Source organism: Centroberyx affinis, unplaced genomic scaffold, assembly GCF_046629955.1.
Source record: "Centroberyx affinis isolate AG114_WGS23_722 - 3 ecotype Tasmania unplaced genomic scaffold, CSIRO-AGI_Caff_v1 ptg000284l_1, whole genome shotgun sequence".
NCBI lineage: Eukaryota > Metazoa > Chordata > Actinopteri > Beryciformes > Berycidae > Centroberyx > Centroberyx affinis.
Window position 1 is genome coordinate 1 of NW_027278963.1, and position 115,000 is coordinate 115,000.

General features: G+C 41.0%; 8 protein-coding genes across 13 annotated transcripts; 5 read left to right on the forward strand and 3 right to left on the reverse strand.

The window, feature by feature from the left end:
• Positions 1-682: 682 nt before the first annotated feature.
• LOC139640061 (calcium-independent phospholipase A2-gamma-like) lies at positions 683-3,273 on the reverse strand (the record flags this gene model as incomplete). The annotated part of the gene is made up of 2 exons (XM_071514225.1): positions 3,222-3,273; positions 683-1,856 (listed from the first exon to the last, which is right to left on the reverse strand). A coding segment is annotated over exon 2 (990 nt), but the record flags the coding sequence as incomplete, so codon positions are not given.
• Positions 2,237-2,755, forward strand: akap14 (A-kinase anchoring protein 14). The gene has a single exon (XM_071514287.1). It carries the CDS (start codon positions 2,237-2,239, stop codon positions 2,753-2,755), a length of 519 nt encoding a protein of 172 aa, XP_071370388.1.
• A 5,442-nt stretch (positions 3,274-8,715) lies between the features above and the next one.
• Positions 8,716-10,526, forward strand: avpr2l (arginine vasopressin receptor 2, like). Its single transcript, XM_071514255.1, has 2 exons — positions 8,716-9,538; positions 10,400-10,526. Exons 1-2 carry the CDS (start codon positions 8,716-8,718, stop codon positions 10,477-10,479), a joined length of 903 nt encoding a protein of 300 aa, XP_071370356.1. The 3' UTR covers positions 10,480-10,526.
• Positions 10,527-13,484: 2,958 nt separating this feature from the next.
• LOC139640070 (THAP domain-containing protein 5-like) lies at positions 13,485-16,384 on the reverse strand. Of its 2 annotated transcripts, none has more exons than XM_071514244.1 (3): positions 16,218-16,384; positions 15,660-15,846; positions 13,485-15,193 (listed from the first exon to the last, which is right to left on the reverse strand). In XM_071514244.1, exons 1-3 carry the CDS (start codon positions 16,301-16,303, stop codon positions 14,390-14,392), a joined length of 1,077 nt encoding a protein of 358 aa, XP_071370345.1. In that variant the 5' UTR covers positions 16,304-16,384; the 3' UTR covers positions 13,485-14,389. The 2 variants fall into 2 exon arrangements, with proteins under 2 accessions (XP_071370345.1, XP_071370338.1); XM_071514237.1 differs by having other exon boundaries at positions 15,654-15,846.
• Positions 16,385-17,079: 695 nt separating this feature from the next.
• On the forward strand, positions 17,080-19,491 carry LOC139640096 (dnaJ homolog subfamily B member 9-like). Its single transcript, XM_071514265.1, has 3 exons — positions 17,080-17,148; positions 17,539-17,785; positions 17,959-19,491. Exons 2-3 carry the CDS (start codon positions 17,569-17,571, stop codon positions 18,465-18,467), a joined length of 726 nt encoding a protein of 241 aa, XP_071370366.1. The 5' UTR covers positions 17,080-17,148; positions 17,539-17,568; the 3' UTR covers positions 18,468-19,491.
• A 4,174-nt stretch (positions 19,492-23,665) lies between these two features.
• Positions 23,666-31,954, forward strand: LOC139640012 (aldo-keto reductase family 1 member B1-like). Of its 3 annotated transcripts, XM_071514190.1 has the most exons (11): positions 23,666-23,686; positions 25,231-25,272; positions 25,725-25,892; positions 26,708-26,824; positions 27,124-27,201; positions 27,467-27,589; positions 27,709-27,815; positions 27,934-28,015; positions 28,817-28,900; positions 30,896-30,978; positions 31,150-31,954. In XM_071514190.1, the coding sequence occupies exons 2-11, from the start codon at positions 25,243-25,245 to the stop codon at positions 31,190-31,192; spliced, it is 915 nt and encodes a 304-aa protein (XP_071370291.1). In that variant the 5' UTR covers positions 23,666-23,686; positions 25,231-25,242; the 3' UTR covers positions 31,193-31,954. The 3 variants fall into 3 exon arrangements, with proteins under 3 accessions (XP_071370291.1, XP_071370283.1, XP_071370276.1); XM_071514182.1 differs by lacking the exon at positions 23,666-23,686 and having other exon boundaries at positions 25,112-25,284; positions 25,749-25,892; XM_071514175.1 differs by lacking the exon at positions 23,666-23,686 and having other exon boundaries at positions 25,112-25,272.
• A 1,235-nt stretch (positions 31,955-33,189) lies between these two features.
• Positions 33,190-45,358, reverse strand: akr1b1.2 (aldo-keto reductase family 1, member B1 (aldose reductase), tandem duplicate 2). 3 transcript variants are annotated; one of them, XM_071514214.1, is made up of 10 exons: positions 45,248-45,358; positions 39,981-40,148; positions 39,440-39,556; positions 38,247-38,324; positions 37,836-37,958; positions 36,609-36,715; positions 35,897-35,978; positions 35,470-35,553; positions 35,275-35,357; positions 33,190-34,990 (listed from the first exon to the last, which is right to left on the reverse strand). In XM_071514214.1, exons 2-10 carry the CDS (start codon positions 40,029-40,031, stop codon positions 34,948-34,950), a joined length of 768 nt encoding a protein of 255 aa, XP_071370315.1. In that variant the 5' UTR covers positions 40,032-40,148; positions 45,248-45,358; the 3' UTR covers positions 33,190-34,947. The 3 variants fall into 3 exon arrangements, with proteins under 3 accessions (XP_071370315.1, XP_071370307.1, XP_071370299.1); XM_071514206.1 differs by lacking the exon at positions 45,248-45,358 and adding an exon at positions 41,217-41,344 and having other exon boundaries at positions 33,190-34,987; XM_071514198.1 differs by lacking the exon at positions 45,248-45,358 and adding an exon at positions 41,217-41,344.
• A 42,677-nt stretch (positions 45,359-88,035) lies between these two features.
• tfec (transcription factor EC) lies at positions 88,036-102,162 on the forward strand. The gene is made up of 8 exons (XM_071514276.1): positions 88,036-88,174; positions 92,503-92,757; positions 93,590-93,691; positions 96,061-96,106; positions 97,341-97,397; positions 97,524-97,599; positions 98,585-98,732; positions 100,945-102,162. Exons 1-8 carry the CDS (start codon positions 88,118-88,120, stop codon positions 101,413-101,415), a joined length of 1,212 nt encoding a protein of 403 aa, XP_071370377.1. The 5' UTR covers positions 88,036-88,117; the 3' UTR covers positions 101,416-102,162.
• The last annotated feature ends 12,838 nt before the right edge of the window (positions 102,163-115,000 follow it).

Consider the following 115,000-nt stretch of genomic DNA (forward strand, 5'->3'; position numbering starts at 1 on the left):
AATTCTATTCCAATCACAAAGGAGGAGATGCAGATAAAGAGAAGCAGACGAGTTAGAGAAGGATTTTTAAGCTTTGAGACAACTGAGATGTGGATTGTGCAAAAGGGACTGCAACTCAATGTCAGGAAGATGACTAATATTTGGTACATTCATTAGGCTATATATTGGAACTGAACAGTAATATTTTTCCATCCATTTCCAAACTCTTTGTGGAATTCCCAAACTTTTGAAAACCTGTAAATTGGAATTATCAAATAGATTTTCCATGTTTCCAGATTTGCAAGGAACACTGTTACATTGAATTGCATGCCCTTTTGCACAATCACTTCCTCCATTTTCTCACGGCTTAAAAATCCTTTAGACTGTCTCCTCCCCTTCACCTACATCTCTCCTGAATGACTGAAATGGATGTAATAGGTGAAATCATAGTAAACAATAGGCTAATCTCTATAAATTCAGAAACCACCAACAGTCCAAAACCCAAACAGTTCAGTGGAAATAGACAGAAGCATAGATGTTCTTATCATCTTGTTTTTGAGTTGTTGTTTTTTTTGTCTCACTTGCACTTATTGTATTTTCCCCTTTTCTTTCTGTGTTTTGCCGCCACTTCACTTCTGTGTTTTATCACACTTAACTAATGATTGCTGCCAGCACTGGATTAGAACCTACATGAGTATCCTACCTTCTCTCTTTGAGTCAGCCGCAGTTGCTTGGCCTTCTCTGTTTTCTCCTCCTCACTCTCTGTCTTCTCCTCTGGCTTCTCACCGGCCTCTTCCACAGCGGACGACGGAGACTTATCTTTCTCGGCTGTTATGCTTTTGGAATCGCTTCTGAACTTGGGGACCAGTGGTGCGATGTAGCTGCCGACGAACGCCTGGACGCTGGGCCGAGGGTAGGACAGATAATGGGTGAAGCCTTTCTTAGGGGAGGTAGAAGGCACAGGGGCGGACTGAGCCGCACTTTCTGTTGCAGAGGTATCTGAAGAGGGGATCTCTGTCGGAGGGGTGACATTCTCGGGGGCAGGGGGAGGGGGAGGAGAGGTAGTAGCTGTTTCAATAGACTTAGCCTCTGCCACTGGAGACAAAATAGGAATGTGGTCTTCGGTGCTCTGAGGTGCAGGGTCGAGGACAGGCTCAGAAACAGGAGCTTCCCCTTCACTGTGCTGCTGCTGCTGCTGCAGCCTGTCGTAGTCGTCGTCCCACTGTGTGTGTGTGCTGGTGCCAAAGTAACTGTTGACGTGCTGAGCCAGAGTGTTGTAGGTCTCGTCCATGTTGGCTGAGAGAGCTGCCGGGTGAAACAGCTGCAAAGTCTGTTTGGCCACGGTCGAGGAAGAGCTCGCTGCAGACGCACTAGCCGCTGCCGCTAAACTGGGTTTGGACGTCTTGGTGGCAACAAAAGGCTTTTCTGTAACTCGCTGCTGTTGCTTGTCCGACTCTTCCTCTAGTACTTTCTTCTGGTCTTCTTCTGGTTTCATGGTGGTTTCGCTGGCTTCAACTGGCGTGGCAGTATCTGTGTTGTTGGAGGCTACAGGCTCTGCTTTGACCACAGCCTTGTCCGCATGGGCACCTCCAACCATAGCACTACTAGGCTTGAAGCGGGAGATCTTGGAGATGAGGTCAGTGCTGCCAACCGCCTTGGTGACGCTGTCCAGCGTGGTCCTGATCCGCGACATGCGTCTGCTGGCTCACAGGGAACATCAATGGTGGGTTGAAAGCTGTATAACAGTAGTCAGGCCTACGGACTATGCTTGCGGTGACCATGTGAAATAATGTACCATCCTGGTAGGCAACATCCCACAGGCTACAGTGGGTTTCGTAGGATTTTCATTTGGGTGGAAAATTCTGGTCCACTGTTATCTGAAAAAAAAATGGAATATAAATAATTTCAAGAGATAGTCAGCACAGATAATATAAAAAGAAAGAAACCCCCTTTTATTTTATTGGAAATCAATGTGATACACTGTAAGTGAAAAGAGGGCCAACAGAGGGCTCCATCAGCCCTTCTACCCATACTCCCCTTCCATAGTAGCCATAGCAACCTCCCAAAACAACAACACTGGATATTTAATGCTTACTTCCACAAAATAACAACTTAAACCCTTCAGTCTTTAAAAGTACTGTACACTGATATTTTCATCACCTTTGCAAGTTATTGCTGAACAGTTGTGAAAGGAGGGCATTCGACTAGATCTCAGATAACAGTATCTCATGCAGCAGAGAGATAGAGAAAGGGCAAAATGGAAGAAGATCGACCGCCATCCAGTCTGAGTGCCACAGTGGATGAACTTGTAAACAACGCGCTGGAAAGAGCACGCCTTGCGGTCATTAAGACGTTAGAGGATAACCTTCCCGACTATGAGACAAGAAATGTCAACTGGGTCACTTGCAAGGACTTCACCGTAGACGTGGGAAAGCAGCAGATCGAGGAGTATATGCGCACCTGGGAAGTGCATCCCGGCTGGCTTTTCAGTCTGGACTTCCTCCGGACAGACGAAGAGGAGCACCACACCTTCCACCACTATCGGGCCTGCTGGAGCATCCCGACCCCGCGGAGGCCTATTCCCAAGGGGACAGTTTGTGTCTACTTCGTCATCGACATATCCAAGGCGAAACCCGAGACTTCACCGGTGGAGGTGTCCTTCGTGGTGGAGTCCAACAAGCTGGTGCACACGCCAGGGAAAACCAGGTTCAGAGAGAAGTGGTTGACGGACGTCGTTGAGAGCAAGTCTTTGCTCTATAGCATACTGGACTTCTAAACAAACTTAAAGCTATGTAACAGGATGTCTGCAAGTTTCATCAAACATGTTAGCTAAGACATTTCAGTTTCAGTTCAAATGAATTATAAAACCAATTTCGCTACTGAAATAAGAACTGCACAAACTGCATATACTTATCAGAGCAGGTCCCATTTGTCACTGGAAATGCTATAGAACATCAAGGAAACCGCAACATTTTCAAGACCTCGGAATTAATTTAGGATTTAAAATGCTTTATTTAAACATATTCAAGACATGAAAGCCCCTTCGTTTCGATGCGTTTTAGGACCTACACACACCCCTGTATTACAGAATACACCGGGCAGGTGAAGCTAGCTAGCTAGCCAGGCATTTGCCAATGTGCCCACTGAGCAACAAACTCATATTAACCACCAGTCTAGCTAACAGCTGGATATCACGTTGTCAGTTCATGTGATGCCAAATAAAACAATTGTCATCATCTTACCTTACGAAACACGGGCCCCTTTTATCTTATTGAAACGTTTCATTTAGTGTGGTGCCGCCTAGAAAAAAATAAACAGGAAGAAGAGAGGAAGTGACGTAACGTGCACCGTAAGATTTATTTTTGACACTAGATGTCGGCAAAAATATCTTTGGGATAAGATGTACATATATTTTTATTGCAGAGTGAGAAATAACGATTAAAATATTGACATCCAATATCAATAGCATGTACAATATTACAAATACCATTTTATAGCCCTTTACACTGAGGTCAGTCTGAATACTGTTACTTAAAAGTCACCAGGTAAGTTGACTATTTCAGCACCATGGAGAGCAGCACTTGCATACCATTGTCACACTGGAATTTGAGTTTTGTGTAAAAGTCACTGAATTCCATGTAAAATATGCTATTGTTAATTTATTCCTATGACCATTTGTTTGTAGAACAGATTACTATAGCTAGAAAACAGCAGAATGTGTCTGCATGAGGCGTTTAGGTTTGCAAGATCTCAGGCAGGGCTGTTCTTGGCTTGAAGTAATCAGTGATTTCACACAGACTTCATGAAGGCAATGGCCTGTTTACTTGGGTAATATGATGAAAAACGATTTTAACTTCCCATGGTCTCAGTCTGTGTCGATTTCAGTTAGCACCTATAAAACAATGACTCTGACTCACATTATATGAGAAAGAGTAACATCTGCATGATCTTGAAAATGTGTCTCTGAGCAGCAGGATGCCTGAATGCCAGAATTCATATCCATGGAGGTTGTATGATGCCATGCAATTCCTATTACAATGCACTATGAACTACATACTCATTAATTTGATTCTGTCTCCCTCCCTCTCTCTCTCTTTCTGAACACACACACACACTTGTTGTCAATCATCCCCAGTTGTGCAAGGCATTTGTTCATAAATTGCTGGGCGTGGGGCGGCACAGCAGTGTTACAATGAGCACAGGGCACAAATACATGAACATAATCAGCAGTGGGAATGCAGGCACAGCAGTTCACATGCCTATCATCTAGCAGGCAAGAAGAAACAGACTGAATCATAGCCTGCAAAAGTTGTGTTATATAAGATCACCTATTATTCTCACGTGGGCTTGATTTTCGTGGCACTCCAGTGCACTCCAGTGCTGTGTGAACATACCGGTGGGTCAGGTGGTAATGATAATCATACGTCTATCATTCCTCAGATCCAGGTAGGTGGCTTCCCTGCTAAAGGTTAATAGGTGTGGGAGTGCCTGTGTGGCTTTTCAAAAGGGCCTCATTCATGTGGTTTCTTAGAAGTGAAACACCTACCCGTGCAAAGTGGTCCACTTAAAAAATCACCTCTTTTGATAGAGCCATAAAACACCTCCATGCAGCTCCACAGACTCCTCAAATCTCTGGAAATATTCCACAGTCTAAGTCAGGTTTGAAAAATTGTATAGTGAGTGTAGTGTGATTATATGTTTTATGTGCAATATTGTGTGATTACCCAGTGTATTATGTGTATTTCCTTTTTAAAACTGAGTTGCTTTGATGCATAACAAATCCGTATCGTATCGTATGGTAATTGCAATATGGTAGTAATCATGGTCTATGCATAGAAAATAGAATAGTCATAATCAGGTCATAGTAAAGCTCTAAGAAAAGAAAGAAAATAAAAATATAAGAAATATAAGAATATGGATCCTCTGTAAAAGAAAAAAAATAGTGCAACAAATTAGTTTTAGTATTTACTACACTATGTTATTTATAATATAATAATAAAGAGTAGGAATAGCACTCTCTCAAGCTACTGAAGGTGCCAGTGTGTTTCGTAAGCCCCAAAACAGACACAGCAGCCTGCAACTCTCTCAGGTAAAATATGAACTGCCCTGCTGCTGAGCACAAACAGCTTCTTTCCACTTTACCCCAGGCAAGAGAAACCTGTCACACAATGTTCGGAGTGGGGTTACCGGTGGCTGTGATGGACATAACAGCATGCTGCAGGAGTGACAACAAAAGCACACACTGTAACACCATCACCTCTCAATGTGAACACCCTACCATCACCTAGAAATGTAACATGTTTCATTTGTTTTGTCAGGGGTGAAGCGTGATAATGTTATAATCTCTCCTTTTGTATGTCTCACCTCCATCATGGTGATTATGTCCCTTGTATCCATTGGTAACCGCTCTCCACACGTTCCGTGACAGGCCTCGATTGGTTGAATTGCTCACGCTAAGATACGCTGTTCTACACGCTTCAAAAATGATTCGGCAGGAAAACTCGAGACCCAAGACAATCTATCCATATTAAACCCAACTCATACCCATCTCATAGGTGCATTATGCAGCTCAGTGAGCAGAATGTGCAATAATCTTGGATTTTGTACTGATAAACGACTTTTTATTGTGCTGCATGAACTATTGACTCCTTGTCTGGTCTTTTTTTCTGTATGCTATATGTAGTTTCTTATGTGCTTTTAATGGGGTTTCATGCAGTGAACACAGCCAGAAATATAAACAACCTAATTTATTTTCCTTGACAGCCTTCAATCCACCTCTGTTTCAGCTGTCAGGTTTGGTTGACTGAATGTAATGAATCTCATTAACAAGTCTTTTAGCTATCTTGATTTTATTATTTTATATAATTGTGTTTTAGAAAACGTGGTTGAGTCTGGGTGATTCTGCCCCATTGATTGAATTTACCAGGCTATAATGGTGGCACTGTGGCAGAGTAGCTGTTGCTCAATAAAGTTACATCAAATGCTGTCCTATTTACTTCGGTACTATTTCTTCTTTTGAATTACCCACTTTCCTTATAAATGCTTGGCCTCCCTTACTACATGTTTTAGTTTACTGACCCCCCCAAGATTAACTATGATATCATTCTGCCTCCGGTCTCACATAATGACATACTAGAAAATATAATTACAGTATTTTGTAATTTCAGTATAAATGTCAGTTGACCATCACAATTGCTTGAACCATACTGAGTCTAAAAAACCCTTGCTAAATTAGCAAAGTGGCCTTTACATTTAAAGGGACATACTCTTCATCAAGTGTTGTCTTCTGGTCCAATCCTAAGTAATGTTGAGACAAAAGATATGTTTGTGTCAGACTGTGAGGCAATTGTATTCAATGCACTATTACATCACTCTACCTCCAACTCTTGTTCACCTCTCCGCTCTAACATTTTTACCTCCACCTCTGCAATCAAATTCTCAGAGGCGTTTATTGTGCCATTACTATCAAGGCCTCCCCTGAAAACACTGGTGAGGTAATCACACATGTTCAACCATTCTTGACTTGGAAAAGCTTAGACCCCTTACTCAAAACACAATATATCTTATGGAACCACTACATTATTGTCTATTGAGGCTACTGTTGGTGGAGAAATTGGTTTCTCTATCTCTGCTTCTACGATGCATTTCTCCCTGTATGAGTGTTGAACGTCGGTGCAAAATGGCGGCTCTAGAAAGAAGCCCTTGCTCTTTGATTCTGAGGGACTGACAACCAAAACCTGACATTTACCGTCAATGTTTTAGATAGCGGACACATTTTCTGCTATCAAATTCCATTGTGGCTGCATCAGATCATCTACGTTTGGCCAGTTATCGGTGGGAATAAGAAAAATACCCCACCAAACAGCAAAATGGGCCCAGAACTGCAGGGTGTTGAAATGTTTTGGGGTGGATTTTTTCCTTTACGGTAACTAATGACCTCCTTTTAACAGTGGATACTAGAGAATGTTTGATACTAATGCTTTTAAATCTTAATGCAACATTTGACACAGTAGATCATGTTATTTTAATTGACTGCATTCGGCACTGGGTGCCATGTCAGGCTCAGCACTGAGCTGGCTCAGATCCAATCTTTCCCATAGCGCCTTCTCTGTCCTGAAAGAAAATTCATCATCTTCTCAGTAATCATCACCTGTAGAGATCCACAACGCTCAATTCTGAGCCTCGTCCTCTTCTCTCTCCACATGCTCTCCATCAGCAACATCACTCAGTAAACATAATGTCTCTTTCCGTTGCTAGGCAGGCAATATTATTAAGGATTGTCGCATAGATATTAAGTGCTTGACGTCTCAAATTTTTTACATCTCAATCTAAATGAGTCCAGTCTATCAGACTCCAACACAGTGGACAGAAACTCAGAAGTGATTTTTGACAGTGCCTTGACTTTTGAAGAGCAGAGAGGACGGAAACTGGAAACTGAGAGAAATATAAAAAAAAAAAAACAATCAATTTTTATCCTCTATAGATTCAGAGGAGGTCATCCATGCATTTATATGTTCTTGTTTAGACTACTACAACCCTGTCTGCTCCTCCCTCAGTTAAAAGTCCCTCTCTAGTCTCCAACACATCAAGAATGCAGCAGCTAAGATTTGAACTGGTGCCCAACGAAGAGACCATATCCCCAATTTTAGTATCGCTGGTTATGATGTAGATTCTGATTTTAAGATTATATTGATAAAGTTAAGGCTGAGTCTGGCCCCTAGCTACAAAGCAGCTTGTTTAATCCCCTAGTGAGCCACAACACAGTCTGATACTCTTGGTCAGAGCTCTTCTGTCCTGCAGTCTCTGCTCAAGACTACAGGTGACTAAAGGTGCACTTTTGCCATGCATGTACTGCTGCATATGTTTTATGTTTTATCATGCTTTTATTTTATTTCTCACGTGTCTTTGTCCTTTTTCTACCATGTTTCTCACATGTTCTTATGTGTTCTTTTTGCTGAATGACGCGAGACTCGTTATCAATAATTCCAATGCATTTTTATGTAAATGGCCAGAGGAGCTTAGGCTAGCTAATTAATCTTTTAAATCACTTTTTAAAATGCACTTTATACCTTTATATTTTGTAATGTTTTATTTATTTGCCTTTTTATCCTTTTAGATGTCTCTCTGTAAAGCACTTTTTAAACTCTGCTTTTAGATACTACAGTATGTGCTGTATAAATGTAGTTCCATTATTGTTTTGTTGTGACATCATGGTATTTGTATCAGTTGTGTGTTTTCATTGTGAATCCTGTCTGCACACCAAATTTCCAATAAAGTTTGAATCGAATCAAATGATGATTTGAGATGCTTGTTCCTAGTCAGGTGGACTTGACACTGCGTTTTAAACATAATGTCACATAGGATCAATATGTGTTATTCAAATGGGGAAATTTCGTGTTTTGGAAGAATGGATGGTTGTTGTGAATGTTATTTTGAGCAACACTTTGTGACAAAAGTGTGTCTCAATTGATACACTAAAGTACAGGCCAGACACTGTCATTCAGAACAGAGTGGATGGTCCTGCCTCTCCTACAAATTGATGGCCCCCACTTATCAAAGCAGCTCGTTCGGCCAGAGTGAAACACTTGTTGCTGTGGAGGAGGAGGATTTGTAGGACTGTCTCTGGGCCAGCATGGCGTTAATCAAACATCTCCAAAAATGTACCGGAAAATAACGTTAATTGAACCCAGAAGTTACAGCAAAATCGAAGGAAAGGAGGGAAAAATTAGCGCTCAAATGAATCACAGCGGCAACAACACCGAAAAGCCAACAAAGGTGGATGGAGAAGTGCATGGGCGTTTTGCGCTCATCAGAGCTGCAGTTCTGGGATTGATTTTCGTGCTTGCCACGTGTGGGAATCTGTTCTTTTTAGGCACACTTTGGAAGAAGCGAAAGAGAAACACGAGGACCCAGCTGTTCCTGCTGCACATGTGCTTGGCGGATCTGGTGGTCGCTTTCTTCCAAGTCTTACCGCAGCTCTCCATTGAAATTACGCACAGGTTCAGAGGCACCGACTTTCTGTGCCGGTCCGTGAAATACCTGCAGGTGGTCGGCATGTTTGCCTCTACATACATGATAGTGGCTATGACCATAGACCGCTACCATGCGGTCTGCAAGCCGATGGTTTCCTTCTTCAAGGGCTCATTTCGGAGGTACCTCTCCATCGGCGCGGCGTGGCTGGTCTCCCTCGCCTTCAGCACACCGCAGCTGTTCATCTTCTCTCTCCAAGAGGTGGAGGAGAACCAGTACGACTGCTGGGCAACATTTATTGAACCGTGGGGGAGCAGGATATACATCAGCTGGATCACTCTGTCGGTGTTTGCCCTCCCCGCCGCCATTCTACTATATTGCCAAATAAGAATATGCACAAGCATCTACTTCAATATGAAGAGGAAGGCGCTGCAGGCGGGACGCACGGGCACCAAGGGGGTGTCCAGCGCGATGCTGAAGACGGTGAAAATGACATTTGTTATAATAATGGTATACACAGTTTGCTGGAGCCCGTTCTTTGTTGTCCAGCTGTGGTCTGCCTGGAGCCCAAGCAGCGCGCCTACAAAAGGTTAGTGTGGACATAGGCTATTTGAATTGAAAGCATGGCATCATTGTACTGTTTAAAGCAGACATTCCAAACTTCTTCCAGTATCCAAACTCCAGTATCCAAACTCACTCAGAATTGCATAACTGTCTGTATGGAGAGTGAAACCTAAAAACAAAAGTCATCCTTATCCATTCTCTCATTGTGCTGACCTCTAGTGAATTAAATAATAGTGAAATATAACTGTTCCTCATGTTACTGGAGGACTTGGGGATGCCAAGATCACCTCTAAAATGAGTGTAGCCTACTGAGCCTGTGTGTGGGGAAATACCACTCAGAATTTAAGGTCTGATCAGTATTTATGAAAACGGACAGCATTCTTAATGAGCCAGAGGAAAAATATCCTAAAATGTGATGTGATTTTGGAGTATAGTCTGGAATAGTCTGCTGATTTATTATCATTGAACAAGACAGTTTGTTTATTCTTTTATGTCCAACCTAGCTTTTTATTCAAATAAGGTATCAGTTCTGCACCTTATGCCCAGAAAATCTGAAGAATGTCTCAGCCACCTTTCCAATTCTTTCTTTATAGCGCTGCACATCAGACAGTAGTTTACAGACCAAACTGCCTCAGTGCAATCACTTATTGTAAAGCTTAAATGTCTCCTTGATGATCTACATTGGTGTCATTGTGTATATGAATGAATGAATGAATGAATGAATGAATGACATTTTATCATGCCAAATTAATGGCCCATCTCAGAGATTAAATGACACAGTGTTTTGCAAGCCCTGGATGACCCAGTGTATATTTGTGTTTGTTCACATATTTCTCTCTCTCTCTCTCTCTCTCTCTCTCTCTCTCTCTCTCTCTCTCTCTCTTAGGTCCAGTGTTTGTCATCATCATGTTGCTTGCCAGTCTCAACAGCTGCACCAACCCTTGGATATACCTCTACTACAGCTAAAATAAATAAATAAATAAATAAAGCCAGAGCTGCAAGATGTAACAGAGTGAAACACAGATGTTTCATGAACATGTCTGTGGATGAAGATGTTTGATGGTGACAAACCCAAAGCACAGAGAACCAAAGTTCCATCACTGATGTTGTGTTTAAATCTATATCAGCATAAGCGTCGTAATATAAAACTACCACAACTTGTCAAACAAAGAGATCACACTCTTAGAGGGTTAGAATATGGTTAAACATTAGTAGACAGTTGACAGATGAGTCATATATGATTTGGAGCTCAGAATATACAGTATGTGTAAAATAACAAAACATTGGCAATGGAAACCACAAGGAAAGAAACAGACAATCTGCAGACAATACAAATGACACAGCGCCTTCATCTTGGATCCCTGCATGACCACCCTGCACCATATTCAGCTCTAGTTTCAGCTTTCTTTATCAAATTAACAGAGAGCAGAGAAAGATAAGTTTCATTGAGAAGAAACAGAACATCTGATGTCAGGAGGACTGACGTTACAGGATGATTTGTAAAAAAAATACTTCAAGAGGACTGAAATTTTATGATAAAAAATAGAAGTTTACCTGATGAGTGTCATGCCAGTTCGTCTACACATGTGGGTTCCTATTACTGAAGAGGTTGTTTTGTGGGTTGTGAATTCCTGTTGGCCTCATGCAGTATTTGTGAAGTACAGTTTTGCCAGTTAAGTGTAGCTTAAGTGTCAGTGTTCTGAATAATTGTGTATTAATTCAGCAACCTCAAAACATATTTTCATATCTTGTTTTCAACCTCCATTGGCATCTCAAATTGAAACATTTACCAGAATAAACTAATCGGCACAGTGACTTAAAGTGTGCATATTATAATTAACTAACTAAGGCTTTTGTGATTGGCTTTTGTTTTACTACTACTTTGTTTTTACTTTACAATGTGCAATACTGTCATTAATACAGCACCTAAGGATTATAAGATAATAATAAACCATAAAAAAAAAAAAAAACAACAAACATGAATACATTTGAAAGATATAAGCCTGATTTTTTTTATACTATACACAATCTACAGAGACAAATATTGTTGGCTACAAATCATCTACAAATCCACGCACCCATTTGATTTGTTTTTGTTCTGTTTGTTTGTTGGTAGGTTTCTTTCTTTTGTTTGTTTTGAGGTGAGATGTTTTTGTGTTTTTTTCTCTCCTGCACAAACTATTTATTTAAATCTTTAATTTCTGGTTGTATTACTTTGCTTCTATGTATTATCACTGTGCAAATAAGCAAACTAACTAAACGCAACACCGAAAAAAAAAAAGATACTGTACCTGATCTTCATTATAATAAATCAGTAATGACCCTCCATTAGTTACAGTATCATCAAGCTCCTTTCCAACATACCTGCAACAGCAAGGGAAACCTGTTACTACAAAATACATCTAATTTGTTTCTACTGCACAGATAAAAAAAACAAAAAAAAAACTTTTCTTCATTGCACCACCTGAGTAGAATTGAAGGCAGCTGAGCTTTAGTAGATTTTCATCTTTTAAATCACTTCTCAAAACTTACTTTTATCATAAGGCCTTTCTGTAATCTTTGGCTTTATTCATTTTTTCCAGTTATTCATCTTTCCCTGCGGCGGGGAATATTGCTCTGTTTTATTGATCAATATCAATTTTTAATTTTGTTTCTGCTTGGTTGCAAAGCACTTTGTAAGTTTGGCGAGTGTTATTACTACAGTACACTGTACTTTGAGATCAGGATCTGGTCCCCAGAGCCTCCATTAGTCCCCTAATGCACTGAGATGGCACTTTGCTGTCACTCAGAGATGCAGAGCTACACGACTACAACAAAGTTGTTTCATTAATAATTTTGGGAATCCGTTCTCTTAATCGTTGATAGTGCAGCAGAACCCAGTGTCATTCATCACCAGGGAAATAAAGTCGCAAACATAACGTGTCATCCTGCAACCTTTGCAAGTGATGAAACACCCTGGAGTCATTTGAAACCATATTTTATGTACAAATCCTTTCCTGAGTGCAATCCATCATTTTGTGATTTAGTCTAGATTTATTCTAAACCAATTTATTCTGCCTGCAGTCCACACATTTTCCTATTAGCAAAGACTCTCTAAAGTTTTTGTTCAAAGATGAGCCCACAGGTGCACACACACACACACACACAGTTTGGAAGACAATGAAAAAAGGGTAGCAAATTAGAAATCATTGCATTTGCACATACAAACACACAGAAACGCCATTAAAACAATGTAATTAATGGGCATTCCCTTTTCCAGACAAGAGAAATTGTGTGTGTGATAAAGCCTTTCAGAGGTAATACACTGACACCAGGCTTGTTTTTCTCATGTGTCATGAATGATTTTGAATGGGAAAATAGATACGGTGCATCTTATTGGCTGCAGATTTGCACTGCTCAAGAGGCAATCTCAATCTCAATCTCAAATTTCCATCAATGTTCATCCATCAGATATGGTTTACTAGCAGACGATGATGACACAGTGACAATGATGACAGACAATGGATTCCTACTTTCCTCCGAAGTGTGGGTGGGAATAGATGTTTAACATTGTTTCACCAATCCACTCCACATTGTACCACAAATTCTTTGCCCAGGCTTGCGAAGGTGCAGACAGCCTGTGGCGATTTCCTTTCTAGACAGCCATTTCAAACAGGATTAGGCATCACAGTTGGACAACACACTTGTGACTAAATCAGAGCCTAAGGGTTGAAAAGGGGAGACAAATCATAGGCCTACGGCTGGTCCCATTTCATGTCTTCATGGGAGATATACAGTACATACTGTATATACAGTATATATACAAAATCACCATGAATGTGGTGAACGCAGACATATTACCCTGAGAAGCGATTATAGAAATACATAAAGGATTTATAGTATATTTTATAAGTGTGTTCTACATTAAAATATCCACATTGGTGTAATGTTTTATGTTTTTAATTTATAGCAGCATATTTTAGACTTGCCTAGGATTGCAGAATAACAGGTTGGCACTGGAAATCAAGTGCAACATAGAAATACATGAGCTTGCAAGGACATGATTGTTAGTGATTCAAGGACACTGTAGTCTGCATCATTACAACTGTGATGGCTGCTGTTGTGGCTCTCAGAAACATTGACGATGTGTGCTAACATAGTATGAAATACTGCTCCAGTCAAGTGAATACCTCAGTTTTAGACGTAGTGATTTTGTCAACTGTGTATCACATCAAAATTAAAACTTGATGTTTCAGACTTGAGGCAGTATATTTACTGTTCAAATAATGAATGTCATTGACACTGATAAAGTCCACTGACTGATGAAATAACACATAATGCAAATACAGTACTAGCTAACTGTAACAAAAACAATTTTCATGCACAGGTTTTCATACACAAGTTCAGAAAATGATGATAAAATACAATACAATAGGCTGTCTATTTGGCTGCATTACTTTAATAAAAGCACAACAGCAGAAGACCAATAAATAAGTTAGGAAATGTATTAGTGACATCTGATTTCCATTCATGAAGAAACCGTAAGGACACAAAACGGCAAGACATGGATACAGAAGAGCTGTAACAGCAACAAGCCACTGAGAATCAATGCTTCCATTAAGATTTGAAATGCTTTCTATGAAGATGGTCACACAGTGCCACCATGTGGAGACATCCAGAAGATGAGAGTTATAATTGAAAGATGGAAATATGTTGTTTTTTTCAATTGTCAGTAAGAATAATTCTGTGAGGAATAGAGTAAAATACGTTCAGAAGATGGTAGCATTAGTGCAACATGTCTGTGAATGTGGCTCACTGTGAATCAATAGCAACAACTAAAATACAAGCACATCCCCAGTCTCATTCAGGAGTCCATAACTGTCAATCACTTGCAACATCAGAGCAATATGGATGATATATAATCTTCTAGCACCTTCTGCTTCTCTTTAAAAACAGCACTGTCCCTCTTCAGGTGTATTATCTCGCTCTCCAGAGTGCGGATTTTGGCCACAGTGCTCTCCTCCCTGCGGTCCAGTTCTAAGATCTTAGCATGCAAACTCAAGATCTTACTCCAGAGCTGCTCTTTGTCCGTGTCCGGTCTGCAGTACGAGTGCTCGTAAACACAAACGTGCTCTCCCTCGGCGGGTCCTCTGTCCTCCAGGACGCAGTCTGCAGATTCCCCCTTGATTATTTCCACAGGAACAAAGCTAAAAGCCTGGCCCAATGCTGCTTGGAGGGCAGCCGTGTCCACTGTGGCCTCACCGTCGGAGAAGGGGCCCAGCGATTCGCAGCACAACACGGTCACAGTTGGGTCCGTCTCCCCTTGGGATTGGAGGTCGTCACCGTGGGACAGCGTAAGGCAGGACGCCGTTAGCATACCGCTGTCACCTGGCAGCTCACAAGCAGCTGTCTGAATCTCTGAGAGCAACGCCTCGCTGAGTGACACGTTAGAGGAGGCGCCGGTGTCCGAGACCAGCGGCAGTCCAAACAGACCTACTTGAATGGGATCTGTCATGTCTCCGTCTTCAGAAAGGAGGTTGTTTGTTGTCGTGGTTGGCTGCGCCGCTTTGGACGTCCTGGTCAAAATGAGCGGCCTCTTATTAGGAGGGGAGTCGGACCTGGTGGGCTCAGTGTCAATGTCACATGTCCTGCTTTTGGTTCTGGGGTTCTTTTTACTGGTGGGGACTTTTTTCTCACCCTCCTGAGACAAAAGAAAAGGAGCAATCATTGGAATGGGATCATCATCTGTTCATGCAAAATCAGGTATCCACATAAAAAAACAGTGGGGAAAGGTGTTCTAAGGTAGCACAAAGATTAATCAAAAAAATAAACAGATAGGAAGTAGATTGAATGCAAAAAATAAGTTCATTAATGCTCTATATAAGCGCACAAATGAACAAAAGCAAGCTTTGAGTTTGAATAGCGTTGCATATAGCTGCATGTATATAAGTGTTTTGTGTTCATCACTTGCTCACTTATGTGCTTTTGTTCATTTGTGCGCTTACATGGAGCATTAATGAACTTACTTTTTGCATTCAAGGTACTTCCTGTTTATTTTTTGATTCATGCAAAATCAGCAAGCACTAGCACAGCGCTCAAACAGATTACATGTCTATAATGGAGCTTTGATGGATGTTTGAAGAGGGAAACAGAAGACAGACCCATACATCTTGCAGGGAAGGGAAAATGGTGGGGATGGCGGTGTTCTTCAGGTAGCGAATACCCCATCGGATATCGAAGCTGTCCTCTGTGAAGTGCTCGCTGCACAAGTACTGATGGCGACTTGGGGTCCACTCCTCTCGCTTCATGTTGTCCACCCATCTCTGTAGCCTGGGCTTGTCTTGCAAGGGGAAGCTTTGAGGGACAAATAGGGGAAAATTAAAGCAAGACATTGGTTTGAAACTCAAACTGTTGAAGAGTCTCAATACAATTTCAGTGCTGCGTTGTTATTATTTTTTACTCCACATTCCCTCTAGTCACTAACTGCCCCACCCCCTTGTCCCGCAAACAAAACAATATTTAACACCTCATCATAGTTGCATTGCGTTTACTAGCGAGCTATTTCTGACAAAATGCTATCCTCCTACTACTATTCCTTTAATACTGCTTTGACTAACGTTGGATAGCTAGCAGTGATGATAGCCAGTGCGGCAAAATTGGCGCTACTAGCTAAACTAAACAAACATTTCAGCTCAGAGACACAGCAGAGGAAAAAGAAAACATACGGATAAAAGCTAATTCTCTTGTTCTCTTGTTTAGATGCCGTTCCCCCGCGGTTTCTGCAAACTTTAACCGCGCAGTACCGAGGCATATCTAGCGAGAAACGACATGAAAATGCATTAGACAGGCAAGTTTGTGGCTAAAATTTTGAAAATGCACAGCATACACACAAACTGTTACTTCCGGGTTGTGGTGGTCAATGCAGCGGACGTACCGTCACGGCACACTCGGCAACAGTGTCCAAAGAGCTTACATTTACATATCAAGATAGTTCACATCCTATTGCAGCCTATGGAAAGCCCCCGGACCGACGTGAGGGCGGGAAATTATCTTGCGCTTGCGTACAACCGTCTAAATTTATAATGGTCAGATTAGTTAGCAGGAGGATAAACAAATATGGATCAGGATAGCTACTGCTACTGCATTAAGCAGCTATTTTATGCAAACACAACATGAATATTCATTACAATTATCATACATTACCATTACCATACTACACACATGCTAAAGAATATTTTTGACTAATTCGAAGACATGCCTCATAGCCTAAGACCTAAGATCTTAAACATTATGCTGTTTGGTTAAATGAAATAATCCCTCGCAGTAAACGCTCGCCTCTCAGCAAAAAAAGAATAGGTCTAGTTTGTGTAATATAGTTTGAGCGAAGGCGGAAGTAAGCAAAGGATATAGCTCTCGCTCTAGAACCTCCTTGCTCTCGCTTCGTCTGTATACGCGAGAGCTCCCCGTGCTCGTTGTATCCACCAATCACATTGATCTGAGTCACTGGGTGAAGAAACGGACCAATGGCGTTGCGAGTCGTGGTGTTACAGCTCAGGAATGCGACTCGTCAACATTTGCTAGCTTTCGTTTCCAATCAGCTGGAGCAGTCGGTGGCTGATAGAAGTATCCCCGGGGTGTTTGTCACTGCGACTCCAGGTAAGCACACCGTTTTTATTTGTTCGGAGACGCATTACTTGTTAAGAGTGTTTCATTTGCCTTTAGAGCAACACCGCAGAGTGTAAATAACAATGTTTTGACTGGGCTTCCCCAAGTCGTTGCCCTGTTGTTCTATCAAAACAGTGAGTTGGCATTGTCAGAGTCTGACGTCCCTCTGTTAAGCTAGCTAGCAACGTAACGTTAGCTGTAGTAAAACGTCATGTAACCTTTATTCTGGCTGTTCACAGGTAATTTTGGAAGTTTTTGTCCAAGCATTGACTTTGAAAATCAGCTTTGAGTGTCTTTATAGTGCGTAATGTTCGTTTTTCACATTCAGAGCCGTGTGAAAGTCTGTTAGTTGAGCTGTCAAACTGCTCTCTCTCTCCACAGCGCAAGGGGTGAGGTGAAGAAACCACCAGTATGGCCACAGCCCAGTCCGTGCTTCTGCTTGCGGTGTATATTCTGCTGATCACAGAGTTCATCCTGGCTAAGAGAGACTACTACGACATACTGGGGGTGCCTAAAGATGCCTCTGAGCGCCAGATCAAGAAGGCTTTCCATAAGCTGGCCTTGAAGTATCACCCTGACAGAAACAAGAGCCCGGACGCCGAGTCCACGTTCAGAGAAATAGCAGAGGGTGAGTGGATAGTGTTGTCACCATTTGATGGAGGCAGATTCTTCCTTATTGTCAAGCTTGTTACATCAGGCTTATGTGTATGTTGTAGCAAGTTGAATGATCATTTCTTACTTATCAGCCTGTCTACGCACCAGAAACAATGAGTGATACCTGTTTTTTTTTGTCTTTGCCAGCCTATGAGACGCTGTCGGATGATAAGAGGAGGCGACAGTATGACCAGTTTGGTCACGGTCCCTCACCTGGGGAGGGCCATGGAGGAGGAGGAAGAGGCAGTGACAGCTACGACTTCCATCAGCACTTCCAGTCCTTCAACTTCAACTTCGATGACATGTTCAAAGACTTTGAACCGTTTAGTCACCAGCAACGACACCAGCAACAACACCACTTCCACTCCCACTCCCATTCCCACGCCCACGCCCACGCCCACGCCCACCAAAAGAGACAGTTTGACAGCCACCAGGAGGCCATGAACAGGCACAAGAGACAGTTCCAGCAGGGGGGCTTCGGCGGAGGAGGAGGAGGACTCTTTGATGATGTGTTCGAGGACTTGGAGAAGATGTTCTCCTTCGACGCGCACAGCTCCAGGACTGGGAGCAGGTTCCAGGGCTCGGGGAAACAGCACTGCAGGACAGTGACCCAGCGCAGGGGGAACATGGTGACCACCTTCACCGACTGCTCCTGAGACTCGTGAAACATCAAACTAAGCTCTCTTGGGGACACTGCTGGGTTTAAGCTTTTAGTTGTGGTTTTGGAATTGAATGCTAATTTATCACTTGGTGGAAAAGAACATGATTTTGTGTGGTTTTTGTAATTTGCTGTACGTAATTGCCTCTAAGAACAAATATCTCAGTCGGGCTGATACAATAGCTGCTTCCAAGCAATAACTCGCTCATAACACAGGAGTAGGTCTGTGGTTATTTTGGATACCTTTCCATTATTTAGATTTCCAGTTTAATTTTGTTTACTTTTTATCAGTGAAATGTTCATCATTTTCTGATGTGATAATCCACCATTCTCAGGTATGGCCTAATGTTAAACAGTCATTTAAAGTAAAAGATGGATTTTGGTTTTCTTTTGAGAGCAGGGAAGCAATAACATTTGACCTGAGATCTGAGGTGACATTGTGAAACACTCATTCTGCAGCTATTTAGGCCATGCTCTTGTTTTTGTTCTCTCCACAACATGCATAAGAACGTGTTGCTGAATGATAATGTCAAACCAAAACAGACTACCGAGAAATCTACTTGGTAAAAGTTTTGTAATTTTTTACCTGAGGATTTTATACCCCTTGGCATTCATTCATTAACATAAACGTAGGTGAAAATTTCACAGTATTCAATAACCGTAACTTTTATCCATTCAGATTAAGAGCACTTGTTGGATTCAGATCAAGAGTTGGATTTTGCTGTAAAAGTGGAAGTTCATATCCCCAGAAACGTGTGTAAGTTCTCCATTATCAACTGTTACCTCGTTTTAGTTTCTTCCTGCGGAGTTGCATCTACCTTTTATAACGTGCAATATTTGGCACTTTTGCTCTTCATGTTGCCTATCTTTCATAGACAGTGCTGTATAAATGTCATTGTCTAATGTCTGCACTTTTTGTGTGTGTGTGTGTGTGTGTGTGTGTGTGTGTGTGTGTTGAGAGAGAGAGAATGCCCTGAATGTTGATTGGTTGCTAAATGTTTGGAGAATGAATAAATACTGTCTAGAGCAAATGCTGATTTTTTTTTTGTGTCTTTATTGGGGGGAAGGGGAATGCAAGAAACACATTCAAATACTTAATCTCAATCACATTAACTATTGTTGCAGTTAATATGTTAATCATAACTAAAATAATTTTCACCTGCACATTAGAATATTGCCTGTGGGATGAATACAGGATAAAACCTACATTTCCCTCAGACCAAACGCTCCCTAATGCAAATGTAGTTTGAACCTGAATATTCAAACCTCATGTCTTTTCATGTTTTCATGTTCAGAAATGTTAACAATTATAAGCTGATGAAAGTAAGGTACAAGCAGTGTGGTTGTTGCCCAAAAATGCAGTGATACACTCGATCATCAGTAGTTTGAACACATATAAATAAGCTGATGAGGGAAATGTATAGTCTTTGGCTTTAGCTCTCACTTTTATATTGTGTGAACACTTGTAGAAATAAGATGATGAAACAGCCAAAACTCAGAAATAGCTCAATAGGATAAGCAGCTGGTTTATCTATCACTAACTAGATCTGTTATTGCTAAAAAAAAAACAGTCTGCAGTGTCTTGAACATGACTGGTAAAGACACTGGCTGACAAAGCACATATACTGGCTCCTATAGGTCGTGCCAAACAAATACAGATATGTACATACTGGCTCCTACAGGCAGTTGCTAAGAAATACATGACAACAGACTACTGTCCTGGCTACTGTCAGGGGCATAATACATACTGACTTCTGCAGGCAGTTACATAGACGTGTGCAATATGCAGACACAGATACTGCTTGTAATTGACACAATATGTGGAGAGACACGTAGTAATACGTAGACATGGCATACATACTATATAAAATGCAGATAGAATACACTTTGAGAAGATACAAACAGGAGTAAAATTTTTTCACCGATAGGTAGGCGGTGGCTACTTGTGTTTCTAATGCACTCATCATGAAATGGCAAAATATTTCCAACATTTTTAAACCTTGACATGTTAGTAAAGCTTCAGCTGGGCGTGGCTTTCTCTTTCATAACCTCCTCCTGTTGGATCTGTGGAAGGTCGGGAGCGGGGCAAGAGCTTTTTATTCTTTACTTGGAATGTTGGCTTTCAAAAGTTGTTGGTTCAAGTAAAGGCTTGAACCAACAATTCTGAAAACCTTCATGTAACTGTCCAGGGCTTTGAGCCACTTTTCTGTTTTCTGAGAGATTTTCAACCTTACCTCTAGATGCTGGCTGGTATCAAAGGCAGGACCTCAGCAATGTTGTGTGTCTATTTATCTCAGAGGGCTCAGTTTCTGAACTTGTTCTCTCAAAGTCTCTGGATAGTGGCTCTCAAAAAAAGAAAATAACTTAACCCTCCTGTTGTGTTCCGGTCGAATTGGACCGATTTACAAGTTTTCTCTCTGAAAAATGTAGTTCATTTAATATGATTGTCATAAGGTTCCATGACTTTGTCCACACAGGGCATCTGAACACTCAAAATAAATTTTGATATTTTTCATTAAATTTTGGGTGTTTTATTTAACTTTTGTACACCTGTTGTGTTTCCGGTCAAAAATGACCGGTCATTAGAAATGAATGGGTGAGACTACAATTAGTGTATAAAATTGAGTTCAGGCACATGACCATTCATCAGATGGGCACACTTCCTCTCCCAGACTCCCACATGTATGTGTGTTTGAGCACACACACACACACACACACACACACACACACACACACACACACACACACACACACACACACACTCCTTACTCCCCTTCTTGGCTTCCATGGCAACCCCCACGGGAACCTTTCCCCAGTAGAATCTTTCCCCAACGGGAACCACACCTGTTGGCATTCTCACAATCGCAACATTGTTTCAATAATATATTAAACTTTTCTCACAGCTCTGGTATATAAACCTTTTTTACGCCTTGCTCACAATTCATTCTGTGGCAACACAATGACCAAACAATACACTGTATGTGAGGCTCTTGATCTTATCTTTGATCATGACACTGGTGAGGAGGAGAGAGGCCAAGAAACTGACAGTGAAGATGCAGTAAAGTTTTCATGTGTAGTTTTGGGCATATGTCCTTTCTTTACTAATAAAATCATACCGGTCAGTTTTGACCAGGAACACAACAGATGTTATTTTGTGCCACTATTTAAAAATTCAAAACAAATGTCCTTGTTAAACTTTGACACAAAGTAGTCTGTCATAAATAGCACAATATGTTTCATCTGAGTATTTGTTATAGTCAAAATAATCCATACATTATGTTTTTTTACTCAAAAACGAGTTGAATGAGCTCAGGTCAGTGAGGCCTACAGGCCATAAATAGCAAATAGAAGTTCAAAACTTGTAATGTTCACAAGAACTTAAGTTGATAAAAAGATCTAACACAACATTAGGTTATAATATATGTATTATTATGGATTTATAATCAGCTATAATGGGGCGGTCATTTTGGACCGGGAACACAGAATTAATTAACATGAAACGAACACAAAGAACTGCGGTTGTGAACCACAATCTCAAAGGGCTCTTGAAACAGTTTATTCCTCTGAGCTACTGATTCAAACTCCAGCTTAGCTTGTCTGAAATCATTCCAGTTTCCTCTTAGTGCTGGATCTGTAACTAAACATACAATCTGCTGACTTCTGACTAGTTGCGGATCTTGTTAAATCAGTCACCCAGAGATTAAGGCAACATAGTGTGTATTAACCCTATAACGCCAAGTGAATCATATTTGATACATGAGTTTTTGAGACCTCTACATCATCAGTGTGATAGGTTTTTCCTGAAAAACCTGATGTATACAATCAGATACATGCAGTGCACAGATAATCTACCAGGGGGCAGAAGGCATGCCCCAGAGGGCCTTCAATTGAGACATCCAAAATGGACGCCGTCAGTCAGTGACCCAAATGTGATTTTGCAGGGATATTTTTGCCAATTTTGAAAATGTTAAGGTAAGAAAAATATTCAAATTGTTACTGATACTTCAATATGAATATCTACTGTATTGATGCAACGTATAATTACTTAATATTTTGTAACTTATTTTATAGTAAAATCGTGTTGGAAATGTGTGTATCAAATTAGATACAGCAGGTATATAAGGTAATTTATCTGTAAATCCGTCAATCGTTTTTTTATTGCATTTCATGCATTATGCATTCCATAAAGCAACATACACTCTTTTGGTTATTTAAGTAAACTAATTAAAGGTTTAAATGACATAATTAGATATATTTAGAGTATAAATTGAGATATTTATAGCCTATGTTGTATTTTTTATATATGCAACCTGCTGTATCAGATGATCGATGACTAGTTGGATGTTGCCATGGCTCACTTGCTAATAATTGTCTTTTGCTCATTGATTTTCACTAAAAACTGACCAATTCAGAATAGAAATACACAATAATTTGTTTTTGGTGTGTATTTTTTAGATGGCAAAAAAGTTCAGTGTTGAAGATGCCCTGAAGATGATTATGGATGGCGATGCAAGTGACATGGAGCAGTTAGGGGAAGATGATGATGATGATGATGAGGAATGGACACCTACTGCAATGTGTACTGAGGGAAGCTCAGATAGTAGTGATGAGGAAGACTTGCAAGATGAAAGTGTCGACCAGACAAGCTCAGAAGTCGAGGGCCCAACAACAATACAGGACAACAACAAAGCAGTCAGCAAGGGGCAAAGTGAAAAGGAAAGAGTATCAGTGGAAAAAAACCCAATTTGAACCTCCAGCTGTTGAATTTGATGAATGTGTTGAGGAAGACTCAGAAGACAGGCTTGACCAGACACCATACATGTATTTCAGAAGTTTTGTGACTGACGAAATAGTACAGGAAATTGCAGAACAAACAAACTTGTACAGTGTGCAGAAAGAAGGAAAGTCAGTGAACACAAATACCAAAGAAATTGAGCAAATTCTGGGTATGTACATGCACATGGGGTTAGTACAGCCCAATGTACAAGCTTATTGGGAGATGGAAACAAAGCACTCGGCGGTTTGTGATGTGATATCTCGAGATCGATTTCTGAAATTGCTGACACTGATTCACTTTCAGGACAACCTCAATGTGTAAAACTCAGGCCATGGTTACAAAAACTACGCAACCAATGTCTTTGCATACCTCCTGAAGAGTGTCACGCTGTTGACGAAATCATGGTGCCTTTCAAGGGCAAATCGCATCTACGTGTCTACATGCCAGCAAAACCTCACAAGTGGGGGTTCAAGCTGTGGGGACGTGCTGGAGAAAGTGGCTTTCTTTATGACTTTGATGTTTGCCAAGGGGCAGAAAATCCAGACCAAGCAAAATCTGATGTTGGTGCCACTGGAGACGTCGTCCTGAAAATGACCTCAACCCTTCCAGCGGGAAAAAATCACAAGGTTTTTGCAGACAACTACTTTACATCAGTTCCACTGGTGCAACACTTGAAAGAAAGAGGAATCTACTACATAGGCACAGTCAGAATGAACAGGGTAAAAGACTGCAACATGATGGATGACAAAGATCTGAAGACAAAGGGAAGAGGGTCTCTGGATTTCAGAGTAAACCAGGACAACACCATCATTGTAAGATGGTATGACAACAAAGCTGTGAACCTACTTTCTTCTTTTGTCAGCATCGAACCACTGGGCAGTGTGAAACGTTGGGATCGAAAATCCAAAACCCACATAATGGTTCCCAGACAGAAACCCATGGCCCTGCGAAGGTTTCAGGCTGCTGTTGGCACTTTTCTCACAAGTACAGGAAAGGGCAAAATCAAGAGTGGCAGACCACTATCCTCTCCAGAATCCCAGAATAATAGTTGGCTATGTTAGACATCAACAACAACAGAGGTCACATCAATTGCTATCTATCTATCTATCTATCTATCTATCTATCTATATGAGGCGTTATTGCAAGCTCATAATACTGTACCCATCTATTACTTTTTGCAGTGTCACACTGACGTCAGCAATTACCAAGAACAACTATTGCCACTTTGCTTTGTCATGCGACAGAAGGCGGGGACCTCACTGCTGTAGTGGTTGTAAGCTCCAAAGAGAGACAACTTATTGACCAAGCAAAATCTAATTATTTATTCAAATTACAAGTGATGTGAGGGATCAAATATCTCCTACATATTTAATCTTGAATTGCACCAAGCTCATGGCCATGAGCTGTATGCAGTGAGGCCTGTCCTTTAACAAGAATGCTGTCATATAATTTGTCAAAAGCAGAACAAAAAACACCACCAGACAAAAAACAGAACATTGTTGTAATGTAATAATATATTTTGCCCGCATCAACACCATAACCCACAACAAATCAAGAAATGAATTTCCTCATACATACAAGAAAGCAGGCTCCTGCAACCTAATATCTTTGCTTTTTTAAACCTTGAGTGAGTTCTTCAAAATATCAAAAGGATTTGTTTACTTATGTCAAAAACAACACCCTTTACAGTACAGTACAATTCCACAGACTATGCTGATTCATTCCTCTATAGCCCCTCCCCTCTCTCTGACCCCTCTCACTGCTGCTGCTCTGGAGCCTGGGGTGGGAGAGGCAGACATGACTAATCAAACACAGATGCTCTTCCCGCCCCGTGTTACAACCTCCGCCTCTTTCCCTCTGCTCGGTCTCCTTTAAAGCCATGAGCTTATGAGAGCCTTCCTCTCTGAATGCATACAGAGGCTTCTTGAACAGAACATTAACACACTGACAGATCAGCATCATGACACCCACAATTACACTCAACACTGGAGCAAAGATGCCCGCTGTGGGTCTAGGAACATGGAGGGTAAGGTTAGATGTTTTATTGTTAACCTCTATTCATCTTCTTTCAACAAGTCTTACATTTCTGTGGTTCTGTGTTGTATTATCTGTATTGTTTGTCATGCATAACATGTTATTAAGTCATCACCAATAGGCTGAATGTATGAACTAGGTTCAGAGGTAACAGCTATGCTCTTAACAGCGAGGCTTTTAAAGTGATTGCACAACAAACCGGTTTATTTAACTGTTTGACCCCAACATGGCCTGAAGCTCTTTAAGGGAATAGTAAAAACTGTGACAGAGATTATTGTACAGCAACCTCTGCTTGAACATATTTGTTTTACTTAAAGTTACTGAAAGTGGTCATTCACTTATACAAAGCCAGAACAGACATTAATCACAGCCACTGTTTACATGTGATTGCGGTGATACTTATCTGTGTAACTTCCTTGCTTTGAATCCCCTCCCTCCTCCTAGGCAGATCCAGGACAGGTTGCAGAGGCCGTTAAGGTGGCTATTGCCGCCGGCTACAGGCACATTGATGGTGCCTATGTGTACGAGAATGAGGAGGAAGTCGGGGCTGGGATTCATGCCATGATTGACCAAGGGGTGGTGAAGAGGGAGGAACTCTTCATCGTCAGTAAGGTATGTGGCCAAAGTGAGTGGAGGTTGCCATGGGTTTCACCACAGGGGAAAAGACTGACTTAACAATCACAAGAACTGTCAGATGATCTGGAAGCTTAGCTAATTAGCAAGCGTGATAAGAGCATGTCATTTTCTTCCTGCATATGATGATATGCCAATACTATTCTGTGCTTTCCAGAAGATTCCCTAACACTCTCACATTATGCTGTGTGTGTGTGTGTGTGTTCTCCTAAAGCCTCAGACATGCAGCAGCAGCCCAACGACAGAATTCTTCGAATCAGTACTTTCTCCATTTGTTCTTGTTCCTGGCCTGCTGCTCTCTCAGTGAGAAGGGGGGGTCACATGGTTATATAACACAATTTCTGGAAGCACACAATGTAACCTGTGAGAGGAAATGTTGTGGGCCAAGACTGCAAAGTAAACCATTGTTAGTCAGGTTCTTTTCTCATTTCACATTCACATTTTGCTCCCTCAATATGTTTCTAGATAAAAATTAATCAGCACACACAAGCTGATATAAGCATCCTTTGTACTATTTTGGGCGAGCACCTATGTACAGAACTGGCTTGGTTATGATAGGAGATGTCATATCATTATATCATATTTATCATTATATAATATAGTATGTCATTGTGGTTATACCATAGCACAATAATGTTTCACTGAATAAGGCCAATGACACCTCTGGAAGAATCAATAGTAAATTAATCCGTCCAGAACTATACTCCACTCTACAATACTGATTAGATCTATACTCACCTAGATTACGCCTACATTATCCTGACATTGTTAAAATCCCTGTTTGTTCTTCATAGTTGTGGTGCACCTTCCACCTTCGGTCTCTGGTGAGGGGAGCCTGTGAGAAGACTCTCAGTGATCTGAAGCTGGACTACCTGGACCTCTACCTGGTCCACTTCCCTATGGGATTCCAGGTTGGCATACCCTTATATACTGTCCTGGCCAGAGAAAAGTGTCTATTCAATCTGTTGGAGAAAACTATATAGTATTGTGAGTATTGAGTATTGTGCAACAGTGACATCTTGTGGCCCTTCTGGCTCACTTCTATACTGAACATTTCCTCTATGATCTCCATCTCTACTGGGACAGTCAAGCAAAAATGTTTACATTGCAAACATACAGGGTTTCCTAAAGTCTTGTTATCAGAAACAACAATATACCATTCTATCTAACTTCATGCTCTGACATTTGTGTTTTTTCTCCCCCGCTGCAGCCTGGAGACAACCTTTTTCCTCAAGATGAGGATAATCAGGTCATTTCTGATGGCAGCAACTTCTTGGACACTTGGGAGGTAATTAAAGCGACTGAGTGCAAAATAGCAGTACAAACCTAAAACCGATAAAGATGAAACAACCTACCATTAACATAATGTTTGATTACAAGTTAATAACCGAGTGATGAGTGACTTGCTGGCCGTCTGAATGCAAGTATAGATGGATAGATTAATTGGTTGCAGAACTAGTGCAGTTGTAATAACATATAATGTAATATCAAGGAACCAATACATTTTTATAGCAACATATACCACTAATGCCAGTGTTGCAATGTGTGTCAAGGCTATGGAAGAGCTTGTAGACGCTGGGTTGGTCAAGGCCATCGGTGTCTCCAACTTCAACAAGGAGCAGATTGAAGCCATCCTCAACAAGCCAGGCCTCAAATACAAGCCTGCCACCAACCAGGTACACAAGAAGACTGCCCTCACACAGCGTTGACATTACTGTGAAACAGGGCAAGAAGCAACTTAATCATGTGTGGATCAGGATATGTAACAACAATGCATTGATTAAACCCTATCCAGATTGAGTGCCACCCATATCTGACCCAGGAGAAGATGATCAGCTACTGCCACTCTCAGGACATCTCAGTGACGGCCTACAGCCCCCTGGGCTCGCCCAACAGACCCTGGTGAGAGACAGCGTCACACATCAAAGAGATACACAACTAGTAGCAATAGGGAATAAACAGGGGCTGTGTTTTGGGGTATCTATTCTATTCGATTCCTGACTTATCTTATTTCCAAAAGGGCTAAACCTGACGAACCAACTCTGCTTGAGGACCCCAAGATCAAGGCCATCGCCAATAAGCACAAGAAGACTCCAGCACAGGTAGGGAAATAAAATGTCCACGCACCACCCATCTGAGAACATAACAATTACCATTCTTCATCTTGGAGAGATGGTGTTAAACATTATTCTGGATGATGTTAATGTTCACTATATGGGTGACACAGTATGGCTAAATGAGTCAGGAAACACTCTCATAATGAACTTTACCATTGATCTCATTCTTGTAATTAACAGGGAGCACAATATATAACATGAGCACATATGCCATTTGATGCTTTCTTCCAAAATGCCTTTCAATGCATACATTTTCAGTGAGAATTAAAGCCGCAATCCCAGCAGATTAGGGGTTTTTAATTAATTCTACACATCGAGCTAAGAAAAGTATACACCAGGTATATACAGACCAGAAATGAAGCATTACAAACACCAGACAGCAGTTCATGAGTGTGCGTTGGGATCAGCTGGTATCACTTGATGTCACAGTAAACCTAAAGTTTACAAAAGTGCTCTGTCTGAAATAGTTTAGTGCTCCAATTCAAAAGCTGAAAAGCAGAACCCACCACGGAGAAGGTTGCATTTAATGCTTTGTTTGACAAAAACACAGTACAGCATTGTATGGCAACCATCACAAAGTGTACACATGCAGATAATTCAAGAAAGACGCTTTGAATGATGGTTTCACGAGACAAGTCCAAGCTTATTTATGAAACCGTCACATGGATGAAGTTTTGTGAGGGCCGAGCTTTGTCCTGTGGAATGTGTCCCTCCTCTGTGGATTAGCAGTGCATAAACAATTCACCAGAAGGGTCAGACACTTACGAAATGATGTTTTCCCTCCAGGTTCTTATCCGGTTCCATGTCCAGAGGAATGTGATTGTCATTCCCAAGTCTGCAACGCCCCATCGGATCAAGGAGAATTTCCAGGTAATGCAATCTTTAGTCAAATGGGGAAGCTGACCATTTTTGTCCAAAATATTCTATGCAATATTCTGGAAAAGTAATCAAGCAACAAACTAGAAAGATGGTACCCAGCAATTATAGCGATATAGGATAGTTGACCAAATTAAACTTTTGTTAATTCTTTCTAAACTGTATATTTGGCAAAGAAAGTGCATGAAACTTCAACTTTTAAATGTGCCACATTTTCAAATGAGTACCAGTTCTAGTGTAAAATTCTATATTTTTTGGGCAAAGAAAGTACATTAAACTTACACTAACTTATATATAAATGTGCCACATTTTCAAACGAGCAGCACTTCTAGACCAGCAGTTTCAGATGGTGCATGCATAAGGACTTAGGCTGGGGATACTTTTAAAATCCTAACAGATTATGAAAAGATTGGGCGTATACACTGACGGACTGGTTTCTGCAGATTTTTTTATGACGACTGAAAAACTGGGGATCACACACTTAACGACTATGCCAGATGAGGGATTAATTTACTAAGGTCTCGGAATCTTTGACTGCTAACCATTCTTTACCCAGAGCCAGGCAAACATGCCTACTTTGTAAAGTATTGGGCTACTTACAGTCAAAATAGTTTTGTCTATTTTTTTTTTGTCAAGTACTATTTTTATATAAACAAGTTAAATGCTATTTCTTCTCGGCTTCATTTTGATATGCATGCAGGCTAAGCTTGCTTCTTGTTTTCTTGCATTTTCTCTCCTTGCCTCTCACACGCAATACATTGAAAACAATTTTCAACAACATTCATCATGATCATTGTGGTAACTCTCAAAAGGTTATAGGCCATTTCAAATAGGCCGACCCAATGTAGTGTGTTGTTGGTGAGGGTGTGCTGTATGTGAGCTAAAATTTCAAACAACAGTCAGTCGGGTGTTCCAACACCCCTGGACCCAAACAAGCATATTTATGAGCAAATGCTCATTAATATGCTTGATTGGGTTCTTGCTGTGTTAGATCTGGTTAGATTTGTATAATGTATTCTAAGTGGAAAGAACAATCTGTTTTAGAAATGGGTTAAAGGGGTAAACAGAAAGAATCTGGTTTGAGTTAATGTTTGGTTCATTTGTTGATGGCATTTCTCCAGTTCTTTGGGTACAAAAAGTCTACATGTTTTGATAGACTTAAATGTGGCTAAAAGTATGCATTTTGCAGTAAAAGCAACCTTTTTAGCCTAGCTTTTACATCTTAATCAGAACATTTTTCGGTTTTTATTTATATTTATCTTTTATTTATTTATTTAGATATGTTTTATTGTTTTTACCCGTATCTTGTTATTATCTTGTTTTATTTGTTTTAATCTTGTCTCTGGTGTTTCCTTAGTTTTACTGTGTCCTACCAAGTTCTCATCTGTGAAGTCTCCTTAGTTTTATTGTGTCTTATCAAAATTTTCTGTGCCAACTGGCCACGCCGACTGCCCCAAAATCTGCAGACTAGTGCAGACCAGGACAGACTCTGTGTAAATCCTGAAACACTGTGAATCCTGGCTAAAATCGGGGCAATAGTTGTCTAGTGTATCCCCAGCTTTAGGCAGCAGTTCACCACCTTTCCACTAAGTTTCATGGTTCATCGCATCTGTTTGGAAGTTACATGCCTTTATCCTGCTAACAATCAAACAGACAAACAGATGGAATGGGGCGAAAACATAACCCCCGTCCAACTCTGTTAGCGGAGGTAATAAAATAGGTAATAATTTATAAAAGTCTCGTCATATGTTACTAAATTTCAGATCTTGGTATTGTTGTGTAGGGCAAAAACAGGGTCTCTTAAGTTGACTCAGCAGGGGATTTAACACTTGGAGAAATAAATCAATTTCAACCAAAGGCTATTGGGTTTAATTTGTTTAATTTTGTCATTGTCACCTCACCTCAGGTTCTTGACTGCCTCAGCCCTTCTGTCTCTCTCTCTCTCTCTCTCTCTCTCTCTCTCTCTCTCTCTCTCTCTCTCTCTCTCAGGTGTTTGACTTTGAGTTGAGTGAAGAAGACATGAAGACCATCCTGAGCTTCAACAGGAACTGGAGAGGTTTCCCCATGGACTGGTGAGTAGACTGGAAGAGGAAGAAGTTAGCGGTGAAAAAAGGAAGATAGAGACATAAAGGGATAATAGGCGGGAGCAGATCACACTCATTTCCCGTTCCATTTTGTAGCTTATGGACCCAGTTACTAGACATTATCCTCACCTCAAGTATATTCTCTTCTGTTCACTACAGGGGCACAAAGCACAAAGATTTCCCACTGAATGCAGAATACTGATTCATCAGACAGTTTGATGCTCTGAGGGTCTGGAAGTGAAGAAATCCTGGATCTATGGATTCATGTTACTGCCTCATATGGTACAAACATTCCAACATATTGTGTCTGCAATGGGTGAAAAGCCTTCTTGTTCCAAAACCACTAACTTTCTTATCAAACTAGTGCCTGACTAATTTTCTTACATTGCTGTTCGTTATGTACTGATAATAAATGTAATGAATATTAAAAATGGTGTAAAAATATATGTTATATATTGACACATCCTGTTTTATATCTAATTTCTACAGTGGTTGTATGTAAGTTTATAGAGAATAAATGCACAATGACAATGTGTACAATTTAAATGGGTCACAAAGAGGTTAAAGGTGATTTTATGGTTTATTGGAAATATGCACAGAGCAACACAGATTGCAAATAGGGTTCACAGATGTGCTGCACACCCCATGCAAATGTAATTATGAGGAGTGAAGCAGTGGTTCGTTGTCTTATTCGCTGATGAAATGTTTTCATTGCAAAAATGTCACAGAAAGCCAGCAAAAATCACATAAAATTAACATTTGGTTTAGTTCATGATAACTTGAGAAATGCATAATAATAATAAATGCATGAGAAAGACATGTACTGTAGCAAAACACAATGCATCTGCAAAATTATGCAACACATTTGAGGCATTGGTGGCATTAGGTGGCACAAAGATGGCATACACAGCAGTCCACTGAAATCATTTGATATGCACCTCCTACTACAGCAACTGTGTTTACTCAGTGTTCACTCATTGTGAGTTAAATATTATTCACAGTCAACTTTAAGAAAAATAATAATAAATAATAATAATAATAACCTTATTTGTATATCACTTTTCAACAAACAATGTTTACAAAGTGCTTTACATAAAACCCAAAAGCAGTGATGTGAAACTACCACAATGAATGATAGAAAAAAAAAAAATATATATATATATTATAGAAAATAGGAATAAAAGGTAATATATGAGGTAAACAGGTACAACTAAAAACACACAGAGATACAATTAAAAACAGATGGAACTTTAAATAAAAGTGTGTGCCAAAACACAAGAAAGCAATTAACAGCTTGTGCATCACAATTTGTTATCTCATTTGACTGCCTGCAATGTGTTAGCGTCTGTTGCTTTTTCCTGGTGCAAATATAAAACAGATCTCCAAAGGTTTGCTTTTGTGAGGAAACACATATCCATCTCACCAATGAAGAAGATGTTGCATTAGTTTGGTTTTTCATTATTATTGCAAAAGTGGTATAACACCAACCTAAAAAAAATATTTGACTAGTATCAGAAATGAGGTTTAATTTGAACTCTGACATTTGATTGTATAAGAAGTTGGGTGTAATTTTAGTGATGAGGCAACCATGATCTTGTGACAAATAGCATGACTATTGGAAAGGCTCTTGCCCAATCACAGTTTGGTGAGAACAAACTGTTGTATAACACATGTAGAAAGTCATAATGACATTTAGAATTTAGAATCAGACTATTGGCTAGGCAGCTACATGAAAACACTTAAGTTATGGGATTAGTGTAGTATTGTCATATTGTATATGTGTCAAATCAAAATCTCAGACACTTAATTGCTTCATTCTACCATTACCATGTGATCACTGCAAAGGAATCTTTGTTACATCACACAAACATCTGTCAAATTCAAAGACTAAAGCACTTCAGTCCTTCATTTGATAGTTATAGGTCTAAAGCCAATTCATTTTCAATATATCATACAAGTAATTTATTATAATGCCCACAGTGTTGATCAATAAATATATCAACAAATCATTTAATAATGCAACCATAGCATTCGTAGCCAAGGCCAATGATGAAAATAATCAAGTCTTACATTAGGATGTATCTTTGCTTATATTTGTCATTTAATCTACACAGCTTTTAATGAATGTAAGAGTAGGCCTACATATTTCAAGGGTCAGATGAAGTCAATTAAATAAACACACAATACATTACACACGTTTATTATTAGTTTAATGATATAAACACATAATAAATGTTGTTAGGAGGTACAGAGAAGTGTTATACTGAGACACTGCTCTCAGGTGGGTAACAGATGTCATCACAGCAATTAACCACCAGATGGCGCTAAAGAGACAGGTGTTATGTTTCAAGTCCACTACTGTCATTGCTGTTGACACAATGTCAAACTTCCTTTTGTATATTGTAACTATGATAAACTGCAGCATGTTGGTATAGACAGCTGATTAAACAAAGGGCTAGCTGTATAGGTAAACTTTACAGATCATTTTTTGAAATTTTGATTTCATGTGTCCAAAGACAAGACAATGTCACTCAATATCACATGTTTTGTTGAAATTACAAATACTTTATTTATTTCTTTTTAAGGCATTTAACTACGATCTCAATACCCCAACACCAGTTGATCTTGTATCAGATCTGAGCCATTTTCAAATATATTTGGGCATGTCTAAATCCAGCATATACAGTATATTGTCACTATGCTTCTTCTGCACATCACTATATATTTTTCCAAATGCTCACTCTTCTCAAAACTGTTGACAATAACACTGGTTAGTCAGATAAGCAGATGATGGTGTTTTTACATAGACTTGCACCAAATTGTTTGCACCAAAAAAAAGCCTTTATTCTCGGCTAAAACAGAAAAAAACCCAACAAAGCTCACACAGGAACTGAAAGCAGCAATTTCACAACAGGGTTAACACACATGACAGTGGGCCACATATGAATCAGAACCAATAGAGAGAAGTGCTTTGTCATCCTGAGGCAAGTTTGGAGTGAAGATGCTCCATCTTCAAAGAAATAATAGTGCTTGGATTTGTTTTAAATTGTCCTTTATAACCACCCAAAGCAAAAAAAGGCCAATACCTCCACCCAAGCGGTAAAAACAAACCTGGTTACAAACTATAGAGAGTTACTATAGACTATTACAGAGTTTGAAAATCAAACAGAGATGAAATAAGTTTAGCCTAATCTGAGGAGTGTTTTATGTATATGAGTAATACATCACTTGATGTATGCATTTGTGCTACATAAAAAAAATATTTCTGACCTCCTGAAATACCATTTAGGTAGTTTTTCCTTTCCTCTAACATGGTGATACTACAAATACAACAAAATACATAATTTTGTTGCTTGTTTCATTCTCAGTACTAACTGACAAACACCCTTGGAAAATATTTAATCTGTAACAATGTACTGTACATGGCACACATTTTGGTGCCTCAGTAACTTCAAAGGCCAGCTGACAGCAAACTCAAACAGCAGAATTTACTTCACACCAAGATTCAATGGGAAAGCATTTCAATTCTTCAGTGCTGAAGCAATAGCTTACTTATGCAGAAGCAAGCTGATAGACCATTCGAGACTCAAGTCTGCAGGCCGACAGAACAGGAAATGATCATGTGAGGAAAAACACACAAACACTCCTTTGTGCGGGTGCAAAACCCAGACACTAAATGACACTATAGCATTATGTTGTACCAACTGACCCCGAGCATCTCAAATTGGGCATCTCATATTGTTCTAAGCAGTAACTCTGGTAGGAGTGTGTGTAAAAATGTATGGAGGCAATACAAGAAACAAAAGATACAAGGCCAATACTTTGGAATCACTAGACTATCTCTGTAAACTGCTCTAAAGAGCGGGAAGGGGAGCGATCTAGAAGATAAGAGAGTAGACATTTCAAGCTCACTCCAGCACCTGCTGTAATCCTATGGATGAACTGTATTCCTCCATTTCAGAATTCAGCGTTGAAAGGATAGTCCTTGTGCTTCAAGCTCCTATACAGATAAAAAAAGCAGAAAAAATAATGGAAACATGTCACAAAATGTTGCCCATACATATGAACTGAAATTACATTTGCCAAACTGTGATTCAACATTTTTTTATATCAAAGTTAACATTTTACTGATATTTATTTTCTACAATATTCTACAAATATTTCTACAAATTTTTCTTATAATAATAGTGCCGCATCCTCTTAACAGTGTTACAAAGTGCTTCAAAATAAAAAAGGAGCACAACAAACATATCAATCCACTCAAATGGCATTAAATAATCTCACCATTGCATGGGACAGACTCTCCAGCTCCTGTTGAACCCCAATATGGTCTTCATTTCCTCCTCAGTTAGCTCAAAGTCAAACACCTGCAAGGATGCAAACAACAGTTCCAGCACACGAGCCAAAAGCGATGCGTGTAAAGCAGACCGAGGGCTAAACCCTGAAAGTATTTGAACAATTTCTCACGCGGCCGATTACCTGGAAATTCTCCTGAATGCGCTGAGGTGTGACAGACTTGGGAATCACGATCACGTTCCTCTGGATCTGGAAGCGGATCAGGATCTGACAGGGAGGGAGGGAGGGAGGCAGGGTGGTAACATGTGAAAATGATCAGAGGTCCTGACCCTTGGTGCAAAAACAAAAACAAATCCTATTCTCATGTTACTACAGTTATCTCACTTTCCTCTCTTACATCTCTGAGGAAATGGCTGGTCTAACTACTGTGTATGGGAGATTAAACTCTCATATCATGCAATCATGCCAGATCGACGACAAGTCACCCTAACCACCTAAAAGATTCAGCCAACTAGTATGGATATAAATCAGGCCAGACTAATAGAGGACAATTCAGCTAAGCTTTCTTCAGTTTCATTTCATTGTGGTCGAGCATGTGGGAGTGCTGTACCTGGGCGGATGTCTTCTTGTGCTTCTCTGCAATGGCCTTAATGTTGGGATCCTCCAGGAGTGAGGGGTCTTCAGGTTTAGCCCTGTAATTCAAACACATCGTCCACCACCGTTTACAGGACTCCCATATATGGCGTACATAAGAATGGCGATGACGTGGCAAAAAGGCCACGCCTACAAAATGCGGTACAAGTGCGAAACCCTATTCAATGTCTATGAGCAACACAATAAATTGACATTTTCTGTGGTTGCTTTGTCTGTGTTCTAATAATTTATGTGAAATCTATATGGTGTAAATTATTTGCTGTTACCTTTTCACAGTTGTCAAACAACAGCATGATCATTAAAATGTTTTTTTTCTTGAAGTGTCAAAATGCTAACATGACTCCTCTATTGAAAGGAAGATTGCATGGAAGTTTGCTAGCTTGTTAGCATTTTGTGACTTCCAGATATTTCAATTATTATGACCATGCAGTTGTTTAACAGACATGAAAAAGTTATGGGAAATTAACAACACCTTATACATTTCACAAAAATTATTAGAACGCAATGACAGAAAATGTAGATTTTTTGTTTTGCCCATAGAAATTGAATAGGGTTTCGCACTTGTACCGCACTTTGTAGGCGTGGCCCATTTGAAACGTCACACCGTTCTTTCCTATTCCCTTGTTGCACTATGTACTTTGCTGTAACTGTGATTGGTGCAAACTGACCAGGGTCTGTCGGGGGAGCCCAGTGGGCTGTAGGCCGTCATTGAGATGCCCTGAGACTGGCAGTAGCTGATCAGCTTCTCCTGGGTCATATACGGGTGGCACTCCACCTAGTGGGACAAACGCACAACTCACTGCACTGCACAGCACCTAACATCCCAACAGTGGGTGGCAGCGTGGCCCAGTGGCTTGAGAGACCGTCCCATCATTGTAAGGCCACATGTTCAAATCCCTGCTACAGCAAATGTGTCCATCAACAGCCATGTATCCTTTCAAAATGCCCTGGAGCAAGACACTGAACCTCTGCCTGCTCACAGAGTGTCAGCTCAATGCCTAAAACGTATTGTGTTTTGGTACATTGATCAAGTCGGCCCATTGTGTATTATGTTTTGGGGAGTTGACCTCCATTTTTTTTTTATTTAAAAATGCATTCCACCAGAAAGCACTGCAGTTGAGAATTTAGTGCCTTGTTCAAGGACACTTCAGCTGTATTTATGTAGGGAAAGTGTCTTAAACAAGAACTTTCAATTTTCCAAACTGTGCTCCAACCTCAAATCTATCGCTGCCTGGAAGAATAAATATGGGTTACAGAAAATTCAGTAAAAAAAATGGTTCTATTAGTTAAGTGTTGATAACAAAGGCAAAAGAGCACATTTTCTATTTTGTAGTGTATTAGGCATCAACCTGTGGTGCTTACTTGTTCGGCCTTATTGTAAAACATTATTGTAAAAGGTTAACTGAATTCATTCTACAGTATTTTCAGTTATTTAAAACAACTTTGTTGTGTGTTCAGTGTGGTGACAGAGGGAAGAAGCACTAGCATCTACTATGAGGAGAATGATGTAATCATTTAATACAAAACAGTACCAGACAGAAGACATTTCTGGTGAAAGATGGTTCTGGAAAACGCCAAGAATAAAAGGTCACCACAGCTAATTGGCCTGGCCTAAGGGCTGCTGTGACCCATTAAGAACAAACATGCATTTATCTTTCAGGCCTGTCACTTTCAATGAAACCAGGACAGGATAGATAATGGCATTATGGCCTCTTGCCCTTTAAGAGCAATTCTAGAAAGCTTTAAATGGAGGACTGTGGCTGTTTTCTTGTTTCCCGGTGCTCTGAATGGTAAACAGCCTTGATTAGACCACATTGTACCTAAAAATGGCTACATCTTGGCTGACCACAATAACTAAGGGGGTATTACTTGGGTAAACAAGACCCTTAGTGTACCTGGTTGTTGGCAGGCTTGTATTTGAGGCCTGGCTTGTTGAGGATGGCTTCAATCTGTTCCTTGTTGAAGTTGGAGACACCAATAGCTTTGACCAAACCAGCATCCACCAGTTCTTCCATCCCCTAGGAAAATTAGCCATGGAAATCCATTTATTTACCATACCCTTGGTTGAATTTAAGTTCATGTTTGACTAGCAAACTACAACAAACACTTCAAGTAGTTACGGAAAGTATTTCAACTAATCGCTGACCGAGATTTCTGTCATACAAACAGCGAACTAGATAAAGTATAGGTCTGTACATGAAGTGATTCCATTTACACTTCTTATCTATCTTTTGGCTCTTGAGCTCTATAAATTTGCCTCACAATGAGTTTCACCTGTCTGAATCACAGGTTCCTGTTTCACTCACCTCCCATGTCTCCACAAAGTGAGTATTGTCAGTGATCGTTTCTCCTGTGCTGTCCACAGGAAAGAGCTCACTGCCAGCCTGTACCACAACACAGGGATAATAGTGCTTAAAGTCGAGATGAAATGAAAAATGCATTTTTAACCCTTTTAGATCACATCCCCGACCATATTGTGCACCTATTTAACAATATATGCCAAAAAAAATACAAAAAATCAATTTCTTTGTATTTTTATATCAAAATCCAATCATGTTTTCTTCCTGTAAAACAAAATATGCCGTGTGCTTACGTAAGCATGAACCAACCAAATTCAACCAATAATATCATGACATCCACCCATCAATCATTCTTCAACCGGGTGTGTGTGGCGCCAACAGTTCTCTGTAGCTCCGTTTCTCTCTGTAGCTCCGTATTGAGCTAAACTCTAAGCCCCGCCCACTGTTTAGCGGTCCAATCAAATGCGAAGGATTTGATTTAAATCCCTCTTATAACTGTACACCGCTCAAATATTCCATTTCACTGGGAAATACGTCACAGTACAGAAGCTAAAGACGCTCTAACTTCCGTTTCAGTGGGACTTTAAGTTTACACTGCATTACAGTGACACTGGCACTATGAAGGCTTAGGGCTGGCCGAAACTGGAAACTACATACACAAATAACATGAGAGCAGATAGCATGTGAAAAAGAAATTTCACACAGATAACATAACAAAGGTGAGGAAAACAACATACAAAGAACATATGACACACAAATACCTGAGAGAATTTAACTATACCAGCTTTGTGTAACGTGAAACAGTCCTCTTTAGGTGCTTGGGGATTATGCATTTTTGGAGTGGCATAGAGCAACAGTAAATATACACATTTTTGCATGTCCAATCTCAACGGCATCTGGCATCTCATTGGGGCTAATCCTGTGCATACATTCTCGCAGACACATCGACAGACTCTACCAGCAATGATAAACACACAGAACCCAGCTCTTACAGAGGTGCTCCACCCCAAGCACCTAAAAAAACAAAAGTAAACAATATATAAAACCATTACAAAACAAAATCAGTGTACACAAGGTACACTGATTGATCCAATATGTCACTGGCCCAGCTGCACCAGAATCCCTGATCTTGCTATGTTTTCAGACATACAGATAAGCCTTTTTTTTCTGGCCAATACAGGACACAAGTGTGTGCCTACCTGGAAACCCATGGGCCAGTGCACAAGGTAGAGGTCCAGGTAGTCCAGTTTCAGATCACTGAGAGTCTTCTCACAGGCTCCCCTCACCAGGGACTTCGCATGGAAAGTGCACCACAGCTACGGAAAAGACAAGGAAATCATCAATGTAGCAGGCAGCTGCATGTGGGCGGCAGTAGACCAAAGGTTACAGCAGGGGACTTGTCATCAGGAAGTTGCTGGTTCGATTCCACAAGACTGTCTGTGAAAATAAGACAGGTAATGTGAATGAGTGACATTGTGCCCTCTCTCTACAACTACTGCTGAGGTGCCCACGAGCCTGGCATGTAAGTCCTAGGTAAACTGTGATGTCAAGCAGGGTGTTATTTGTGGTAGTAATGTTAATGAGGGCATGTGTGCTTAGCCCAATAGCTAAGGTGACATTACTTCGGTAAACAAGTCCCTTCCTGTACCTGGTTGTTGGGCAGGCTTGTATTTGAGGCCTGGCGTGTTGAGGATAGCTTCAATCAGTTCCTTGAAGTTGGAGATACTGACAGCAACTCACCTTGCTGACCACGAAAAGATCCTCCCTCTTGACCACTCCGTCCTTGATCATGGCCTGGATGCCCTCGCCCACTTCTGTCTCGTTCTGGTAGACAAACGCCCCATCGATGTGCCTGTACCCTGCGGAGATGGCTGCTTTCACCGCCTCTGTCACCTTACCAGGGGGAGACTGACAGACAGGAATGGTGGATTAATGTAGACTTCCTGTGTTCATTTACAGAGTGTCATAACCACTGGTTACAGTGCTCTACTCAACAAACTACCCCTACCCCCTACATCAGGGTTTCCCAAACCTCTCCTCGAGTACCCCTTGTCCTGCATGTTTTAGATCTCTCCCTGCTCCAACACAGCTGATTTAAATGATCAGCTTGTTAACAAGCAGCTTCAGGGGTTGATAAAGAGTTCATCATTTGAATCAGCTGTGTTGGAGCAGGGAGAGATCTAAAACATGCAGGACAAGGGGTACTCGAGGAGAGGTTTGGGAAACCCTGCCCTACATCATGGACTACTTTTGAAAATAAATTCTCTGTATAGCCGTCTACATGTCTGTGTGCTGTGAACTCTCAATGTTTTGTATTAATGTTCTTCAGTGTGTTTTCTCCACATTCAGGTTGTTAAACAAATGTTAATGTCCTGTATTACTGCTCTGAAATGTTTTCCATACAAGCTGTGAAACAAATGCCAATATCCTGCATGACTGTTAATGTTTCCAGGTAAATTTCCTCTTGGAGTACATCTATCTATCTATCTATGGATGCCCCTGCTGTCTACAAATAAAGAAAAATCGCCTGTAATTTGGATTATGAACATACAACATGCTCCTGGGCTGCAACAAGGGCGGTATTAGAGTTAGGTTACACAATGATGACTTGACTGCGGGGAGTGTGACTTTTGAGGATAGTATAGGCCTACTATAGGAGCAAGCCTGACTGCATTGAAAAGTACAGTACAGTTTAACGTTATTCATACGGCAGTCTTCTTTCTGGAAACTTTTTGTGCGCATTAGCCATGGTGCTAATGTTGGTGCTTGTTGTGGCCCAAGGTGACATAAATCTCCATTTATAGTTAGATTTAAGATAACATGCAAATTTACGTTGCTATATAACCTATCAATTTGCTAGTTCAAATGTAGTTTGCAACTCATCTGTCTGGCAATCTCCAGCCATGCTCGTCACGCCAGCAAGCTTACTTAGCTTCTCCAAGAGATTAGTTGACAGTTTGAAGAAAATTGACGCACCTTCCATGTCCCCAGCCCCACAATGGGCATTTGTGCACCGGTGTTCAATTTCACTGATGTTGCCATTGCTCTGAAGGACGAGTGGACCCTCAAACGTGTTGTAACAGTCGCAGAGAGAGAGAAGGAGCGAGAGAGACAGCCTCTAAATGCAGAGCACAGCGCAAACTGTGTATGCATCGTCGATCGATTGTTGATGCCTTCCTATTCTATTTAGGCGAGCTGAAGCCACAACTTGGACAAGAGCGACACACTTCTGTCACACTGTTTTAGGCGTCGTCTCTTCTTTCCATCTAATGTCACTTTAATTGCTTCACAGACCTTTCCTTCTAATCACAAACTCCATAATGCATTTTACAATTTATAATTACGACATAGGCATTTAGCAGACGCTCCTGTCCAGAGCGACTTACAAGAGCCATTTGCGGGGAAAAAAAAAGGAAAAAAAAGTGTAAAATAAATAAAATATGTGAACATTTTTCAAGCATAAACAGGGTAAGAAGCCAGATAATTCAGCGGGGCCGTAATTATGTATTCAACATTCACTTCCTGAAAAAACAAATAACAATGAAATACATTTTTAGAAGTATTGGGTGAGTCAGAAAACACATGTCCACAGTAATATTATAAGAATAATAATTTCAACAAAAAAAAAGTATCTTTCCTTTTCTATTGGCTACCATTGAATAACAAAAAATAAATACAATAAATAAATACAATACAATAAATACAAATGAATTCAAATTATTGCTTTTGTGTGTCTTGTACTTTTCCTGATGTTTGTCTTATATCATTCTGTTCTATGGTTGATTGTCGATCAGTTAGATTTAGTTAGGCTCATTCTCTGCAAAGTCATTTGAGACATGCATGTGATGGACTATAACACACACACACACACACACACACACACACACACGCACACACACGCACACTGAAGAAACAGGTTTTCAGTCTGCAATGGAAAAAAGGTGGGAAGATCATTCCACTACTGGGGAGAAGAGTCAGGAATGGGCAGATGGGCATGATGAAATGCAGGCCCAGACATGACTGTGGATAGACTATCTAGATATACCTGCACTAAAGTGCTGAGGTGAAGCATTGACAGACTGCTGGGGACCCCTAAAACCCCCTCAAGGACCCCTGAGGGCTCCCGGACCTGACGTTGGGAACCATTGGACCAAAGTGCACTCACCCTTTGCAATTTCTGCCCTTTCCAATTTCCTAATTGCTCATCCTATCACTGCACCACTAGAGGGAACTATTACCACATTGACCAAATAGGCGAGCGTGTCTTCAAACCACCCGGCTGAAGCACAAACATAAAATCTTCCACATTTATTTTCATTCAAATAAATGTGTTCCTGTATTAGCTAATCAGTGCAGGTAATTACAATGATTACCATAATCATATCTAGTAATCAGTAGTGTTCTGCTCACCAGATAATATTCTCAAATAACCCCATAATGTACACATCCAGTCTTGGATTTAACATTATCAATAGATACTTTAATCTTATTGAAACAAGCCAATACTGTTTTCCCTGTCCTGCATAGCCTGTAATGGCATTAAATCAATTATAGAAGGCTATGTTGTCAAGAGAGCCAAATTTGTGTTGGAAAGGGCTGTCTTTAGTAAAAATCTGACGTCATGATAGCATTATGCTGGGTATACACTGTAAAGGTGATATATTTTCATTATGATGAGCACCAGTTTGAATGTGCACACACAGACCAGCCTATTCAGAAATGGCAAACCTCAAGAGACAGCCGGAAGAGGGAAAAAACAAGGTGTCTTTTGTCAAAATCAGATAAAACCTCACAGACCTTTAACTGAGCCATTCAACATTCTGAGCGAAAGATAAGAGAGGGAAAAAAAGAGCGATATAAAAAACACACAAAGGGAAAAGTTATGGGAGCCAGCCGCCACTGTGTACCTCACAATGGCTCTCGCGAAAGTTTGTGTCTCTTCTGATCTTCTCCCAGCTGGACGTCTGCTTTTCAGGCCCCATCTCCTCTGATCTAACTTCAGACATCGGAGGGCCTTTTGCCAGCCTGCCAACTGTCAAAGTACCCCAGGAATCAAACACCATCGCATGCTCTGTCATGATCAAAGGCCCACAGGTAAACCAGACGAGGAGACGGCCACATACAATTGCCATCTAAAAGAGGGGGGAACGTTTTCATTTCCTACGCTGTTATTTTGCGACTGCAGGCTGACACCGTTCCACTGAACCGAGTGCATCGATTAGAATAAAGGGAAAGAGAGACGACCAGGCATTTCAAGGTACAACAGAGGCCCCGAGTAAAACCAAATGCCTCTCAAGGAAACTTTTGGACAAAGAGTGTACAGTTAAGCCACAGATGAGCTTCCAGAGTGTGTTGCTCAAAGATTTGAAGAGAGGGAGATAAGGTTCATAAATGTATACATAGGCTATGTTCACACTACAGGGGGAAGTGGTCCAAATCAGATTTTTTTTGCCTACATGTGACACAGATCAGATTGTTTCAGAGCAGTGTGAACACCATTAAACACATGGAATCTGATCTTTTTAATTCTGATTTGGATTTTGGGCAATATGACCTGTGTCTGACCGGTCAGATCAGAATTCATGTGGTTTTTACATCACACTCCACACACTTCAGAAAAATACAGAGGACAGCAACTACAATGGAAGTCAATGGAGAGACTGCGAGGTGTAATTTTAAAATCAATGCTTTGACCGCAATTTCACGAGCTTCCATGATGTAGGCTACTGTCTCACAAATATGGTATCATTTGTTGTTGTTCATTTGCACATGCGGGTCGTTTCAAGGTAGAAGTGTATTCATACTGATGTTGGACATGGGTCATATTTTTCAAACATGAATGAGAACAGTTAAGACCCAAAAAAATCAGAAAGACAGAATGGCAGCAGGACAAATAAATAGATCACAATGACATCCACACAGACAGATGGACTAATAGGCCGAGCCTTTCATGGCATACATGCATAACCTCACACACTCTTGTGCACATGTACACACATACACACACACACACACACACAGCAGCTACCCCCCCTTCCTCTCCTTGATGTGTGGCCATAATGAATGCTCAGTGCGGCTGGTGGTGTCCATGCGTTCGTAGGCCCTGCATCAGATCAGACACTCCGCCAGGGAGACCTGACCTGTCCTGGGGAGATCAAACACCATTCTTCACCATGGCCTTTGCTCCTTTTTCTCTCTGTCTTTCTCTCCACCTCTTGTCTATCCATTGGCCTTGGCTCTGCTCCCTTTTTCTCTGTTTCTGCCAGAGTGCCCAGGGTCATAATCTCCATCCATAAAAGTAATGTTGAGTGTCAGCTCCTGCTGAGTTCACTCACACACTTGCATTCCGCACATTCTGTCTATAGAACAATAACAAGATCAGTGAGAGAAGCCTCTACGTCATGAGTGGACTTCTCACAATCATCTTCATTTGGCAAGTACATTACATGGATTGAATACATGTGAATTTATTTAGGTGGATTTTACTCTTGCATAAATCATGGTAAAGAATACCGTAAAGCTTCCAGTAAAAGCTGGGTCTCAAATAATGGCCAGATCTCTATAGCTGGGGAGTGTTGTGTGTATGCTTAAAAAAGGGCTGGTCCCTAGTTAAAGCCAGGTAAATAAATATGGCATAATTACCAGAAAAGACTTTAAATTCACATGAAGTACATACAGGTGCTGGTGCATGTGTTCAAAAAATACAAAACAATATCAAACAATATCTGACATTAGCTACAGCAGCATCAGTATCGTTGTGAGAAAACCCACAGTAGTGAAGCATAGCACTTGAGAGAAATGTTAACTTGAAATTCAAGTTTCATGTTCTACAAAATGCAGAACAAAACAGAGGCAGCTTTAAGACATGTCACTACAAGTGCTAGAAGAGTAAAGTATTATTATCATCTGACATCAGCTGCCTATACCAGTAGTATTTTAGGCTATCAATAGGTGATTGTAAAAAATTTGAACTTACACTGAATGTAAAAACTATTAGGGACACTTACTCTTTTCACAAAGTAGGTGAATCCAGGTAAAAGCCATTATCCCTTATTGATTTCCCTTATTAATTCTATACCAATCACAAAGGAGGAGATGCAGATAAAGAGAAGCAGACGAGTTAGAGAAGGATTTTTAAGCTCTGAGGCAATTGAGATGTGGATTGTGCAAACGGGGCTGCAACTCGATATCAGGAAGATGTGACTAATATTTCCTACATTCAGTGCCATTCTTTACAAAATACTGGTAAATTCACTCACTTTTAGCCATACTACTGAGTACTGTGGACCATCCAAAAATATAATTGCCTCTCTCTAATAAAGGCCTGGCGCTCTCAAAATAACTCAAGACACTCAGAAAGAAAAAACTCATCTAAAAGTCTTCTATCCAGAGTTGTATGAGAGATGTGAAAGAGAGAGAGAGAGAGAGAGAGGCAGACAGACAGATAAACACTCACACACAAGTGATTTTTCTCCGTCACTAGAGGTATCTGACGTCAAGGCTGGTCCACCTTTCACCTGTAACAAAGCCATGAGCCTTTTTGTCTGGAGCTTCCGGACTTGGTTTGGGTCTAGAACACTCACACACACATGCATGCATATGGACATGCGCCCACATATACACAATGGACACACACATACAGCCTTGGCCTTGTCCGCAAGCAGAGGTCTCTCCTCTGGCCCCTCAGACAGAGTTTGGTTTTGGGCTTGATTAACCACTTAGTTCAGTCTCTCAGACACAAGATTGCAGGGAGAAAGCAAGTAATGAAGTGCTTTTGAATTTGCATTCCTGAGAGCTTTTGCAGACGCCTTGATTTCAGTCTGGCTTTGCTGTTTGTTCTTTGTGGAGAGATGTCTGCTATTTTAGCTGTAACACGTAACAAGTGTCCATCCAACCTCCTCCATATTGCTCCCTCATCAACCTAACTGCCATGAATAAACACAATCAACATGCATCTGAAGGGGAATTGGAGGCTTTTTCTCTCAAATCATCCCTGATGGGTTGTTCATCATTGTCATTATGCAGATTACAGTGTGACCGTGAATGCAATATTGGAGCCCTTTCCTTTCGAATGGAATGTCACAGTTCCATAAAGGTGACCAAAAACACTTGTGTGTTTTGTTCTCACAAGTCGAGCAGCACTCATCAGTTATGGACAAACTGTCTCAAGAATATGAAATTAACAGAATTCAGTCTAGACTTGAAAGTCAAGCCTCTGTTGTTAGTATTGACCTTGACAACAATATCAAAGTGTGCATGCTTTTGGGAATGAATGCATATATGCATTAAGCAGCCTGACAAAGCATGACAAATGTCCATCATGTGTCATTTAGCAGGTAAGTACCAATATAACTGTGGTTTTGTTGAGAATTCCCACAAAAACTTGACAGGGAAGTAACATCGACCCCACAGCATTTCAGAAGTAGAATTTGGATCACCCACTGATTTTAGCGCTATTTGATCCATTTACAGAAATTGGTGATTATGCAACAGGATGACTTGTCAGAATGTGTGATTATTTTGGTCTGAGATGTAGAAGCAGTTGACGTAAAAGCTTCCCTTTGCACCCTGCTCCAGGGTGCCAGAAAAGAGGAAACAGACTTTGGTTTAAATCTAGGGCCCTTTCACTGTCCCATGCTTCTATCCAGGACTGATTGACAACAATAGGAGGTAGCTCAGTGAGTAAATTAGTGTGAATAATTTGGAGTTTAGGTTGGACGTCAAAGTAGTCAAGCAGACATAAACCAAGAGGACCTGTCCTCCATAGCCTCCAAACTACAGGTAAATGAAAATCTGAGTTGCCTTTCTTTGTCAAATATGCAGAAATGCTCCAGAAAATGTATCCTGGAAAATGAAGTGTACTGTAATGTGACTTAATGTGTACTGTAATGTTTTGACACATGAAGAAGAAAGTACAGTCGATTGCAGGCCCAGTCAAAACTCTCTTAGCCTCATAGTATGATAATTATTTAAGACTATGTCTTGCAAATGGTTTGGCTGTTTTTATTAATTTGGCCTATGTCAATTGGAAAGGATATTTAGGATTCTTAAACACCACTAGATGCTTGACAAAGTCTATCTTTGAAAAATGTTCTGGCCCTGACTATGGTCTTCTGCAAGATGATTGTAAATCTTGCCCCTGCTTTATTACTGGTAAGGGGGAAAGCAGCCTGTCCAGTCTGATACCTCACTTCTCTACAAGCCACATCCTGTCTAACAGGATGTGACTTTCAGGCTGGAATGTTATTGCATATAGAACTAAGGTTTTATTCTGAAATAGATATACCACTTATTCTTAGACATACCACTCAATTTAAGAATTTACTTTTTATTCCCATAGCTAAGGACCGGCAAACCTATTTGAAAACATTTACATTAATCCTCTTCCAGAGGTAGAAACCAGAGAATCAAGACTCTAATCAGTGACAATACTAGAGTCCCTTCATTGACAGTGAATGGTAGACTGAGATAAGCGGTTCATAGACTGTTTATTTGAGCAATGATACCCATTCAGAGTAATGTCATGCTCTTCTTTCCAACTTTGCAACTTTCTATGGAGCAGTACATTGGTCAATGTCAGATATTAGAAGGAAACATTTTAAGACAAACTCTTCTATCTAATTTCTGGCTATAGGAGATGACAGTGAATGTTTGTTATCATAAACTGTCCTTGGGTATAGGCATGAAATGAAGTAATACTTCTATGATAAGAGGTGGATATTTTAATACCAATTAGCTATTCCATAGTAACTGAGGCATTTGCATAACTCTATCATTGATCTGTCAATAAGGCAGAGATAGCAGAGTGTGTGTGGTTCATTTTGAAATCTTCCTAACAGACTACAGACTTTGTGTTAGGACCTTAATTTTCTTCACCATCAATATGATCCTGCTGTGTTGCTGTAAAATATATAGGCTTATACCTTGTGAATCAATGTTTTCCTGTCTTTGTTGCTGTAACTGTGATTCTAATCTTTTCCAACATTACTTTTCTTTGAACTAGTAACTTCACTGAATTAGTGGAGGTCAATAGGTTCTTGTTGCTTTCTATATCCATAATATTTGTTTTATAAAATTGCAATTGTAACGCATTATCATGCAGCATTAAATCTTGTAGCATCCTTCACTTCTTGGAATCATATTTACAACATCAGGATTTATCTTGGTGTGTGGACATGTTTTTGTTTCGGTCCGAGTTAAAGTGACCAGAATGACACAGCAGGGAAATCTTTAAAGCTCTTCTCATGGGCTACTTCCTCATTTTTAGTCACCTGATATTATTTACAATATATTAAGAAAAACACAGTGAACTTCTCTAATCTTGCACGCCTGTCACAGGAGTGTTGATTGCGTGTGTGTGCATATGGGAAGAGAGGAATCTGTGTGGCCAGAGTGTGGTATTTGCACCCAGCTCTTGGGTGGGTGGCAGAAAGACGGGGTGGGGGTGTGTAAAGGCCTCATGGGACGATGTGTCACACTCATGATGACTAAGTATTTTTGCTCACAGCGTTTTGAACAAAATGTCTGTCAAAATAATCCTAGAAAGCAAAAATGTTGGATCAAACATTACATCTGATTCATTTTGGGATAAAGGACTTCAAGTACAGAAATCAATGCTTTGTATATCTTTTCATCAAAGACAGTTGTAGGTTTCAAGGTTTGTATGTATGCAGTCACACAGGCAGGCAAAAAGAAAGGGGTGCAAACTTGGAGTAGTGTGCAGCATGGTGGAAGTGTGTAGTGTGAATTTGGCATTATGTATTGTGAACAGGGAACTGCAGGAGTGTTGCAAGAGAGCATTCTTGTCTGAGTCATGGCTCATTCATGACTCATATTCAGGCTTATCCTTCATATCATTTGGGAACAGAAAAGCTGTTTATGACACACACACACCCCAGCTCAAATATTTGAAGCCATGTTGTATCAGAGTTTGCGGGGGCATACGCTGCAGTTTTAACAAAGACATGCAAGTATTAACAATGGGAAAAGGGCGACAGCATCTGTGTCTTTGTAAAATGTTGAATGGTTGCATATATTGCCATCTTGTGGCTAATATGGAAATTACAATTTGAATATAAACATTACATGCCTCCACTAAGACACACCAAGAGGTGTTCAGATCCATTAAAATCAATGTTTATCTTCTCTAAAAAAAAAAAAAAAAGAGCCTGGTGCATAGCTTGATGATAGGGGTCTATTTAAGATGGGCTCATCAACAAATATGCAGTGCATAATTGTAGTATCCCCCCCCTCAATTTATTGTCTCAGCTTTTGATATAATAACTGCCATTATGTGACAGCTATGTTTAAGTTTTACATATATTTTGAGGCTACAAAATGTTTGTTTACATTTGAAATATTTTAAAACGCTGGACTTGCATTTTGAGATATGATTGGTAAGGAAAGTTTCGAAATTATTATTATCCTATGTGAATATACCCCAAATTTACATGGTCAAATAAAGTCTGGATTGTATCATTAAGAAACAAATGACTCTAGTGTGACTCTAGAAACTTGGGGTGCTCCAGCATACTAAAGACATTAGTGAGAGTGAGTGAGAGAGAGAGTCAGTCAGTCAGTCAGAAAGACAGACAGATGAGACTGGATATATGAGTGTGTGTTGGAGAGGGGTGGGCCGGCTGGGAGGGAGTGATGCCCTGGAAGAATGTAAACATTGTCTACTCGGACTCGGAGGGCCGACTTCAAAGTGAGACTCTGGTAACCTCCTCTCAGCGGGAGGCCTTGTTCACTTCACTGAGAGGCAATGCATGGCGCACAGCCTTGACCGATGAAAAGTGAAAGTGAGTGTTCATCCACGGTCTACGGCCTCTTCCTGAAACCACTCTGCTGTCCCCGATGCTGAGAGTCTGTTTGTCTTTGAAGTCATAAAATGGATCCGATTAGCTTGTGAAGCAGACATATAAGAAATGCAGGATTGTGATGTTGTTTTTTGTCTTGAGAAAAGTTATAATAGACCATATAGAAGCACACTCTGCATGAGCTTCTTCCACATTATGGAAGACATGGTTATAAGCATAAAGACATCGGATGTAACCCTATTTGACTGCAGTGCCTCAAAGCTCTTCTGTGCTCTGCCTTCTTATCTCTATAGACAGGTTTCCCAATGATGTCCAAAACTGTCTGACCTCATTCTAGCAATTTAAGCAGTCAACACATTCATATGACAGGTGAGAGTATCATGATTACCATTATACGACATTGCGATTGGACCAGAGGCTTTCCAAGAGTGCCTATAAACTTCAAATGGTATCACTCCACCTTGAGCTTTGAATGGAACGAAGCAAGCAAGGATGTTTATTGCTTAACAATGGGGAACTCAATTTTTTGTTGGTGGAAAGCCAGAGTAAAATGATTATATTAAAACCCAAACTTGTATCTTTAATGTCTGATACTATTGTGAAAATGTTGTAAATGTTGCAGAAAAGCAATAACATACTCAATGTCGTGATGCATCATGGTCAGACAGTGTGCTGCAGTCATATAGGACTCCCTGTCGTGTGTTATTGCTTAATTATACTAGTCAAGCATGGATATTCAGCCATTTTTACAAGAGACAACACTGTCAGAGGGGTGCCATCATTTCTCGGTGGTTTCATTAGCCTGTCGATCCACATAGACAGGCAGGGCTAAGTGGTAAAAACATGCTAACAGGAAACGTACTCATTACCAAGCTTGTAGATTCCCATCTAAACCACATATTTTAGGTAATTTGTGAATCAAATCTAAGCATTTGTTTTGTTTTTGTTAGACTGCCATAATGGTAGATGACAGCTCCTACATATTTGGCGGTCTCTGCTGTCAACAGAGTGTAAAATGCTAAGAAATAACAAAGTTGTAATGCTATTAGGCATAAAGAGAAACTGGAAGCTATACCAATTGAACCCTTCAACTATCTGGATGGCCTGTGTGTACTTACTATATACTTACTATATACTATCAGCAGCATGAGGAGTGACACCGTTTGGGGACAGCTGATTTGTCTTGCATGGTAAATAAGAAACCCTTACTGGAAACAGATGTATTACACATTCATAACACCTGAACAAGAGCTTCACTTGAGCGGCAGGAATAGAAGGAACATTCATAACTGCTGTGTGACATCGCAGGGCCGTCATGGTCTCAAATCCACATTTCTATGGTTCAGAGTTGTTTCAAATGCATGCTTATTCTGACTCGGTCTGCTCTCTCAGCCACTGCTGGGCTTCGATTTGCTTCATTTGTTTTATTAAAATGTCCATAATTTTCATATTTACTTAGAAAAGTTAAATTGATTAGACACATTTTCTCCATAGACTGTCACTGGAAATAGTATAATTGGAATGCATTCACATAGAGGCCTTGACTTAGTATTGACCCCTTTGGTTTTGGCCTTGACTCAGACTTGAACCAGACTCAACTAAGGTGGTCCTGGCTACAGAGCTAATATCTTAACTTGTCTATCATGTGTGTTTACCAATTTGTCTATCTGCCAGTTTGTTAGTACACAGCTGCATTAAATCGCATTGCCTCAGTTTAACCTTGACATGCCTGCATGTCTGCTGAGCTACAAATGCTCCTGTCTGTCTGATTCACATCAACTCAGTACTGATTTCTGTCCAGATGGAAATTCTGTTTATACCCAAAAGATCATCTTATAAGAGATTAGCCACTGTAATATAATTATATCCAGAGAGACACAATGGGATGGAAGTCGTGAATTTTATCTGACCTCACAGATATGTAGAGACAGGGAGAGCCAGAGTTTTAGTTCTATCATCTGTGCTTAGTTGTATTATCTGAAAATAGCAACTCTAATGCAATTATAGTCGTAAAAAAAAATGCAACGGCAAGGGGTGAGAGGTAGGTCAGAGTTTTGTGTGTCTGAAAATGTAGTGGTTATGTTCTGCAGCAGTCTAACTTATGATTTAATAATGTAAACATACAGTGGGGATGATTGTAGCAGCTCCCTGTCCATGCATCTGTCCGGCATTAGGACTTCAACAGCCAGGTTATTCTATTTTTATGACTTTAGAGAACTTGAGTAGAACTAAATAGGCATATTGAAATAAAAAAACATGTCTTATGATCTCTTGAAGGCCTGATTGCCAGACCAATCTTCACCTTTTAGCAGGGAAAGTGTGTTTGTTTGTGTGTGTGTGTGTGTGTGTGTGTGTGTGTGTGTGTGTGTGTGTGTGTGTGTGTGTGTGTATGTGAATTTACCAATTGAGGTAATTTCAGAATCCTCTTGTTGGAATCAGTTGAAGAAAAGCTTGGACAAAACAGGCCTAACGTCACCACAAAATTTTGTAACGGTGACCTCAAATGAGTTCAGCTGCTCACACACATGCAGGCACACTAGCACACACACACACACATTGCGATAATCACGTCGTTGTGTGAGGGGTGAATGTTAAGAGGCGGGTGAGTTAAGACCTCGCTGGTGTGATCAGCGATAGAGGCTGGATCTCCTCTGAGCTCTTCATCATTATCTTGGCTCACTGATTCACGTCTTGAGCACAGGGAACAAAACTCTCGCGGCCGCCTTGTTCCTGCCGCAATGGGACGCCGGGAGGGACAATAAGAGAGAATTAGTGGTGAAAAGAGCAAATAAATAGGTGCTTCAATACATGAAAGCCCAGCAACAAAGCCCACTGTGGATGTGTGTGTATGTGTGTGTGTGTGTGTGTGTGTGAGAGAGAGAGAGAGAGAGAGAGAGAGAGAGAGAGAGAGAGGCCTTGATGAAAATAAAGAGGGGAGCTCAAAGGCAGGCAGGGGTTGAGGGGATTGGAGGTGATGATGAGTGGAGAGCTGTACCAAGTAGTGCATCTATGGGAAAGGTTTTAATGAGGCGGACAGTGGTGTGTGTGTGTGTGTGTGTGTGTGCGTGTGTGTTTCCTCATCTGTGACACTCAGAACATCCTCAGGAATGATACTCCAAACTTCCTGTCTCCACATGGTTGAGTGAGTGAGGATTTGTGGATGTGTGCATATGCACCTGCACTGCACATATATTTAGTATATACGTGTGTGTGTGTGTGTGTGTGTGTGTGTGAGAGAGACAGGGGCTTAGCAGGGGGTCAATGATGTCAATGATGACAAATAAACAAGGCTGACCACAGAGGCAGAAAACCAGGCCTGCAGCCTGATGTAAAGGAGCGTGAGCAGCGCAGCACTGTCTGTTGTCTTCCAGCGGCCCTGAGGCTTTGTCTATCAGCAGAGCCAATCTGCAGAGCAACAGGAGGCCATTTTAGTGCCATTGTCAACTCTCGGTTGGAAAACCAAGCACTTCAAACGGGCTCAAACAGGGGTAACGCTTGTACAACGACCAGGGAATCATATGGTGGTGATGATCCGCTGCTGGTATCATGAGTTCAGGACATCGCAGTCACATTGTCTACAGCATTACACGGTCAATCAACAGACAATCAATAATGAGCCACATTAGCTGAGGTGAGTTAACTAAGATGGAAAGGAGAACATTTGAGACTCATGACACATCATGCTTTTACATCATGTGAGCGCTCCAAAACTTTATTTTTGTCAAGAATGCCCTTTTGGCATCATCTGTTTCCATGGCATGGCAGAATAAATAAAGGCCACATACAGGTTAACAGGTTATACAGGTTACATAATGGTTAACTAGCACCCTAACTTGCACCATTACATTCATAACCACTATGCTCTTGTTTTCCATTACCTTTTTTAAAAAATATTTCCAGGAATGGTGATACAGAATGTCCATGGCTAAGAGAGGATCCCTCTCTCTAATGGATTAATTTTCATACTGGTGTTTGGTTTGGTGAGATCATGGACAAGGAAGAGTATTATGGCGAGAGTTTGGCGCCAGCAGAGACTCTATTTGAGTTGCATAAATTTGAATTTGTCATGCTCATATTGAACCTTTGAATTGAAAAAACGTATTTGTTCATCTGTGTTCATCTCCTCAGCCAATGATCAAGTCTTATTCTCTCTAACAAAGTAAATCTCTTGTGCCTGGATGTATGTCTAAGGAAACTGAATCTGGTAAATCTGAATTGGGAAAACCAAATTTGAAGTTAAATAATACATTCAATTTAAAATTGTGCCTTACAAATAACATTTTTGTAGTCATTTATTCAAGAAATCTATTGTTTTATATCCATTGAATATGGGTGTGACAAATTCAAATTTATCTAATTCAAATACAATCTCTTTCCGTAGAGTTTTGCCGACCCTAAGCCATTTAACCTAAATGCATACTGTATGGCTGAGTAACGGAGCAGTGGTAACTGGGTGACAAAAGCCTCGCTGAGTGGCATTCCCTTACCCACAAAACACTCTTTCGTGTGTTACGCCAGTTAATTGTTTGTTAGGGAAGATGCCTTGCTCATGGGCTGAGACAGAGCAGCTCACAAGCCACAGACAAAGACCCAGGCTAAACCCACACAAACACACCACTTGTTCCAAATGGCCAGACTGAAATGGCCAGGCATTCCCCTAGGAATGCAGCTAGGTGGACAAAACCTTATTTTCTCTACTTTTACAAAACCCTGTCTGCTTGTGCCTCAGTCCACGTCATCTACACATTTTTCACAGTGCCTGGCCAATTATGTAACTGGTATTCTGCAATGTTGGCGACAGAATAAAGGCAATTAAACACTGTTTGCACCATGCTTGGACAGACAGGCAGCCATATGCCTTGCCAATTACCTCCCACATGAGGACAGAGAAGAGAGGGAGAGAGGGGGAGAGAGAGAGAACTTCAGACTACGAGATTAGAACCACACACTTGTTCATCCCCTTTATCCCGCCTACCTTCACTATGCATTCAATCGGTTCTGCATTGGTAGCGACTGTATTAGTCCCCCATTTTGCATGTATACTCCATTAGTTCTGCAGTGGCAGTGACAGCTAATTTGCTCTCAAATACTGTAATTTAGAACTGAATCGGTATGTTTTAATTTGCATCATGACGATGAAGTGCTGCTCTGTCAACTCTTCAGCCTTTTGTTGGCTGAAAAGGACATCATCTGAATTTCCCCAATCAATTCCAAGCATCGAGCAAAGCATTGCATGTGATCCGTGCGATAAAAAGCGAGACGTTTGCGGTGGTTACATCTGTATCACCTTCATTTTTCCTTATTTTTCCCTCCTCTTCATTTCCCCTCATCCTCCACCTGAGCCTTTCTCTACCAGCCCCCCTTTCCCTCATATCTTCTCTTTGCTGAGCTGGGGAAGGTCCTCTATTACTCTGCCCACGGTTCACCTGTCCAGTCTCCCGGAGTAAATAAAAGAATCCGGAGAGTATCTACCATAAAACGTGTTGTAGATTGTACTCGATTTGGTCAATTACTGTCAAGCAAGGTATTTCAGTGAAACAGCTTTACCATTGATAGAGGATGTGCGTGTCACAAGGAAATTGGATGAATCTGAATTATTTTAATGGCCAAGACACAAACCACACATTATGTTTCCTATGTTTTACAAAGAAAATACTGTACTATTGATCCTCCCTAGTAATGTTGCTAGTCACTTTCATCTGAATGGGTGATATTATTAACAAATGGCATAATGGGGTGGTTGGCAGCAATGTTTTCCCAATCAAATTGGCCTTGTTTATATATCAACTGATCTGATCTCTGTGAGCCACAGGAATTTAAATGCTTTGATCAGGGGCATGATGCTTGTTGTTAGTTCAGTCACACTGATCATCAATTTTGTAAATCTATTCACTTCAAGACGGAAATACTAAAATTTTATAGAATTACAATGAATCTCCCTGCAAATCAAATGATGGGACATTTATTCATTCAACAAATAAACCCAATCAGCAGGCTATTGTCACTTGACTGAGCAGAGGGAATCCTCTGGAAGCCATACAATTTGCAGAATTCAAAAATAGCTTAATGGATTTATAGGGAATTGTCCTGCTTTCAAGAATAGTAATTCAGTCAGACTATGGCGACCATTGTAATCGGATTCAGTCTACAGTATGTCTAGACTGACTGACAGCAAAAATGTTCCTCATGGCATTTCTCTGTAAAGCACACACAAACACACACATCTCCACACACACACACACACACACACACACACACACACACACACACACACACACACACACACACACATGCATGCCCTATGCTTGCACCTCCCCTGCACCCTCACGTTTCCCTTCCCCTAAAAATATATTCATGGAGACAGGCAAGGATTAATAATGATTCAATAAAGATAATAAAATTTGTAAATTACATGATTAGTTAATTTATTGACTAACTGTTATTTCAATATTGCTCATTATTTCCTCACTGCTTAGGCCCAGTTTCCGGATGTCAGAAATGTTCCAGTCCTACTCCGGCCCACACAGCCAGTGGATGGTTAGTCCGCTCGATGAGGGACAGGGGTTTTGGGGTTCTGAACCCCACCCACACAGTTGGCCTCAGCTCCGCCCCCATCAGCCCAGCAGCACCTCCCATCCTGCCCGCTCTCAGTTTCCCTACCCTGGAGCCTACAGCAGAACGCAACCGCCTGTTTGGTGCCAATCCCCAAACACATGGGAGGTAGGTAACCACCATTACAGAATGTCTGTACTAAAACATAATGGTAACACTGTCCTGGATCAGAGTTTGGACAGCAAATCCATAACATGACACATTCATGTATTAACACTCAACATGAAGACAGGAACAGCTACACGTTTAGCGAATTTCCAAATAAAGGCACCATGGATGAATTTACTTTTAAATGTATTATATGTAAAGGCAGCCACAGCTTAAAGAGGCATTTCAGCCACACTGTATCCAAACAATGTTTGGTCCCAGATTTTTGTGTAATTGATTTTCACCCATGTCTTTTGTTATAAGATAAGTCATAAGATACTAAGCATCAGATTTTATGAGATCACATCGCTGTATGGCCACACCTGGCCACAAATGGCTGCTGTGCATCTCCTGTGGCTGTATTTATTTAAATCTGCATTACTTTTCCCTTTCTGCCTCTCCAGCTCTTTAAATTGCTTGTATGTAAAGTGTGGCTGGATTGTGTCCAGACTATGAAGATTTATCACAATTCAAACCACTTCCATATCTGGCTTTGAAGATCCGATAGCAATGTGAGCAAAATCAAGATTTTTTGTGTGTCACTTAATGCGTCCTTGTGTGATCGGACAAAAACATTCACGCTGAAGTGTAATCGTAGACGACACATTCTCTTGAAAACTGTACCTTTCCAACAGCATCACTGTAAGACTTTAGGCAGCAGTAGTTAAAAATAATGTTTGGCCCTCTTCAGAGATGTTACGTTGATCATTAAAGTACAAAAACAACAACAACCCAGTGACACTTAAAATATAATGACCACAAATGTCAAAAATGGATCAATGTATCAAAGAAATATCCTTTTAAACAAAAATGCCCGTATATCACTGCAGGAACACAATTACTAAATTGTCAGGTTAAAACAATGTTGTCACTAGTGTAATTACAGAGCTGCTTCAAATGCATCAGCTGCCATAAATATGAAACCTTACAGAGTCGTAAACACAGTTGTCCTCCTCCCACGGACCTCCTCCTGCTTACTGCATGTAAACAACATCAGTGACACACATTGTTCTTCACAGCTGTTTATGGCCCATTGAAAAGGCTAAAGGACAAAGAGCAGCATATTGAGGTCAGGCACTGCTTGCTTGACTGTTACAGTGAAGTCAAGGATGTGTTGGAGGCACACTTGTTTGTGGAGTGCATATTATATCAAAGTGGCAATGCATTAGTGTGTGTGTGTGTGTGTGTGTGTGTGTGTGTCCATGCATCTGCCATAGATAGGAACTACTTGAATGAACTGTGTGTGTTTCAGGGGACATTTCTTTGGAATTCTCTCTCTGGGGATTTTAGCACCTTTGTCCCCGCAAAATAAAACCCTACACAATGTGCTGACAGACTACTGAGCCATAACTGGCCACTGCAATTACTGTATGCCATTCGCTGTGTGCATACATAAGTAGGTCTATTCATGTGTGCTTGCATGTGTGTGTGCGTTTATTTAGATTGCACAGAGATTGCAGACCTCCACTGGGATTAAAAAAATCAGATCTGTTTTTCTCTTCTTCTACTTTCTCAAAAGTGAGATTGAATTTTGTATGTTTGGGATGCATGGGGCTATTGTGAAAGGAGGTAAATGACTCCCAGATCGGCTGCGGTCGTCTCGTAGGGATTAGGAGGGAATTTCTGGAAGGGAGATATGAATCAGACTTTTAGAAGAGGAGGAACAGAAAACATCCCCACATTAGATGGATGACTGATACACTTCAAAGCAATGCTACACTATGTTTTTCTCTTCCGCAGGAGGCCTTTCATGTGTTAAAGTTGTTTCTGGTATGTGTGTGTGTGTGTGTGTGTCTGTGTGTGTGTGTGTGAATGTGTGTGGGTGTTTGTGAGTGTGTAACTGCCCCAAGGTACAAGCTGCCCCCTTCAATACCTGAGGAGTGAGAGGTTAGGTAGGTGCAGTAAAGGTGATGAGCCCCATTTCGTGCGACAAAAAACACCTTTTAGAAAGTTTTTTTTCTGTGCTCAAATGGTTCTACATAGGACCTTTAGGTTATAATATAGAACCCTTTGAGAATGTATGCGATATCAGGTGTACTGTACTAAAAGAGCCATACAGCAGTGGTTCTCAACGTTTTTGCCTCACTACCCCCCCAAAACAATGTGGTGTAACTCTTTGCTTCTCAGGCTATTTTAGTTGATTTTATTCACTCTTCATTATTTAACAAGCAAGAGGCTTTTATAACAAAGATTACAATCATAACTCATCACAGGATTTGGTTCTCTGTGGAACCACCAGGTGCTAGTAAAGAACCATTGAGAGGCTCAAGCGGTTCTTCAAATACTGATGGTTCAATAAAACACCAATTAGTCCACAAAGAAACTCCAAAGACACATCATTTTCAGATTGTAGAGTGGAGAAGACATTTTTTAAAGTGCGATCATTTATTGATCATCGTAGGGAAATTACTTTCTTGCTTGCCCTCCTGGTAGGGATTCAGTGTCTTGCTCAAGGAGACTTCAGCAGGGCAGATGCTTGCCGAAACGGGGTCTTGACCCCCGAGTACTCCAGTTGAAGTACAGTCTCGTTAGGCACTTCGCCACTCTGCCGTCCCAACAATAGAGGGAAGTGAGATGGTGTGGAGGACAAAACCAGATGAGAGGAGGAGGCAAGGAGAGTGGTGAAAGGTTGAGGAGAAAAGTTGGTAATACAGTGATGAGAAGAGGGGGGAATGGAGCTGTGAGAAAGGACAAGAGTAAAGGAGAGAAAGACAGAAAAGTTACAGGAGGAAAGGAGAGATGGCAGAGGGGAGAAGAGAAGGATAAGGGGAAGGAGCAAAGTCGCAGGAGGAGGAGAGGGAACGAGGAAGCATAAGGTGTGAGATTAGTGGGAGGAGAGGAGAGGACAGAATAGGAGAAATAGGAGAATTTAGGGAGTTAGGAGAGGATGTATAGCAAGGAGGGAGGGAGGGGGGAGAAAGAGGAGGGTGTCAGGGCAGTGGGGACGCTAGCCTTCCCGTCTCCTTCCAGGCCAAAGCATGGGAGAGCAGCAGTGATGGGTTTGGACCACCCATCTGGGTTGGCTGAGCGCCTGGACTGGCTGGACTGCTGTTGCCCACTGGGCTGGATGCATGGATGAATGGAGGGATGGAGACAGACAGAAGTCCCGCGTAACAATTCAGATAGATGGAGCAAAGTGCTGAAAACATTAAATATGTCAGTGGAAAACACACATGCTATCAACAGCAGCTGCACACAATTAAGGTTCATTATATATACAGTACATCATTTTAGCAAGGTTCAGCTGGATCCCCGTATGGGTCTTGTGTATAGCCTGTAGACTAGAGGATTTCAACCATTTTTAACTCATGGACTCCCAAATGCAGGGAAGTCATAGCTGATACCAGTTCATTTCTTACTACTATTCAATTAATAACTACAGACTAATCAATCAATGCAACATAAAAATAAAGTTAAAAAAGTGATGCAATTTCCCCTTCAAGAAACTGACAATTAACTGTATCATGAATTAATTCTGTCTGATTGGCTTAAGTCATTACTCATTACAGCACACAAAAACTACCAGAAGTGTGACCAAGTCAACTTTGCTTGAGTCCTATGACAGTCTCAAGTCTTGAAGCACAAGTCTCAAGTCTAAATGTAGAAATCAAGTCAGAACAAACCAAGAGTTCAGTATCAACTTGATATCTTAAAGAAAACGAAATATCTTGGACATTTCAGTGCAATATGGTTTTAATAGGATAAAAACTTGGTAAGTGCATCATGAGTTTGTTTTCTATAATCAGTTTCAACTTTCAACAAATTAAATCATTCCATGCAAATTCAGAAAACAGAATTTAAATTCAGTCGTCTGGTGGAACAAATCTCATAACTTTCAATCTAAGTCATTTACACAAGATCACAAGATCTTTTGTTAAGCCTTGAGAAGCCTTTTCAAGTCATCAAAGTACAAGTCAAAGTCAAGTCTCAAGTATTCTCTTCATGAGTCAAGTCAAGCAATTAAAATTGTCATGTTGTCAAAGTCATGTTTCGAGTCCCCACCTCTGCATAATACTGTATGATATGATCTTGTCATTCTTTCGAACATTTCATACAGGCAAATTACAAAGTGGGAGAAGCCTGACTTTAGGCCATGGCTAGATGACCTCCTCTGGAGCAGGGTTATCCCCAGAAAATTGATTCAAAACAGGGTTATCTCTTGGCTGTGTGAAAAGGGTCTGAATACTTTGCATCCCTTGTTTGTTGTCAAATCAAATAACTTCTCCTTCACAATGTTACTAAGCAATGCTGCGTGGCATTCCCGGGCTCAAGTGTTTTTATTACCACTGAACGTTATACTATTGTGGCAGCAGTCAAAAACAAATAGAGGAAAAAAAATAAATAAATAACGAAAGGAAAAGAAAACATGTCAAAGAGATCTAACTAAAGTAAAGTAAAGTAACTGGTCGCAGGCAGAGACAGAGTTATTTTTAAGTTCATGGATGGAAAAATCTGTCCAAGATATAGACAGGACTGTTGTTTATGTCGTAAGTGACATAAACAACAGCATCTCGGAGGCTTAACGCTGCTGAAACGGTAAATAAGCCTCTGTTTTTTTTAAAATCTCCATTACTGTCTCTCTAACCGATGTCTATTAATAGGTTGTGGGTGCAAACACAGGTCACATCTAACGCTACCTTCAGACATGTAAGCTGTGGGGTTAAATGTCTGTGTATGAAAAGGGGTTAAGCTAACCCTGGGCCAACTGTTAGTCCAGGGTTAAGATAACTTTAGGCTAAGCATGGTGTGTGAAAAGCCCTTTTGATTTTTCTTAACTTGCAGATATTCTTTGTCGGGGCTGATTTGTGAATTCTTGCATTTACCTTTTGTCTATTTGCAGTTCATAGATCTTCTGGTAGGCTTGTCCAGTCATTTGTCATTACCACACACATATTTTTGGAATTTTCTGTATTAGGCCTACAGACATATTCATATGCAGACATATTCTTTGTCAGGCTTATTTGTTTATAGCTGATTTGCATTTCATACATTTAGCCTGCATATTTACAGTCCATGGTAATCTTGTTCAGTCACTTCTTACTGCTACACACCTACCCAAACCCCACCAAAATCTGTGGTGAAGCCTGACACCTAATGGTAAAATGTAGGGTACTGCACTTGCCATCTGCTATTGGCTGGTGTTTGTGCCAGGTGATGTCACCTTCCATAGAGTACAAGAGGTGGTGACATCACCTGGCACAAAGACCAGCCAATAGCAGATGAGCAGTGCAGTACCCTACTGCACTGCTCATCTGCTCATCTGTAGGTGTCAGGCTTCACCACAGATTTGGGTTTGGGGTTTAGTTACTCATTAATTTGCAGACATAACTTCTCAAATTTACCAATCTGTTGCTGAAATTTCACACGTCACTTCTCATAACAACCTATTTTGGATTTGTCTTTATGCAGACATATCTTTTTATGACAGGCTTATTCATTCAGTGCTTATAAACAGATCATTTGTTTATCGACAAAAAAATTGGAAAGAATTCAGCTGACTTGCTTTTTAGATGAAATGAGTCATAGTCTTCATAGCCAATGTCGCAGAGTGTCAGTCACTCCACTGAATATTTTTAGCACTTGCCTTTTCCTCTTGGGGCCTTCTTGAGCTGCCTGATCATTTCCCTTTGCTTGTGGAGTTGTGGGCTTTCCGTGGGCACTGCAAGCTAGCTAGCGATGTAATGTGCTGGCTAACCAGCTAAGGTGGCTAGCCTTATTTCTAGCTCTGTAATTTTTATGCTCATTTTTGTCATGGCTAGGCTTATTTCTGTGACTATTAACAAGACATTAATTATACTTATCCTTAATATCCATCTCCTGTGGTGAACAACTTAGGACCAGAACCTCTCATTCATCAGCACAGCAGTCATGATTTTTCTCTTATGGGTCTGCGAGACAGCTAGACAATGGCCATCGAGAGCTCAGGTTAGATTGATTTTCATGTCAATTATAATAAACAGTGTACGAAATGTGAATGATAAAATAGCAAATACTTTCACAGATCCCCTTCAATACCCCCAGTTGATGACCCTTGCTGAATTATATTATATTACAACACGAATGAAATTAGCTAATCAAATTAAATCTCTCAGACTTAAATTGTTGTGTTTTCCACGTGCATTGAGTCTTAACCCCAAAGGGACAATAGTCGCTTTCTTCATCTTGTCCCCATAAAATCAGAACTAGCGTACACGTAGTTAATGTAGTTAGGAAATTAAGAACCCTTTTTTCAGAGGTGTTGGCATGCAACACATGCGCAAAATTGTCTTTTACTAGTCCATACCCGGGGATGCGCGCGCCACAACTCCGCGCACACTTGCCAAAAATGTGCATAAACAGTGTAAATTTGGGAAAATGGAAAAATCAGCTTCATCAGTCCCTGCCTATGCCAATGCTCAATGCCCATGTGCAGTTTCAGATTGACTGGCCAACCCATTGAGGAGCAAAATGGATGCAGACAGACAGACAGACCGACAGAGTTTTCCTCATACTTACTCACAACCTGAATGCCTTCTATTTTATTAGGGCCCATACCTACTGATAATGGTGATAATGGTACATACTGTACATATTTGAGAGTAGGCTATGTCCTCAAAGTGACTAAGGTGTTCCAGCGTTTACTGTTTTGACTCAAATTAGCTGGTTGGTTCCCCCAGCTTTCCACAGAAAAAAATCTCATATTCCATGAGTCATTTGTAAAAAATGTGCAGTTAAAAAAAGCTTTTCAAAGAGCTTTTTGACAGAATTTGTCAGCCTTTAAAAACAAGATAAAATATACATTTTCATGAAAAAAGACAGAACATTTTCAGCTGTCTTAAATTATTTCTTTAGATGAATGAATAAATCAATCAACATCAATAAACTATCTTTACATATAAATACCTTGTTGCCTAATACATAAAATAATAATAATAAAAACTACCAGGAATAGGAATGTTGCTTTTAAAACAGGCCTATATGCTGTCATAAAGATGTAATTGATGTTAACAAATCAACTGCATTTGAGTAAATCAAAGCTGCAAATACAAATTAAAGTAAATTAAACACCTCCATAACGACAGTAAAAAGTGCATAGGATAAAGTCGCAAATATGGAAATCTATGGTTAAGATTGCTAAAGCCATGCCCTTTATAACCTATTGATCAAATGGTAATATTTTAGCCAATCAGAACTATTGCCATAGTTAATATAGATGAAGCATGAAGCATGACATTTACATCTTACCCAGCTGTTTAACCCTCAGTCAAACCACTTTTAAACTGTATGCACTAAGGGTACTTTAGCCAACAAAACTCTAAATAAAACACTGAAAGAACATTTTAGATCTGCTGTAAATCTTTCTGCTGTGAACATTTCCCTAGTTTTGACTTATTTTCTATGGGTGGGAAAAGCGTTCCTGACTGGGAGTGACTGAAGGCTCAGCCGCCCATCAGTGACATCTAGAGGCGGAAATAGGCAACTGCAGAACATTTTTGAGAATTTTCTGCGATTCCGTCATTTTAGTTTTTTAGTTTAGGTTTATATGTTGTGATGCGACCCATTTTCTACAAAAAATATGCGGTTCCATACAAACAGGGGGACTAGCTAGTTTTTGAGATAATACTATCGTACATCACAACAGGTCACACAATGAACCTTTCAGGACAAATTAAAGGTTCATTCTAGGTTTGTTATCCTTGAATAACCTTTTCAAGAAGGAATATCCAGAAAATCTCAGGTCAAGTCAAATTTATACATTAAGTACTTTTAACAGCTGAACGTTTTACAGAAAATAAAGGATCTACTTGAAAAACAAGAGAGAGAAGAAAAAAATATTCAGTAGAACTACACAACACTAAACGAAACTTAATAAACAACTAAAAAATGGTCTTGGAACCCATTTTCTCAGCCGTTGCTGACTGACCATGAGCCTTACAAGGTTGGCAGATATTTGAGTTGGGAAATTGTCTTATTGACCCGATTTAATTGTGGTAACTACAGGCAGAGTTACACTAGGACACAGTGGCAGGAGAAAGAATAACAACATTGTCCTCTTTTGGTACATGTAAAGTCTATCGTGCCAGCGTGGCCTTGAATGAACTGCAATCGCATTTTAGAGAAACAGAAAGAAAAAGAGAGCAAGTGAGAGAGACCGAAGAGACAGAGACAGAAAGAGACAGAAGCAGAAAGAGGGAATTGGCAATGCGATTTAGAGAAGGGACACATGCCGTTGATTTACCCAAATAAAAGGTCTAACATGTTACAAGCAGAGATACGAAACAGCATGGAAAAGACATGCAACATTAGTGGTGATTGGACACAAGGGTCTGGATTTAGGGTGGAAAGGTGGCCTAGTGTTTAGAGAGAGACAGTCCTGTAACCCAGAGGTCACAGGTTCAACCCCTGAACCCCAAATTACTCACTTATTGTACAGTAAGTTGTTTTTGGATAAGACCGTTAGCTGAAATGCCTTAAACCAAGAAATTAGCTGTATGAGGCTTTGGACAGCAATACATTGTTGGATGTTTTGGTTCTATACTGTAAAGGTATTAATTAAGAAATGAATCGTTTTCTATGATATAAGAATACACAGTTAATTCCAGGGTATCTTCAGATATATCTGATTAAAAAGAAGACTTGAAAAGGTTGTTCCAAAATACTCAAATGAGACATTCTTCATTGACAAAATGATAAAACGGATGGATGTTTTTGGATGGTTTTCGGTGTTTTGAAAAGTAACTCTTTACTTTGAGAAGTGCATCCCATAAACAGCATTCTCAACATCTCTGTATAACTCTGAAGCAGGAACTGGAACTGATCCTTGGTGGATGCTTTTATCCAAAGCTTCTTACTGTTCCATACATACATCTAAATTAATTAAGTATCATATTTAAATGAATATAAGGAAATCAGGGTCTGAGTGATCAGACCAGCTTGGAATAGTCATGCTGCCATGGAGCTACTGCAGAGCTTGAAGATTGACATGAATAACTTTGATGGTTGTTTCTACCTAAGTTTCCTATAGAGATCAAAACAAATTGTGATAATTTGACACTGTTATACAACTCAGACAGTCAAATTAAAACTAACACTCTGCACTTTAACCCCAGGGTCTCTGTGTCATTTCACATCCAATGTAAGTATGGAGTCTGTCCTAATACTTACAGAGCTTATTTTAGATCAGTGGCAATGAACATTTTGTTCTTCTCCTCAAGGCAATCACACTCAGAAACTATTAGATCCTGCCTATTTTTTCATTACAAAACTGTTCCTAGTGATGCATTAACAGAGTTATTTCTTTCACCTGGAAATTTCCTGATATGACTGTGATCTACTGCAAAGTTGACCTAAAATCTAAACAATATATATATGCATTAAGAACATATTAATTTCAGTTTTCATATGATTCAGTAATGAAATTTCTCTGTTCAGTGCAGATCTTTCTCCTGACCCCTTTTGATCTGAAAGGGTTGTTCAAGACTCTAATAGGATTAGACAGACTGGCCCTTTAAATGCTTCATGTTCTATTCTTGAAGTGTCTCACTCTGGATGTAACCCCATCCCAACACACACACACACACACACAAACACACACACACCATCCCCACCCCTCCAGCCCCTCCGCTCACCCTTGACCTTCTCCTACACTACTCGTCTCTTGCAGCAGGGCTCGAGCCATCAGACGGTCCCAATAATTGACACCCAGGACAAAAACATGGGCCACTTCTGGGTAAAACATATCATAATCCCTCAAGGTGGGGGGGTGGGGGGCTTCGAGGCCACCAAGATAGCTATTCACAGCATCCAGAGAAATGGAGAGACCTCCGTGAAAGCATGAAGACATTGTGAGGTGTTGGTATGAGACTTGGTATGACACCCATGGGAAGAATGGTGATTAGTAACCAAGAAGTCTGGGTTCTAAGACATTTATAACCACTTGTGTGTGTGTACGTTTGTTTGTGTGTGTGTGTGCAAGTGCAGACACATGTGAAAACCTACCTAAACATCTTTGTGATGCTGTTGATGGTAGCGGGCAGGTAAAAATGTTGGCTTGTAGGAGGGATTATGAGCTTATTGTCTCCTTGCTCTCCCTGCTGCTTGGAGCTATAAACTGTCGAAACACTTAGATAAACAAACACACTTACAAACTTTCATTGTGTTATTGTGGTTATTGTGTAAAACATGTTAGCGCTAGTGCTTAATTTGTAAATGATGAGGTCCCGGAACACCAAGGGGTCGGTGTTCCCGTGAGTCGGTCTGGAGGGAAAAGGTTCAGGAACATATCAAGACAACAAGCGCATTGGAGGCACGGTGGTGCTCAGTGCAGCCACACAGCTTACTGTAGACCAACAGCCTAAACATTACTAAATGACTATATGACCTTAGAGCTCCGACTACTGGGGACCTATAACAATATTTGATTATTGCATAGGCTACATAATGCTCATTTTGTCCAAAACGATAGGTTTTTACAAACCTGCCCTTCAAGAAGTGGACTAAAGATATAACTGCGCTGTGCACAACATAAAAATGCCCACACTTGGCTGTGAGATATCCTAATCATACATAAACACATCAAGGAAATTGCAATGGCTTCAACCATTTACCAGACAACTTCTGGCTCGAGTAATTACGCATTAATATTCAACACAAATACTTTGATAGGATATCTATTTTGAACGTAGGAAACAATGTCAGTGAATAATGAAATGACAGAAATAAAACGTATCATGGTCATGCCATGCAGCTAGAAGTCGGCCTAAATGCGCACACATCAACCAATTATATTACCAATTATTTCTGGACACTCAACATAACATGTGCAATTGCCCACATATTTAACTGTGGGACTTACAGGTCCGCACTTGAATAATTTCTGTTTTCATCTATGCAAATATGAATTTAGATGTTATTGTCCAAGCCAGGAACTGTAACACGTTTACAAAAACATGCTTATCTTGTCTAATTTTCCCAAAATAGTCCACACAGCGGACATATGGACAGTAAATTCAACTGTTTTTTATCCATGACGATGTCGCTACTTTCTAATAGGGTAATCATCTGTCTTCATATGGAAATGAGCCAATTAGGTTTTTGGAAGGGAGGGGAAAGGAAGTGTCAACTATTGGGATTATTACAAAAAAAAAAAAAGTATCGGAATGCAGGTAGTCCAAAACCGCGAGGTGCCGGATCCTGTTCCGGCAGGATCCAGCAAAATTAAGCACTGCATATAGTCATTTAGTAATGTTTAGGCTGTTAGGTCTACAGTAAGCTATATGGCTGTACTGAGCACCACCGTGCCTCCAGTGCTTGTTGTCTTGATATGTTCTGGAACCTTTTCCCTCCAGACCGACTGGCGGGAACACCGACCACTTGGTGTTCCGGGACCTCATCATTTACAAATTAAGCACTGCTTGAAATCTGACAGTCTGATATTCACACATATTAACTGATTATGGATGCTCTGCTTTCTCTGTTTGCTTAAGAACAGGAGCTTTTAGGGAACATGTATAGCAGGCAGCCCCAGGTCCTTGGACAAACAGCTAATTGTTGTTCCAAAGTCTAGATTGAAAACAATTTGATTGGGCCTTCACCATCAGGGTCCTAGACTTTGATTAGGCTGGCTAAATCAGTATCATCTTTTAAATAACTTCCTAATACTCACTTTCATACACTTGCTTTTATGTAATGATCTTTTATTAATCGTTGTTGACCCCTTTTTAGTGTTACTTTTATGTTCTTGCTTTGCTTTCATGTTTCTTGTTTTGCTTACATTGCTTTTTACTTTTTATTGTTGATTTTATCTTTTTGTTGTATTTCTCTTTTGTAAAGCACTTTGTAACTGTTTTGAAAAGTGCTATACAAATAGCACTTTAGATATAATTATTAGATATCATTCAGATTATATTAGCAGATTAGATGTAATTCCTTGATGTGTTTGGTAAGGCATATAGGCTACTGGCTTTCAAAACATTTTGGTGAAATCTTGGTGAAAATTTCACCAAATTATGAAGTTTTAATATGATTATTTGTATCTAACATGGTTGATGTTACAGTAGTGTGAGTGAACAAGACAAGTCGAAGTGTTAAAGTGATTAGGTTTTGTATGGATGAGGTATGGCGAGCAGTAAAGCGATCAGTGCCATGGTAAAAATTCATTGTTCGCAGTGTATTAGGAGACAAAGGCAGGTAGTAATTACCTTGGCAGTATGGGCCTAATCAAGCCCTCGACTCTCTACTCCCCCTCTTATCTGTCCCAATCTCTCCACATTTACACCTTTCTCCCCCTTGACCCCCGTCTCAGATGTCATCAAAATCAGGTAACTTTGCGTTAATCCTTTTGACCCCATTCCTTTATGTATTTCTTGTTTCTTCAAAAATCTATGTATTCTGACCTCTACCAATTCATCGATGCCCCTTAGCCTCTCATCAAATCAAGTGATCTGATTTTGCTGAACTGCATTTGAGTTCCTACAGTAGTTGTCAATATGGGTCTGTACTAATGCCACCAAGATAAATTCATGTAGATTTATTGTGCTTAGCGTGATTCTGATTTGGACAATATTGATATAATTGCTCATCTTTGTGAACCATTGACAAGAAGTGGAAGCTTCTACCAAACATCCAACTTACATCCTACATCCAGCTAACTGTGGCCTAATACTAGGTGCAAAACAAATGTCTTGTAAGTTTTTTCATTTAATGGCAAGGTCTTCATCAAGCAATCTTGATCTAACGAAGACATATGGTCAAAGTCAACATGGCAGATAAAACAAGAAAGCCATACAGTACTGTACTCGAGCGTAAAGGGGCATCTTCTTATTTTGCTCACCTATGTCTACCCACATACTGTGCCTCTCTTTCATTCCTCCTTCTGAAATGGTTGGGGAAAGGGACTAATCCAGATATGATAACTCAGCATCCTCATCCTAGCCTTGGCAAATCAAGTTACCCACTGTATCGCCACATCTATCTCTACATTTACACGATAGGAACAACCATGAGTGAGCAGGTAGATTCAGTGCCTTGGTCAATAGCGCACATAGCTGTTGATGGACGCGTTGGCTGCTGTGGCTACCGTACCTGGTGCCTTTTGGTTCTTTGATGGCCTCTCTAACCACTAGCCCACCCTGCCGCCGGTCCTGGTGCCATCGGGGCTGAAACCCAAGCACCTACTGCAGCCGCTCAGCCAGCCAGCCATTCAACCCTGGGCATCGCCACGGCCCTCTTAACAAGGGCCCCTGCATACTCCGTAGCCTTTATGAGATTAATGCAGTGGATGGAGCAGGTGTCTGCCAAAATTCCATTCCTATTTAAACCTCCCGGCCCATACCAGCGACCTAATCCTATTAGGCCTAATTGAGTGAAGTCGACAGTCTTTTTCAGTTAAACCAAGTTCAGGCACTAATAGGATTCAAAAGGGGTAAAAAAAAAAGAGAAAGGTACAATGCGTAGAATAAGTAGTAAGTTGGTGTGTGGCTGGGGAAGTGGACAGTAGGCATCGGCGAGTGTGTGAGCAGGGACCGGTGGCTGTGTGTTGGGACCAGGGGAGACACCCTGCTGGGTTTGGGGATCTGTGTTTAAGGAAGAGGGAGGGAGCGGGCTGGAGGTCTCCCCGGAGGCTAGATAAGCTCAGAGGGGTGAACGAGAACAACATAATTGGCATTCGGGATCCCCCAGTGTGTGTGTGTGTGTGTGTGTGATGTATTGTGTGATGTATTATGTGATGAAGGACAGGGTGCAGCTCTGGATGCATGATGTATAGGCAAATTTTGATTTTGAGGCAAAGTGCGGATGTGGGCTGCGTTTTGGGAAATAGTTATAGATTGTGTGTGTGTGTGTGTGTGTGTGTGTGTAAGAAAGAGAGAGAGAGAGAGAGAGAGAGATAGATAGAGAGAGAGAGAGAGAGAGAGAAAGAGAGAGATTGTGTGTGTGAGTGTAATGTAAACACTTGTGTACATGTACAGTATGAGTAGAATCAAGTAGCCGTACTGTCACAGCATAGCAAACAGTAATTCAATAGTGTTGAAGTGGCAGAGGAAAGGGAGAAGAAATAATAATGTAGTAATTTATCTGGAAAAAGGTCAGCACATGCAGAGCATTTAACAGAGACAAACAGAGGGGCAGATTAAGCTTTAAACAGAATAATGTGATTTTTTCAATGGCATTTCCATTGTAAAGCAAGGAAATTCTAGGAACAGGCTTAATCAATTTCTGCAAACTGGCCTGAATAGGTGGCCTGGTATACTATGCTCATAGATACACACACATCTCATCTGAGTAGAGGAGTGTGCACTGAACACGGATCAAGTTTTCTTACACTTTCCACAGGTTATGCAAAAGCCCAAACAGGTCTTTCTGTGTCAATTACGTACCTGTTAGCTACACTAGGTTACACCTGCCTGAAGCTTCCTGGGGAGAAAACGACAGCCTGATATGATCTACAGTGATAAGTCCTCCAGCTAAAAGACAATAGGAAATGCCAATGCTCCAACCTTGACTTAAAAAAGACAAAAAAGCTTGTCGCCTCATTGAATCCTTCTTGTTTTGAGCTTGTGGCTAATACGTGATCTTATCAGGGCCCTTTGTTAACATCTCTCTTTTTGTCCCATCCTCAAAGACAAGATGAGCAGTTCTGAGAGGCATTCGTTCTCTCTCTCACACACACACACACACACACACACACACACACACACACACACACACACACACACAGAGCCACCAAATTAAGGAGACCAGAATGGGACACAGTGATTAGCCAGTGGCGTCAGTGAGACAGACGTGGCCTGAGGACCTAACCTTTCAGGCTGCTCGCTGCCAGAGGTGCAACATGGGACTCCCTTTGAAGAGCTCACATCCAAGAGGACAGCGAGTGACAAAAGGCCAGCGTAGGTTTTCAATACTCTGACAGAGCCTTCTTCATAGAAGAACAAATAGGAGCAGAGGGACTGAAAAATAAATGACATTTGCCTGGCAGGGATAATGCAGGTGTAAATTATGTATTTAATCTAATAGCACTCAGCTAATAGTAAATTAGATATTTCACTAATACCATAGTAATACTGAGCTGGTTATTATGCACAGATACCAGTTAAAACCAAGTATACATTGTGATATCACAAGCTGCATTGTGGCACAAATCAAACCAATAAATATTTAGATACATATTATATTATTACAATATATTACTAGCTTGATTAAGTTATTATAATTCAATGAATAATCATCATCCATCTTCATGGGGTATACATTTCTCACTTAACACTCAGAAACAATGATATAGCCAAAACAGGACTGAGGAATATTACCAAATTCTCTTATTTCCTAGAGCCAAGTTAGAGAAATCCCTTTCACACACCTGGTATCTTAAGAGCTTGCAGGGAAAAAACAACAACAATCAGAAAGCTAATTGGATGTCTTAATCCCTGGGTGTGGATGTCCACTTCAATAAGTCACATAGTCTCATGTTCAGTCTCAAAATGTTATTTTTCTTAAAACAAATGAAAAATCTTGCCTATGCGGTCAGAAATAACAAATAGTTTGTTTCCAGTAGCGTAATTTCAGATTAATTTCATTTTCTAGAAACAAGTATATCTTGAATCAAGGCAGGATAAGACAGATAAATCCACTTACAGCAAGAAACGGAACCCTAATTCAGTAAAAATCTTGTAACTCTTGGAAGTTGATTTACATTGCCAGTGAAATTGTGTCTCCCAATTTTATCACAATTGTTTTTAAGAAAATACGATTTGGACTCAATACTAGATTAAGTTTAAGTTTAAGTTTATTTCATTTATATAGCACTTTAAAAAGCAAACACAGGTTTTGCACCAAAGTGCTTCACAAAGACAGACATATACATATGTATACACATACAAGCATAAAGGCAAATGTGCATAACAGACGTGTAAATAAAGCAAGATAAAAATAAGACAAGTTAAGCACAATTAACCCTTTGATGCACAACATGGGTCAAAAGTGACCCGGATGAGTTTTAATTGTCTATATCTTTGCAATAAATTAATTTCATCATTCAGTACTCCAGGTATTCCTCAATTAACTTGTTTTTAATCATCACAAATCCTTATTTTAATTTTTCCTTTCTTAGTTTTTGAATAAAAATCATTTTTGTATCACTACCCTTCTAATGCACAACATGGGTCAAAAATGACCCGTATTCATTTCCTATGTTATTTCATGCATGGCTGAGTGTTTCTTTGCTATATCTTTTGAAATCAATTTATTTCATCATTTAATAATCAAAGTATTCATTGAATATCTTGTTTTTGATTACCACAAATCATTATTTTCATTTTTCCTTTCTTACTTTATGAACAAAAATAGTTTTTGTATGACTACATCAAGTTTACACACATGGGTCAAAAATGACCCGTATTCATTTCCTATGTTATTTCATGCATGGCTGAGTGTTTCTTTGCTATATCTTTTGAAATCAATTTATTTCATCATTTAATAATCAAAGTAGTCATTAAATATATTGTTTTTGATTACCACAAATCATTATTTTCATTTTTCCTTTCTTACTTTATGAACAAAGTTTTTGTATGACTACATCAAGTTTACATACATGGGTCAAAAATGTACTGTAGTGAAGCACAAAATTGCCATCTCAGTGCTTACATGCCTCACAAATGTCACAAATGACAACTACATGTTTGTGCTCCTTGCACACAGGCCTGGTGCACTGGGAACACCAGCTGAATTTTCTGTCTTTGGCAGCTAGGCAGATCTTGCACCTCTTCCTCTTCACTTGGCCCTCCTGTCTGATGTCCACCTGTGGCTGGGTGGTGGCTGCGTTTTGTTTGTTTATCCCACATCTTCCCATTGGTGGCCCATGGTGCTCTGGCACAATGTGTTGGATGTTGCCACCCTCAATGCCTACACCAACTTCACTGCACAACACCCTGATTACATGGGTGGTGTGACCAGTGCACGGCGGCTCTTCATCAAGGAGCTGGGCAAAGAGCTTGTCATGCCACATATGAAGAGGCACATGGAGGGCACACTCCACCTCCAAAAGCATATTACAGAGGCAATGGGAAGATGTGGGATAAAAAAAAAAAAACACAGCCACCACCCAGCCACAGGTGGACATCAGACAGGAGGGCCAAGTGAAGAGGAAGAGGTGCAAGATCTGCCCAGCTGCCAGAAAAGTCAGCTGGGGTTCCCAGTGCACCAGACCTGTGTGCAAGTAGCACAAACATGTAGTTGTCATTTGTGACATTTGTGAGGCATACATTTGGTCACATTCACCACAGTTCACTACAGTTCACTACAGTTACACTATAGTTCAATATCAGTGTTATGTGTGACAAAGTGACAAATATACATATTTAAAATATTAAATGTATTATTATTTGGTCCAAATCACTGCTAAAATAATTATTTTAACAAAATTATTATTATAGTATGCCTTTATGGGTTTTTTTTAAATCACACTTGCATACATGGGTCAAATGACCCATGTATGTAAACTTGATGTAGTCATACAAAAACTATTTTTGTTCATAAAGTAAGAAAGGAAAAATGAAAATAATGATTTGTGGTAATCAAAAACAAGATATGTAATGACGACTTTGATTATTAAATGATGAAATAAATTGATTTCAAAAGATATAGCAATGAAACACTCAGCCATGCATGAAATAACATAGGAAATGAATACGGGTCATTTTTGACCCATGTGTGTAAACTTGATGTAGTCATACAAAAACTATCTTTGTTCATAAAGTAAGAAAGGAAAAATGAAAATAATGATTTGTGGTAATCAAAAACAAGATATTTAATGAATACTTGGAATATTAAATGATGAAATACATTGATTTCAAAAGATATAGCAATGAAACACTCAGCCATGCATGAAATAACATAGGAAATGAATACGGGTCATTTTTGACCCATGTTGTGCATTAGAAGGGGTTTGCATAGCTTGTGCATCAAAGGGTTAAAAGCCAAAGAATAAAAGTGGGTCTTAAGGTGTTTCTTGAAAGCATCAACAGACTCAGCCTGTCTAATGGCCTCCGGCAGGCTATTCCAGAGCCGATGAAATTGTTAAAATGGATTTTTTTTGCAGTGCGGTTGTACTGTGGACTCTGGAAAGGGGTGAAAAGCTTCATGAGACCATTTAATATCAACAATAAATTTGGGACATGACTGTCCACAGTCACGCTTCAGATGGAGGGAAAGATAAACTGCCCAACAGACAATACAACCATTAGCTGTCTAATGATGTTTAAGAGGGGCTGCCTTCATGGATGTCCCCTCCTCTGTTTCCCCCTCCTCCTTTTCTTCTGAAATTACTTGCAGAATAATATTCCCTTTGTTTTCTGTATTTTCATGGAATCCTCTGTAAATGTCAAAGGATGTTTTACTATGGTAGACTGCACTACTACTCATTTCCCCTAGAAAAGAAGAAAAAAGAGAAATACCAGAGGGAAGAAGAAAAGGAGCAGGGACAAAAAAGAAGAAAAAAGAGTAAAAAAAAAGGAATTATAAGTGAAAAAGGGGAAGAGGAAGAGGAACAAGAAGAAGAAGAGAGCCTTAATGCTAGAGTCTTTGTACCTAACCAGCTACCTGGCAGTGAGTTTGTCTAAACAAAAAAAAAGTATAAAATGCAGTTTGTGATCCTTAGCTTGTCACAGCATGGCGATAACACTGATAACACCCTAAAAGTCACTTCAGATAACAGCACCAGTCAAATAGCAAATTATACAATTTCCCTTTTAGTGTGGACTAGTGACACTAATCTTTTAACAGCAGACTATCTCTCTCAATCTACTCTCCATTCAGATAGTCCCTACTCCTTTAGCCTATATATAGCACCCACCTAAAAAGGCCCCATGTTGTACTGCACCTAACTCCCATATTAGAGAGATACGTATCTTGCTAAAAGAAAGGCACAGTGATGTGACTCACTATAGTTTATCTGCATCCTAAACCAAGTAATGCGTTTCCAATAGCCCGTTAAAACTGGCTCAGACTGTGAAAAAGCCTTGATCAGCTGTGGGAACTTTAGAAACAGGAGTCCATATTCAATTTGTAGGCAAATATTGAATTGAGGAGTTTAATTCCACAGCAAATTTGAAAAACACCTACGCTAACAGAATGGCTGCAGGCTTGACAGTAGAACTCCTTTATAATAAATAATAAATATTATTGAAGTTATTAGCTATCTTGGGTCTTTCACTTGTGAAATAGTAACATTTTAGGGAATAAAATCATCTGTGCTTTTAAAACCTGATGATGCCACGCAGAGTGGTGGTTCCTGGGAGAACCTCGATGCTCTCCAGCTCGATCCTCTGCTCCTGCAGCCTCTGGTCCAGCTCTTCTGGGGTGGAGGGGACCGTAAACAGAGAGGACATGTAGAACTCCTCTGAGGAGTGGATCGCCTCCCTCTCAGGAGGCGTGCTGTCCACCGAGTCCGTCACGTCAGCATTGTCAAACTCCTTGACAGACACCAGGTTCAGGCCGAACGCGTCGGCGAACGACACCTTCCTGCGGACCACCGGCGGGGGCTCCGGCTCCGAGTCCTCCTCTGTTTCCTCATCCGTGGAGGCCGTGGGAGAGGAGGCCTCCATTCCTCCCTCTTCCTGTTCCTCCCTTTTTTCCTCCTCGTCCTCCACCACCATCACCCCATCCTTCTCCCAAGTTGGGGTGTACAGAGTCTCCATTTAGTGCGAGGACCTGAGAGGCCACGGTTTTGCGTGTGGGAAACAGACGGGACTGTCTGCCTGTCCTGCCGTCTGTCTGGCTTGAAGGGTGGGACAGAGCAGAGTGCCCCGAGCCTGGCTGCAGTGATACTGTAGAAGGAGAGCGGGGAGAGGACGTGACTTGACAGATGGAGTCCGGTTACAGCTGAACATTGTGAGTCTGAGCCAGGCCTATTAATAGGACACATATAACCAGACCAGGACAAGTCAGTTATCCTCCCACAATATGTTTGCTAGTTAGGGAAAGAAATAAAAAAATATATGTATACATTGCACTTTCAAGACAAAATAGTGTTCAGCAAGGTCCATATTGCAATTATAGGGACAGTGGCTCTGTACTTTTGTTACTTTGGATGTGAAAACACTCCCAAATCCAAACTAACATTCTGCACTTGAACCTTATTGTCCTTGTGACATTTTACATTCAAATAAGAGAATGATAAAATGCATGAGTAAAAGAAAACAGCATGACAGTGGACAAATACTTATATATAGATCAGTGTTCAGCATGTTTCACTTTCAATTTAGAGAATAGTATCCACACTCACCTATGGTGGCTGTCTGTGGTGTTGTGTAGCATCTGTTAAATGTGGGTGATGATGAAGACCACCAGTCATTGTCCCAGAATTAAACTGTCTCCTCATGTACATCCTGTACTCTCCAGTCTCATTAATCTGAAAAGAGTTAAATGACTGTGTTCAAGGTAAGTGATGCCGGATCTTACAACTTTAATATCTAGTCCACTGTCCATTTCTGTCCACTGTCCATATCTTTCCCTATTGCATTTATGTGTTTAGCTCCCTGATTGTATATCATTGTTCTACCTTGTGCTCTGTTCTATAAATGTAGAGGTGGGCAGCTTCAAGCCCGAGGGAGATGGAGCCTCTTTCAGCAGAGAGGGACACTAAACTCCCAATCACTAGCAACTTTCATCAGCACCGACTTTGTATTTGGCTTAATTGGATACTGAACAAGAAAAGCAAGTAAAACTGAAATTTAAGGTATTTGCGGTGTTGCTATTATGAGGCAATATAAATCATGTTAGTCACCCACTTCACTGAAATATGTGCACAATTCATTGGTTAATAACCTGCACTGATTTATCTATTGCATTGCATTGAATGTAATTTCTGAACATCAGTTAAACTACTCATTGTTTCAGTTTGATTAAACTGCCTATTTGAAGAGTTCATTTTTAAAGCATGATATATCTTCTCTAAAAACCCTTGCATTAAGTTCATGAATATTTCTAAAATACAGATCATCTGTAGGCCTAAGTGTTATGGGGGGGAGCCACAGAGCTGGCACAGGTCTTGCCACCCTAGATTAGGAGCTCAGTTGATATTAAAATGATTTTTAATGTTCTTGAGCATAGTATTTTGTTTTGTTTGGTTTGTAAATTATTTACTCTTTATTTTCATACTCCACTCTTATATATTTTCTAATTCTCTAACTCTAATCATACCCAAAACAACACCTATCTGGCGACTGGCTGCCACTGAAGTCAAGTTCAGACGTTCAACGCTGGTTTATTTACATCTCCTCCTTTGTAATTGGTATAGATTCAATAAGGGAAATCAATAAAGGGTAATGGCTTTTACCCGGATTCACCTCATCAGTGTACTTCATGAAAAGAGTAAGTGTCCCTAATACTCTGTACATTCAGTGTATATTTAAGTGAATCTGGCTGTCTATAACATTTTCTTTTGTCCATCTCAGGCAATGCAATGACATGATATCATCATTGGGAACTCATAACTTGAAAAGCAAACACAAATATTGACAAAATGAACAAAAAAGTTTACTTTTGCAAAGTAAAAATTCCAATTTTGATGTAATACCCTTTCAAGGCATTTCCACGTTATCAGCATACAGTGGACATGGATGAGAGACCACAAAAAAGAAAGAAAGGGAGAAAAGGAAATATGGTAGACAGAGGGACTGGCAAAGATCAAGAACTAGACTCAATATCTCCTCTCCTCTCCTCTCCTCTCCCTGCTACTGTGTAAATGAGGGCAGATGAATGACTGAGAAAGTGCCTCTAGGTGGTAAAACCTACATAGGAGCTTCCACTAGACATGGGAAACAGACTTTATCAAATGTTGACAATTTTTTCCACGATTGTGTAGTTGCTCTTGGTTGAGGACTTAGTGTGGCGCTTGGTCTGGGAGTAGCAGAGGCTGGGACTGAATCCCCGATACAAAAGGGTCTGTGAGGGTCAGTTGAGGTGAGGTGAGGTGGTGGGATCGGGGTTGGGGGGCGGGGGGGTGAGGGGCTTTGTGGTTGACAGCTGTGCATGAGAGGATAGCACACTGTCCAGTTTGTACTCCGGAGGCTGCGGCCGCCTCTTCTTCTATATAAAATTAAACTCAGGCGAAGCTGATTAATCAATTTATCTGTGACTGGCAATTGGAGTGATGAGAATGAGCGGTTGGGGAGTGGGGGTCGGGGGGTAGCATTGATCCAATAAACGAAACCACAAAAAATAAAAATGTATTAAACTGTACAGAAATTCTCAAATATTAAAACCAATTCTATTTACTCAGAAAAAAAGAGTTACGTCTGATATGGGCGGATAGATTTAGATGGAAATGAAGTGGAGAATTCAGCTGTTTCAGTGGAAGACAAAACAAATCGGGATGTAAGCTGCAGTTGGTATTTAGAGCTCATACTTGAGAGTTCATACTGATTTTGGAAAATATGTTACCGCACTCCCCCTGCCAGAGAGAGAGAGGTACAAGATTGTAAATTCTCAGGAAGAGCTTACAAATGTTTCCCATGTGTGTGTGTCCATCAGTACAGACTGCTACTGCCATGATCTCATAACGGGTCAGTGTGTAGATATTGGACCTTTAGCTGTCTCTCTCCTCAGTTTCTCTCTCAGTGTTTAGTCTTCTTCTCTGGCATGGCTGGGGAGAGCAGCACTGGCACTCTGGCACTCCTCCCTCAGCCACAGCAGCTCGCTCGTTCAAACGGCGGGGGCACAAAGATAGCCGGGCGGAGCGAACACACAGCTCTTTGTCCACAGCACAAACCATGTATTATTAGTTCGGGTAAGGTCAAAGTTGATCTAATTTTCTGCTTAGTTCTCATTAAACAGCTATTGCATTATTTAATTTCCCACAATCAAGTTAAGAGGGGGGTGGGGGAGGGAGTGGGGGGGGAGTAATCAATATATCTCCACCGAAAGCTTTTGAACAGCGGTTTGCAAATTTAGCCCACAAATGCACTTTATGTTTGTTAGGGATAGGATCTTCTTTTTGATGCCATGCTGAGCTTCAAAGGTCAGACGGCTTGGATGGAAAGATTCTGATCTTCACTCTTGCTTTCTGAATTAGGCTTACTTGTAGCTGATCAATGGGAGATGATTGATAAGACACAAAAGAAATGGAAAGTGAAAGTTTTTGGAGCACAGGATTGTACTATGTCGTGTTTTTTTTCATGTATCTGACTGCACGGCACACATACTGTAGACATTAGTAATGAGGATAGATTATATTATGATGATGATTTAATTAATATGGCCTTAGGTAACACTTTACAATTAGTCGGGGTGTATTAACATGTGTATGTAAAGTGTAAAGTGTAATTGTTTGTCACTTATTGTGATATTACATATTATTAAGTGCATTATGTATTTGTTCATTCAAGTATTTTAGAATATTATTGTAATTTAAACACTTATTTATTGGGCAAGACACAGGTTAATACACTGGGAAAAGACTTTTACTGTCTTTAATACTTAGATACTTAAATACTTAGAGGCTTAGAATTTATTCCAGTTTTGACAATGTTATACAGTCTATTTCCTGTTGAGTGACATTATGTTATCTGAGTGAAATGGCGATAGTTGCCTTGGGTCTCCAAAGATTGCGTAAGGTTTTTAGCCTGGCCTTAATTGTGTGTGAGTTTTAGCAACACAACTAGAAACACACTCCCCATACAGTGTGGTGCTGACACTTCAGGGACCTGCATCATTTTCTCTACCAAATGTGTACAAAGCCGACTAGGAGTCAAAACATTAAGGGACAGCAGGAATCAGAGAGCGGGGCCATCCGCCTTCTATCTGGGTCTGAGGTCCTTCTGGCCTCAGTCTGGTTTCCCCTGAACCTCATCTGTCATTCATTCCTACTCCTCTGTATCACTTTGTCCTGCTGAACTCCGATGGTGACATTCACTGCATTCATTGTTTTGGTCAATTTCTACATTAATACTCCATATAGGTGTACAACTAATCCGAAAACCACCAAATTGTGACCACACGTTTTCTTGTCTCGCATCATATTGTGCTGTCCCATCTCCCTGTTTTCACTGTGGTCTTACTTATGTCCACTCTACTATTTAGAGAGAATTTGTAAAATAAAGAGAGGATACTGCCCACTATTCTTAAAATAAAAATAAAGAATAAACAACCAAGATAAGACATAACTAAGCAATGAAAAAATATGTTTTAAAATTATGCCTTTGTTTAATTCAGTTATAAATATATAAGTTTTGATCACATTAAGTGCATCTACAATTATATGAGTGCATGTTGTTTGATGTAAATACAGTATGTGGATAGAAATCACAACTACACCGTGGAAGATCTTAATGAGATTTGCCAGCTTAAGTGCGCAACAACAAACAATCAAGTCAAAGCTGGCTTATTAGAGTGTATGTGATAATATTAGGTAAGTAGAATAACAGATTTGTTTAAAACCACAATACAGATGAATTTATCGTAGTGACTTCTGATGCCATGAAATGTAGATTGAATTAGTGTGAGAAAATAGATCCAGTGAAGTGGCTTTGAATGGCGCGTCCCTGAGGACATCATTGCGTTAAAGTAAACAATAAGTTTATTCAGACCGCTTTTGACATGCATTCTTTTTAAGGGGCCCTCAAGTCAAGGTTAATACAGCTGTTTTTAAAACGTTAAAACATGAGGTGCCTCAAAAAATTACTGAGGTGTTTCATTTACAACAGGATTGCAAGTTATAGCACAAGTTGCCCAAGATTGTGAAATTTCAAGAACACAAATTTACAATTATTGAATTTATTTGTGAAATAAGAAATCCTATTTGTACAATCTAGTCAGAGTTGGGTTAGAAAGGTGGGTGAAGTGCTTCTTCGCTCTCCCGCCCTTCTCTTGTAATCATCCGTGCATTTTAATTATCATTATCAATTATCATTATTTCCCAAAACAGTTTGAATTTAAAAAGGAACGCAACTTCTCCTTTTAAACATGCTTAAACACAGCGTACGTTCTGTCTATTTTTGAGAGAGAGGATATGATGTATTTCTTCCTTTTGGTATTAAGCATTTTGTCTTTAGGCCATTGCCCAGGCTTGAAAGGGGCTTTAGTTTAGTGAGCTGGGACTGTCTCGCAATCAATCATGTGCGTAATTTTAATAGGACATAGTTATAGCTTGAGCCCACCAAGGCTTCTTTCCACTGTCTGCCAAACCAAGAGATTAAAGTTGTCTACAGTACAACTCTCTGACATCATTCAGAGAAGCAACGCTGAGCGCCGGTCCATCCTGTTCTAGCTCACTGGACAGTGAGGGTCAAGGATGAGACGGCCCTTTAAGGACCGCAACCACCACACAGCAGTTTACCCACAATCCCCTGCTCTGTATTGCTCAGTAGCTTTGTTGTTGTTCTATTTGTTTATATTTTAATAGCTGAGGTAGATAGTGTGTTGATTTTGATTTAGGATTGTACTGTTTTTTATGTGGACCCAAGGGATTATCACCCTGACCCTAAAATAACACTTTATTTGGATAGTTCAATGTTGATACTAAATTAACTATAAGGTGACAAAAAAAAACGTATTCAGCACTTCAGTGTCAGTAAGATGATCAACAAAGTGTCACTTGCCTATTTGCTGCATCAGACTATGTAACCTTAACCCTGACTTTAGTCTAACCCTAAACTGCACCCTAATTCTAACCCAATTTTTAACCCTAAACCAGACACTGAATATCTACAGACTACTTTTCACACTATTGCATCGCCTGAAACTCAGTACATTATTTAGTGACAAATTATAGTCACTTGATAGTAAACTGAGTATCAGCATTGGACTGTCCAAATAAGTGGATAGTGTGACACCAGCTAAAGAGGAACTGAATAAACTTAAAGTGATACAAAGGAAACACCAACAGTAGTGTGGTACTTCAGGACTTCCTAAACATTATATTACATAACCTCCCCAAGTAAAACTACTCCAGTTCAAGTAGTGCTTTACTTTATCACTCTAATTGTGTATCTGTCATGGTTCAGGACAGGAATACTGCTTCAGGAAAACATCTTAACTGTCTCACCACAGCAATGGTGATATAGTGGTGAGCAGACATTGCAATGCCTTTCTAAAAGGCATGCACACTGAAGCAGTATTACAGAATCACTCACAAAGTACAATAAATGTAAAGGAATTTGTCTTGGTGACATTGGTGCAGACACTTGTAGGCGACAAACAGAGTTTCACAGTTCATACTAACAGTGCAAGAGAAAGAACTGTGGCAACTTCGTCTTTAAACCAAGGTGCATGAACTGTAAATAACTAGAAAAGGAAAAGATTCAGCTACTCTTGGAGGTGACAGTTCTTCTTCTTGAACTTCTGTTTGCCCTGGCACGCACTCGTCTATGATGAAGAACCAACAAGGAGCATCCATCGGCCTCCAAGAGTAGCTGAATTTTTTCTTTTTATAATTCATACTGACACACAGTACAGTGATAAGGGGACTTCACATGTAGTTAAAGCAGTCTATACATATCATTCTACATATACGGTATTGGCCCTCAAAGCCAAACAACAGTAACTGTATGAGTAGTGAAAAAGAGTTTACAGTTTTTACGCTGTCCTGACAAAAGTTTTGCTGGCACAGTAGTGGACAGTAGTGTGTGTTCTGTGGTAGTGTGGCCATAGTGTTAAAGATTGTCCCATAACCAGGAGATTACAGCTTCGATCCTTGCAGCCAATTTATGTGAATCAACAGCTGCATGTACTGTTGAATTGTCTTTGACACCAAACCCCTACCTGCTCACTCATTTTAAGTTGCTCTAGATAACAGTGTCAGCTAATGCTGCTAATGAATTGTCAGCTGTTGTGTGTGTTTACATGCACATTAACCTTCTAATATTATTTGGGATACTCAAGTAGCCTATTCTGTGTTAGAGTTGGCACATGTAAATGCCACACCCTGTCCAGAATAACCTGGATAAGCTCACATCCCAATTATAAAAAAGAGAATCTGATATATGTGAATTTGGCAATATTCAGAATACTATTAATTATGGTTAGACATGTGTACAGGAATATTTGTGATCTGTATATGAAGATGCACATAGCAATGAAAAAAAAAAACTATTCTGGGGAACAGCATGACAAAGGTTTACTTTTAAAAAACAATGTGTTTCGGCTGCAATATCTCTGCATGCAGAATGGACTCAGCCAAAACGCGTTGGTTTTTAATATTAAGCTTTGTCAGTTGTTCCCCAAAAGTAGCTGAATTCTTTTAATTCCTTTGTTTTTTGATTTTGCACGCTGGATGAGCTGCAAAGTTGTGACAGTTGTTTTGTTTTTATTCCCGTAAACAGATATATAACATAAACAGCTTTTCGTGAGTAAGATCTTAATTGGGATATGAACCATTAGTCATATACTATGTAGACGTAAACACTCTCATTGACTCAGGTAGGTTCTGAAGAGCTACTGGCATAGTGTACATACCACCACCTAATCTGATGGCAGGACACGTAAGGAGATAAATAAGGAGCTAACCTTTTTTAGTGTGAGTGTGTGTGTGTGTGTGTGTGTGTGTGTGTGTGTATGTGTAGAGGGTCTACGATCTCTCAGGTGTGCCTGTGAACAGGCCCCTTGTCGTTGCTCACAGAGAATGATGTGCTCTAATTGATTTAGGGCGAAAATCACATTATTCCATTTCAACTAATTGCATCTCCTCTGCCTGTGCCCTCCTCCTCCTCTCCCTCTCTCTCCCCCTCTTCACTCAGCTTTCAGAAGTCTTTGAGATTATTGAAATTGTTTATGTAATGTTTGCTGCTTGTAAAAGTGAAGGTGGAAAATGAATCAGTCTTCTCTTCAGACTGAACCATGTATCGCTGTTGATATCAGTGAAGCCAGAAAGCCAGTATCATCCATATAGAGAATTTTGAATGAAAGTGAAAGATGCCATATGTTACACTACAAAAAGTATGTATCTTAACATTTAATCATTTAATCTAGTATTTAGTCTTAAAGGATAAGGCTGGTGTTTTTTAATACATTGCTTACCGTCAACAAATCCTATCCCACTGAGCAAAAGACGTGATTTCAACGTTGCGTCTATGCTTTAGCTCTCATATAGCCCAGGATCACCACTAAAATTATTATTATTACAATGAATAAACATCTGTAAATACCAAAAATATGCACCAGAGAAGTCCTGTAGACTAGCCTACAAGATAATTATCTGAGCACAAGAAGTAATTTCAACATTGCGTCTATGCGTAGCTCTCATATAGTCCAGGATAATATTGTCTATGTATAGACATCTAATAAACTTTCACTTTTCAACCCCATTTAAATTTAATTTAGCCTAGACGGCTATGGCCATTTAGACGTGTTTTAAACGTCTAATCTACGTAAAATTGCTCAATGGGATGAAAATAACAAAATCACTGCTGATTTTGTTTTGCCAACAAGACTCGTCCATGTAGCCGGTGCCCAATGCAGCAAAATAAACACGTCAAAGAGCCATGGCGTTGCTCTGGGCAACATATTTCATCATCGCGATGCACCGGGCCAGCCGACTTTTTCCTCAAACAACTTAATAAGCCGGCTGTAAAGACGTTTGCGATCTCAGGAAAGTAGTTCCGTAGCACCGAAAATAGTCCCCGGCGTAATAAAGAATTTGTTCCCATTTGAATTTGATTGGGTAATAACTACAACAGCCTGACTTTTAGTGGTAACAGTTAGCGATTTTTAAAATTGAAACTATGTCTTTGTGAGCTGTATTTCAAGGTTTTTAGCTTACAATTGGAGCCAATGACTTCCAGGTTGACGGCTAGAAACGATACGTGGGAAGTCAGAAAGTAACGGGAGTAGAGCAAATGCATTGCAGATTTCGTTATTTTCATAGGATTTGTTGACGGTAAGCAATGCATTAAAAAACACCAGCCTTATCCTTTAAATTGTAATTTTTCTTTGAGATAAATCAAAAAAATCTGTTGATGAGGTGAGATAATTCGACTTGTTTCCAATGCAAATCAACTGGTTTCAAGAATTTTCTTGAATCAAGTGTCATTTTCTTGAGTGATCTGTCTTATTATGCCTCAAGTCAAGATATTGACACGTGTTTCTAGAAAACTCCTGAAACACGTGAAACTGCATTTCAAACAAATGAAATGATCTCACCCCATTGGCACATTTTTTTTCCATTTGCTATAAGAAAAAGAACAACTTAAAAAAAATAAGCAAAAGATTTCAAGACCAAATTACTTGCTAAAACGGACATTTTTCATTTTTTGCAGTGGAGTTGCACAGATTGCTGCTGATTAACTAATTAAAGCTTATGAAGCTTGTGACTGATTTTCATAAAGTTGCATTGTCTGTATGGCAAAGAAAGCTACATTGAGGCAGATCATTTTCATAAATTCAATATCCCATCAAGGTAACAGGCACGCACACACACACACACACACTTTCACATGTAATCCACTTAAAATGGCTGTAATATTTAATTCATATGAGAATCATTAAAAGTGCAGTGGTGCCGTGTCCATTATGCATTCCTTTTCTAGCAGGATAAAACAGCCCTCAGATGTGGGAGCAGCACTTTGAAGTGTTGTCTCAGAAGCAGGCCAACTCTTATAGGAAGTCCCTGATGTTTAAAACATGGCGTGTGGAGGGACTAACAAAGGTGAGCACTGTGGGCTCGCCCCAAGATGATCCAAAAATGGCCAGCCAGGAATTTGGGTAGATGAGGAAAGGTTGTACACACAGTGGGCATCAAATAAACAAGAAGTAGACAAATACACCGGTGGGTACTGGTGAAGTTGTGGGTGTGCAGACACACACCTTGACAGCCACATGCACACCTATACACACACACACACACACACACATTCACATATAAAGTCAACAGACATGAAGAACAACTGAGCATGTGTCATTCAGACCTTCCAACTGCAGCAAAAGTGATTTAGACACGGGAACAAAAATCACACTAAACCATAACTGACCGATTTACTGACTTTATTCAGATTCTGTTTGGTTATATTGAGAGCTGACAACCTGTTTGTAGGCATTAGATACATAATAATATCAAGACAGGCATTTCCTATATAATGAAATCACCAACCATGGACACATATTTTATACTGCACTGTAACAGTTGGAGACATCACCTTATTGAGCACTTCAGTGTCAAATTAAGTGCTCCTCTAAATGCATAATCTGCACTTGCTAGATTTAAAATTGAGTCACTGTAATTGGATTTGCCTTATTGCATTCACTGTACTTCAGTTTAGTTCTGATAAATGTATTTAAGTGTTTCAAAAGGTATAAGACCCTGAAGTATTAATAATCAGACTGACAGCAGAGTCAGTCAGCGGTGAATTTAAACTTAGAGGTACATAATGCTTTGATGTTGACACACTGTATCTGCTGGTCTTATCACAAGTGGAAATGATCAAGATTAATGTAAACTTTTTTTTGACAATGGGCACTATCTGTTGCAAGTAAAAGCTACATTAACAGAAACAGTTAACATGTCTCAAGTATTTTTTCTTGCTTTGCTGACCCTGGTAGGATTTTTTTAGTTGATGAGTCCATTTTCCTGCATCCAAGAAGTTCTTGGCTTCAGATTTAGCTGATTGTTTTTATGATCTGAGGTTGGAACTGGGGCTGCATGGCTGACTTGCTATGACCCCCTTCCATTTTGCTGTGTCAAGGCATTCTCCCAGGGATGTAACTTCTGGGAAGCCCTATACTGGCCTTTCTCTGTGGCCTGACAATGACTGGGACATGATATCAACTAAGAGGTCACGTCTGTATATCTGTGAGTATTGTGCATGCATACATAGATACATTTGTGCGTGTTTCCCTAGTTGAAGACGTGGTTGTAGTTTGCTGGTGTAGTTAAAAGGCCTTGCGAGGGAAGTGAGTGTCATCGAGATAACCTGGGGGGAATGTGCTGAGCTGGGCTGGATGTTCTGCAGGCAGGAAAGTGTGGTGATCCAGAAGCAGGAACTCACATTCTGTCAACCTACTAGCCCCCCTCCCTAACCGCCATCTGTATTTCTGCCTCTGTCAGGCCTTTCAGTGACCAAAACACGCACACACACACATGCACACACACACACACACACAAAGGAAACAGCCCATGCGGCTCCCCAATAAGCTGATGTGTCATGTCTTCCTTTCCTTTCCGACATTTCTGCAAAGCTCAGGAAGGACTCTGCAGCCTCTCTCTCTTCTCTCTTCTTCTTCTCCTCCTGTCTCTGGATGCTGGAACGAGAGAGGCAGAGCTCTAGCTGTGACAGTTCTTGTTCTTCTGTAGAATTTGCAGCTCCGGCGGCAGGAGACGCTGCCACTCTGGGAGCCATGAGTCGCTGTTGTGTGGTCAAAGTGATCACCTTGACAGAGATCCAGCTTCTGCAGGTAGGGGAGGGCTGACTGAGCCACAGGCCCGGGGAGACCAGGGCAGGATTGGATGTAGCAAAATGGATGTGTGTGTGCATTCATTGCTGTTTGCATGCATGCAAAATTGTCTAGGCTTTCTAAAAGGCATGCTCTTACAACCAGAATAACAGAATAGGTCATCACTCAGCCGCTGTGGAATCTAGATTTTGCGATCGGTTTGCTATCCCAGGCTTATCTCCCCTCACATTTCACAATCTGGAGTGTGTGGTTACAGCTATTTACTGGTTAGCCGGCTCAGCAAAACTACAGCAAGCATGCCTGAGAAAGCTTCTTGTTCCACTTTCATCCTATCTCTGTAGATTCAAGATGGGAAAAAAAGGAGCATTGCTACTCTGCACGGTTGACAGCATTCCTTAACTGTGTCAACACGCAGTAAAATGCATAGCGTTTTGCAGAAATGAATCTAAAACTCCTACTCGGTTATGTCCATAATTTGTAAAGCTAGTCGATGTCAGTGTCACCCAGGGTTTCATAAGGCGTTAGATTTTTCTGAAGTGAAAGGAGAACTTGGGCAAGAGTGAAACTAAGTTAGGCAATAGCTTTTCATTTAGAAGAAACACCTGTGAGTTTGTCTGTTACACTGCCATTCTCAGTGCAGCAATTCAATGGGACTTGAAACTCACCTATTTACTCTGAGGTAAATCACATCACTATCAAATACAACTAGAGCCTAGAAAAATTACACTCTTAAAGAATACTTTCTAAGATTTAGCATAAAAAAAGAGTGTGTCTGTTATCCAAAGTTTTATCTTCATCTTTACAGTGCTGTGAGTACAGTGCTATAATATGTATGCTACAGAATGTGGATGTTTTCCTTTATTGAGGCTGACATATTGTTTGTTACCAGAACATTTGTAATGACATGCTTTATGGTTAATATACAGGTACTGACATGCATTAGGTACACATTCTTTATTGCTGCTTGGCATAAATAGTGTGATATGATTTCATAGGAGAGCATAAAGCATAGAAGAGTGTTTGTTGGATTTGACAAACCTGCCTTGTGTGTGTGTGTGTGTGTGCGTGCGTGCATGACTGTGTGTGCATGTGCGGTTATGTAGACTGTAAGTATGTTAATGAAATTCTGTTTAATTATGTTGTGAAAGAGTCAGAGAAAAAGAGACAGCACGTGTGTTTGAGAAAGAAAGAGTGTGAGTGTGTGTGTGTGTGTGTGTGTGTGTACATGTGGAGGGGTGGGGGGAAGGTCTGGATCTGGTCTTGGCATTCCTCATTTTAGTGGTTTAAACATTTCAAATGAAGTTAGGAGGACACAGCTGATCTCCTAACAACAGTCAAGTCTATATCTATTAACCAGCCAGGGGAATTAGAAAAACAAACTGAACAACTATTCTGTGCTATGATTCAATCATGATGAAACATTGCTGTATGGAGAGAATCATGTTCAATGCTGAAATACATCCAGCAGATGTGGTACATTGTTGGCTGAATGGCGAATACAAGCAGAGTCTTCACGAGCAAAAATCGACAAATGCGTTGACTGATATCGTTTGCTTTGACATGGGAAGATTAGCAGCGGATAAGCTCCAGCCTACAGACTCTACTGTAGGCGCACGAGTGGAAGATACTTCAGTATAAAGCAGCTTATTGTGCAGCACTGTGTGTGAATGGAAACTGAACCTGCAACTCTAGCTCTAATAGCAAGCTCACACACTATCTCAGTTGTTGCAGCAGGTGCCAGTAGCAATATTGAGAAAAAAAAAAAGAAAAAACACTGAGGTGTCTCAGACATCAGAATACTCACAATAATTCAAAACTTGAGACTTGATTGGATTCTTATCTCGTTCCAGGCCTGTGTGTATGGTGTGCATTGATAAACTGCAGCATGCCCTCTTCACACATGCACAGGCCCGCCATTGTCAAGGCTGGCCTCGGTGACTGAAGCACCATTACCTCTCAAATCTAATCAGATTCCCCTAAGTGGCTAACAAGCGTGTCTCCGGCATTTACAGTAGTGAGAGAGGCGAAGTAAAACCAGGACAATCCGCTGTCACACAAAGCAGATGTGGTGTGTAGCGGTCCTGGCATCCCTTCCTCTATCCTTAGTGGGAAAAAAATGTTGATTGGCTAACAACTGGCATCTTGTTTGGCCTGGAGCAGCCAGATAAGAGCTCTCAGTTGCTGGTGACAAGTTGTGTATTGTGATGAGCATGTTCTTAGTTATGCGGATGAGTGGTGAATAAGGGCAGCTTTGGCTGACGGGGGGAATTTAATGCTGACTTTTAGTATGAAGTCCACTTCCAAAGTTGCCAGAGTCCCTGTGGTTCAGTTCTGCTGTGCTGTGTTGACACTTGACCTATAGAAATTTCCATTGCTCTTAGTTGCCTGAACAGAAAGTAATAGCCAGGGGGAACTTATTTCATCACTTTAAGCAATACTTTCTATGATGCTTTCAATACTTGTGTGACGTTTTACCTGATAAATCATAATGTGAATGACTGTCTTGTTTTCAAGCTGTTGGAAACTGTTCTGAATGTGATTTCATGGATATGAAAGCAGAGGTGGACAAGAGGAAAAATGTATTTTGACTTTTGACCATCGATGACACATATGCCAGTAGTAATACAGTTAATACAGTTACAACAGTAACATTAGTTGCCAATCGCAGTTTCTTCCTCTTCCTATTGATTAGCTGAGGTCAGTGACAGCCATATAGCTTGGGCGCATTCCACTGGGTGATACCCTGAGTTTAAGAAGTGCAGACAAACCCGCAGTGCATGGTGTTTTGTACAGTCAAAAGAATACTCTTGAGAGGAAGTAAAACATTGTGGGAAAAATAGGTGAACACAGACAAGATGACAATCACCAACAACTGACAAGATGAACATAATCAAACCATTACAAACATTGAACTTTATTTTTTATTTTTACAATGTTCCCAAAATACTTAACGGGCCATAAACTAATAAAGCAAGGTACAACAATGCTTGTCTTTGTGAGCCCCAGACAAGTGAATTAGACATTTTTAGGCAAGAGAGGTTCTCTTCTGAAAATAGCCCCAAACACACAGTGATAATGGGACTAACTCTAAAAAAAGACCTCAAAATAGCTGGGTGCAATTATTGTTTGAAAAACTGATGCTACTAAATTGTCTACATTGACACTAGTCAATGAATGAAAAAGCCTGGTTAAAAATGGCATTGGAGGAGTTATTTAAAACCCCCACTGAGGAACAAGGGTCAATTGTACTGCCACAACCCCTGGAGCAGGCAGCAGAGGAGTCTGGGAGTCGACCTCTGATTGGCCAGTCAGACAGAAAGGGGCGGTCCAGATGAATTAGTGATATACGCTAAAGGCAGATATCCTGCAGTGATCAAACCCTGGGTGATCTGACAGTCCACTGTTTGAAGTGATTACCACGCTACGCAACATAAAGGCTTACCCCCAGCTTTGGGCCTAATTAGTTCACTTAGGGCCCTTTATAAGACACTGGTAGGGGACTGGAGGGGACAGACACTCACTACATAGCCAGCAGATCAACAGGATAGCAGCAGCAGATTTGGATTTGACCTGCTGCTCTACCAAAACAAACCAACCTGAAGAGTATCTGCTTTCCTGAGAATGCCACACTTAACTGACTGTAGTTACTACACGATGCGGGACGCAACCAGAGCTTCAAATGTAAGAATGTCAGAATTAATTGCTATCTGGTTTTCTTGAACATTCTTCTCATGTTTTTAAGATTTTCATTACTGGTTTGGCAAGGTTAACTTGAAGCTACTTGTATATGTGTGTACTATTGCAGATTAATACAAAAAGGTAAATAACCAAACGTTATGCATTTTGTTTGACAGTTTCAATTCAGTCCTAGTGGAAAATGCTTTAGACAAAACTGTGGTCAGGAACAGACACTTTAAAACAGAAACAGAAAATGCTGATGCTTTGCTTGAGAAAAGGTCAAAAGATGAGTCTTGATTCTCGTAAAGAATGTTTTTGATGATTTCATAACAAATACTGTCAAATGTGACAAACTATAATCTTAGCGTTTACTTAGTCATGCATGTTACAAAATACTGTTGCAGTAATTCTGTTGTGTATTGCCTGACTAATTGTGTGGGAAAGTTTGACCCACAACTATTTCTGTGTGTTGGATGAGATCATCTTTTCACAAAACCGCTAGCCACCGATAACTAACCAAGATGACCCATGTGCATATTTTCATACTCAGCACTGTTTCCGCAGTGTGAAACGCTGTCTGTAAACTCCCACCTCCTGAATGTACATTCGGGTTGACTGACTGATCTGGTCTGTGATCTGTTTCGCTGCAGGTACAGAACCACCTGGAGAACTCCAAGTTCCACCTCCACCAGACCCAGAGTCAGCAGGTGAAGCAGTACCTGACGCTGGGCTCCAAGCTGGCCTCCTCGGCCGGGCCGGGCCACGCCGTGCCGCACCCCCACGCCCCCGGCCAGCCGCTGGCCGCCGTGCCGATCATGAGGAACGGACACATGCCCTCCGTCAGCGACGGCAGCAACCCCAACAGCCCGGTCACCCTGCTCACTCTGGCCAATCACGACAGCGAGGTGAGTCGACGGGCAGTGGTCACTGGACGGGGATAGGAGGTTTGGGGTTGTTTCTATTTTCAGTTTCTGAATCTGAATTTTAATGTGGATGAATTTATAGAAGTGAAACAGAATTGACCATAAATGTGCCTTATACTAACTGGAAATTGAAATTGCAACAAAATTTATTTCCCAGACTGGCATGTTTTTAGAAGGACTATGGGAAATACATTTTTCGACACTCTTGACATTCTGTTCCTGTTGAGAGAAATATTCTGTTCTGTGTTCATTTTTTTATAGTATCTTGTGAGATCTTAGTCTGTCTTAGTCCCTCTGAATGAATTTATTAAGAGAGATCAAGTGTAAGGTGGTGTATTTACCACTGCACTCATCATGGCGGACACTTTGTTTGGACCGACCATCAAAACATAATTTGGAAGCATCAATAACATCTGAAATTTCCATCCGCAGTGGGTTTGACTCTGAACAAAGTAGAGCGTTTCAACTAATCATCTAAACAAAGTGATGCCGTTATTGATCTCCCTCTCTCTCTGATGTGCTCATCAATAACTTCAGACATGCAGTCTCTGATGAGAGAACTCTTTCAAAGGAGGAAACTAGTTTGATAACAGGCGCTTGTTTCCCGCCAACACTGCTAACTAACTTCAGACATGGCGGCGGAGACCTTGTCTGTTATTGGATTAGTCTCTGAACAGTCCCTCCCTTTTGCATCTCTTGCCTATTTTGGTTTGAATGTTGAGATTAAAAAGACGAGACTTGGACAGCATTGAAATTCTGGTATCTTCATCATCGGTCTGTCCATGAGTACACTGAAATTACTGTTTTCTTTTAGTTTCCAATGGATGAAGTTATTGATGACCTAATTAGTCTTGAATCCGGTTTCAATGATGGAGGCTTGGATTGCATGGAGCCTAACATCATAATGCAAAACAATGTAAGTATCAATCATATTAACTATTGTTCTAACAGCAATAGGCTAACTCTGTTTAGAATTCTATCACAATGGAATATCTACAGTGTGAAGTTCTTGTGTATTGATTTTTGCAGATATCCAACTTTGTTCTTTCTCTTATCTTGTCTTGTCATTTGTGGTGGGGATTTTTTCAAGTTGCTTAACTAATGATTTTAAAGAGGAAGGGAGCTTTTGAGAGAGCTTCCTCCACCCAAACATTAATGTTCAAGCATGACTAGCTTGGGAAAAAGGGGGCCTGTCTTAGTTTGAGGTCAGCTTAAGTCCAGAGATGAGTCAAAGTTCATATGGCTGGGGATTGGGGCTTAGCAACATTTCTCACATTTCTCAAGAAGACCAACAATGCAGATTAACTCACAAAGACAATAAGAGCGATATATTTAATGACAACATGACAATAGAAGGCAAATTAGGATATAAGCTCAGATCTTGAAAACCACATGACCTTGACGGGCTGAATTTATAGTAACTGTCTTACTAAGGTCCATTCTTGGGAAGACAACCAACAAGACTGGGAGCGAGAGGGCAAAACTAGATAACGGAAAACATTTTATTCAGGCAAGGCATTCCAATCGAAAAGGAAAACATGCAGAGATGGCACCAAGAACAAGCGTTCCCAGTGCGATTCATAGGCAGGACGGAATTCTAAAACTCTGAATGGAAATCTGGGACAAGGAGTCCATTTGGCTGGAGAATATAGCCACACCTGAACCCAATACAGAGACAGTTTGTGGGATGGGAACGGTGGGATTCCAAGCAAAGGCAGAGTCATGAAGGAATCCAGGCCTAACTCCTTAAATACAGAGACACGGAGCAGCAGACAAAGAATCATGCACACATACACAAAGTGACATGCAGCAATACACACAAGAGATAGTGTGACAGAGAGGGAAAGACAGAGAGGGGGAGTGAAAGACAAGGCAAGGGAGGGGGAGTAAGTAAGAGGCAGTAGGTTGAGAGCGAGGACAGAAGCACGACCGAGGAGGGAGCGAGAGATTTCGAGGAGAGAGTTACTGAGCCATTGGATTGGGCTAATGCATACACTCCCTGTGGGCTTGTTCAAAAATGATACCGTGCTTAAATGGATCAATTCATCCTAATCAGTCATACAGTACGATGCATCACGTCGTTTCGCCATGTCAACACATCCAGGAACACAGACGGGAGAGGGATTGAAGTGATTACAATGGGAGTAGTAGGGGAACTGTCGCAATCTTTCATTTTGATAAGCACTTTTTTCCCCCCTCCTCCTCCTCTTCTCCTTCCGTCTTGTTGAGATAATGAGAGAGAAACCCGCATGCAAACCAAACCAACTGCTTATATCTGAAATGTCTGCAGTTTCTCCTCTCTTTTGTTTCTTCCCCTCCCCCTTCCCAACTCCTAACTTGACCTCCATCCTTATCGGGTTCTGCAGTCTAGGAGTTAGATTTCACACACACCCAGTGGATAAAATTGTACGCATCTTGGGATTCACGGTGGCTTTTGTAGCATTTTCCCAGAAATACACAGAGACGCGAATTAGACACACGTGTCAGCACGCTATATCTTCACATTCCACCAGAGTCAGTGAAAAGGCGTCATTATCACAGAACTGATGCATGTTTTCCCAGGGAAGACGGCCCCCGTAGGAAAACAGTTTTGCCTCTGTTCAGCCAGTTGACCCAGCTAGCCTTTTCATCTAATGGGATGCTATTTTCAACACACAGCTCGTCTCTGTGTTAGAAACCCTTTCAAGTGGAGGGGTTCTGATAATGGTGGTGTTAGTAGATCAAGGCCCTGTGCCAGGTCAAACCAAACCCCAGGGAGAGCGGCTAGCCGGGGCTGGAGGACAGGGTTGGATGGGGTAGAGCTGCTGGAGGCTGGACCTTATCTGACCTAGATACAGCTGGGTTCAGTTCCTGTTGTTTTTGCTCATTACAATGCAAGATGAGTAGATAATCTGAATCCCATTCATCTCTGGATATGGCTACAATTCATGAACAGGGAGCTGAGTTTACCCTGCCCTGGTGTGAGGGACAGGGGGATCCTGCAGCTCCCTGCTGGGAGGGACAAAGCCAGGGGCCCGGGGGCCGACATTATTCCCTGCAAGGCTCTGATCGCTCTACCTGCCCCTTGTCATGTTTGACAATGCCCCCTGCCCTTTACTGGCCTTTCAAATGAGTAAACAAAGGCATACTAAGCAGTGATAAAAACAACTATTTGTGTTGTGGCTTTTATTGAAGTGTGAATGGCATGCGTGGTTATGTGCTTGTGATCTGCTAATGTGCTCGCATGCTTCCCCGTTGACTGACCCTTTCTCTTTCTTTCTCTCCCCCTCTTTCTCTCCTCTTTAGGTGTCCCTCAGTAGCAGCATGCTGGACGTCTATGGGGGTGAACAAGGTATGAATGCCCCTAATGGCGGAATGAGTCCCACCTCTAACCCCACAAAGCTCACTGTAAAAAGGGAATACACAGGTATGAACTCATACCATAGCATTGATCAACCAACTAGCCAATTAACGAGTTATCACATGCACACATAGGTAAAAATAAATTCCTAAATTATTAAATCCAATCATAAAAAGTATATAAGAAGAAGGGATTTTATTAATGGTAACATCCTGCCAAAATAAGGGATATCCCTCTTACATCTATCTCCCCCGAGTGAGTTTTGCTTCCTGAGAGCAAATTAAAGTTCTGGGTGGGCGGTTTATGGAAATGCACATACAGTATACATGTATTGGCTATGCACAGCCACTTGTTGTGTGTGTCTGTCCCTGGCGAATATCAAGTCCAATTAGGTGCGTCAGGCTAACAGACAAATGTGTTATAATTCTGTAAGTTGATTTCTTACACTGTAAAAGTGTCCAGTGTTTGGCAAACAGTTGCACCACTGTTGTTGGTTCTGTTCGTATGCCGATTGTCACTGGTGCTCTTCATAAGCTGTGGAAACGTGTAGACTTTTGTGCCGCAAAGCAAAAAACAAAGGGCTCTTTGAGGCATTTCTTATTAATGTCATGCATCAAGCAAAGAAGCCAAATTGATTTAGGAAATAGAAAGGATGCCTGAAGAACTCTTCACTCTCAACGAGAAAATAAGTAAATTGCCATCTGTTTCATTTGAGTGGGCGGAGTGGACAATGGGCTGTTACACAGAGTTTAAAATGTCTTGATTGAATCAACAGAGACAAATTGGGAAATCCAATCTCAGGACCCTAATTATGTAATTTGGAAGAATGTGAATGCAAATATGGATGCACTGGCATTTTTGTCCCTGCTCAGGAAAGATTAGCGAATTTGCTAAACTGTCTTAATTACGGGCCAAGTAGTTTAAAAGAGGACACACAGATTTTTCACAATGAACTACAGACATGCTGGAGGGGATAAATTGGGCCCTTTCAGTGTGTGTGTGTGTGTGTGTGTGTGTAAGGAGGTCAAGCTTGTGTCTGTGGTGAAGACTAATGCTGGGAAACTCCACACTCTGGTTGACCCCAACACTCAACTCCCTCAAAATAACCAATTGTGCGTGTGCTGACTAGACCGTTTGTGGTGCTTCGTGGTCGTTGTCTTTTGGTTTCTAAATTAGTGTGCGTAGCTAATCAATCCGTTTCTCTTTGTGATTTATTTTTTGACAGAACACGACACAAGAGTGATGGCCAAAGAAAGACAGAAAAAAGACAACCATAATTTGAGTAAGTGTCTCCCACTGCCTTTCATCTCACTCACAATTCATCAGATAATTAATTACGGCTTCCCTAAAGCAGAGGAACTGACAATGTCCCACCATCTCTCCCCCTCTTCCTGTTCTGCTTGTTCAGTTGAAAGAAGGCGAAGATACAACATCAACTACAGGATCAAGGAGTTGGGGACACTCATACCAAAGTCAAATGACCCGTAAGTTGCACATTCTCAGTGTATTTATTGTTACTGAAACACTGCACTACTTCACTTTATTTTTGCACTCCTGTTCACCCCTGAGCCATTCGGCCTGTCAACGAAAAACGACTGCAAGAACTTGTCTGGCGGGGAAGCATATTAAATTCTAGGCACAAAGACACTCTAAACGTTGTTCATTGAATTCAAATGAGTACTCGAGCACATTTCACTCATATTTCAAGGGTGCACTTGAACTTCCATTGTAGTCTACGCTCCAAGAGCTGTACATCGTCTCTCGCTGGGTCCCGGCAGTTCAGCTCAAAGCATGAATGATGAGGAAAGGGTCAAATGCAAAGAGGCAGGCCACACCATTTGAATCAAAGTTTGAAGCACAATTGGCACATAGAGATGGAATATGGACCTGAATTGAAATCCACCGGCCATCTTTCGCAATTGAACTTTGCTTCAAATTTAAATGGAAGGTTAGCGTTGTCGTCGCGCCATTAACACTGGATAAAAGAGATTATTAGCACAGATCAGACCGGCGTCTCACTCCTGTGGAAAAGGACAATTTTACTACAGCCACCTTTTCCTTTTAAAAAAAGTAATATCTGCAAAAGAATGACTTGCACTCTGGCACCTTAAGTCCAATTCTCCATTTTTTTCCCTGTCTTCCTACTTACCTCATTCTCCCTCACCTATTTTTACTCGAGGATTAATTTTACTGAACAAGGAGGTACGAGAATGGACTTTCCACATAGCTACTTAACTATTCTATTAAAATTCCCATTCAGTGTCCCCATGTAATGTCCAAGGATGAATAATTGCCCCGTGTAAATCACCATTTCTTATTCATATCATAAAAGGAGGAAAAAAAAAAAATCTCTTTCTGTGTTAAAAGTTTTTTTTCCCCACCCTTTTTTTTTTTTATTTTGGAGAACATTCTGCCGACGTCAGGGGGTTCTGTGTAAAAGGTTATCTTTTACGTTTCTCCTTTCTGCAGCGACATGCGCTGGAACAAAGGCACTATCCTGAAGGCCTCGGTGGAGTACATCAAGTGGCTGCAGAAGGAGCAGCAGCACGCCCGGGAGCTGGAGAGCCGTCAGAAGAAACTGGAGCAAGCAAACAGGAGGCTGCTGCTGAGGATCCAGGTAATAAAACACAAAAGTCTAATTGTGTTTGGTTTATTTTGATGACATGCACAGGGATAAAACACACAAGTGAAGCAATAAAACATCACAGAATACCGAAAGAAAAGAATTACAAATATGCAGGTGAGATAAAAGAAGAGGCTAATAAAAAAAAGTATTTCACTTCATGAATCTGAACCTATTCCTTACACTGCAAAAAATGTCAATTTTAATAGGTGGTTTAGGCTCATAGTAAGTCTTAAAATCTTATTTATTCTTAAAACAAGTGCAAAAATTATGCCAATGGGTTGGGATTATTACACTTATTTCCAGTGCAGTTTCACTTGGTTCAGGAATTTTCTAGAAATGAGTGCAGCGAGGCAGACTGACAGATCAGTCAAGTTTTTTCACTTGTTTTAGGAAAAATACGATTTTAAGACTCAATACTAGATTTGTTAAGATGGATATTTTTTGCAGTGTAACCCATTTATCCAGGGAAATTTTTTCAGTGACATTTTTGTCAAGGTTGTCCTTTGGCTTAGTATTGAACAATGATGAGCTTGGCCATGAGATACTCTCTGAAAACTTGGCCCATGTATTGTAAGCAAGTACACAACCTTACACTCGATATCTACATGATTCTGCTCTTACATTCACACCTCCTAACACAGGACCTCAGTATCCAGGGGAAAACCACAAAGCCAAATGGTCCTCATAAATTTTGAACTTACTCCTTAATACAAGGGGCCAAGTTTCTCACTGAAGTCTTAATATTAAGACCAGCTTTGCTGCATCAGCTTGGACTGGAACAAAGACACTGTTATCCATAAGATGCATTGGGAACACTGGGCCAAGGTACTGTAAGCACACAGTCTTACACCCAATATTTATTTGGCCATCTTCTTGTGCTTACAACACAGTCCCAGTGCCCCTCAGCATCCAAGTGAACTCATTTGAACGTTCTCAAGTTATTTAAAGAAACAGCCTTTTAGTCCCTCATCCAATCATCCAGCAGATACGTTTAACAAAACATTGACCTGATGGCAGCATGGGAAAGATGAAAGGTCACTCTTTCAAGCCTCTCCCCCCCCCCCAACCTCAATCATACCTTTATACTTCACACTCCTGCTAATTTCCACCTCCAAAGCTTTACGACCCGACACCCGTACCAGGGTACCGTCCCTTCTCCTATTGTTTGTGTGAGGTCCTTCCCCTCCCCTCTCTTTCTGAACCTCAGAGAGCACGGTGATAATTACCTGGTGGATAGATAGAGAGAAGAAATCGGGTCAGAGCTAGATGATGAGCCCTAATAATGAAGGGGAGACGCTAGTGCTTGTATATGTTTTCGTCACACACGCATACAATCGTAAGCACATATACACAGACCGTGGGTTGATTGAGCCATGAGTCTACTCCAATGAGAGGAACTGGGATGGGCTAGTTGAGGTGAGTGTCTGTCAATAGGGCAGAAAACAAAACCCCTAATCATCTCCAAGGATGACGAGAACTGTGCAGGAAACGCTGACAATCACTGACGATAAAAAGAGAGTTAACAAAAGGTCAAACGGGGCTTTGTCACGACAGCGTTAGCCAAACAAGTGTTGATTATAGGTGATTACAAATGATAACATACTGTGTGATAAGACACTGTGTGGGAGAAGAGTGTCAACACCTAACCTTCCCACGTACATTTTTTCCCTCACTCCAATCTAGTGTGCTGTGGTGGAGGTGGAGGAGGAGATGTGGAGGTGGCGTGGCCCTAGCTTCTCATAACATTACACCACACCATGCTGTCATGGCCAGTGTGGTTTTATCTGAGCAGAAAGAGGAATTTACATTTACATTTTAGGCATTCAGCCAGGTCTTAACCAAAGTGACTTACAGTGAGTGAGCAGGTAACTTCTCAACGATACTTTGACAGGAGAAGTGGTTTTCCATGGGCACATTAGCTGTTGCAGGATCGGATCTGTGACTTTTTGGTCATGAGACATTGTCTATAGACACCCAAAGGTGTGGGTGGTTGAAAGAGATTACCTTATGCTCTATTAAAAGGCCATTTATCATCAACCATCAATTATACTTCACCTAATAGATTGACACCCAAACCAATCAGCTGATGAATTCTCCATGAGAAGAAATGGAAGTGCCACTATGCTAAGAATAATGTCAACATGTTTATGATAGATATATCTCCACCTCTAACTCGTGGTCTCCTTTCTTTGTGTTTTCCCAGGAGCTTGAGATCCAGGCACGAGCCCACGGCCTCCCCAACATGTCCACAGCCTTGGGGACAGTAGAACTGTCCTCCCACCTCCTCAAACTGCAGCAGCAGCAGCAGCAGCAGCAGCCTCCCCAGGCCCAGCAGCCACAGCAGCCGCCTCTGTACCAAGAGGACCTCAACAGCGACTACCTTCAGAGGACAGCCGCCGTGGCCGCCATGCCGTCCCTCCCCGCTGCTGGCGGGCCGCAGGATCACGTCGTCGGCGCCGATGGCTCCACCACTTTCTCCGACCCGCTGTCCCACTTCACAGACTTCTTCAGTGCTACGCTCAAGGAGGAGCACCGGCTGGATGAGATTCTGATGGACGACCCGCTCTCGCCGTTCGGCACCGACCCGCTCCTCTCGGCCGGGTCGCCCGGAGCCGCCTCCAAGGACAGCAGCCGCAGGAGCAGCTTCAGCTCCGCCGAAGGTGACGACCTATGATGGGCGACCCCCCCGCCAACTCGCTCTTGATGCCTCATCATGACAAGTCTGCTGTAATCCCCAGTGTTAAAGGGCATACACAGAGCTGTTGAGACACTGACTGATGGCTCCAGGCATACAATGATGATCACTCCCAGGGTTGCAAGATTTTGTTTCAGTCGACTGCTAACACACCTGACAGCCCTCGAAGTGGCAAGTGTATATAAAGTGCGTAGTTCTTGTTGATCAGGTGGGTGTTAGAGCTCGATTGGTCCAAAAGTTTGCTTTCCCCATGGCTCTCCAGGACCAGAGCTTGTGTTGGGTTTGACCAGAAACAGCCCATGGACCTCCTGCTCATTCTAACTTTGGTCAAGAGAGTCAAGAAGTTTCTCTGCCTCCCGGACAGAGCAAGAGCGGAAACAGACTCATAAGAAAAAGGGAGTCATTAAGTAAACTGATGTAAATGACAATGTCTACTGTTGTTTGGTAAATACCGTGGTAGCTGCACACTGTAACAAAAACAAAACAATCATTGAAAACCTGCCAAAAGTGTCCGTTTTCAAAAGTGAAAATGCTATTGCTTTTTGAAGGATTTTGAAACCGTTGCGGTCGGGATTGTGGTTGTGTGATTATGTGCCTTAAACCTGGTTACTCTCAGTTTTGTCTTGTAACCGATGTACTCGCCAAAATGCCTAACATGTCCTTTGTCTTGTCTGTGTCGTTTAAGTGTATTTTTTAAAAATGTGTATGTATTTATGTATGTTTTAATCCATGTATTCATAAAAAAAGTTATATATTATTATCTAACATGTTATCTTTTTTATTCTTAGTAGGGGTGGGAAAAATATAATAAAACCCCTTTTTTTGATAAACCAGATTATTTGGCGTTTTGTTTTCGTATCGCCGAAGACATCAGTCATGCATGCAGGCACACGTATGCACGCACGCATGCACACACACGCACGCACGCACGCACGCACACACACACACACACACACAAAACAAAAGACCAATTTAGGAGTGAAATTCCTAAATGCTACATTTCCTTTTAAAAAAAAAAAAAAAAAAAAAAAAAAAAACATTGTTACAAGAAAATCATCATTCAGTATCTCTAAAATTCTGAGCATCCAGTCTGTAAAGGTTATTTATTCAACTGAAGACAAACATTACTCATTATCTTTCACAAAGTACCATAAGTTGTTATAATTTTGATTATCTATTGATCAGAGTAGATCGGTAAGAGCAGGTGTCACTTTTTTGCAAACAGTGTATATCTCAGTTTGGAGTGAAACCCTTCAAATATAATTAACTTCCCTTTGTTGTTACAATTCCCACTGTGAAACAGGACAAATGCAAGGGAAACTCAACTCCCACATCAGGTGTGTGATGGCAGAAACATGGTACAGAGCGATTGGTGTGAAGCAAAGTGAGCTTGCTGGACTACGACGAGGCTGAGAGGGTTACATCAAGTCTTTGGCCTGAAAAAGTTTCATTGCGGAAGGTTAGGGGCTTGCTTACAGGGCGGCTGATTGGAAATGAGAGGCAGAGAGGAAGAGAGAGGAGGGAAATTGGATAATAAAGACAAGTAGAGGAGGAGTAATAATTCTGATGAGCCGACTGAGAGCTGATGAGCCCTTGAGGATGTGAATAATGGGTAGAAATAAAGAGGTGCTAGGAGAGCTGTTAGCCAAGAGTACAGAAAGTTTCCTTTGAGGTAAGCTGGATGAAGAGATGTGTCCTTTTATAAGAATATGATCATATATTTTATTCGTTTCATCCATTAAGTTCGCTGGGAGAAGTTTGTTTGCCTCGAAGTGATCAAAAACTTTGACCTCAAAATGATCTCAAGTTTTAAATACGTACAGCTTTGTCTGGTTGTGTAGGATGCTGAATCGTTTGAAGAAATCCTTCATCAACACATGCTTTTCTAATTTTGAAGTCATGCATTAATAATACAACAAACACACCAGTCTAAAAAAATAATTTAAAAAAAAACATGCCAATACTTCCCAGTGAATATCCTACGTTCTTCATCAAAGCTTCTCTGAATTAATGTTTCAGAATGTTATTAGCTTGTGTGTTTCTCCATAATGAAATCGAAACATTCCTGCTTGCATCTCCTCTATAGCCGCAAAATAAGATTGAACCAACCAATCATTATGGAATATAGACACTCCAACTACAAAGTGGTGAGTGATGTTTACGGGTAATTGGCCAAAGCAATTATGGAAGGTAAATATAGATTTTCATTATGCCGAAAAACATGGGAGTATCTGAGAAAGTCTGCATGACTGAAATTAATTTTCAAAAGGCTCAATTTACATTTCGATTTTCAATGATTTTTCTCCATTGCCTTCTCTCTCTTATTACTAAACTTGGAAAAAAATACACCAATCCAAGTTGTCTAGCACGGCAATTGATGAAAGTCCAAGCATCGGGGTACAATAACACCAAACCAATAGGGGATAAGGTGGATACCATTTACCTCAGTGAAATTATTGACAGAATAGAAAAAATAAAAAAGCACCTAATTTCAAAATCCATCCATACACATTCACATAACACTCTTTTGAGGGTGACTCAAGAGCCAAAGCATTTCACCCTGAAAAGGAAAGTCAGATTAAACTTCCTAACTAATTCATTCCCTCCATATCAAAGACTATCATGGACAAAGTTCAAGGCCAGTTACGCACAGGCTTCAAAAGGCAATGTGGTCGGATGAGGCAACGGTGACATCAGAACAAGGGACTTTTATTTGGAATATCACAGTTCATCAAACCATGGTTTGGAAATTCACAGAGCTGATGTGAAACGTCCTCAGTGGATTGAGAAAACAGTGTGGGTATCCGATAACGCTATAATGTTAGAGACATTAGCCCCATACATTAACAACAGAACATTAATTTGGAGATGTAAAACACATTTTGTAAAGTTTGTAATCCTCTAAACCTCCTCATCTCTCTCTCTCTCTCTCTCTCTCTCTCTCTCTCTCTCTCTGCCCTTTATCTCACTTCCCTTCATAAGACAGAGATTATGGTTGGTTCCTCTCTTGCTTGAATATCTGCCAAAAACTGTACACCTTGTAAAATAATCTTCCCATTCCTTTTGTGTTACTACTGCATGCACAGCAAACCGGTCTCCCCTCAATGAATTACCTCACTCCCCAGATGAAAGGAGTGCTGTGTCATATTTCAAGCAGTAGGTGGCAGCAATGGGCTGTGATTTGTAATCAACAGTGCCATACAGTTTATTAATAAAAAGAAATCCTATGCAGTAGTGTAGTACAACAGAGGACAAATGTGGTGGATTATTTAAGAAAGCAAATAAAGTAAAATGATTCTGCCCAACCTCCTAGTTGCCATTTAGTGTAAAACATTAAATAAAATGCAACGGTCGGGAGACTGCCTGGGCAGTGTGAGCTAAAGTCTATGGTAACCCCCATACTTCCCAGTATAAACTGACAAATCTAAAGAAGGCAAGTGATGTCGTGAACCTCACAGCGGAGTCGTTCTGTCACCAAAACAACGTTGTCACCCCTCCTGCCACCCACCAACACTGACACCACCACTGAGCAGGAGAAGCTGTCACCTGTGCAGATGCCACAGCTGCCAGCGCGCTACAATGCGCGCACCTGTCGAGCCTGCCATTGGCAACTCTTAATCACCTCCCGCTGAGGTGACTCACTTTGGAGCATGGCAAACACACCAGCACACCAGCACACACTCACGCGTGCACACACAAACAAGCCCAATCAAATGTGCTTGTGTGCAAACACAAATGTGCACACGCAAGCACAAACACACACGCACACATATGCACACTATACACACACACATACACACGCACACATACACACACACACACACACACACACACACACACACACACACACACACACACAAACACACGTGTGTATCTCGCTGCACCTCGTTGCCACACATCAGCCCCATACCATGGAAGCGGAGGGAAAAAAAATAACCACCTAAAAGCCCTCATCAGGATCTGGACTGTGACAAGACTTGTGCACAAATTAGGTGAAATTTGAGTGGGAATAACAATATGACAGCCGGCAGTGAGGCACCAAACATCAAGTGTCATATCTATTTCCAGCCGTGACTCAGAGCTGTGTGACAAACAACACCATGCTGCCTCTCAATCAGTCAGCCCATCCTCTGGAATTGTGGCAACTAGGCCCTGGATGAGTTTTTCCCTTCAGGAAAAATAGGAAATGATCTAAGATGAAGGTCATGTTAAAGGTAAAATTCTAAAACTTACCCAAGATTTGAGCATTAGATTTCAGCATTTCCAACTCAAATAACAATCAACACTGTCCCTCCAGTACAGCACAGTAATTCATCCCACAATTCTTTGGGGCATTGGACTCCATGCTGCCTTTATGAGGGACCACACCCTGACCAGTGCTCGACAAACTCCCACGTCACTCGGCTAGCAAGGCCCCGCGTGCATTAACGATGGAACACAAGAGAGATGAAAAAAAAAACAGAACCGGCTGGGCCTTCTCGAAATGCTATAAAATTAATGCGATTTCCAGAGTTTTTATGAATCGAGCCAGATGCCAAATACATAACTTCAAACAAATTGACTTCCAATTATTGGTGCGGCGCACCACTTCCAGATGTGCAACAGATGGGGCCGGGGCGACCAAAGGTGTCTCAACCCGCGCTTTGTTTTATGCTGCAGTAAAGCGGCTGTACAGTTGTATGTGTTTTAAATCACCGCGGGCCGTGGGCTGGAGGTGAAGGGAAGGACAGGGGGATAGCAGAGGAAAAATGAAAGCACATCATTAGGAAAATGTAAATCCACACAGCACAGACAGTGGAGCTCCATATGTAGCATTAATACAGCCTGATATTATGTAAAGGCAGAGATGCTGGGGCTGAAAGCTGGAGCTGTATCAAGGAGGTGGGGGATTCAGAAATGTAAATGTTAATGTGATCTCTGCTATATCTTCCAGTGCTGGGATTAAATGGTAAAAAGGAACAATTATGGGGGTTCACTTTTTTGTGCATATGTTAATAGCTTACACTATTCCTCATGCATAAAGTATATTAGATATGATTAGAATATATCCACAGTATATATTTATATATACTAGAACAGATTAGAACAGAATAGTAAGGAACACTACACTGTGTTCAATTGTTAATGAAGTCTCTTTCTGAAAACTTAATGTAATTTGATTAGTAGCTGCAAAATCTACATAAAAGTAAAACAAAAATGAGTCTATTATGAGTTAGAAAAGTAGCTGAGCACACAGACTTCTTATCACTCCAGACTAAACTAATAGAATATCTAACAGTAGTACGGTGTCCTGGGAGGGTCACGGCTCTGATCCCATTATAACCAGAGACCCAGGCCCTCGGGGAGCCAAAATGGCTGTGTATTTTGCCTCGAGCCCATATAGAAGCGGCCTACTGGGGCCCTATCCACTTCACTAACGGTCCGCCTTAGCACCACAGGTCCCCCCTCTGATCCTGGGGGCCAGAGAGCGTCTCCCCGCTCCCTCCCTGCTCCTCCGTATCTTAGGCTGTCTATTCAAATAGAGAGGAGAGCGGGGACCATTTGCTTGGCCATCGTACCTCTGTGCTGCCTTTAATTCCCTCACTCTGTCAGAGTTCTATGCTAATCCAACTAGCGACAGTCCCCCCAGGTCTCTCTGCGCGCACACACACACACACACACACACACACACATTCTCTCTCTCTCACACGCGCACACACACACACACACACACACTTTAACCTTGCGTAATCTGGGTGACCTTGGACTGAATGGAAGCCGTTGAAGAGAAGCCCCCGATTGATTTGTAATTCAAAAGCAGAGCGATGGCCACTGCATCCCCCCCTTACCACTGGGAACCCCCTCTGCCACCCCTCCAAAAAATCCTCAAACCAGACAGGCTAACAAAATAAAGAAAAACATTTAAGTATATTTATTGAGTCTGTGGAATATGTGTGTGTGTGTGTGTGTGTGTGTGTGAAAGAGACAAATTTGGACGTGCCATGTTTAAAGCCCTCTCTTTCTTCTCCGTTTTCCCATGTTGGTTTGCGAGGGAGCAGGACGCGTGGTGAGGTGTAGGGACTGCTGGGTAAATGTCAGGTTTAGGGGTGGGGGGTGCAGGGTGGCGGGGAGGGCGTGAGGGGGGCGTTGGGGGAGAGCGTCAAGATGATCATCATTACCACAGTAAGATAATTGGCGCTGCGTGGGCCCCGGCGTTTGGGCGCTCCGATGGGCATCTCGTCTGCATTATTCATTCATCGTCTCTCTTCCACCTCTCTCTCTCTTTCTTTCTCTCTCCCCTCTTCCCTCTCTCCACCCAGGCCGGGTGCTGGGCCTTAGGAGCCGGACTCATCTATTATAGATGGGTAATTGTTTATTAAATGCAGACCTGACCCTATTACCCCTGTGTTGCACACCAATGTGGCTGGCAAGCGTCTGTATTTTTCCATATTCTAGAAGATCTGACGATCCCCTGTCGAGAACGTGAGGGCGCTTGGCATGGCTAAGTGTCAGTATCCGTGGCCGAGGACAGAGAGGAGGCAAAAAAAAGAGATAGAGATAGGAAAAGATGAAGAAGCCGAGAGGGAGGAGAGGAGAAGGGGATGATGAAAAATAAAGCCAATGCCCGTGTGGCCGCCACTGGCAGCCCTGGCCAGAGAAGTATCTCTCCCCTTCTCCTCCAAGGCTTGGTAGATGGAGGGAAAGACAAAGGGTGAGCTAAAGAGGCGCTTTGCCTCTCATTACACTGACTCCTAATCTACCTCTGCCCTATCCTGGGCAATCCCCGCTCCAGGCGTTTGGAGGCTAAAGCTTCCAACTAGGCAGTTTGTCCAAAGCGGATTCATTACCTTAGATAGGACTACCAATGAGCCTGGTAAAATGTCATGTTTAAAACTCACAGAGCAGCCGGAGCCGGGCCAAACTGACACTAGAGGTCAGTGTTGTAACAGAGTTCAGATGCCCCTCTCTTTCTTTCCCCCTTTCTCACTACCAGACAACAGTGAGCTTAAAGCAGATGCAGACATTACAAAAGAGATAGGGGAGACTGGAAAAATAATTCAGGTGATGGAAATGAATTGAAATGAAATGATTAAGTTTAGTTAATTACTCGGTAGCTTAGGCAAATCAGCTTAACTTATATCAAAATCATTATTTCAGCCGGGACGGCAGATTCACCGGGAAGATATTTAGATAACATGTACTTAAAACAGTGTATGTAAAGTAGGATCGGGCTAATGGATTAGATCAGATACATGTGGCACTCGGTATGGTGACAAAAATGAATGTGTCATTAGCAATAATAAAGTGTTGGGGGAAACATTCAGGATCAATTTGAAGCCACAGATGGCTCGAAGGAGCCAAGGGTGGTGTTGGTGACACGTTTCTTTATCACAGTGTTGCATTCAAGTATTTATATCACATATCAGTATCGCTATGTGAATGACAGTGTTGCTCAATACCAACTTCCTGCTCAGGAAAAGAGGCTAAAACAATTCCCTCATACTGTGAAAATGAGTCAAAATACTCAGTGAGGACGCCGTGTCTCCCACACAAGACTGAGGGAAAAGGGAAAATATTGCCTGGGCTTGGATGTACTGCTGTGCTGTGGTATGATGTAGTGATCTGCGTGATGGCATGTCATCGGTTATTGGCTGGGTTGAGAGTGATTAACATGGGGTGTTAATTAGTGGGTCGTCAGGAGTGGGTGTGTGGCTAACGACACGGCTCTGAACAGCTCCCTCACACATAAACACACAGCACAGCACAGGCTTTCTTTTAAAATGAAAATTAATTAGACAATTAGTGGTGAGGAAAATAGTTTAAATTACATCTTTGTGTGTTAGGTTTAATCAAAGGGGGGAAAAAGAGGAGATACAGAAATAGAAATGATTTCAGCAGACAAATGCAGAATCTGAGAATGTGCCCTCGAATAAGAAAATTCTAGGAACATTAACAGGAATATTATCTAAATTATAACTTTTGTTAGAATATAAGAAAATGTGGTTTTAAAAAACATTTGTCACGCAATTTCAGACTGTATGTGAAATAGTGCCTTCGAGTAACAAATGCAGAACAGGATGAACTACTCTACCAGCTCAGATCAATCAAGATGAAGCTCTAATACTGAAGGAGTAATGCAGAGAAATAATCATTATTTTTCAGCCTCCATCAAGCAGTGTTTACTGGAAAGATTAAAACTGGGCAAGGCAGAGAAAATTAACAGCAAAAAGAATCAGAAATGTAAATGTTTTTTTTTTTTTTTGCATGAACCATAAAAAAACAACCAAATAAAAAATGTATTAGTATACAAAACAATTTAATTTGAAGGTGTATCAAGTGTGAATCAATGAAGTAATATTTGCAACTGTTTGTAACTAAAACCACTCATCAACAGTGGAAAGAAACAGAGAAGAAGAAGAAAATAGAGTCGGGTAGCAGGGATTCCAGTGGCAGTTTTCCCGTAATGCTGTTGAGTTGATTAGATGAGTGAGAGGAGAGTGACTGAGAGAGTGAGTGAGTGAGTAAGAAGAGAGGGAAGGAGGGAGGGAGGGAGGGAGTGAGAGAGTGAAACCGCCCCTCACCCCAAAGCTTATTTATTCCACCAGCATCCAGCCCACTGATTAGGCAGCGACAGACACTGTTAATGCCGCCCCACAATGAATGAGCTGCAGCAATTTCAATGGGCTTATCTGTTGTGCTGTGTTCAGTAAATAATGCCGCAGCTGTCAGTGGCCTCAAACGCATCATCCACGTAGCTAATGCTATGTTGGGATTAGCCGTGTTGAATGAAGTCTTGTCACAGAGCAAGGGAAGCTGTGCCGAGCTCCAAACAGTTTACAGGACCCTCTGCCCCAAGTGGAACAAATAGAATGTAATTAAGGAGAGATGAGAGCATGGAGGAGGTGGTGGTTAGACAGGGATAGGCACACACACACACACACACACACACACACAAACACGTACACTCTGTCTCTTCATACGCACACTTACTCCTGCAAATGCAAATGCCTCTTTGTTAGTTGCCGTGCCTCCTAATACCCAGAGAGAGTAAAATACCTTTTTTTTTCGCATTATAGAATTTGTCATGTTCAGTTGGAGCTGTCATATCTAGAACAGTGTGCGCTAATGTGTGTAATCTGCTTTGCAACACATCAATTATGATGGATATTGCTCCACCGCCATGCTTCCAGGGTTTTTATACAAGCCTGCAGGGGAATCAGTCTTTTCTTGTTAGGCAACCTGTTTAGTAAATAATGATCCACTTTGAGCCTGGCTGATGCCGTATAATGTGTTGTGTATGTGTGTGTGTGTGTGTGTGTGTGGCGGGTACACATGTGTCAGTATGCTTGTGTGTGCCTATGTGTGTGTATGTGAGCAAGTACAGTATGTGTGTGGTGGTGCTTTGGTGTACAAGGATCAAGCCGACTAGATCAAAAAACACTTACGCGCAGGCTGGAATTCAATCATGCCGGCGCTGCGTGAAACCCACGTCGCAGAGAAACCTAAACCATTTCCAAAGGCGCTGCGAGCCCATATGAAAAAACTATAAATATTATCAGTGACTTGTAAAATTATTTCCAGAGCTGTCTGAACTAACAGAGAGACAGAAAGAGAAATATTTAGATCTTACACTGTGTCAAAACAAAATGTAGTTTTTTTTTTTTTCCAATCGGCTTCTGCCAATCTCTCAGTGTGTCTTGAAGGGATGCTCCGGGGCGCACGTACACCACCTCTCTCCCTCCTGTCACCTCCCCTCTCTTCCACTCTATCTCTCTCTCTCTCTTTCTCTCCCTCTCTCTCTTTCCCACTGTCCCGAACTTCCCCACTCCTTTCTGAGCCCCCCTCTCTTTCTTCGGGGCTGTGGCTGATCCCTGGCTCTCTCTTTCTCCCCGACTCTTCCTCTCTTTTTTTTTTTTTTATTCTCAAGCAAGATCTGTTCATAAACCCCCTTCACTCCAATTATGAATTACGTTCCTCCATCTTTCTCTCTCTCTCTCTCCAGGACAGGGCGGCAGAAAACATGGACAGAGTGACACAGATTTAATCTCGTACTTGCTCTGAATCCGGTGGGTGAATGATAGCAGAGGGGTTTAAGGCGCCTCATTCCCCTCTTTCTCTCTCTACCTCTAACAAAGGCCTGTTTCTTCTATTGACCCCGCAGCTGAGGAAAGCTAGTGTGAGTGTCTTCAAAAATAAATACACATTAAAACAAGGCCTACCCTTTGCTTGACTTTGGCTCCTCCACCCTGTGGTTCACTCTCATTTACACACGCAGAGGAAAGGGCAGCAACATTTAGTTAACGCTCTCATCCAGAGCAACCTACAATGAGCAGGGGGTGCAGAGTCTTGCCGAAGGACACTTTGACAAAACACACAAGTTCACTGGACTTCCCAGTTAAGGGACAGTCTCTCTAAACACTGGGCCACCCCGCAGGCTGGCTCCTCTCTGCTCGACTGTAGTGTTTCACCAATGCGCTGGGGAGTGGCTTTAGCTCTGGACCCATCGGGAGCTGCGACGGATCAGTCAGTCAGTCATTCAGTCAGTCAGTCAGTCAGTAAGGCAGGGGGGCAGGGGGGCAGGTAAACAGGCAGGGAGGGAGGCCCTTCACATTCTTCCGCGTCAGCACAAAACCCGGAGCTGCGCTGGGACCCGCGCACAGACATCGCTCTGTATATGTGTGTGTGTATGTGTTCTGTGTGTGTTTAAACGTGTGGAAGTGCGTGTATATGTGCTCTGTCATCGACTGAAAAACACTGAAAAACCACTGAGATTTTGGTGGCTTAATCTGCGATTGGGACACACACCTCTGGATATTCTATTTACTCCATGCAAGCTACTCCCCCATGTCCTATAAAGCCCCTCGCCTCTGAACTAAGCTGGTCAGGGTTAAAGCTCCCCAGTGACAGGAGACTGAGTACCTGCCCAGAGTGTGTGTTGGTGTGTCTGTGTGTGTGTGTCTACGTATGTGCACACACACACTCCTCCCAGTGTAATGGCTTTATTTATGAAGTGGCACCAGCAGTAACAAGCAGGCGATAGAGGAGGAGATGCCGTGGCCTGCAGCCATGCTATCCTTATGGCTTTTAAAGATTGATACTATTTGACGCTGTGTGCTCATCATCTGAGTGAGCAGCAGGACAGATGAGGTAAATACACAGCTGGAGAGGCAGGAGAAGGTATAGGGGTGATAACTCTCTCACTGTATTAGGGATTTGGCTGCCGCTGCAAGGAACTCCACTATTGAGAGTTGAAGACTTTCCAAAAGTTTAGCCATTGTAGTAAAAAAAAGTTACATGATGTTCATTACTCAACATTTTAAAAATGCAGACGATTATATCCTCTAAAATTATAGGATTATATCCTCTAAAATACTAGTTTGAATGTAAAGAGCTTGAAATAGCTAATAATTTCAACTCATGACTCATTTCACTCATTTTCATGCTTTTGGCCAAATTTTGCACAGCATTTGTCTTATTTTTCAAATTTTGGAATGGATTTTGGACAGAATCTCTTCAGTTGCCTGGGTGTGTGTGAGTATGCTGCACTGATTGCACTAACATACAGTGACAGATGTTGATTTAACTTTAACAGAGACAGTGGTAATTTCCCCCAAAATATTACATTGTCCACTAAAATTTGATGATAATAAGCAGGTTGCATAATTTGTGCAATAAGGAATATGCCAGCACCTTTTATTCCAATAATAAATAAGTAATTGCATAGTTAGTGAAGGCTTCATCACTGTAATATATATACACTGTAAGTATAAAGGAATAATCTGTTTTTACATTACTGCTGATTAGGAACAAAATACTGATGGAGTCAATGAAATTACATTCTCCATAAAACAAGGTGATAGATAACAGATGATACAACGGAAGTCAGCATTGTGTTCACACAATCTTTGCAAGTTTCTAGATGCCCTCGCTTACTTGTGAAAGGAGAAGCACTGACTTGCTCTTCCCTGTGAATGAATCCTTTTCTACATACTCCACCTGCACCTGGGGTACTTTACACACACACACACACACACACACGCGCGCGCACACACACACACACACACACACACACAGGCGTGCCTCTAAAAACAGGAAATGAGGACATTTCCTCAGTATTCCCCAAGGTAACAACCTGCTGGCCAATGAGACCAGCAGATTTCCTTGAGATGCAGAAACCTGTTGAAACACACACGGCTCCTCCAGCCATCTCCATTTCCTCCATACTCTTCTGCCTCTCCTCTTCCTCTCTCACCCTTTCCAAATTCCAAATCCTCCCTCTCCTCCTCACCTTCCTCCTCCACCACAGCGACACAACTTTCCGAGTGTCTGCTTAAAGTTTTTGCTAGTAAACTTTAACCTCTTTTACCGCAGCTTCAACTTCAACACACCTGTGGAATGGGTAAATTCGCCATTAAAATTAACATATTACTGCCATTAAATGAGCACTTTCACCATGTTTTTCTTTCTCGTTCTGCCATAGCTAGCAAACTACGACTGCACTCAAGGGCCATAATAGATCTCTGGGGTACCATTCCTAAGTTGTTTACCTGAATAACTAAGGTGATTTACTATTTCTTTTAGGCACAATGACACTAAATTGATGGCGTCTGACTGCGGCCAACAGTGCATGACAGACTCATAACAGCCATGCATTCATATGACCAGTGGGGACAGGGTTTAATGTAAACCAAATGCCTATACAAACGCCACTGCAGAATATTTGCCGGCAAAGTAGATCTGCGAGGCAAGGCTGTTGTCATCACTATCACCTAGTGTGTGTATCAGAAAAAGACAGACAGAGAAGAAGAAAAAGGAGTGGTGAAGACACTTTCTTTCTGCTCACGATTCTTCAAGACTAAATATAGCGTCTGGCTTTTGTAGCCTCGGTCGGATCCCATTTTTCAGTCTGACCCCGTTCTGAAGACAAAGCAAGCGCTCACTGTTTCTCCTCGTCTTTTTTTTTTGTTCTGTCTCTGCCCCCCCCCCACACTCATTGAATGACTTGTGCTTAGATTTACAGCTAAAACAACAGAGCGTGGGCCTTTCAGATGTGTCATCTCAGTAAACTGCTCGTTTGTTAGCGGAGATGTTATACTCGCTGTCACGCCGAGGTCCCATCTTGTTTTGCCAGGTGGACGGGGGCCCTTCCCGGCAGCCCCGACCAGCCGTTTTGATCCAAAGCAGCTGGTAGGGTGCGATACCCGTTTAGTCTGAGAAATCAGCTTGTGCAAACAAACACCTTCGCCGGCTCTGTGGCCCGGCGCAGGCCGCTGCATCTGCCAACCATTAAGACCTCATATCTGCTTGGAGGGCCAAACCCTCCCCCCTTGCAAAATAAGCCAGATCCTGTTTCCAGGCCAGCAAATAAACAACGCGGGCCTCAGGCATCATTATTCATTATTAAAGATGATATGGCTGAGGCAGGGGCAGTTTAAAAAGCACACCTGCACTGCCCACACATTTCCACCCTGCGAGAGCGGAGTGGCCCAGCCCCAGTCTGCATACCCCAAACCTCATGGGAGATACCAAGTGCCGGTTGCAGGTGTGGTGGTTTATATATGCCACGACTGACAAGGGGGTTAAG

Coding starts and splice junctions, on each gene's coding strand:
- akap14 (XM_071514287.1), top strand. CDS start 2,237: ATGGAAGAAGATCGACCGCCATCCAGTCTGAGTGCCACAGTGGATGAA.
- avpr2l (XM_071514255.1), top strand. CDS start 8,716: ATGAATCACAGCGGCAACAACACCGAAAAGCCAACAAAGGTGGATGGA. Junction 9,539..10,399: donor AAGCAGCGCGCCTACAAAAG/GTTAGTGTGGAC, acceptor TCTCTCTCTTAG/GTCCAGTGTTTGTCATCATC.
- LOC139640070 (XM_071514237.1), bottom strand. CDS start 16,303: ATGCCTCGGTACTGCGCGGTTAAAGTTTGCAGAAACCGCGGGGGAACG. Junction 15,847..16,217: donor AAGAGAATTAGCTTTTATCC/GTATGTTTTCTT, acceptor TGTCCCTCAAAG/CTTCCCCTTGCAAGACAAGC. Junction 15,194..15,653: donor CTTCCCTGCAAGATGTATGG/GTCTGTCTTCTG, acceptor CTTTTGTCTCAG/GAGGGTGAGAAAAAAGTCCC.
- LOC139640096 (XM_071514265.1), top strand. CDS start 17,569: ATGGCCACAGCCCAGTCCGTGCTTCTGCTTGCGGTGTATATTCTGCTG. Junction 17,786..17,958: donor GTTCAGAGAAATAGCAGAGG/GTGAGTGGATAG, acceptor TGTCTTTGCCAG/CCTATGAGACGCTGTCGGAT.
- LOC139640012 (XM_071514175.1), top strand. CDS start 25,207: ATGACACCCACAATTACACTCAACACTGGAGCAAAGATGCCCGCTGTG. Junction 26,825..27,123: donor ACTTCCCTATGGGATTCCAG/GTTGGCATACCC, acceptor CCCCCGCTGCAG/CCTGGAGACAACCTTTTTCC. Junction 28,016..28,816: donor ACAAGAAGACTCCAGCACAG/GTAGGGAAATAA, acceptor TTTTCCCTCCAG/GTTCTTATCCGGTTCCATGT.
- akr1b1.2 (XM_071514198.1), bottom strand. CDS start 41,282: ATGGCAACATCAGTGAAATTGAACACCGGTGCACAAATGCCCATTGTG. Junction 36,716..37,835: donor ACAAGCCTGCCAACAACCAG/GTACACTAAGGG, acceptor TTGTCCCACTAG/GTGGAGTGCCACCCGTATAT. Junction 35,554..35,896: donor ACAAGAAGACATCCGCCCAG/GTACAGCACTCC, acceptor CCTCCCTGTCAG/ATCCTGATCCGCTTCCAGAT.
- tfec (XM_071514276.1), top strand. CDS start 88,118: ATGAGTCGCTGTTGTGTGGTCAAAGTGATCACCTTGACAGAGATCCAG. Junction 93,692..96,060: donor ACATCATAATGCAAAACAAT/GTAAGTATCAAT, acceptor TCTCCTCTTTAG/GTGTCCCTCAGTAGCAGCAT. Junction 96,107..97,340: donor CGTCTATGGGGGTGAACAAG/GTATGAATGCCC, acceptor ATTTTTTGACAG/AACACGACACAAGAGTGATG.